This window comes from Medicago truncatula, chromosome 8, assembly GCF_003473485.1.
Source record: "Medicago truncatula cultivar Jemalong A17 chromosome 8, MtrunA17r5.0-ANR, whole genome shotgun sequence".
In the NCBI taxonomy this organism is placed as follows: Eukaryota; Viridiplantae; Streptophyta; class Magnoliopsida; order Fabales; family Fabaceae; genus Medicago; species Medicago truncatula.
The window spans coordinates 34,575,037-34,719,215 of NC_053049.1; the positions used below are offsets into that span (position 1 = coordinate 34,575,037).

Below are 144,179 nucleotides of genomic sequence, written 5' to 3' on the forward strand. Positions count from 1 at the left end.
GACAAACGGGCCATATATTTCAATGAGTTAATAAAATAGACTAATATTTTTTTTTTCATCTAATGTGGTTCCCATATGTCCTATTTTTCTAAAACACTCTTTGCTTGGATTATAGAATTTGAAATATGCATATATATAAACAACAATTAAAATATTTTTCATTTCAGCAGTTGCGAATTTGGCTTTTAAAAAAAAAAAAAAGCAAAATCTGATAAAATCTGCGAAATAAAATAAAAAATTTGATCAAAAAATTCGTAAAATCAAATAAAGCTAATGCGAACTTTTTTGGATTTTACTAAGAATATGAAAAAAAAATTAAAAATTAAAAATGGGTTTAAACGATAAGATTTTGGATTTTGAGTGGCGCAATCTCATAAGAAGTTCATTCTAGAGGAGTCGTGGTCCTTGAAAACCGGAATTGAATATTTGGATTTTGGATAGTGTCAAGAAATCCAAATTTTCGACTCGAACAGAACGAGAACAATTAACAATGACCTAAAACACAAGAATAAGGGTTAATATGGTTCTTAAACTCACTATACTTGTTACAAACTAACTTCGTAGTTGTGCTATTACAATTCCGATTATATAACCCGAATTGATGTTCCCTTGAATTCTTGACACAAGAGGGGGTATATGAGGTGTTCGGATTTTATAATATGAAGAAAAAAACAAGGAACGCGCCATATTATATGGGGTGTTCAAATTAATGAATCCAAACTACTTATTATGTTCAGATTGTATAATCCAAATAGGTGAAAAAATCATTTTTCGCCTAAAAACAGGGGGAAAAGCTCAGTTCAGATTCTATAGTCCGAAAATCCCCCAAGGCATTTTTGTAAAAATAAAAAATAGGGTGCCTGAGACAGTCATATGGTGGAAAAAGTAATATCCTATAAAATATCATAGGGTTTGCCTAGATTGAACTGCATTGTGTTTTGAAAGTTGCTCTTTAAACTTCAAAAATTGCTTTCACACCCTAAAATTACCTTAATACCTCCAAAGATAGTTAACTGTTGTTCTCTGCTGCTTAATTCCAACAATAGTTAACCGCAGTTAACTGGAATTGAAAATATTAATGTAATTTTAGGTTGTGGAAGAGAAATTTTTAAATCTTAAAGAGCAAAGCCCTCCACTTATCATAAACTATCCTATGATGGCACAATTTCTAAAAGTCTATCTGAAGGTACATTCCAAGGGTGTACAAAGCATGAGCGCAAGTCGAGATGTCCTACACCATGGCGTTTAAGGCATAGAACTTTGAGTTTTACTCTTCTCCCTTTTAGTTTTGCTCATTCCCACCCTGATTTTCCCTAAATAACTCCAGCGTGAGTTAACAATCGCTTGGTGCCAAGCGTGAGTTAACATGTGTTGGTACCCAGCATGGGTTAACATGTGTTGGTTTTAGGTAAGCTAACATAACATAAATTCTTGACAGAGAAACTGTTTTTTTAAGCCCCTAAACGTGCATTTTTCACAATATCCATCATCGGCTACCACCACATTCATTCATTCACAATACCTTATGTTCATTTTTTTAATTTCCAGTTGTTCACTACATTTTTTAAAAACATTCATTTGCTCAATGATAATCATGTCTTAGAAAGATCAATTCATTATTTTCTAAAATAAATATTAACTAAAAATACACAAGTACGCAAAATCAATTCCAAAACAATAGAATACGGTAACTTTATTTAGTTTTAATTTCATCTCCGTTCAAATCGTGCAATAAACAAAGCCTTGTGTTACATTACATTCTCCGTAAGGATGTTGTATCATCATGATGTTGGATTAAAATTAAATTCATGGTTGTTTGCTCAAAATGTTGGCATTAAAGTGTTTTATACTTAGTGTAAAAATTTGCAAGTCTCTTTGAAACTTAAAAGAATGAAGTGAACACATTTTGTATTATACTAAATCAACTATATATGTTCTCTCATCGAATTCCCTCATATAAGATGGGTAATGACAAAAAGGAATGCATTCTAATATGTTCTTTTGAACTTAATCCTACTGCCCTGGCAACTGACAAGTTTCAATTGACAGAGGAGCATGATCAAGCTCAAAACAACGTCTTAGAAATGCATTCTCGTTTGTCACACTCATCTTATACGAATGAATTCGATGTGAGAACCTATATAGTTGACTCGGTAGAATACAACATGTGTTTTATCCATTCTTTCGAGTTTTCAAAGAGACTTGTAAAACTTTACACTAAGTATAAGACACTTCAATGCAAACAACTTCAACAAACTACCATAAATTAAACTTAATTCCAACAAAATAATGACACTACATTATAATACAATTTAATACAACCTAAACATTTTCATCTGTCCGAATCAAACTCTTGCGAATATCTTCAGAAGATCTCAGCAACGAAACATCCAACTCGATCGTCGAGAACATGCCGTGCTGACCAAATATCGAGAACATGCTCCTCACGTCGTCGTCGTTCTTGAGCATCATTTGGCTGAACCGCAATCTCCCTGATGAGTCGATCGATGGACGTCGATACCAAACATTGTCCACATACCTTTCGCCTATGTGGTTGAGTTTTCGGTTGATTTGATCCAGTTGATCCTTTAGATATACTAAGGTGACATCGACTCAAACCCTGAACAAATTGGGCTTTTCACCGTTGTAGAAAACTGCAACTAACATCGTGTTCATATCTACTGGATAAATGTCCATTGATTTGGATCTACACCATAAGAAATTAAAAACAATGAATGAAAAACTCATTCAAACATTTCACCAAACACTTGGAATGCAAAATATACATAAACTCTAAAACTAAAAACTAAAACATAAGCATGTAAGCATCTAAACACTTAATCAACTTAAATCTAGTCTAACAAGGAATCATACCTTAAAGATGTAAACATTTAATCATTTACTACAAAAAGAAAAATCAAAATTTATATAAACCCTGAAACTAAAACATTTCTAATTTAAGAGAAAAAATGTAACATATAAACATAAAACGTCAATGGTAATGAGATTATCAAAGCTTACTTGTTATTGGAGTTTTGCCTGATTTGAGTTTGAAGAAATTTGGTGTTGGATGATTTGAGAGAGTAATAAAGATTGAGAAATTTGGTGTTTGTGAAATGGAAGAAATGAGCTGATGTCTCAGCTATATAATAACGCAACATGAGCTAACTCACGTTGGATATCCGTGCATGTTAACTCGCGCTGGGTACCAAGCGATAGTTAACTCACCTATTGGTTATTTAGGAAAAATCAGGGTGTAAATGGGTTATTTAGGAAAAATCAAGGTGGAAATAAGCAAAACTAGGAGGGAGAAGAGTAAAAATTGAGTACTTTTGGCCTTCTACGTCTTGTTTTTGCGCAATGGAATGGCAAAGAAAAACCCAAATATCAAACACAAGCTCTACTAAAAGCAAAGTAAAAGCATCATTAAAAAAAAAATAAAAAAAAATAAAAGAGTAAAGTAAAAGCTTAACCAATGCGCTGTTATAAACATTTCTAATCATTTGAGAATTAAGCATCACAATATATAAATTTCGCCACTCGAAAATGAAATAAAAAAATGGTTTGGATAATATAACTAATGTATTTGGGTACATTATAATGAAGTATATCAAAAAATTAAAATAAGACTAACTACAATTTTAGTTATCTTTTGTATATTGTAGTAGCACCGCGTTTTGTGGGGTTCATCTTTTTGTGCTGGATTAGCCTGTCAAAAGCAGCACCTTCGCTGTGCTCTCATTGTTTGGCATCCAATTCATTGTGTATATATCTAATCATTCATGAACACATTTCACGTACTCTTTCTATAAATACTTATAAGCTTCTTTGTAATCTCACTTCATATCATATAGTACTTGAATCCTCCACATACGATGGCATTCTCTAGAAGCTTCATTGTTTCATCACTTCTCCTCTCACTTGTTCTTTTTCATATGGTTGAAGCACACCAACTTGTAAGGCATACTTGTCTTCTTTGACCTATATACTTCCTCTCTTTCTTATATCATGTGTTCCTTTATCATATTTGTCTCAAATTATTCTTATTTATTTGTCATCATTCTATAATGATACAACATTTATTATTACTTTTACTAATATTGTTTTTGTTTTTATTTGGATATCTCATGTATTCATTAGACTACTTAAAAAGAAAAAAAAATTAGATGTATCTATATATAGTTTGAACTCCAACTCATTGATTTAAGTAATTATGTGTGTGAGTTTCCGATAACTATTATCATTTCGTTTATTTATAAAAAAAATAAAATAAAATAATAGTAACTAGACTTTCCACCCGTGCTGCCGCACGGGTCATATACATTGTAGATATAGTAGACAAAAACAAATCTCAATGCATATCAAAGAGAATGAAATATGTGGTTCCAAATATATGCAGATGTTGGAATTCGAACCTCAGACACCACGCTTATTCACCAAAAAAATATTAATTTTTATCAATCGTGTGTTACTTCATTCTTTTGTTAAAATTATATGTCAATATTATATTATTGGTATGTTACTTCATATTTTTCTTTTTTTTTTTGAAAAAATGTTACTTCATTCTTTTGTAAAAATTATATGTTAATGTTATATTATGTACCTAAAAATAGTTCATTCTTAACCTGAACATGTAAAATATTTTATTTAAATAATTTTCCTTTTATCGAATATTTGGCCTTTACCGTAAATGATACCCTTTAACTGTTTGTTGAAATGTTTCTTCCACCTGTTTATATAGATTGCAAAATTCAGGTGCATTTTATGGTAAATATTTAACAAAGAGAGTTCAGTTCTAATTTGGATGAAAAGTGTAATATTAACAAAAAAAAATGTTGCTATAATCTTTCAAAACCCTTTTATTCCAATAGGGCGATTTGTTTTGTTGAAGAAATAGGGCGATTTGTTTTGAAGAAATAGGGGAAATAAAGCGATGCCGATTTGCTTTGTTCATGAAAATAGGAGATTAGGTGTGAGCATTAGCGTTGTTCATGAAAATAGAAGATTAGGTGTGAGCATTAGGGTTAAAATGGTAAAATTATGCAACAGGGTTTAGGTTAAAATTAGGGCTCATGAAAATATGAGATTAGGTGTGAGCATTAGGGTTGTTCATGAAAATATAAGATTAGGTGTGAGCATTAGGGTTAAAACGGTAAAATTATGCAACAGGGTTTAGGTTAAAATTAGGGCTCATGAAAATATGAGATTAGGTGTGAGCATTAGGGTTGTTCATGAAAATATAAGATTAGGTGTGAGCATTAGGGTTAAAACGGTAAAATTATGCAATAGGATTTAGGTTAAAATTAGGGCTTACGGGTTACATTTAATATATAAGAAGATTAGGTGAGAGCAATAGGATTGTTCATGAAAATAGGAGATTAGGTGTGAACATTAGGGTTAAAACAGTAAAATTATGCAATAGGGTTTAGGTTAAAATTAGGGCTTACTTGTTAACTTTAATATATAAGAAGATTAGGAGAGAGCATTAGGATTGTTCATGAAAATAGGAGATTAGGTGTGAAAATTAGGGTTAAAATAGTAAAATTATGCAATAGGGTTTAGGTTAAAATTAGGGCTTACATGTTAACTTTAATATATAAGAAGATTGTTCATGAAAATAGGAGATTAGGTGTGAACATTAGGGTTAAAACAGTAAAATTATGCAATAGGATTTAGGTTAAAATTAGGGCTTACTTGTTAACTTTAATATATAAGAAGATAACATAAGTACATATTAAAAATCGATACACATAATCATTGTTGTAACAAAAATGCATATATAAAATAAGACACATAATGTAGCAGTTAATCTGTTCAATCTAATTCAAAGATTAGTTAATGGGATAATTATGTACTCCTATATCTGCCAAACATTTACCTAATCCACATGTACTGTTTTTAACTTACAGATGAGCAACTTTGGAGCTACATCACCATCCCCTCTTCCCCAAACTATAGGTAATATTAATTTTCAAACTTATATTGTCTGTCCAAAAATAGCTAGTAAATTTAATGGGTCTAATTATTTAAGAACGTTTGTTATGGTGTACAATGTACAGATTGTGGGGATGCTTGTAAGGGAAGGTGTCTATTATCATCAAGACCAAATTTGTGCAAGAGAGCTTGTGGTAGTTGTTGTGCTGTGTGCAAGTGTGTCCCTCCTGGCACTGCTGGAAACTTTGATTCATGTGAATGTTATGCTAAACTCACCACCCGCAATCAAGTTCGAAAGTGTCCTTGATTTAAGTATATGGGAAAAACTTGAGAAAATTTTCGATGGAGAGAATTCAAATCCTGATACAAAATTTATGTGGATCTTATCGTTATGAAATATTTATATACAAACATATAAATATATACATACCGCATAAATTTGAGTCAATAATAAGGAGAATATTGAAAGGGAATGTTGAAAAAAATTGTCATGCTTTTGTGCAAAAAATTAATAAATTATTCTATTAATGCTTTTTCGAAATTGATGTACTTGGCTCGATTATTAATAAGTACCAATAAATTTTTATTATTAATTTAATTTAAGTTTTACATAATTTTTTAGAATTATATCCATCCTTCTAGATCTATCATAGTCGTTGTTTTTTTAAAGTAGTTTAATGGCTATAAATTCACCTAATATGAATAAGTGGAGTGTATTGAATTCGAACTTCAGACTCTACATATATAATGCAATTTATCTAAAAATTATGTTATCCTCGTATGAACTATCTACTAATTCTGTGGTGCCATCAATAAATAAATCTCATTCTTCAGCATTGATTATAGACAAAACTAACTAAAATCAGAACTTTTTTTTTGGTTTTCCACAAAAGGGATTGGACACACAAAAAAAAAAAAAAAAAAAAAAACAGGGTCAATTGGCCTTGGTTATTGATTTGCCATCGAGAGAAAAGTAAATTACACATGGGAGATCTCATTTCTTAAAAGCTCCTAATTTTTTGTTGTCAATTTTAACTCTCTAATCACACAGTTTGAAGTCTCAATGAGATTTATTCAGATTGATCCGACAACATAACATTCGTAGCAATGACCGATTTTATGATAATAATGTCTCACAATCACAAGTGTAGATATTTAGAGAATGAGGTTTTGAATCTTAAATTTTCCACTTTTTCATATTTATGAGATGTAAGTTTAATCATTAATCAATTTGACAAAAAAGAAAATAATGATGATCTTAGGTGTATTATAACTTTTACTTAATTTTCTTTAGTCAAAAGTGTGTGTATTTTTTTATTATATTGTGGCCAGAATATTATTACTACCATATCTTTTATTTAATTTTCTTTAGTCAAAAGTGTGTGTATTATTTTATGGGAGATGCTAACCGGTGTCTCCGGAGTATTGGTTAAGGATATGAAAAAGGAAATTATATAGTAGTTAATGCATTGAAATTGTTTAATTAATTTATAATAAAGTAAAAAACAGTTTCCCTTTTATGATAATAATTCCCTTTTATAGTATGTTTAACCAGTGCTCCAGAGCCACCGGTTAGCAGGACCCTTATTTTATTATACTGTGGCAAGTAGAATAATGAATAATTGCTCCGTATAATTACATATCTATGAAGTTTTGATACAAATATGCGAAATTTTACAAATTTAGAATACGATATGATATGCTAATAAGATTTATATAATATCTTTAAAAGAAAAAAAAAATTCTAGATTACCTTTGAAGAATGGTGGGTAATTTACCCACCAACCAATGAAAATGAGCAATTTGTTGGTAGGGTCAAAATAGTTCATGGATACCACTTAAAAATGTGCTTATGTGACTAATGTGTATTGGTTGAGGTAAATTACCCACCATTCTTCCATGGGTATCCTAGTTGTCAAAAAAAAAAAAGATTTATATAATAATATTTAAATGCTTGTAAAATACTCCCTCCGGTCCTATTTATAAGAAAATTTTGGGTCAACAAAAATTGATGTATCTAGTTAAAAATTCAGTCCAAATACATTCACTTTTGTTGACCTAAATTTCTCTTATAAATAGGACCGGAGGTAGTACATGAAATAAATTTGTATTGATTACTATTATAGATATAAGTTAGTTTTTTTTTAGAGAGAGATATAAGTTAATTATAAGTTAATATTAGTCCTTTCCTAAAAAAAAAGAAAGTTAATATTAGTCCTATAGTAATATATAGTTGTAACAACCTTATTAGAATGTATTAGTGTAGATATATGTCGTTGTCCCGGTTAATTATTCTAAACAAAATTGTGTGCATGTAGTAACATGTTATAATCATATATATATACAAAAAAAAAAAAAAAAAAAAAAAAACCCACTACAAAATAGGTCTAAAACCATCGCAAACATTATGCGCAGAGGTTAAAAACGACTACAAAATAGGTCTAAAACCACCGCAAACATTATGCAGAGGTTAAAAACCACTACAAAATAGGTCTAAAACCACCGCAATGTATGTGTTCTTTTTGTGTTTTGCGCCCATGAGCCCCATGCCATGTGTCATTGCGTTTTTTGGAATTTATTGCTTTTAGTCAAACAAATTTCGTCAATTTCTTAGTCAAACCCCCCACATATAATTTGTCCGTCATGTGGCTTCGTTTAGGATGAATCTTATTTATGTTTATTTATCGGATGAACTTGGTTTTATATCTACTTTTGGTAGTAGGAATATAAGTATGACATTGAACTCCTAAATTGTTATTATGGTTCTTTAGTTGATGGTTTTTATAATCCGTCTTTGACTTCATATAACTTTGTTTTGTCCTTTGTTATTAAAATTTGTTGCTATAAGGTCTAATGTTTAGGGAAATATCATTTTTTTTTTTGTAGTGGTCAGAGGTTTGAACCCCGAACCTTACATATATTATGCATTGTCCATATTAACTGAACTAAACTCACGACGACTAGCGAAATATCATTTACTTTATGGCATAGACACTTAGATCATATATTTATAAGTAAATATTTTTCTTTTAACAAATATGCATTATTAAATCATCAATTTATTATATAAAATTAGAACACATTTACTTGAATTACTTGAAGACATACACACGATTAACGGACTCGTCGAGATTTGAGACAAAAATATTCATTTGCCTTATCACAAGCTCTATCTATAATCGTATAACCCTAGGTACCTTCCATTATAGACGCTAGTGATCGGGTCTACACTTTGTTTCTACACAAATCATTATTAGGTATTCAAAAGTTGATTATTCGTTGATAACGTTTATCGGGCCTAATCATGATCAAATGGATTACAACGTCAGCCTATTTTAATAAAACCAAAACTCACAATTGATTGTAGCCCTCAAAATACTAGAAAAAAATTCTAACATTCTGCCACATGGAAAAAATCAATTGTGTATTTTTTTTAACTTGAAGAAAACATTTTGAAAATGACTCTCGAACTGCTAAAAAACTTCATAACGTGGCCACTAAATAAATGATCCTAAGATGCAACACCTAAATAAGACTCCATCCAACAAAATTAAATGATATTGAATCTTGGTGATAGTTATATCCTTATTGATACAACACCTTCCATGGTTACAAATATCATCAATTCCGTCGATTAGCCACATTCAAGTAGAGTGTAGAAAAAAAATGATATGTCAACTTGATCCATCAATCATACTATCATTCTCTTTGTCACTCATGAATTTCTGTCAAATGTCTCGAAACAAGAGAAATTACATAGTACATAAGAAACCACAATGTCTCAGCTCTAAAAATAGTGGCGATCAACACCGGGCTTAAATTTTTAACGTATAATGTCTCAACTCCAAAATAATATCTATCGCTGACATATTGATCCCAACGACATAGAGCTTTAATTTATTTTTTACATATATTGCCTCATCTCCAAAGATTATCATTTAATGCAGTCAAAATAAGTTGATCTTATCGTCGAAGAAATTGTTTTCTCATTCCTATCGAAGTTGGACCTATAGTTGATGTCTTTTTCATATATCCTGTATAACATTGGCCATAGTTTCTCACTCTTTCCTTTCATTTATTTTTCAACTTTTTTACCAGAAGAAATATACGGTTACCTAGCTACCTCACTCGTAGTGCAACTTTGAGTTTAAATGTTTGTACAACTTAAGATAAAACTTATATGAAATATTTAATTTCAAGTAAAGGATTTTAATTTTGCAAAAAGTGAGGAAGATATAAGTGCCTATGCTGATTATCTGGGTAAGATTTCTTTTTCATGCTTCCCTTCTTTGATGTCTTCTACTACCTATTTTATACTAATCTATAATTTTTTTTAGCAGGATCCTCAATCATGCTTGGCATAGCTTCTACACATTGTTTGGTCTTAGCACAAATCTAAAAATCCAGTCATTGGCATCAAACATGGGTCAGGTTCTCAAAGTGAATGGTGGAAATGTGAGCAAGTCAATCACTTGCCATTCCCTACTGTTTCCTTATCAAGTATATTACTGTCACGAGATTCCCAATGTTCGGCTTTACCAAGTTGATATACAAGATCCTGAAACAAAGGTGAAGATCAATCGGGCTATAGCAATATGTCACCTTGATACCTCCAATTGGAATCCGGGCCATGCTGCATTTATGGTTCTTGGGTCGGGTCCTGGTCTCATTGAGGCATGCCACTAGATTAGCGAAAATCAATTATCATGGACACTTGCAGATTGAGAAGACGGGTTTGTTGTCTTGCCAAGGAAATAAAAAACTAGGTGTTTGAAATTAATTAGGTGTGTTGCAACCTTCCAGTTTAGGCTTTACCTAGGAGCTGAAACTATGTGTGGTAATAGTCAGGTGTGTAATAGGATTCCTTGCAGCGGTCAATAGCTGTTGGTTGAGTCCTTTGTAACGTTGAAGTTGTGTTTAATATTAATGTGAATATTAGTATTCTACTTATAATGGGTTTAAATTTGATATAATTCAAGTAAAAATGTAAAACTTTTCAAATGAATATTTTCCAAATTTTAGTCATAGATAGGGTAGGTAAAGTTTGATTGACCTCATAGTTGGAATTCTTTGTAAAAATGGACTATAAAGCACACGAATATCATGCACGACATGTTTTTATGAATGTAAAATATTCATATATAGTAAACCACGTGTGTTGGTGTCACACTCCAACACGTCCTCAATTTTAATAAAGAACAACGATTTTAATCAAGAATGGAAGTTATTCGATGCGCAATGGTAATGTAGGTAGAGTCAGTGAAATGCTGCATAAGAGTTGGCTGAAACAAATTATCTGTAGCTGTATCAACTGATGCAGTGGCTTCATCAAGCACCAAAATCTTCTTGCTCTTCTTAAGCAGAACCCTACCTAGGAAAACTATCTGCCTCTGACCCATGCTCCAATTCTTGCAATTTTATCTAACTATAAAAGCATCAACATCCACATTAGCAATAGGTTCAAGAGTAGAAATATGTTATACTTCTGATGGACTTTGATGTAAATACTACACACTATATTTGGCCTAAATTTAGATCGAATACGTATACCTTTTTGCTTATATTTATGTCTGAGGAGAGTATTTATATTCAATAAAATTGAAGGCAACCTGAAGAGTCAAGCTTTCCTTCTTTCTTTCTAACTTCATCTCCCAGTTGACACTTATCCAAGGCCTATTTTAAAAGAACGTAAATTAGTATTTGAAGAACAATTACAAGTCAAAAAATTTGTTCAAAACCAAGGATCGCTGTCATTGAATCTTGTTCAACAAATAAAAAAACACAAACACACATCTATATTTGTTAATCAGTGTACTCTTCAAGGGGCCAGATTACTTCTCACTGTCCCCTCAAACATTGTTGGAACTTGCGGAATAATGGTTAGTCTAGACCTCAAATCATGCAGTCCGATTGTAGAGATGTTGATGTTGTCAATGATAAGTACCCCGACAGTAGGTTCAACAAGTCGGAAGAGTGTTTGTATAAGAGTTGATTTGCCGCTACCTGTTCTACCAACAATGCCAGTTTTCAATCCTCCACGAAATGTGCATGTCAGGCCACACAACACAAGCGGAAGATGTGGAGCGTACCGAACCTTCATCACATACAACAAATCCATACAAATGTTGAAATGGAGCACAAACACCTTATGAAAAAAAATATATATATATATATTATGTTATGGAGTATGATGTATCTATAGACAAATCATATGCCAATTTCTAACCATTTAGGAAAATAGAACCTTAGCATGAATTTTAAAAATCAATTACCTGCAAAATGAAAGAAAACAGAACCAAAAACATATTACAAAGGCCCGCAACATGGAGAAAAAATTCCAGTACTTGCAAGTTCCGGATATCAACCTCGCCATATGCGGGCCAAGAAGGATCTGGACTATTTTCGTCTTGGAATGGTTGTATACTGACGTATCCTTGCAAAGAGTCAATATCATTAAAGCTAGACCAGCGATGCCTCAAAAATCAGAAAAATGACACTAAGGAGAGACAATTATGCCTAACTTCTCAATACACAAGCAGAGTAAATTTTGATTGATATATGATACCGGACTTGAATTACGTGTCTGGATTTATGATTCCAGGTGGATTCTGATATCAAGAATATCAAAGAAAAGACAAATCTGATCAAAGACAACATATCTATACGGAGACATAACCATTCCATAGCAGCAGCAATGTTGAACTTTGGCAAAGAATATCCATTAATCAGGTTCATATATGTTTTCTGTATCCATTGCACTTTGGTAAGTAGAACCTTGCAAGACAACAAAGAGGAAGAAAGCGGTAAAAAAGACAAGCGACAAATTATTCCAAAGTTATAATTATTGAAAATAACTGACAAGAAACGGAAAGAACGGAACTATGACATACTCTATTAAAGATCTGTCCACTTGGAGTAGAATTGAAAAATTATACGGGGGCGCGAAAGATGTAAAAGTGCATTTTCTTGAAGAGTATAGGAGCTGTCTTATAATGTCCTTATTTCATTAGAAGTTTTTCACCAAGAAGTTCCATAAAATTGGTTCCAATGTTGAGAAGATCGGCATACTTTCCACTGAGTAATTTTTCCATCTTTCATGACCTACAGAATAACAATAAATACTCACCAATATAAGGTTAGCAGCAGTAGGTAAGAACTTCACTTGATGAATAACATAAACAACTGTTTTTGAACTTAAAACACTCAGCAAGCATTCCTGCCACACTTATAAATCTAAAGATAGACTTCCATATGAGACAGTTGTTTGATTGAGAACAATAGGTTGGGAAATCGCAAATTGGTAACTATTAGCTGTACATGGTTCCTCCAATGATGGTTGGGAAATGGTCTTTGCAGGTTCCTTGCAAAATGATACCTAGCCAACTCAGTCTCATATGGTTCCTCTAATGAAAGATAACTTTAGGTCTCAAATTGCTTATGATTGTATCCATGTCTCTCTTTCACTATTTCTTTTTATTTTGTCATGTATCTTTAATTTTTTTCCATTTTATTCGATACAAATGTTTCATTTTATTCAATACAAATGTAACAAAAAGTTAGTACTATATCATATCGGACCGCCAATTTTGACTAGAAGGACATGTAGGACGCTATATTTTCTTTAAAAATCTTCAATATATGGTCTTCGACGAGTCTCTTCATTTTAGTCCTCTATAAGGGATGAAAAATTATTTTTTTCATCCATTTAACTTCCCACGTACCCTCTAAATATATCATTTTACTTCTCGTGATTTTATAACCCGAAACATATTTAATGTTTTTCATATTATAAATACGAATTTTTTTGATCAAATTCAACTCACAATTCAAATTATATGTTCATCACAATTACACTTTACCCTTGATTCATTTAAATTAATGACATATTTTTCTATTTTATGTGTTTTGAACATAATACAAAGTATATAATCCAAAATCTGTCAAACCCCAAATCATAATTTTTAACACAATCCGCGCACATTTTAAATTATATCACCTGCATCAATATTGGACATGAGTTCAAATTATAAAATATTAAATCTGTCAGAACTGTGGACGAGTGGCATTACAAGCAAGGTTTAGATGGTTTATGGTGTGTTTAGTGTAACACCCCGTTTTCCCAAGATAAAAATTTCATAAAGATAATCAGAGTAATTCACATATAAACGGATGCTACACTTCTAAAAGATCATACATGGAATAATTAACTAATTTTCCTTCAAAGTTCAATCAACATAAATATTCAAAACTTCGCAGCGGAATTTATTTCAACTTCTAAAAATAGTAGTCTTTGGCACGAGGGCCTCTTCGTAAATGTCACATAAAAATCCAATCTAAAAACATAGTCATAAACTTCATTAAGCAATACGTAAGGAATAGAAAGCAACAACAAAATTCCCATCCCGTTACGTATCAGAGCACCTAAGACACACGAGAGAGAAACCTCACACGACATCAACTATTCTTGGTTACCTGCAAGTTACCCATGGTGGGCAACATAGAAGGGGTGAGATTTCAAAAATAATAATATTAAGCATATAATTCATCAATTACATTTAACAACTTAAACTTCATCACTTAGCAATAATAATACTTCATGTAATACTTCATTAAATCATCAATCAACTTCTAATCATCATTAACATCATATTCATCATATATAACAACATAATCATCACATCATAAACATCATCTTATAACAACATAAACATCATATTCATCACATATAACAATATCATAACATCATCATAATCAACATCATATCAATATCATAAACAATATCATAATCAATTTTCATAAGCATCATAACAACATAATCATCACATCGTAAACATCATCATAATCAATATCACAAACAACATAACAATGTCATAATCATAATTATTCATAAGTACTTCATTAACTACACATGGATAGAAGACAACTCAACAACAACTTAACAACTCATGGATGATAATTCATCAACAACTTAACAACTCATGGATGATAATTCCTCAACAACGACTTTGACTCGACAATGCAACTTCAACTCGACTATGCAACTTAGACCTCTTATATGCATGTGGTACCAATATGGGGCATCAAGTCCCAATCGCTATTTGAGTATTATTATACTTCCGGAGCATCAAGCTCCAATCACTGAATGCTAATGCATGGACTCGACCTCTTAAACATCTTAACTCAACGACCTCTTAAATAGTCCAATAATTTGGAACATCATTATCAACATCTTAATCAACTTAGAATGACTCATGCAACTTAGTTAAATAACAATAGCAGCATAGGCAGATTACATCAACAGCAAGACATAAAAATATCAATTGCAATTCAACAACATCTTAAATATTCAATAATATCTCAAGTAATGCACATAAACAATGTATCACATCTTATTCAATCATCAACATCTTAAAACATCATACATACATATAACACTTCATCAATCATGGACAATATCGTATTCACAAACATATGCATACATATACTAATTCATCAATCATATTCAATTATTCACTGTGACCTACGTGCAGTAATTTGACCATAACTCAAGTTCTATAAATCATTTTGAAGTCAAACTAACGGCATTAGAAAGCTAACATCCATACCTACAACATTCGTGTTTACACCTAAGAACAATTCTGTACCAATCAATATCAGTTTACATTTCAAATTCGGACAAAGTTGTGCTGAAATTCATAAAAATTCACTGTGACCTACGTGCAGTAATTTGACCATAACTCAAGTTCTATAAATCGTTTTGACATCAGACCAACGGCATTAGAAAGCTAACATCCATACCTACAACTTTCGTGTTTACACCTAAGACCAATTCTATACCAATCAATACCAGTTTTCATTTCAAATTCGGGGCAGAGATGAAAAGAAAAATCAGAAAAAGCAACCTATATTATTCAACTTCACTTTCATTCAAAATCATCACAATCATCACTCTTAACCCTAATTCTCAAATTCTCAAAAACTAAACCTACAACATGTTAAATACAATTTTCAGAATCATAGACTCAAGATTATTGAATGTTAGTTCCACCCTTACCTTAGATTGATTGACAGCAAGGTTCTACAGACTTCTCATTCTCTGACTCTTCTCTTTGTTTTCTCCCAAATCCTTGTTTTCATGTAAAAACTATTCTAACCTAATTTCTCCTCTTTTATATCACTAACCACTTCTCTTAATTATACTTAAGCCCACTAAACTTCTTTAATTTCTAATTCAGCCCCCCAAGTCTACTTATTCTATTATTTAATCATATTCTAATAAATAATAAAATAAAACCACTTAATAAAATATCAACATACCACATAATCAAATAAATCATATAATTCGACTCTATCTCATTAAAATAATTACATAAACAAATGTAGGCTACTAATATATATATATATATATATATATATATATATATATATATCAACACATAACAAAATATCACTTATCAAATAAGTTAATTAAATTCTAGAAGAACAGACTCTAAACTCAAATAAATAAATAAATAAAACAAATAATTCAAAGAGGGCGTTAGATTTAGTGCATTTTTTACTGGTTGGGCCATTATACATGTTTCCTTTGCCATTTGTTACATTCTAGGATGGTATTGTGGTTATAGATAGTCTTGCATTCTCTTTCATTTTCATTGTAATTCGCATCCCGGTTTTTAGTTGTTGCTTGTTTAAGAGAGATCTCATATGGCCTTTGTGAGTTATTGTTCAAGTTGTTTCTCTTGTTTTCTATTCAGTCTGGTTGTACACTTATTGAGTACCTCTATTACTCCTTACGTTCTTGTATGTTCTTTACCCGATTTCTCTGCTCTTGTGGCTTCTTTTAACTTCTGAGCACCTCTTATTTTCTTTGCTACTTATATTCTATTGCTAATATTTGGAGTGAATTCCCATTAAACTCCATCAAAGTTAATTAACATCAAATCAACAAATTATATATATCCGGACAATCGTGCTAACCACATATAAGAAATTTTAATATTTTAATTTTGTGGTTATAGATAGTATTGCATTCTCTTTCATTTTTATTATAATTCGCATATTTTCTCCTTCAACTTAACTTCTTTCTTAGTTTTCTTTTGAAGGTCGTTTATGATGTCATAATCACTACTAACAATTCATACCTCCCCAAAATTGTTAGCTAACTCATAAAAGATGAGTGTGACAAAGGGGAATGCATTTTTAAGATGTTGTTTTGAGCTTGATCATGCTCCTTTATCAATTCAAACTTGACAGATAGTAGAGCAGTAGGATTAAGTTCAAAAGAATATATTAGAATGCATTCTTTTTTGTCATGAATCATCCTGTATGAAGGGATTCGATGTGATAACCTATATAGTTGATTTGGTATAATACAATTGTTGTGTTCTCTTCATTAAAAATCCTCTCGAAACACAACAAAAACTCTGAAAAATCTTCCTTCCAAAAGATATGAACACCAAGAGGTTGCTAAGAGCTAGATCTTACTGCCTTGGAGATATAAAAATCTCAGTTGGCAAGGCAGCAAGATCTAACTCAAAACAATCCTATTGAAATACCTTGTCTTTCACCATTATGTTGCAAATCTAATTTCAAAGAGGTTCTTAAGAACCTGATCCAGTTGACCTGCCGATCGAAACATGTCAGTTGGCAGGCCAGTTGGATCAAGTACAAAAGCAGTTCTTTGAACACCTTTCTTGAAGATTTATCATTTCTATTATTATGGTTTTTTAATTTGTTTATTTATGTTGTGTATTATTTATTTATTTTTTTCTATGTCATTTGCCACGAAAGCTCTCCAAAAATCAAACTTAAACACAGTCTGGTGTTGTTCAGATTATATAATTCGAAAATATTTAGAGCAGTTGAGATTATATAATCTGAAACCTCCCAGACTATGTGCACTATGACGTTTCACCCAAGATTTGGACGGTTTTTTGTGTCTTTAATGCATTTTTGGTCGGTTGGACCATGACAAACCTTTCATTTGACTATAGTTATGATTTAGACTGGTTTAAGACTTTAAATAGGCTTGCATCGTCAAAAAATTCATTCATTCTTCACTTCCCATCTTTTCTTACTTTTTCTTAACATTTTTTTAGTTTTTTTAGGAATGTTTATGGTGTCATAGTCAATGTTGATAGTCATTGTTGATCGTTCATAGAATCCCTGCAATTGCTTTGCAACTCATGCGGGGATTCTACGACGGTCAGCAGAGACCTTTGACATCAAATCAAACACAGAAAATGTATTTCATTTATTTTTGGATTCTAAAATTCAGAAATCCCTAACAATCTAGTTCAGATTTTATAATCCGAACCATGGGTATTTTGGGAAATTTCATAGGACGCGTGAGAATATGGTAGGGTGAAAAAAGTAATACTCTTAAAAAAAAACCTAATATAGATGATGGCCCATAATTCAAAAACCGTAACCTAACGGCTAGTTCATTGTATAATGTATATTGTTTTAGGTCTTCTAACGGTCATATTTTGATACTATCTACCTATCTTCCTTTATAAATAACCCCCGCCGTTTGGCTAATCACACATCTTCTTTTATCTTCTTTACAATCAAACAATCTTGCGCTTAAATCTCTCTCTCTGTGTAAGATCACATCCCTTTCAATCACTTTCAACAATGGAGACTCCTTCATCCACTGCAAGAAGAGTCACAAGGTCACAAACAACCACCTTGACTGCTTCCAACATCAACAACATCCCATCTTCAAGTGAGTAGTTCTTTCCAAAAAAAAATCGATTTTGGAAAATGGGTTTGGAATTTTCTTATAAAAATGGGTTTGATTTTTGAATGATTTTTCTTTATAAAAATTCAATTTCGGAAAATGGGTTTCGATCATTCTCAAGTATGATGATTTTTCTCATCAAAGATTCGATTTTGGAAATTGGGTTTTGATCATTTTTTCTCTCATGATTTTCTTGGTTCAGGGAAGATCGAAGACTCGGAAAAGAACGCTTCGAAATCAAGACAAAGAAAGGGGCAAGCACAACAACAGGATCGGTGTGCACTGATCGACATATCCAATGATTCTCCCATCGTTGGCCTTGCGAATGGCGAGATTGAGACACCTCTGTCGAGTATTGCGAAGCAAAGAGGAAGCCGGGTGAAGAAGACTCCTGGTTCTGGTGAAGCTTTGTTGAGGGGACAAGTGAAGACCCTTTTGCAGAAAGTTGAAGAAGAAGCTGAGATTTCTAAACTCACAATGGATGTTCGTCCTTTTCTTCAATTTGTTAACTCTCCAATGCAACTTCTTGCCCCAACTCCTGCAAACACCCCTCAAATCCCCAATGTTCACGACACTGCCATTGGTTTCACTGAGTTTTCACCTTCTTCTGTTGTTCAAGAACAACTCATTCCTCAGGTTTGTCACAGTCTTCTTAAAACCAATGTATTTTATGTATTACATATATTTTTAGTAGATTGTCAAATAGTAGATTGATTTTTTGTATTTGATTTTTGTTATTAGGTGCTGAATCAAGAGAGTGTTGAATCTGAAAAGAATGTGCTAAGTCCACTGCTGTTAGATTTCTCTGACAAATCTGAGGTTACAGAAGACTCTAAGATGGGGTCCACAGAAGATGATGGTGATTCTATTTGGTCAATTCAAGTCAATGCAAGCACACATGATGATGAAGATGATGATGAGGAAATAGCTGAGGTAGAAGAAGATGAGGTGGATGATTACTATGAGGGTGTTGAAGAAGAGGAAGAGTATGCTGATGGAGGGTTGCTACTTGATGAACTGTGTGAGGGTTTGAGCAACATAGGTGTGAATGAAGGAAATGTGGTTCCAAAGTTTGCTGGGAAACATACAAGATTTTTGTATGATAGTGATGAAGATGAGATTGTGGAAGAGGTTGTTGAAGAATCTGCTGATTCTAACTCTGAGATTTTGCATTTGAAGGGGTTGCCAACTCCAAAAGGAAAGCATATTCGTTTTTCTGAGGAGGAAGAGAAATCTGATCTGTGATTCAGTGTTTGTTTTTGTTTAGTTTTTGTTGGCTGTCTCTCTTTTGACACCACTTTTTGGCTTTTGTTTCTTTTTATCTGAATGGAGCTAATGCTAGGACCATAACATGTGGTTGAATGCTCCAATGAAATTGTTTCTTTCATTATTGCTTAATTGACAAGATTCTTGGTTCATTACCAGCAAGTTTATGATTATATCCATATGATAGCAGTTCTAAATAATGGCATAATCTTAAGGTAGATTGGTAAATGTTTCAAAGCCAAAAGGTACTATATGACATGGTATAGAGTAAACGAACATGAGATTAATCATTCTAAAGTTACTCTAAAGTAATAATCTTTACAGTAAAAAAAGTAATACTTTATCCAAGTCTTCTAAAACTAAACTTGTGACCATTGCTGCCACTTATCAGATTCATCCATTTTTAATGCACATGTAATGTAATATAGTTACAAGGATAATTTGCTGTATTTTCACACGCCAAAGCATCAAGCAGATGTTGGTGTATGTAATCTAGAGGAGAAAAACTACTATAATGAAATAGTGACTAGGAGAAACATTGTCATCATACATGTTCTTGGCCACAGCCATTGTTCTAGTTCTAAACTTTGAAACTTCTTTGGCAAACAATGTACAATATTCAACGGCAAAGGTACTAAATTTATTTTGTTTAAAATTGAACATAATTTACAGTTCAAAACTCAGTTTAAGCTATAAATTATGAAAAATATTAACAAAATAAATTATGTATTTTTTGCGCCTAGTGGGAGGTGAAAGAAATACCACATAGGGGTGGTATATATTCCTATCATCCTATGAGTGGCAGGTTGATAGCACGAGAGTGTGGCTAGTTTGTTAAAAAAAGGTGTGTACTCTGTAAAGGAAATTGTGGAAAGTAATAAAAAATTACTTTAAAAAAAATGAGAATCTTAAAATCCATCTCAAAAGAAAGGGCTCCCTAATGAACAAGGGGGTGCAGAGAGTAATTTTTGGATGAGTTTGCATGCACTACATCCTGTTCTGAAATGTCTTCTATTGGTTGGCCCCATGTCAGGATAATGATATAAAAAGGGATGAGAAAAATATAACCACACAGTATGTTATCTTCATTCCTCAGCCATATTCATTCTAAGAAGAAAAGAGATGGGAACCACCTCCCTCTCTTCAAACTCACCTTCCCTCATCAATATTATTCTAACTAGACGTTCAAGTTCACTCCCATCAACCAGACACAACCGATTCCTCTCATTTCAACCTAGCACTTCCCTCACTTTCCACTCCATCATCTGCAGCAGCAGCAGTAGCACCAACACAAACACGGACGACGATGAAAAAGATTCAGTTCAAGCACCAACTCCAACACCAGCTGAACCGGTTGAACTAAGGCTGCGGCGAAGATCGAAAAGACAAGCTAGAAAACAGAGAGAGAATGGAACTCTCACAAATAGCATACAGCAACCCAAGGCAAAGGCTGCTCCTAAGAAATGGGAGGACATGAGTTTCACTGAGAAGGCACTTGAGCTTTATGTAGGAGAGAAAGGTGCTCTCTTTTGGCTTAACAAATTTGCATATGCTTCAATCTTCATAATGATTGGGCTGTGGATAGCGTTTAGGTTTGTGGGTCCTGCACTTAATATTTATCAGCTGGATCAACCTCTACTGTCACCTGAGGATGTACTGAAGGGATCTTCCTGATCTCAAGTTTTGAAGGAATTTTATGAAGCACAGGTGCTCCTGAATTATGTTGTTAAGGTTCAGAATTTGGTCTGTCTTTTATCATAATGCATACAAAGATTGGGTGTAATTTGATGTACAATACTATAACTATTTAGGAGTACAAAAACCAATCATTTTGGTTAAATGAGGGTTTCAATGATAGTCCTTCATTTTTCTTCTTTTTATTCAGGGATACAACCACTTTTGTTTTTGATGCGCCGATGAAATACAAAAATGCTAAGTATCCTAGTAAAGATGATGTTAGTAGTTACAGTCTGTCAAAATAAAAACGATGTTTGTAGTTACATGTTCTTAAATTGCAATTGCAATTGCAGTTGCAAAACCATTGAGGAGACTTCCAAAGCACAACAATGTGGCTATGGTTGCATATAACAAGGAATTGGATTAGTCTTGCGAATTTTATGGTAACAGATTCAGTTTACAGTTGATGACAATTGTCATTGAAACACGCTGAAGTGTTGAACCCCAACGATTAAATATGGCCACATGAGTTGAGGGGCATCAAGTGAACCAAAAGGTTGTAACAATATAACTGAATTTGAGAAAGATGGACAACGAGCTAACTATATGAACAGAATAATCACAACTCCCCAAAATCATCTAAATTTCAGAGTATTTATAATAAGCATACAGCTTTCGGAAACTGAAAGATACACTGTCATTTATGTCTTATGTGAATACAATGAGCCTGTCATGAATATCATCGTTTTGCTGGCAAAGTACATGCTATAAATTAAAAACAAAACTCATCAAAACTAGGGCAAGCAACAAAAATACAACCAATGAATTCAACATTACACAACATTGACGGGTTGCATGGGTGCCACTCTAAGCGTTTTACACCTGCAAATGAGAAAACGTTGATTATTCAATAGCGTGATGGCGGATGCCAACATACTTAATAGAATCATAATGACTAGCATGATATTGCCTTCAATTGGAGGGCTTTCAATTTTGCACCTCGAAATAAATAGACTACATGAAAGAGAGAATCACCTGTTACACTCTAGTCTGGACGCATAATTATGATTGTTGCAATTTGTGCACATCCAATCACCACTTCGCCATTGCTTAGCTCTAATAAGTCAAATAGATAAAAGTATTTAAATTGTGAGCCTATGAAAGTATAATACCATCATTGAAGACCTATAAGATGAACAATTACAGGATAATAAATCTGTGTGTGTGTGTGTGTGTAAGTGTGCGCGCGCGTGAAGTTTGGTGGAGAAGAATTAATTACCCTTTTCCAAGGAGTGCAGTAGAAGAAACTTGAGGTGGAATTGGAAAGAGTGGGGGCATTGGCAAACTTGGTGCTGAACTAGAGTTAATGCCGGTATAAGCAGGAAAGAGTGCAGGTCTTGGTTCTGCACTGGTCCCTACTGCTTGCTGCTGATCATTCGTCTGTAAACGAAGAAAGATTGTATGTAAGACTGTAGGAGAAGAATATCATTAAAAAAAAAAAGAGCATGTAAAACCACAACAGTGGTCAGTGAATCAGAAAGTAACAACGGAAACAAAATCCTTACAGATCCTACGTTCAATCTCTTGTTATCCCAGTCATAACCCAATTCTTCAGAAGCTAACCGTTTTGTGCCAAGTGCTTTACACCAAAAAAGAAGTGGAAACAACATGAAGTTTAACAACAATTGCTACCAAAAAATGAAAAATCTAAAATATTGAAGAGCTCCACATAAACCATAAGAGAGAATACTCCGAGAGTTGTGAACTAGAGCATAGTATCTGTTCGTAGAAGATATAACTAATGCAATTTGCACTTACAATCCACACCAAGGAAGGAAGCAATACCTGGTGGAGAAGCATTGCATTTTTTACACTGCAAATTATTTCAACATTGAATCAGAAAAATAATGAATACTTCATTACTTGTGTAGTTCAACATCATTTAGATATAAAGTTTAAGACCATCAACATCATTTAGATATAAAGTTTAAGACCATACTTGTGCGCGTGAGGAGTAATTGTGGAAGCCACAGTTACAGACCCAGTCCCCATTGCGCCACCCATTTGGGTTCTGACTAGAGGAATTTTCATATGGATGTCCAGAACTATAATTTACACCTGGTGGCCAAAGGGAAACTGACTGGAGACCAAACTTTTGTGCTCCAGTAACAGGCCAGTTATAATTCAAATTCAGCGACTGTGGTGGCCCACCGTTTCCAATCAATCCAATATTCATCCTTTGCTCTGGTCCTCCCGGAACCCTGGAAAAATAATGTGGATAAGCAGAGAAAGATGCTCCTGTCATAGCAATTGCTGGCATGGCCGCTACCTCCTTTGGTTGTCCGCATTTCTTGCACTTCTCTCTTGATGCATAATTGTTGTTAGTGCAACCTATTTATCCATTGCATATAAACACATCCCCACAAAGCAGCCACAGAAGGAAAGGAACCCACACCAACACGTCGCACGCACACCAAATACACATACAAAAAGCACAAAACATCTCAACCTAGTTGATACCAAGTTCTTCATCTCAATTTGAAAAAGAAGATCATAAACCAAACGAACACATGCCAAGCTAAACTTGAGCATCATTTTATCACTCACTAACAAGTGGGAAGGAAAACCTATATACATGTATGACATAAATAGACCTCAAATGCGTGATGGCATAACTCTTACCTTGAGAGTTATACAGTTTTTAACTTTTAAAACAAAATACAGAAAGTTGGGACATTTGTGAAATTACAACAAACAAACTTTCACCAAGTTGTTGAAAACTACCCTAAACCACACGTATGTGAAGATGTGGTTGTCTTATAAACAAGCTAGAAACAACTACGAGTCCGTTTGGATTGACTTTTATTAACTTATCTACTGACATATAAACACTTGTGAGACTATGGGAGGACCTTATAAATGCTGTTTATAACATGTACATAAGTTGTTCTTAATTATTTATATAAGCTCTCCAGGGTGACTTGCTCTATCTGGACAAACAACTTAATTTTCATTTATAGCATACATGCTTATCTTGATAAGCACTATGTATAAGCTATTTATATAACAAAAGATATAATAGAGTTCGTATAAGCAATAAAAAAATTCATAATCTATCTTGTAGAACTTATGAAAATAAGTTGAAAACCTATCTTGTAGAACTTATGAAAATAAGCTGAGAACGGTCGTTCAACATGTCATAGGACCCATTTGGATTGACTTATTTTTGAGCTTATGCAAAACAGCTTATGCAAATAAATAAGCTTTTATGCATTATTCCTAAGTTTGTCAAGGTAGTTTATGAATAAACAACCTATGAAGATACAATTTTCAATAGTGAGAACTTATGAATTAACATAAAAGCTTATCTATTTGCATAAACTATTTTTCATAAGCTCAAAAATACATCAATCTGTTCTTTCAAAAAAAATAAAAAAAAATACATCAATCCAAACAGACACATAATCTATTTTCACAAGTTCTCTCAAACAGTCTCAAATAAGTAAATGCAAACAAGTCGTTATAAAAACAGTATGTACTATGTAGTTTATATGAAAGCTATTTCCCTTCATTTGATCTTTTGTTACAAACTATATTATACATAAGCACTTAGACGATAAGCGCTTAATCAAAATAACTACATTACTACACTAGACGATTTGGAAACATGCAACTTATTTCACACATTTTCCACTCGCTCATACCAATTTAACACTTAATAATAAAAACATACAAAAATTTCTTTTCTCACCACCTCAATAAAATCTCCAAGAAATAAATAAAAGTATGAAAAACAAAACCACCCAATTCAAAAATGACATGAATAAACAAGAAAATTGAACATTTCAATATACAAATGAAATACCCAAGACGAAAAAGGAGAGAAGGGGGGTTCAGAGAGTAACTAACCGGTGCAGATCCAATCACCAATACGAGGAAGCCATTTGGAATCAGCAGGGGTTTTGGTATCAACAAGAAGACGTGGTTGTTTGCATCGATTGCAGAATGATCTGAAAGCGTAGTTTCTGTTGTTGCAACCACTGCACTCCCAATCACCTTCTCTTCCTTCCCCCATTCTTCTTCTTCTTCTTCTTCTTCTTCTTCTTCTTAATTTCACTGTCTTATTCTTCTGGGAACGAAATAATAACCAGAGGAAAAAGGATTTTGGTTTTGGAACAAGGAAAACAAATGAAAAATTTATTTGTATTTGTATATATGAAAATGAAAAATATACTCACCCAACCCAATGTCTCCTTTTTTATAAGATCATTTTTATTTATAATTGCATTAATTATTTATCTATCTTGTCTGATAAGCACAATAAGCTACAAGACAATATTATGCTGCTTATGATTCAAACTCCGAATTTTTCACTTTTCATTTTTAAAATGTGTGAGCTATTTTAAAAATTATCAACATAACCCATTTATTTTTCCTCCGAAAAATAACATACCCTATTTAATTAAATATTCTTCTTCAATCAATAATAAATATTATTTTAAAAATATAAATTAATTATTTTTCTTAAAAGATAAAATTATAAAAATAGTAGTAATACAAACATTTAATACGACTATCAATTTTTATAATTTCATGATTAGCCAAAATAGTCATATATTTATGGACGGATGTAGTAATAATTACATATCTACAATTATGTTCATTATAATTATAGTCGAGCCTGAAGCGAAACATGATATGTTTAAGTATAAAGTTGTTCATTAGGCACCTGGCAATTGATCATAAGTACCTCAAATTTTCAGAAAAAATACCTCCAATTTAAGTTCACAGGAACGCGAGTTGGAGGAAAAAACAGATTGTTTTGTGGCTCGTGATAGCCCTTGCTTCTTTTATGAGTGTGAGGTGCAACGTGCCATGTGTTGGTTCCGTTAAGATGGTATGGAGTCGATGTCTGGGTCTCCAACGAGCTCGCATAGTTTGTCTTTTGGTTCTCTGTCACCCCTATATTATTGGTCTTATCTCTAGCCGCTTTGGGCAGTGTGTGTGGCCCCTATTTGGGAGGTGGTTTTGTAATTCAGCGTGTCTTGGGTAGGTTGTTGATGTTTTGTGTGGTGTCCATCTCTCTTTTTTAGTGGTGTTTAAGTGTTCTTTCTGGTTTTTAGAGAAAAATAATTTTTGAACAATTTTATTTTTTTTAACAATTTTTTTGACAACTTTCTCTCTCTTATTCACATTATGTTTTTACTTTCTCTCTATTGTTTTGGATGTGTCAATACCTTATTTTATTTGTAAAATTTTGGTTATCTCAAAATTTATCATATAAATGGATGTTCAAATAACACAACTGGTTTTTAGATTTGTTTTTGTTGCGGTGGTTTAGTATTTATGGCATGTCCTTGTATCTCTACTTTATAGAGTTTGCTCTTCGGCTTATTATTATTATTATTATATTGCCTTTAAAAAAAGAGTAAATTACAGTCTCCTCTGAGAAATACTTAAAGGGAAATGTTAACTAGTGCCCCCGGAGCACTGGTTAAGGAATTTAAATAGTAATTTTTTATGAAAGTTTGTGTAATAAAGTGCATTAAAGGGAAATGTTAACAAGACACATACTTAAATTACACTACGCTCTTTTGTTATGTCAAAATATACACTACTCTTCTCTCTTAAGGATGATAAATAATAGTTTATTTGTCTTTATTATCCACCATATCTATGTGGTGCTTGAACACCAACATGAGACGTGTTATGATTTTCACCAGCATGAATGAATTGGTTAAGTTACGTCTTCAACTCATCCAACTAGTCGGTAGGGGTTATGAAAATGTTAACACTGCTTCAAAGCTTTGTATTTGACATGAGTTTCCACTTGATCTACTTGAGATATCATTCACTTGAGAGATGTAGATACCGAAAAAAATATCAAAAAACATTGAAATGAACGAAATGATACAATGAAGTGTAGATTTACTAGAGACATATATATTTATATAAAGGAAAAAGTTTACTTGTGCCCTTAAGGCGTATGTTAAGAAAACCAAATATATAAATATAGTATTAGAAATTGTGCATTTAACATCTAAAAAGTTTAAAAGTATATTTTCTCAATGCAAAATTTATTTTCATTTCCTTTTTTAGTTCTTAATTTGTGCCATTAGCGCACAAGTTAACATGACCCTTATATGGTGCAATATTATCCACATAAATTATTGATGTATTGTACACCACATAAAACATAAAAGACATTTTATATAACGTTAGTGATATATTGACCACACACACAAAAAAAAAAAAAAAATGTTGGTGCATTACTAGCCAAAAATAAATGTATGTGCATTATTGACCACGGAAAAAAAGTATGAACCCTAGAAGAAAAAAAAAAGTGTCGATACTATAATATTATATCCTATCCAGTGAAATTGCTTCTTCATCTTCATTACGGAAATTTGAATGCCTTCATTTGTTTCTCTTTTGAGTGGTTGGTCTCCTCTTTCAATATCCATGAATTCTTGAAAAAAAATTGTATCTCCACAAATGTATCTTCCCGTTACTCAACTTCATCTCTATTGCATAGTTTTCACATCGACCATGAGGGAGAAAGTGGACACCCATCCTTCAGAAATACACGAATAAAATGATTGAGCATTAATCCAAGGTAGATATATGATAGAGATGAAGTGGTGATAGAGGAGTGTAGTATAAGTAAGGTTTGTTAGATATATGTGTGAAGAATATTTTCTTCTTAAACATGGTTGAGTTTTGATGATAACAAACTCACATCATAAAAGAAGAAAATCTATGGAGGCACGAGATGAAGATTATGATTAAAGATTAGTGTCTAGACTTCTTGGTTATACTTTTTGTAAGTATGACATTTATCATTTTATTTATCATTCTTAAATTATGGAACAACTTAAAATGCTCAGAAAATAATTACAGACATTTCTCTAAGTCCCTCATATGAAGCAATGCCTAAAAATTTCTTGAAAAGTGATTTTGCAAGAAAATATTTTTTCGCTAGAATAAATAATTGATTATGGACATGAAATCATTAGTTATGCCAAATAATATTTGCTTCAAAATGTTTCAAAATATAATGCCATATTTGATTTAAGGCATAATGGATTATGAGGCCAAATCATGTTGCATATCATTTTTCTAAATGCTTTATCGTTATTACATAATATAAGGTGCAATGGCTGGTTGATTAATTTGAGCAGCAACGGCTACCTTTTTAATTTAACCAGCAACGGCTATATTTCTTTAATTTGACAACGTTCTTTTTTATTAATTTGGCAGCAACTATTTTCTTTTTTCAAAAGTAGCATTGCTTCATAAACATCTTTTTAACCTCTATAAATTCAATTGAGAATCAAAGCAATTTACACACAACAACTTTCATTATCTCAATTGACATTTTCAATATTATTTGCTTTTAAACTTTCATTCAAATTGTTTGGAAAACTTTGCATACACTTTAACATTTATTCAAAAGTTTTATGAGCACTAAATCCATTTGTTAGAGTGATATTGATAAAGATATACAACCATATATTAGATATTGTTTGGTGTTTGTGTTGTAATCAAGAGAGGTGGTTTCTTTCTTGCGGTTATGTTAGAAAGATTGTTAGGGGGTGAGATTGCTTGTAACAAAGATTCTAATATAGTGAATTCCTTCGCGGGGTGTGAAGGGAGTGGACCGACCCTAAGGTTTAGAGGGGAACCACTATAAACTCTCTTTTGTCTTTTTTCTTCCCTTACTCTTTTATTGAAACACCCCCCCCCCCCCCCCCCCCCCCCCCAGGTTACAATATGATAACTCTGAAACAACTCGTAACTTGTGTTTGGAAGAGAACAACAATTAACTAGTTCAATAGCGAACGATGTTAACCACCATTAAAGGTATTTTCAAAAGTTCAAGGTGTTTATTAGCAATCCTACGTACGTAAAGAGCAATCTTCATTTCAACTATCACATGTGGAGACCCAAATAAGATTTCAACACTATGAGATGGGTTTCCTTGAGAACCCTATGACACGTCGATATTTGGAAAACATGAACACCACGTGGCTTCCTGGTTATAGGAAGAAGATATATTTATATTTGTTTGTAACAAGACAATATGAAATTCAAGTAACTTTATCTGTAATATGATTGTTACAAAATATATTTTATCTTTTTTTTTATATTTTTTTTAACCAAATTAAGAAGGGCTCCATTTGAGATTTGGACTAAACAAAATATATTTTATCTTAACAAACACGTGTTCATAAAATATTTGGTTGATTATTCAAATTGACTTTATGATATACTTCAAGTTTAAAAATTGACTGTATAAAAAAAATCATTTCTTGTAATTTGAGATTCTTCAACAAAAATTCCTCTATTTTTTCTTGTAGACGTAAAGTTCAGAACAGTGACATGGATGTTGAATTTGGTCATGATTGTTTTCATGCATAATTATAACATTCAAATATGATATTCCATGTAAAATTAGAATTTTCCGACAAGAGACGAATTAATTATTAAGTATAAAGTATTTAATAAAAGGAAATGTTAATGAGTGCCTCCGAGACACTATTTAAGGGTATCAAGTATGGGGAACATATTTATAATTAATTTCCCCCTTGAATTTTATTATGAAGTTCCTACCATGTCTACAAAATTAGGGAAAAAAATTTGACCTATTAGTATATGCTTACTCGAAATAAAATTGCACATTTAGGTCAACAAATATAAATAAGTTGAGGCATCAGAATGCTATAAAACTTTCATATCCTTTCTTTATATTTTTATTGACGTCTCTCCTAAAAATCAATTTCTTAGGTTGAAGTTTCCATTATTTTATTTTATTTTTAGTTTTTGGTGCTATAAAACTTCATAATTAATATGTTCCTTGTCAGAAGTTTTATAGGAAATGAACCTATAGGTCACTTTTATAGAGTTTATGTCTACATGAAAAAATATGAGGGAAAAAATAGGAAAAATCTCAAATAACATGGGTAAGATATGTGGTTTTTTTTCCTTCTTATTGGTCATTTTTCAGACTTCGTGTATATTATCTGGTCAATTTGAATAATTAACCCTAAAATATATCAATAGCATCAACCGACAATCATACATAAAGCATATATTTTTGTTGTTTTAATACGGAAAGAGTTATTCAATAAAAATAATATCCACACGGCATTAGCTATATAGTACGAATCATACGTTTTAATTACATCAATTGTGTGGATACAATTTCGAGTTGAAAAAAATGGAAATGGATTAGAAAAGAATAAAAGGTATTAAAATATATACTTAATCATAAATTTTGATATTTATCAATGGAAAATTCTTATTCCAATTTTTTTTTATATTTATCGTTGATAAATTTTTGGTTTGTGTCTTATTTGTTATATTTATCAGTGATAAAAAAATTTCCCTTGTTTTTGTTTTATATTAACTAAGGACTCACTACCAACAAAAAGATATACGATCACTATCAAAAAAAAAAAACTGAGGACAAATATTTGTTTCTTGAATAAAAAAATATATTTTAAGGGAATAACTAAAATACTTGTTCATTAAAAAAAAACTAAAATACTTGTCTTGAGTTTTTATATATTTTTTTGTCAAGCGAGTTTTTATATTTTTATTAATGAAAAATATTTTTTTCGTTATTTTTAGTTTTTATTATATTTAACTGTGACAAATATATAATTTTTATTATATTTATCTGTTACAAATATTGTCTCTTGTTTTCTTAATATTTTTCTCGTGTTTTTTATTATATTCATCGTTAACAATACTTTTTTTTAAGAAATCAAAAGGATATAAATAAATTCAGTTTACTTATGTTCAATTTAGGTTAATGTAAATTAAGTTTACTTATGTTCAATTTAGGTTAATGTAAATTTAGTTTACGTGTGTATATAGTATGTATATAAGAGGTTAGTGTAAATTCAGTTTACTTACGTTCAATCTAGGTTAATGTAAATTAAGTTTACTTACGTTCAATTTAGGTTATTTAGTTTACGTATGTATATAGGTATGTATATAGTATGTATATAAGAGGTTAGTGTAAATTCAGTTTACTTACGTTCAATCTAGGTTAATGTAAATTAAGTTTACTTATGTTCAATTTAGGAGTATATTAGTCATTCTGGGGTGTAACTTGTTTTTTTTTTGTGTGACTAACATCAGTCTATATTCTTTTGTCCAGTTCAATTATACGATGGAAAGATATATACTCCCCCGGTGACAAAAAAAATATTAGGGAAAATGATCTACTAAGTCAAATGTATTTGGTATGAAATTTAGCCAAAATCAGTTGACTTTTCGCACCCTTTTTTTTTTACATTTTAGAAAAAATGGCATATGTAATAAAAGAAGACAAACAAGCCATAAAAAAATGAAAAACAATGAAACTCATTGTACAAATTAAAACATCTCATCCATATTATTGCAAATTAAAAGCAATTACAAAAGGTGATGGAATCATAATCTCTCATGGAATATTCTCAAACTTTTAAACAAGGTTTAGAGCAAAAACATCTCTGACGGAAGCCACGACAACGTCCATCTGTGAAACCCTCTGTTAAGCACACAGTAGCACAATTTTGATCACTTAAACATAGTCCTTTAAAACTGTGACTTTGAGACAAACATTTCCTTGCCTCTACCACCATAATTGACCCCATCTCTGTCCAATTTATATCACAAAATCATTAACACAAGAAAATTTAAAATAACATTTACAAAACTAAAACTAAATGGAAATCAAATCACACAATGTATCAAATAAATAAATATTAAACACAACCATATAATATATTATCATCATCATCATCATCATCATTGTTATTATGACATGTGGTAATTAAGTGTATTTTTTAGAGAAATAAACTCAATATTCATTTCATCTGCAATCAAAGTATATATATGACGATAAACAGATGGAAGTTAACATAAAATACGGCTACATTTGTTAAAGATAAGTGTGTTATATTAGCGGTTAACTAATTAATAAAGTATATAGAGCTACATTCATTAAAGCATAAGTGTGTTACATTAGCAGTTAACTAATTAAATTAGATTGATGAAATAAAACTAGTTAATTAAGAGAAAAACATTAATAATAGTAGTATTAATTAAACATCAATAAACACCCACCTGTGGCCACCAAAACGAGAAGGAAGAGAAAGATGGTTCGAATTGAAAGGAATTGAAGAGCCATATAGGAGGAGACTTGTTTCAAAGAATAAAAGAGAACTAGTTGGAGAACTTGTTGAATGTGAAATGCAAATGAAGCTAGTTTGTCTTAAATAGGGTAAGAAATATATATTTTTTTCTTTCGGGGGAATAAAGGTTCTTTTCTATTTTCTAATAAATGGTCTCTTGATAGTTGTCAATGAATGAATATTTTATGCATACTGTATATAATATTTCAGATATTTGTCAATGAATAAATATTTTATGCATGCTGAATATAATATTTTAGATTGTTTAAAAAAATATATTTTTTTAGAAGTTTCTAATTGCATTGGTTAAAAAAACCTAAAATGGAAATTTTGGATTGGAAATAATAATTTTTTAATTTTCAAAAAGTTGACTTAAGTTGCATTTTTCAAGATAAAATTAATAAATTTGTTTCCTTAACATGTTCCCTAAAAGATCCCTTGTCAAGATAAAATTTTTAAACTTGATTCCTTAACAAGTGTTTTAAGGCACTCTTTAGCATTTTCACATAAATATAAGGGTTTTGATAGATGTACTTCCTAAACCAATAAATTAATGATTAATTGTATGAATCAAAGATTTATTTGTTAACTTTTGTATTTTTAAAAGCATCATTTTATTTTCTATAGGCATTACACATTTTTTTTATAAATATTTTATCTAAAACATATTCAATATTTACTATTATGAGTAATAAAAATTCAATAAAAATTAAATTTTATTTCAGTGACCCTTTTGGGCTTTGGTAAATATAAATTTTATGGAGTAAAATTGGATTTCGAAGTTCACCAGAATTAAGACATACCTCAAAGTTCAAAGAATATTGTATACTTACATATTATCTATTATTGAGATATTTACGTTGATTGTGAATACACTTTAACAATCATGCTCTTGTGATGTATGAACTACCTCCTTCTTAACTATATGGATGAACCACTTTAAGCATAAAAAGAGGTACATATTGAATGATTATATATTTTAATTTCAATATAAAATATCTTGGTTTAAATATCATCCACGTGTTGTGTGTTGCATGTCATTTAATTTTATGACACATAGGTTAATTAAGAAATTAAAAATTGCAATTGATATCATATGCTAAAAAGTATTACATTTTTTTAAGGATATAAAAATATTACATATTATCTTTTTTTAAATAAATAATTTGAAATATTAATTAAATAGACTAACAATTTAACATGTCAATGAAATTTAAGGGTTTGTAAAAAAAAAATTGTCAATGAGATTTAGTTCAAATTTCCTCTAAAATAAAATTAGATTTAGTCCAAATTTAAGTATTACATGGTCATTAAAATGTCATATAAAGTCAAACTCTCTCTGGACCACACTTTTTAAATCATTAGTTTGTTTCATAAAAATACGATCAAACATGATAATCTTTTTTGTATCTGATTGACTTTTGTTTGGTCAATACGGAAATGTAGAAGGTTTCCTGTCAATAAGAAATTAACATAATTAGAATGATCGACAAAATTAAGCATTTAGGGTTTTTTTATTGGCAATGATGAGAGACAAGACATGATAACTGTGTCTTATCACATCTCAATTTAGTGTATAATGAGACATCATAATATCATAATTTAATTATGAAACTTATCATATCTTGTCTCTCTACTTAAAAGTTCTTATAATAAATATGAGCTAGGTTGGAACCAGCGTGACAAGTTAAGAAAGTAAATTACTAATTTATCTCTTTAAAATATAATAAAACATTGATATAAATAAATAAAAACTAAAAATATATTGATATTAGATTTCAAAAATAAAATATTAATAATAAATTATTGAAATTAGAATATCTATAAATAAAATTATTATTAAAATTTACAAATATGAATGTTTTTCTTAAAGAGGTTAAAAGAAACTTAGATCAAAATAATCCTTTCAAGCACAACATGTGCGTAAAAAGGAAAAGTGCAAGTCAATGTAGCCAGGTTCCAAACAAAAAAAAGGGCAATACCACCATCACATAGTGTTGAAACATATACAAAGAGATGGAGTCGTCCACCCCGAATGAAAAACAGTGAATTTAGTTGATATGTGAGCCTTCAAACACCAGCAAGAATGAAACTTGACACACGCGAACAATTGCTCTAGAGAAAAATGTTTATTGTTAAAATTTTTTGCTCTTTTCAAATAAGCCAAATGCAAGCCAACTAGATCGCCTGAAAACAACCACAAATTTCCTTCATGAAGACACATTCGACCCACCAAGTGTTGAGAACCAATATCACTAGGTTGAGCAATGTAAATCTCCAACCAATGGAGAACTAGATGTCAAAGATTGCCGTAAAAGTCACACACCGTGAAAAGATGTTTGATTGTTTCCTCTTGACCACAACCTCCCGAACAAAACATAGAACCCGTTGGAACTACTCCTCGACGAACCAAATTATCATTTGTTGGTATTTTATTGTTAATAAGTTTTGAGGCAAAAAGAGAGACTTTATGAGGTACTGATTTATTCCAAATAATGTTTTAGTTCACATTGGTAGCACAATGATCAAAATGAGTGAGAATATTATAGTCCCCTTTGACAGAATAACCATCAATGAGATCAAGCTTCCAAACCCATTTGTCACTTACATTTTTCTGTAAAAAAATATTATCCAACAACAAACTACACCCCTCAATTGATCTTCCTCCCACGTAAACAATCTCCTTCTTCATCTCCACCCTTGACAATCTCCTTTTTTAAATGCATAGTCTCTATTTTATGGTTTCTTTTTTAACAAATTCTCTATTTTATAGTTAAGGACTATATTTGATGTAATACACACGGTCCACGCCATAAACTAATTTCCAAGTAAATGACTATTTGACCATACTTACAATTTTAATGATTAATTTGTCTTTTCAATTAAAAATAAAAAAGAAGAATCAAACAATATGAAGTTGTGAAGAAGAGTATCCAATCAGAAAGCAACTTGAGACATGACAACAAGCCGTCTTTGGTTTCTATATTTTACGTAATGTAAGCATAAGATGTTAGTTATATTCAACACTTGCAGAGTGGCGCTTAAATTGTATCGAACAAAATGCTTTTACATGTAATATTTTATTGACAAACTGAAAAATAAAATCACTAAACCTTAGCATTACTCACTCACATATATTCCTTCTCAAGAAAAATCTTAGCTTCTTTCACATAATAATAATATAATAACTAATAATAACAAATCTACTTTCGATTCTGTTTTAATCTGTAGAAGTTTCTCAATTAATATAATAACTAGTAACATGACCTCCTCATTTGTCTCACTTTCCACCATTTTCCAATTCCTTGCACCTTCAAATTCAAATCACCATTTATGACTTATCATTTTCAAGTTACTCACTGAGAATCACATGGAACTAAAGGTTGGTGATGATGGTGAGACAGACAGAAAACAATATGGGAGTGACTTGTTTTGGTGGTTAACAGTTTCCATCGTAGCGATCCTTGTAGTAGGTGCCGGTGTTTTTACTATACTAATTAACTTTCATCATCATCGCTCTCAATCTCATTCATCTCAACCCTACGACATCGTTCCAAAATATGCCTCTTCTCTTCAATTAGCCCTCCAATTTTTCGACGTCCAAAAATGTAACATAATCTAATCTCGTCTATTCTTAGATACCGTTTAGATTGACTTGCATTAACACTTATCGAACTCTTTGAGAGAGACATGTTCATAAACAGTTTTCAGGATAGTTTATGAAAACCGCTTATAACTTGTATAAAAACAGTTTGACTTAACTTCTTTTTTTTCTTTTTTATAGAAATCACTTATGTATAAAAGAACTTATATCATGAGTGCTTATCCTTTAAGCGTTTAATTAAGTTGTTATTGAAAGAGAATTTGGAATCGAGCATCTAATAGTTTGCTAAACATTTGCAAAAAATGAATGAAAATTTTCGACGGTATAAATTTTATTGAATATACTTTCTGTTATTGGATGAGTATAACAGAAAGTGGTGTATTTTGTTGTATTATGCAGCTGGTAAGGTACAGAATAATAGGGTTTGGTGGAGAGGGGATTCGGGGCTTAGAGATGGGAGTGAAGAGAATTTGGATTTGTCGAAAGGATTGTATGATGCTGGTGATCTTATGAAATTTGGGTTTCCAATGGCTTTCACTGCTACTGTCTTGTCTTGGGCTATTCTTGAATATGGAAATAACATGGATGCAGTGAAGCAGCTAGACTATGCACTAGAATCACTCAAGTGGATCACTGATTATCTTGTTAACGCACATCCTTTCGCTGATGTCCTTTACATTCAGGTCAACTTTTTTGTTTCAAGTTTCTACTTTCAGTCTGTAATTGCTATTGAGATCATAACTAGGGTTTTGATTAAAGGTCCGCGACCTCGTTCTGGGCTTGATATAACAATTTTTGAGTTAGAAAATATACTTTCGGTTTTCATTGCCATTGTTTTCTTGGATAAATGAAAAACTTTGGGATTTTCTGCTTTGTGTGATTGAAGGTAGGGGATCCTGAGGTGGACCACAATTGCTGGGAAAGGCCTGAAAACATGACTGAGAAAAGGCCACTCACTCAAGTTAACTCATCTTTTCCAGGAACAGAAGTTGCAGCAGAAACAGCAGCTGCACTTGCCGCAGCATCTTTGGTTTTTAAGGAGATTAATCTCACTTATTCTGAGATTCTTCGTGAACATGCTCAGCAACTGTTTATGTTCGCTGATACATACAGAGTTTCCTACAGTGTCAGTATCCCTCAAGTTGGAAAATACTATAACTCATCTGGTTATGGAGATGAACTTTTATGGGCTAGTAGTTGGCTCTATCATGCAACAAAGGATCCCTCATACCTTACTTATGTGACAGAGACGAATGAAAATGAGTTTGGTAGTATAGGAAGTGTATCATGGTTTAGTTGGGATGATAAACATGCTGCAACTCAGGTATGAAGTATGATGCAGTGTATTTATTTTTAACACATCATTTGGTATTTATTTTACTCTTGAGTATAGACTCAGTTACACTTTTACCCTACTTTGGTGATAATTTGATGAGATTGAAGAATATTGTAAGAAGTCAAGTAAGGATTTATAGAAAAGGAAATTTGAGTTTTTCAGATTTTGGGTGAATTACAATGTTTTATTTGATTTGTTCTGAACTGAAGAAGAATATTGAAAAATGATAGGAGCAATTTCTTTTGTAGATAATTTTCAGGAAAAATCAAGTATTGGATTATGTCATATAAATAAATATTGTCAATGGGAGTTGATCGTAACAATTATTAACTATGTTGTACCGACACTACAAATTAAAAGTGCATCCGGTGTCCGACACCGACACATGTGATTACATTTAACTATACTATTTTCTTAAATTATTACCAATGCCAACGTGTTTGAGTCAGTGGCATGTTCAATGACTATTTCTATGTCACTGTTTCATAGAATAAAAACTTCAAGAAATAGTTTTGAGCTAAACATAACTGGGAGACAAAAATCACACACTCAAAATGTAACTAAACCTTTATTATATTCATTATTGTGATGAATTTTCTCATGCATTTTGTGTGACATTGAATTAGGTTCTTTTGTCCAGAGTAAACTTCTTTGGTGCTAGAGATATCCCAGATGCAGAGAACCTTGACCTTCAAAAGTACAGAGAAACTTCTGAAATGCTCATGTGCAATCTTCTACCAGATTCACCAACAGCCACAACCAACAGAACCAAAAGTAGGATTCATTTCTTCCCTGTAGCATTTCCATAGTCCATGTGCATTCACTTCTGTTTGTTAATTCAGGAAAAAAGCTTGCTTGCATTTTAAGTCAATTAGGCATGTTAGTTATGAAACATAGACATGTACATTGACACTTTAACACCAGTAATAATTTGAGAAAATGGAATAATTAAACGTAATCACATATGTGAGACACCGGACATGTCTTCAACCTAAAGTGTTGATGTTATAAAGGTTGTTACTCATACAAACTTTGATTGCAAAACAGGTGGACAGATCTGGGTGGTACCATGGAACTCTTTGCAACATTCAGTGGCTTCTGCATTCTTAGCTGTTCTTTATAGTGATTACATGTTGACATCTCAAACTGAAAATTTATATTGTAGTGGGAAAATGTATAAGCCAGTGGATCTCCGCAAATTTGCAATTTCTCAGGTATGCATGTCTATAAAAATGACATCTATCATTTTATATCCTTATCATCAGGTCTGTTTTTAATTCGAATTCAAAAAGAAGTATGCAACCATGACTCCGAGGTTTTTTTATGTTTGCGCGTGCTGCCACGTTTGACTGCATTTGTCACAATATCAAGGATTGTGGCATGATTACAACGTGATGTGACCATGATTTAAAACCTTTCTAATGTGATTCTATAAACTCAGCATGGTTTGACGATACTAGCAACTTGGCTTTATGCTTACACGATTCTATAAACTCGGCATGTTTTAAAGATTACTAGCAAGTAGGCTTTATGCTCGAATTGCTCCTAATATTATGTTATTGTGTCACTCCTGAAAAATGGCAAATTAAAACTATTTCAGGTAGAGTATGTGTTGGGAGAAAATCCAATGAAGATGAGTTTTCTTGTGGGATATGGAAGTAACTACCCTAAATATATACATCATAGAGGATCTTCAATTCCAGTTAATGCTAAAACTGGGTGCAAGGATGGATTCAAGTGGTATGACTCACCTCAACCAAATCCTAATGTGGCATTTGGAGCTATAGTGGGTGGCCCCTTCTTCAATGAGACATATAATGATTTTAGGAACAACTCAATGCAGGCTGAACCTACCACTTACAGTAATGCACTTTTAGTTGCTCTCCTCTCTGGCTTGGTTGCCAGCTCTTCAGTAGTTTCGTCTTTCTAGAATCCATATATATGTATATGATCCAATTTTGTTGTGGCATGTGTAAATAGTAAATACTCAACCACAGTAGCTTTAATTGGCATCAACACCTCCATGCCTGCCTTCTAGATGAGATGCTATCTTCTCTTAGTTTTTTTTTATAATTGGAAGTATCCACTATCCACCGTCATTTATCAGCGACTAATCACTGTCAAAAGTTGTTGGGCACACAAGGGTTGATTCTCCGCTCGCAATCCAATTTATTCTATACACAAGAGTCAGGGATCAAATCTCTAATCACTTGCAAAAGATGTCTGCGTCTCTTACCACTTGAGTGAACTATGTTGGTGTCTTCTGCTTAGTTTGAGCAAAAAGAGTACATGTGTAGAGCTTGTATATTCTGTTTCGTAAAAATGCTTGTCAATAAACTTTTTTGTTTGGAATTATTCTTGTTTTGTTACAAATACTATATTACATCATTATTAGTTATTACATGAATATTGAAACGAACAAATGAATTTATTTGTCGCAATTGAAATATTACGTAAAAAAAAAAAATTATACCAGTGTACTTTGGTAATTGTTTAATAAAAGCGCGTAAGATTTTGAAAAAAACGCATAAGAAACTAATTTGTTTCAATCCAACAGTATTTACTATCCACCGCCATAAGAAACTAATTTGTTTCAATCCAACAGTATCCTTCCTCCTAAGTAACCTTTCACCAACAATCCACCGCCGTAACCACCACCATGGAAAAACCTCCAACCAGCATCCAAAACATCACAACTCCATGGCTTTGCCTTCAAACTCACTCAGAAAAGCTTCAAAGCTCTGATCCAAAACAAACAACCTCAAAAAGAACCTTCGCAGATGCACTCAACAATGTTTGTGACATTCCGGTTTCGCAGCTACCTCAGCCGGTAATCAAAAGAGATAGAATAGAAATCAAGATACCAGAAGATGAATACCAAGCTGAACTTGCTACATGCAAGCACAATTTTAATGGAAGAATGTTGTGGCCTAAAGGATCAACACCCTTGAAGGTGATTGACTTGAAAAGCAAGTTATCTCCTCTCTGGAAATCACTTGGTAAGCGGGGAATCATGCAAGCCTTCACTACGAGGTTGAAACCTGAACTCGTATTATATTTAGATTGTTAGGCTTGTCAGTGTGGAAAGCAAGTAAAAAACTCATTTCCTCACACACAACACAAAAACTACAGTTAGTGCATACAGATGTTAGGAGGGCTCAAAAAACAACATCTTTAAATGGTAGAAGATATTATATTATATTTATTGATGACTATACCAGATTTTGTTGGATTTATTTTTTTAAATCTAAATATGAGGTTTCTCAAATATTTTGGAAATACAAAGCATTGGTGGAAAATCAAAATAATTGTAGGTTGCAAACTATAAGCTCGGATAATGGAATAGAGTATAAAATAATGATTTTGACAAGTTTTGTGAAGAATATGGGATTGAGCACCAACAAAATGGTGTGAATGAGAGAAAAAAAAAAGAAGCATTATGGAGATGGAAAGATGCTTGCTACATGAAAAAGATTTTCCAAAAAAGTTGTGGGCAGAGGCTGCAAAAATGCAATATTTTGTTGAATATGCTTCCTTCAAGAGTTATGCATAAAAAAACTCCTTTTGAAACGTGGTTCGTTACAAACCAAATTTACAAAGTTTAAAGATTTTTGTTTGTGTTTGCTTTTATTTTGTACAACAGGTTAAAAGAGAAAAACTTGATAAGAAGTAACTGCCGGGAGTTTTTATTGGCGATAGCGACTCTTGAAAAGCTTATAGAGTTTTCCAACCTCAAAATGGAAAAATTCTTGTAAGCAGAGATGTCAAATTCATGGAGGACAAACAATGGAAATGGGAAGAGCCAGTAAAGAAGGTGGTTCCATAACCTTTCCGATATTATGACGATGACGTAGATGATGTCCTGATTAGAGGTACAAGACCTTTATCTGAGATATATGGAAGAAGCAATGTTGTTGTGTTAGAACTGGCAGAGTTTAAAGAAGCTAAAAAGGATAACAAATGTTTTGAAGCAATGAAGGAAGATATCAAAATGATTGAAAAAAATGACACTTGACAATTGGTGGATAAAGCTCAAAATAGGAAGATAATTGGTGTTAAGTGGGTTTATAGGACCAAACTAAATGATGATGGTTCAATAAACAAGCACAAGGCCAAGTTAGTAGTTAAGGGATATAGCCAAGTGTTTGGAGTAGACTTCTCGGAAACGTTTGCTTCGGTGGCACGCTTGGATACCGTAAGGATGTTGCTTGCTTTAGCTGCCCATAATGCATGGAAGATATATCAATTGGATGTTAAATCAACTTTTCTAAATGTCTATCTTGAAGAAGAGATTTACGTTGAGCAGTCTGAAGGTTTCAAAGTGAAGGGACAAGAGGAGAAGGTTTACTTGTTGAAGAAGGCCTTATATAGTCTTAAACAGGCTCCAAGGGCCTAGTATAGCAGAATTGATGAGTATCTTCAAGGACTTGGATTTATTAAAAGTCCAAGTGAAACTACTTTATATGTCAAAGAAGTAAGTGGTGATTTACTTCTTGTTTCTGTATATGTTGGTGACATGCTTGTAATAGGAAGTAATGAGATCTTAGTGAAAGAGTTAAAGGCTGAAATTCTCAAAGTATTAGAGATGACAGTCCTTGGTTTGATGTCTTATTTTTTTATCATGGAGGTGAACCAATATAGTGATGGAGATTTCATATGCCAATAGAAGTATGCAGAGGAAATACTCAAAAAGTTGTACATGGAAGATTGCAAAAGCGCTACAACTCCAATGAATCAAAAGGAGAAATTCAGCAAAGATGATGGAGCTGGAAAAATTGTTGAAAGCAAAAATAGAGGCTTGATTAGTTGCTTGATGTATCTGAAAGCCACTAGACAAGATATAATGTATGTTTTAAGTGTGCTTTCAAGGTTTATGCATTGTGCTAGTGAAATACCTTATCAATCTCTCAAAAGAATCATGAGATACATCAAAGGGACATCTAATTATGGCATTAAGTATACATGATGTCCAAAGTTTCAACTTATTGGCTATTCTGATAGTGATTGGGCAGGATCAACAGATGATATGAAAAGCACAATGGGTTATTGTTTCAGTTTTGGATCACGAGTGTTCTCTTGGTGTTCAAAGAAGCAATAAGGCATATCTCAAAGTACAGTTGAAGAAGAATTTGTAGCAGCAAATTCCATAGCCCGCTGTTAATCAAGTAATATGGATCAGGAAAATACATGTTGATTTGCACATGAAGCAAAATGAACCAACTTAAATTTTTGTTGATAATCAAGCTGCAATTCCATTTCAAATGATCCTGGTTTCCATGGCGAAACTAAACATTTCATGATCAAGTTATAACACTTGCGAGAAGAGCAAAAGCTTGGCGAGATCAAATTGACTTACTGCAAGACTAATGAGTAATGATCAAGCGGTTGCTGTGTTAACAAAGGCTTTAATAAAAGCGAGATTTGAAATATTAAAAGACAATCTGGGTCTCTGCAGCAACTAAGGCAAGGAGGAGATTTGTAGAAATTGCCTTAGTATTTTCATTTATGATATTAACAAGTTTTTTTAAGAGACATTAGTTAGTTATTTTTCAGTTATGATTAGTTTTCAAGGCAGTATTTTAGGGAGTTTCTTTTCTATTTTCAGCTGTGTTTTAGCTCTACTTATAGAGCAGTGAAACAATCAAAATAATGCATAGAAAGGTAATGGCATTAGGCTCTAATACAAATACATGCTATTGACTACTCATTCCTTGATAAAGCAAACAACTATTCAAGGCAATTGCTTATTCTATAGCCCAAGTGGTATATAACCACCAAAAAAAATTTAACATATAGAACAAGACCAAACAATTCTTCTTGACCATAGCCTAACATCTCTTCCATAAGTTGCATCAACATTCCATCAAAACATAGAAAAAAAAAATGTGGCAACAAAAGAAACAGCTCTTCTAAAACTTGTCAGTTAAGGATGCACTTTAAATTTAAAAAATAAAAAATAAATCAAGGGTGCACAGACCCTTACTTGCGTACTTTATAACAAGCTTGATCAATATGTTGGAGAAGGCTGAAGCAACAAAAAACTTGATCAATGGAGGAAAATAGTTCAAAAACCAGCAGCTCTGCCACCAATAGCAGAAACACCTTTACTTTTTAAGGCTTCAATTATGGGCAGCGAGCGACAGAAATTTGAGTAACTGAACAAGCTTGTCTAAACTAAGCCATAACTATATCGTACATTCAGGAAGGAAAAAAAATCAATCAAGCTGCATGTATATCGCGAGGGGTTTTTGACTCATGTGAGCTTCCAACTGAATAAAAAACATAAGAGATAGAAATTAAACAACGTGACTCGCGTAAAACATGCATAGAATCAGTCAGGGTCCTTTGAAAGTGATATCTATGTTTTCCTCGTCCACAAAATTAACATTCTGCAAATGTGAATGCCCATGCTCACTGTCAGCATCATCGTTTCTTGCGACAGTGAAAATAATTTGTTAACTCAATCTCTTTTGTTCATATCTTTGCATTCTCTGCTATTTAAAAGTTACAGAGCCAGGAACAAGGATTTATACTATAAATGCATCCAGAGTCACCAGGAAAAAAATCAACATAACTCAACACTTTGCATATATTATATAAAAAAACTTACACAATCAGTTAGACAATTATAACACAGTGAGCAAATACACAATACAAAATAAATTAACTTCTCAGAAAAGTAAATCTGAAAACAAAAAACGTCTTAAGTTTAAAATTCACAAGAGCACTTTCAAACTACTAGGAAACAAGGCATCCATGACGCAAGAAGAGTTTCCTTTTTTTGTCACTGAAATCATAACGAGGTGGAGCAGTTATCTTTCTCAATGATGGCCTTGAAAATACCATTTTATCAACAATATCAGCATGCACTTGATCACAACCCCTTAAATTGATCTCCCTCAGTTGTATACAGTTTTTCCTCACATGCTTCACCCCCTTCTCTGTGACATATTTACAAGACACCAATAACAGTTGCAAAAGCCCACTACAACTCTTTGAGATCACATAGAGTGTTTCATCATCAAACCTTGTACATGACAAGTTTAACACCTCCAGATTGGAAACTTCGAAGTTCATTCCACGCAGCTTCACATGTAAACAGCCGGTGAAATTCAAATGCCTAATCTCAGAGCATCTTAAAACTTGACAAATTCCTTCTTCAGATATGTTATGGCAACACCTCAAATCAAGCAGTTGCAAATTAGGGAAAATGGAAGCAAACATTTTGATGTTATCATATGTTAACCATGAATTGCAAGTAACTTCAAGAAACTTTAATTGAGCGCTTACATCGCAGTCTTCCCATTTGAAATTCAAACCGGAAAAGGAAAAAGACCTCAAAGTTGATCTATCACGGAGCGAATGAGCAATACCAGGCTTGGTAATTCCATAACAATCACGTATGACGACCTCTTCGAGAAGCTTCCAGTTGTTGAACAAGTGGAAAAGCGATTGATCTTTAATATAGTGATGACTTGTGAGATTAACCTTCCAGAGTTTATAAAGTGCCGTTGAAAGAGCCTCTACTCCATTGTGTAAGCTTTTATAATTCTCTAACATTATGGGCTTAGAGAGGTCAAGTTCTTCGAGCAAAGGGAAACAATCGGCAATGAGGAACAAGTCGGTGCCATTGAAAGAATAAATACGAGAACAAGTGAGAGAGGTCAAAGTTGTAATGTTTTGGGAGAAAGCTTGTATCCCATTCACAGGTATGGTAAGTTTGTTGGAGAGATTGAGTGATGTGAGGTTCAACGGGAAATGAGAGATTTGGCAAAGAAGGGCATCTATGTCACTGTTAAAGTACTTGAGGTTGAGGGAGGTGAGTTTGGTAAACCTTTGGAAGCGGCAAGGGAGAGAAGGGATGGGGGTTGAACTCCTGATGGTTAAAGAGAATCGGAGACTGTTGGTGATGGAGAGGAACTGTTTGGAGACGAGGGAGAGTGAATTCAAGTAGAGTGAATTTAAGGAGCGATAGCTGTTGGTTGTAATGATGAATTTGAAGATAGATTCCAAACAATCGTCAGGTAAGTAAAAATCTGTATCAAGCCTCCTTGTTGTCTGTCTTTCCATTGTAGACTTCTAGTAGGAGTGTTCCGGCAGTGATTGTCACGCAATTTCTAAAGGTGGGTAGGTTTGAGGTATTAGGGTTTTTTATGAGCTCAGCGTTTGTTTTGTTTAAAAACCCTTAAACAAGATAAACATTGATCACATAAAAAAAAAAAAAAAACCTAACTTAGAATAGGGGATAAATATTATAGATTTGTGAAAGTAGAGTGTTTAATTCATACATACATTTAAAGTTACTTAATCGAGTATATAGTAAGAATCGTTTATCATAAATCAAATTTTATAAAACTAAAATAAGGTAATGATTACTTTACATCATTAACCAACTTTATAACCTAATAATTGAATATTTCATCAGCTGAACGTGTCTTATTGGTTTGTCTGTTTTGATTTGCAATTTTTTTCGTCATACTTCATCCGCTGAATTCTTCCACCTATTTTATAGAAAATTGAGACATAAGCTTCGGCAAGTCTCGGAAGTTGAATGTACCGCTCCAACATAGCATATACTAGCTATAACTTCATTCATTTCGGCAGGAACTTCCCTTAACAATGAAACTTCATATACAAAATTCTATAATAATGGCTAGATTTTTTTACTTTTGTTACAACTAAGGTCTAAGGTAATCTTTGATCATAGCATTCACTTAAAATTGTAAAAACTTGATTACCAAAACAATAGTAAAAATATATTATGAAACTAGAGTTATTTACATGGCATACAAATTTGTGTTAATGCACCAGTAGTGGCCCGTCTTTTATTCGCCGATGACTGCTTTTTATTTTCCAAAGAAACTGAATTTGAAGTGCATATTATGAAAAATATATTGACAACATATTAAGCAGCATTAGGGCAAGCAGTAAGTCTACCAAAGTAAGAAATTTATTATAGTATATCAGTCGTATAATCAATGCACAACTCCATCATGCAAATTCTTGGTGTTCAAGCAGCCCTAGGAATAGGCAAATATTTAGACCGAATCAGAATTAATTCATGGAGTAACAAATGTTTATCAAAGGCGGGGTGTGAGATAATGATAAAGTATGTTTTACAAGTTATTCTGTCATATGTAATGAGCGTTTTTCTTCTTCCAAAAACATTGATTGACATTGTTGAAAAGATGGGGACATGGTGGAGCAACAAATAGGGGTATCCATTGGATATCATGGGAGAAATTATTAGTTCACAAGAACTTTGGTGGTATGAGCTTCAAGTTATGTAAGGCTTGTTATGTGTCATATATAATTATTCAAGCAAAGGTTCTATTACTTTCTTCTTTAAGCTCTGAAAATTATTTTCCTATATTATTTCTTTTAAAAAATTCTATTATTTTCTTCTTTAAGTTTTTCATAAGTTCTATTATATTGCGATATTGCATAACCTTATCATACCCATAGACTAATTTATGGTAGTTTAGCCTCTTAAAACGAATGCTTAAGGCATATGAATTGCAACTTAAATTTAAAACTTATGAATTAAGAATGCTTAAGGCATATGAATTGCAACTTAAATTTAAAACTTATGAATTAAATTAAATTTAAAACTAAAAAATTTCTTATGAATTGAAAAAGTTAGGAAAGCCTACACTTACCTCTTCATTAAAATGTTATAAATTAAACTTCTCTATAAATAAAATAAGACAAATTCAGCTATTGGACTATTTTCCCATTTTGTGTATAACCTCTTAATTGTAAAACCATCCAATCAGCTGACTACTAAACTATTGGGAGTCACACAAATAAATTAATCTTTCTTCCTTTAAAAAAAAACAATAAATTAATCTTTCTATGAGATATACATTTTTTATTAAGATCTGATCAAACCATCACTTTCTAACATTGGGGAGCACGTAGTTAGGGCATAATGATAGAGGCTAGAATTTCATTTCATTGGGCCATTCCCTATAAAAAACTTTTCTTAAAAAAAATAATCGAAAAATCTTCAAAAATTATGTTTAAATGCCACTTAGGATGAACAGTTTCTCCCAAATAAGGGATAGACACGTTTTATGATTTTGACTCCTATTATGACAATATATATTTATTATAACAACATTAACGAAATATTTTAACATAAAAAATTATTTTGAGTAACAGAATACATCGAGATCATTTTAAAACTTTGACACATTAAAAGACTATTATGATGATAACATATCATCACCCTCTTATTATCAATTAAAAAGATGAAAAAGGCACTCAAGAATAAAGAAGAGTTGGTGATTGATATGGATTAGTTCTTGTTGATGTAATGTTTCTTTTACTTTACTCGAGGGAAAGATAGACACGCTCATCTTGCTACTGTAGAACCACGATCCACCTCTCATCGTCTTCTTCTTCACCCTTCTCAGGTTCTCTCTCTCTCTCTCTCTCTCTCTACCCCTTTGATTTCATTCTTCTATATTCTCTTTACTTTTCACTTTTCTTCTCTTTTAAGACTTCAATTTTAATCTTTCCCTCGTTTTTACTTTGATTGCTATTGCTACCCCTTCAACCCTTAATCTTCCAGATCGGTTTAAACTTCATTTTTTCGGGGGAATTTCACCTCATAATTTTCTACCCACTAATTGTTTTACTTCATTTATCTCTAAATTGCTTTACTTTCTTCCTGGGTTTCTTCTCAACAGCCTTGAACTGGTAAATGCAATTACTTTGAACTTTGAATTCCCAAATTCTATAATAAAGTATATAAGATTAAATTGTTAGGTTAATTTGTTCTTATGAATTTTGCTTTCATTTTAGTTTAGTTTAATATTAAATATATTATTGATTAATGATTGTTCTTTGATGGGGCTTTGCTTTGGATTTCTAGTTCAAATGTGGTTTATTAGGGTTTTTGAATTTTTAAAAATTGACCTTATATCTTTATATTGATGCATATGATTTAAGATTAAGTTGAATTTGTTATTATCTTATCCAACGTTATACAGGAAATGGCGGCGGGTGAAGATATTGCAATGTCGGGTTTGAAGTCTCTGTCGGGTCAATCTTGTGATACATGGAAGGAAGGAATGGAAAGAAACCAATCTCAAGTCGATGTATTGCAAGAAAAGGTTAATGAGATAAAGGCGAGTATACAGGGTTCAGAGGAAGATTCGAAGAAGGAATTAGAGGTTTTGTGGAGAAGAGTCAAGACTACTGCTACGTTGCTGACATACTTAAAGTCGAAAGCTAGAATCATGGCTATTCCTCATTTAGCTCATACGTCGTGTGGAATCAAAAAGTTGGATGGGGTAGGGGTTGTTGACAAAGATGGGGTTCCGTTATCGGATTGGTCTAGGAATGTCGATCTTTCTTCTTTTGATGAAGAAGATGCAGAATCTTGGATAGGAATTAGCCGTCATCAAGGTTTGTTGGACGAACAGGACGCTGTTTATATAGGTGAGATACTGAACTCTGTTCAGATGGTCACTGATGTGATGGAAGCTCTTGTGAAAAGGGTTTTATTGGCGGAATCGGAAACTGCACTTGAAAAGGAAAAAGTGAGTTTAGGTCAAGAAAAAATTATGCTAAAGTCTGCTCAGTTAGAGAACATGTCTATGAAATTAGAGGAGATGGAGCGTTTTGCTTCGGGTACAAATAGTATTTTGAACGATATGCGGCAAAGAGTTGCGGATTTGATGGAAGAAACAACTAGACAGAGAGAGAGAGCTGCTGAAAATGAAGAAGAGCTTAGTCGAGTGAAACAGGAATTTGTTTCTCTCAAGTCATATGTTAGTAGTCTAATCACAGTGAGGGAAACTTTACTATCCTCAGAAAAGCAATTCCAAACTATTGAGAAGCTGTTTGAACGGTAAATATATATTTCATTTGACATGTTATATGCAAGTGTCTTGACTATTATCTGGTATTTGAGCTGCTTTGATTTTTTGTTTGACCTAGTCTTGGTGGTATACTTCATGCTAAATTTAATTTTCTCTATTATAAGTTTTCTTGATGATAGGAACTGATTTATAATAACATAACAAAACAAAAAGAAAGGAATGACTGGTATAAGTTCACAACCATGCCAAACAGGTCCTTAATTGTGAAGTTCAGTTTTCTTCATTATGGCTGGGTTAACAACAATGCTTATACATCCTTTGATTAATTTAAGGGAATGTCCTCCTTTCTTAGCACTTCTATGAAGAGTAACTCTTATATATCCAATTGTTTAGGTTGGTTTCTAAATCCCCAAATAAAATAGATAATCCTAGTAAGTTATTTGTGTTGTGCAAAAATATCACCTTGTTGAAAGTTGCCATGTTAACGATGTCTTTTGGTGTCTACTTTCCTGTGTTTTTGCTTGGGGTATAGTTTTAATGTCTGTGTTTTTCCTGTCACTCTCTCCACACAATAGCAAGTGAAAAGTATGGAATTCTAATCTGAATTACATGTTAATTTGGATAGTCATACTTTGGATGGCTTTGAAAATGATATTTTTGTTTTTTATCAACATAAAAGCTGGCTTAGAATATGCTTTTGGAGAAGCATCTATCCTTGTTCAGGCTACCTTTTCCCAGATAATTTTATAGAAAATTGGGTGTTATAGGGTGCTCAAGTACCACATTGAGTAGTATGAGATGCTCACTAGAGTATTAAGAGACTGTTTGAGAGGGTTTATGGAAATAACTTATTACATGTTCACAAGCTGTTTTCAGCTTACTTTTATGAGCTTTCTAGGCTTATGAAAACAACTTATAAGCTATAACCTATATGAAAACAATTTGACTTCATTTAATTTGTTAAAGATAAAATAACTTATGAGTTATAGTCTATAAGCTTATGAAAACAACTTATAAGCTATAACCTATAAGCTTATGAACCCATTTGGGTTGGCCTGGTGGTATTGACTTGGGACCTTGGAGTATGCTCCTCCTCAAGTTCGATTCTCCCGGAGCTAATTTGGGTGGGCTAGTTTAGCTTCTTCAAAAAAAAAAAAATAGCTTATATATAAACAATTATATGATAGGTGCTTATATTACAAGCGTTTAATTAAGTTGTTTATCCAAATAGGGTCATGAGTGATTTGGTTCTTCCTCTTTGATAGTTAACGTTTAAGGGAGGGCTCCCCAAGTACTTAGATATTCATCATAATTATACTCCTATAACATTGTATTTGTTGGGTTTTTCTTGGGTGGGGTGGACATGTTTTGTGTTTCTGTTCATATATGCTTAGTGGTGTTTAGTTTTAACTTTTAATTGCAGTTCATATACAAGGTTCATTTTTTCATTTAGAATAAATTATGTGTCTTACTGCGTGTTTTTTTTTTATCTCGGGAGCACAGGCTAGTTGGAAAGACTACTCAATTGGAGGGTGAGAAAATGCAGAAAGAAGCTGAAGTTCAGAAACTTATGGAAGAGAATGTGAAGCTGAGTACTTTGCTCGACAAGAAAGAAGCTCAACTTCTGGCATTGAATGAACAATGTAAGATGATGGCTTTGAGCGCTTCAAACATGTAAATGCTATTTGTACTCTAGAGAACTTGTTTGAGGCCCGACTATTTCTGAAAAAAAGCATCAATGGAGAGCTCCATAAACATCATTAATGCCCTTTTTTTTTTTTTTCATTTTCTGGTGTCATTTCTCTATGCCTTTTCAGAATTGAATGCGGGAAATATTTTTCCGTGGAATGTAAACTTGGTGTGCTTTCATTCATGAGAAAAACATATAAAATGTCTCTTCACTGTAAACTGAATCATTAAACCTCACATCACGATTAATCCATCAGATGCTAGAGATAAGCCAATGATTTATACTGAGAAATCCTTGGTGCTCGTAGAGTTTAATGACCTTGCACTAACAATGTAAACAGTATTTGTACATGCATCCCAAAAATATCTTTTACACAGTTGCTAACGAGTGTGCTAAATGCACACTTTTAAGATTCTTAATTAAGAAAATGTTAAATGAAAAAGTTAATTGGTTCAGTTTTCAATTCATTGAATTCATCAATTTCTATAAACACTTGCTATTTAAGGTGGTTATAGAGTGTTTTAGGTCACTCGTTAGCATTTTCTTTTAAATGTTCATTTCAATTTTCAATGCATTGAATTCATCAATTTCTATAAAAAAAAATAAAAAAAAAAAACTTGCTATTTAAGGTGGTTACAAAGTGTCTTTGGTGCACTCGTTTGCGAGTTTGGAGGGAAAGGGAGGGAAGGGTTTGGAAAAAAAAAAGGAGGAAGTATGTGGAACAAATAGAAGGCATTGTGAGGAAGGGCTTTGGTGGGCTTATTTTTCTTCAAAATATAAAGAATTATGCTCTTTACCCAACCAAAAATGCTCATTCCCAACTAAAATGACTATAATGTCTCTGCGTGAGTTAACTCACGCAGAGGTATTTTTGGAATTTCGGTTGGCAATGAGCAAAATGTGTTGGGTAAAGAGCGGAATTCAAGTATAAAACCCTACTCATTTGGGGGAACTAAAATATTGTATTGGAGAAGAGTTTTGGGAGGGTTTATATGAATTTTTTAAAATTAATATATGTTGTTATAATATTTTTAAAATTAAAAATATATTAACCATAATCATTAATTTATTACTCTCTAAAAAAATACTCTTTACAAAAATGTGAAAGATTTCTCAATTTTCCTCTATATTTTTGCCTCCCTCCAAACTCCCAAACAAAGCCTTAAGTAAAAATGTTATTTCTTGTGACATACTCCCTTCGGTCCTATTTACAAGAGAAATTTGACTTTTTAGATACATTAAATAATGTATGTATCTAATCAAGAATCTAAACCAAATACATAAATTATTTAATGTATCTAAAAAGTAAATTGTCTCTTGTAAATAGGATCGGAGGGAGTGTATATACTCAAAGATAACAAGGAAATTTTCCTCTGTTCTAGGAAAACCTAGAGTTTCCCTCACTGATTTCGGGCCATTGATCTGTTTTCTTACCCTGTAACACATCAAAACCCTAGAGTCGTTACTTACTTACACACCTCTGTTTGCAAGATGGTTTTGCCTCATGTAAAATAGTCCTAAAACACAAATCTGCGGTGGAGGAAATATGGAACAAGTTTATATAACAATGACTTTGATACTTATACATACTAATATGTTTGGCTGGTTATAGGAGTTGATTTTGATTGGTCCTGACTTAGATTTGTTTCAAAATTCAATTGGTGTTGGCAAAAATTACTAGACTTCACACACATGGATATCATAATACTCATTTATTGTTTTATATTTATAATTTCAAAGATGGTATGTTTAGTTTTTTAACCACAAAATGTATTAATAATCAACCCTGCATAAGATGAACATAGACCAGCAAGACATAAACAATAAATAAATAGTGTCATATATTGACGGAACACTATTGTTTTATATTTATAATTTCAAAGATGGTATGTTTAGTTTTTTAACCACAAAATGTATTAATAATCAACCCTGCACAAGATGAACATAGACCAGCAAGACATAAACAATAAATAAATAGTGTCATATATAGACGGAACACCAAAAAGAAAATCCTTACACCCCATACATTATAAACATCAAGAAAGACATGACTAATTCGAGGGCTACCACCAACACCAATAAAAACAAACCTCCAAAACCAAAGTCAATGCCAAAACAAAGTGAAAGCCCCACGCACCGGTAGAAATCAAAATTGAGTCAAAACCTCAAAGTCCATCACAAGTGACCACATAAACAAATTGATTTTGATTTAGTTAGTTTTGTAAAATTGATTTTAATTAAAAGTGAGTTTAATACAATAAATTTAAAGTGTAAGTTTTGAGGTAAAAATTACAAATTATAGTTTCAAGTTAGAATCAATACTAACTGCAAAGTCACTTCTATTCGAGGGCCCTCCAGTTACACTAATTAAAGAATTAAATATAGTAAAATCATCTTAAAACATCGATAATCAACCTCTTAAAAGTGTAAAAAAAAAATTGTAAGTAAAAAATTTACTTTTTTTTTTGCATAGCAAGTGTCCCAAATCAATTTCAAGATTTTGAAAATCACTTTTGGCTCTCTCAAAGTGAATCAAACATCACTTTTGGCTCTCAAAGTGAATCAAAATATGTACTATGTATAGAATAATGCTAGCAACACTTATTTTAATTGATATTTTCTTTTAACACTTGCTTTTTTACCAGATAAAATACATATGGATCTCAACGTTTGATGTGGGATCAATTCTCAAAATGGTGTAACCCACATACATTTCACCTAATAAAAGAATAAATGTTAAAATAATATTTATACTATATAGGGATGGATACACTTATGGACTATGTGTGGCTTGTGTGGCTAAAGCCACACATGCAATTTTTCTATTTTTTTTTTAATAAATAAATAAAACACATGTTAAAACTTAAAAATAAGATCTTTTGAATGCTTTGTCACTTGTCAATGATATCAAAAAATAATTACAATAAATGAGGAATGAGGGATAAGAAAAACTTATATCTAAAGTTATTAAAATTTGCAATAAGCATGATATAGATGTGCCTGGTATGGATGCAACATATGCGCAAAGGAAGAAACTTAGACAACACTCTTCAACTTCTAGTGTTTCTAACTTGCATCGTTATAAGAATGATTGTTTGTTTAGTATTTTAGATTTACAGTTGTAAGAGCCCAATGCTAGGTTTGGAGAAGAGAATATAAACTTTTACGATGTGTATGTTTGAGTCCCGCAAAGCCATTTGCAACTTTTGATGTGAATAAATTATTGAAGGTGATTGACTTTTACCCAAATGATTTTATAGATGTATCAAAAGTGGTGTTACGCCATCAACTTAAGAATTATGTTACAAATGTTCAATCTGACCCAAAATTTGCTAAATTGAAAGGACTTTCAGATTTTTGTGCAAAACTTATGGAAACAAATAAGTGTTGCACATTTGATATGGTTTTATAAGCTTTTGAAGTTGGCATTACTCTTGCCGGTAGCAACTGTAAGTGTTGAACGTGTTTTTTCAACTATGAAAATTGTGAAGAGCCCACTATGTAACAAAATGGGTTATTAGTGACTAAATGACTGTCTTGTAACTTGTATAAAAAGAGATGTTCTTTTAACATTTAGTATTGATGTTATTTTATCTCATTTTCAACAAAGATATGAGACGATTTTAGTTATAATGTATTGTATCAAACAATGTTATTTCTTATTTTTAATATAATTTGCATTATTTTTTCTCCAAAATTTTAGCCCCACATGTATCAAATGTCTAGATCCGTACCTGTTACTATATATAAAGAAAATAAATCATTTCAGCTTTTTTGGACTGACTTTTTCTCTTTCTAAAGATGCCTTCAAAATTCAATACAAATATAATACATGTAACAAATAGATAAGAATAAATTTAAATATTAAAAAAATGTAACAATCATGATTTTTTTTTTGTTACCACACAAAATATATCGTGTAACAATATATGTCCATTGTTTTTTTCCTTTATCCTTAAAAAAATGTAACAAATTCGATAAAATATTTCTATCTATACTATATATCTATTCTATACTATATATAAAGAAAATAAGGGGTTTTAGAAAGATTTTGGGTTGACTTTTTTGTTATTCTAATTATACCCTTAAACAATTTTTTTTCTGTAATAATGTTATATTGTTGTTGTTATTAAAAAGATTTAAAAAAAAATTGTTATATATTATTGTTGTCATTGAAAAATATAAATATAGTTTGTTGTGTTTCTTATATTTGAAAGTAATAAATATCTTATATTATATACCTTTAACTTTAATCTATATCAAAAAATTTATATACAATAACGTTTGTAATTTACACAAATTTTTTTTATAAAATATCGTTGACAATTTACACATGTTAGCGCAATAAAAAACAAAAAAATGGACACATGAATGTTTGGATATAGCATAGAATTTACCTATTAAATAAGGTTGATAACATTACTCACGAGTATCTAACAAAAATGAACACAATGACGAGCTTAAGTTTCTCATGTTGAAAAGATGTTTGAACTACCTAAATGCATGCCTATTTTTGTCTTCACGTAGATTTTTCCAAAGACAAAAGTAACATGGCCTCACATGCTTACTTATTCTATGCTATGGTAGTAGAAGATAACGTCTTTATGTTGATCTCTTTTTGTTAGCGCTAAGGCGTTGCCTGTTTTTGACAATGATAAGCAATGTTGTGTATCAATTCCTCTCTCGTAGTTGCGGCTTTGTTTGGAACGTTGCTTTTGTTTGTAATTTTCAATACAAGAAAAGACAACATGTAATTTCAGTGATCCAATTTGAAGCTAAGAGACTTTGATACCCTATGGAGTTTGCAATCTCAATTCCCAAACATACACGACGGAGTAATAATTAAATTAAAATTGAGTGGAAATGGCTGTGAGATACATTTAAACTTAGGAAAATGCTAATTTGTGTTTTCAAGGTACAAGTTAAGAAATCAAAAATAAAAACATTTTGTTCGAATTGTGTATCAATATTTTAGAAATGTAAAATCTTATATTTTCAAAATAAAATTTATGATTTAATTCCATTTTTAGATTCTTAATTTGTGCTCTAAGGACACAGGTTAACACAACCCTTAAACTTATAACCATGTTTACCTTGAATTCCATGCAAAAGTGATTACTCCTAGAACATAAATAAGCTAAGCTGGCTATCGTAGCATGGAAACCCATCTTTCCTAGGGCCTCGGAACATGATAAGAAAGTCAGATATTTGATTTTTTTTTTTCCTTTCAATTAAGTCCTTTTGTATGTTGATTATAGGCTTGTTTATTTAATATATGTTCTAGTCTTTTGAGTTGCACCACATACACATGGGCAATTTGCATAGATGAGACATTTTTTGCGGAATTGTAGAAAATGGAAGTCTTATAGCATTTTGATTTACATTCCGATTTGATTGAATATATTGATCATAGGTTAAAGTAATTGTTAAGATATATGATTTTTTTTTATATATATAGAAATTGTAAGATATATGTGATATGCCCTCTTCTATATACAAAGTATCTCTATTTTTAGAGAAACTAACATAAACGAGGAAAATAACTTTTCAAAGAGCTCTTGAAATGTTTAAACCGAAACATGAAATAGTATTGATGTTTTTATTTATACAAAAAAATAAAAGATAGTATTGATGTTCATAATAGTCTAGAAAGAGACTAAAATGAGTTTCAAGAAAGAGATTCAGAGTGTAAACTTAGGAAAATAACATAAGCATCCAATTACTAATAACATTTGTCTATGAAAAAGAAAAGAACAATCACCAAATTATTTGGTGACTTTGTACCATATTTCCCTTTATATATTTTATGTATTTGGGAAATTTCTCATAACAGAAGAAATTTGTTTCGATGAGGTTAAGGAGATCACTATCCTTATTCTATATATGCAACAACAAACCCATCTCTGTCTCAACATGATAACCATGATACATAGCCTCATCATCTCATGTTAAATGTGATGAGTCGAATATAATTTGTTTTTCTTATATTATTTGTTATTTTAGAATATTAATTAATTTTTTTTTCTATTAATATAATATTGTTTATTATGTTCCAACACGTAACTACTCGACTAACAACTACATTAATAAGATTGTAAATAAAACTCACATATATGAGGGAGTGAGTATAGGATAAAATTTGTCATTAATATGGATTGACATTGACTCACAATTATCATAATTTCATAAAGAATGATGGTACACTTTGTAGCTTTGATGGAACCGTGGTACACAAGTTTTGGTACGCGAGAACTAGAAATGGAGCACCTATGCAATGAATAATTTCCTTCTTTTTAATTATGTGTGTAATCACAAGAAAGAAAAAAAATGTGTTTCATCTTGTGTGGTTGACAATGGTTTGATGTAGTTGGTTAGAGTCGAATGATGTTCTATTTATCGGTAAAGTGGCAAATTTTATACGGGTTGTTGACCGTTTTAAGTGTCTTTCTTGCAAGGAAGATAATAATAAAAAAAACTAATTTTTTTTCTAAACTGTTGTTAAATCTAATTGTTTGCCTTCAATGTATCTATTTTTTTTAAACATTGTAATGAGTTTGAGTACCTCTTATACTCGATTAAATAAAAATTTCTTATAAAATAAATTGAATATCCATCTCAAGTCCAAACATACATTAAATTAAATTATAAAACCAAATGTCTCAAAACGTATGTTAGATTATAAGTTCCAAACAAATTTAATGTGATTCATAAACTTCATTATTAAAAAAAAAAATGTGTACAAAATTGTACCCAAAAGGTTATCTATTTTGTTTTTGTATCGGTGAAGTTTGTGGCGGCTCTGGATGCCACACATTTGTGGTCGCCCAAGATGCAACAATGACCATAAATTTTTCTTGAAAAAAAAAAAAATTCCATCAGTGGTCGCCCAAGCCACAAATGAAATAATTTAAAATAAAAAAAAACGTTTACTTGATTATTAATAATAATAGACAGAATATAGAGAGAAGATGAGAAATAATAATAGAAAGAAGGTTTAATTGCACTTTTGGTCCCCTATCTTTTTAAAAGTTATGATTTTAGCCCCCTAACTAATTAAAATACAAAACAATCCCCTATGTATTGGATCTTTGACAGTTTTAGCTCCCAAGACCACTTTTGATTTAGTCTTTGTTGACGTGGCACCCACAATGGTCGAAACGTGATACCTCGCTTAAGGGATGTGGGTGCCACGTCAGCGAAGATTAAGTCAAAAGTGGTTTTGGAGGCCAAAACTGCCAAAGATCCAATACATAGGAGGCTGTTTTGTATTTTAATTTGTTAGGATGTCAAAAGTGCAATTAAACCTAGAAAGAAATATGAGAGAATAGTAATGAAGAGAACATAGAGAGAAAGATGAAAGAATAGCAGTCAAATGAAAGATCTAGATTTAATGGTAGAGAAAATGATACAATAATAACAAAGAGAATAATGGTAGAGATAATGTATTTTTTTTAAAAAGAAGATATAACTGAGAAATGAAGAAACATGAGAAAAATGAAGTGATATAAGGGGGAATTTGTGGCGATTTAATTCATAACAAAGTTTATAATTGTTTAAATCTCCATGAAGTTTGTTGTCGTCAAAACAAACATAAATTTTAATTTGAGTTCTTTTTATACATTTTGTTGCTGTCAAAGTAGCCACAATTTCAAATGTGACTCTACCATTTATTGTGGCAAAAAGAAGCCGTTACAAAGTTCGTGAGAGCTTTTTTGGCCAATAATAAAATCATATTTGAACTTGGCAATTTGAGAAGACGTTATGCAAATAATTTTTGAAGGTTTAGTGTCGGCCAATAATTTTTTTTAAGTTGACCACTAATAAGTGGTTTTCTCGTAGTGTTGAGTCAAATGTAAGAAACTAAACTCTCACAACTTAAGAAAATAAGATTTAAATCCTGCTCCAAAGATATCTCGACATTTAATATTTGACCATGTTTCATATAAGATTACATTTAGTAAAGTAAACTTATGGAAGGAAAAAAAATGCTGCTACTTGTTAGCATTCCCATGGAAACATAAGTCAAATGAAAGATCTAGATTTAAATTACTAAATCTATATCGCCATTTGCAAGTTTGGGGATAGGAAAGAGAGAGATCTTAATGAAAGATACAAGTTGTGGGTAATTTAGTATACAACAAGATAGAGATAAATATTGAAAGAAGTAAAGATCAAGATTATTTTGTAAGCTAATGATAATATACAATTCACTCCTATCAATATTGCTCTAATTCTGATTTCTGGGATATATGTCAATGGATTTTTAGTGATACAATCTTTTCCATGATTTCTATGAACTCCAAATGTGAGATTTGCTTAATCTTGTCGATGATGCAATGAAATGAAATCCTTTTGCATACATATTGCTGGAACAATGAACAACAATGTTACTACTAACTAATGTGGTTTCCCTCAACAATAAAAAAAAATTGTGGTTGAAATAGGGTTAAACTTAAAAGCAAAGAAGATGCAAGTTGCGTGTTTTGATAATATAATAAAGTCGGGAAAATCGTGATTCTTTAATGCTTTTATACGGTACTAGTTTTTTTTAGAATGAATGTTTTTAATCTTATTGCCAAGAGTGAAAATTGAATCATTGACTTCCTTATCACTTAGCTAATGTTAGTAATGCCATATCCTAATCATAAATGCTCTCTAAACACACTTTCAATATGTATGTGGTTCCCACATCAACATACATTCATTGGTAAGGCCTATGTTATCCTTTGATGAATTAGGGGTAATTTGTTCTAATGATAAAAAAGATTCAATTCTAAAACGAAAGAGATGAAGATTACATGTTGAATAAAGGAGATGAAGAAGTTTGATGTTCTTGAGATGAAAATGATAATTGATAGTAAGAAAAACTATCGATGAGCATACATTTTTCTTTGATGAATTGGGTGTAATTTACCTCTAATGACAAGTACGATTCGATTTTGGAACGAAAGAGATGTAAATCACATGTTAAATGAAGAAGATAAGAAATTCGAAGAAACACTTTGATTGGAAGCAGCTATGTAAGAAAAAACCACATTCATATATTGTATGGTGTCGGTTCCGTGTGTCTAAATAACACAATTCTAATTTAAATATGAGTCTATTTAGAAGACATTTTAGAGCATCTAACCCCAGATATTCTTATTGAGGTTCTTAAACGTGTCTTGTTTATGCATATCAATCAGTTTACCTTTTTATTAATTTAAGTATCAAATAAACTTTACATATTTCTTTGTGCATGTTGGATTGACGGTGAGATTGACATAATAAATAAATCACCGTAATTTTAGCAAAAACTACACTTTAAAACTTCACAAAATTATAGTTGTTTTGCCGAACTCCCAGTCAATCTATGCTTCATCTCCAAAAGTCATACCATGTAAAAAGAAAACAGAGTATTTGTCTTAGCTTGTACCATTTAGGTACAAATGAGATTGGACCACTATGAAAGTATCAAACGAAACAGGTATTAGTATCTCTTAATTGGTAAGTTGATTCATTGATTGTGTATAATTTCTTGAGCTAATTATGAGAATAAATATTCAATTTAGTTTTTGAAATATTGACTATATAAATGATTAAGTTGATACGATGCTCCACAAGGTCTCATATTCGATTATCTCCGGTGTCAATTTGGATGGGCTAATTTAACCTCTTCAAAAAAAATTGATACAATGCTATAGTTTACCTTTTTAGTGCATGTTTATTGTTTATTATATTGTAGATCACCGTTACTTTCAGCAAATCCACTAAAATATTAAACATGTACTAAAATTAAGTACTTAATTTGTACTTTGTAGGAGCAAGAGTCTTTCACATTTTGAAATTGAGATAAATGATAAGCAAAAAATTGGCAGAAATATGTGTTCAAGAGAAAAAGTGGCCCACACTGCTTACTAAGGAAGCAACAGACAAAACGATTTCCAGTGGGGTTACACTTGGAACTTGTTTTCCCTTCTAATTCTAATAATGTTAAAATTTTATTCAGGTTAGTCCTACCCGTATACTTCAATGTTTTGCCCTATGTATGAAACCAACTACTTCAATTTTTCATGCCCATAACATCAATATCCTTTATGACATCCCACCCTCTTATTTCCTTGACCAAAACTATATATTAAATATTTGAATATTTTCATTTTCCTAATCTTAATCTTATATTTTCAATTTTAATATATTTTCGTCTATGAAACACAGATACAGATACGGACACACCGATACAACTAATAATTTTTAAAAAAATCATATAATTCAATTTAATTACAAGTGTCAGTATCGTGTCAGGAGACGCATAATCCAAAGAGTGTCCGTGCTTGATAGATTTTCTTATATTTGCAACCATCCACTGTGGCATTGACAAATAGAAGCAATTTAGGTACGGTCTGCTACATGTCCCCACATCCACGTGACTATGTTTTCTCTAACTCTGTTTCTCTTTTCCACACTACCAATCTCCATCCATAAATATATCCCTCTCTCCATGAATCACCACACCACCATTCAAAACTTCAATTTTTCAAGAGAAAAAACACAAAACACAACAATGGCCATTAGAAAATCCAACAAGCTACCACAACCAGATGTTATTATCAAGCAAATTCTTAAAAGATGTTCAAGTTTTGGAAAGAAAAATGGTTACAATGAAGAGAGTCTTCCTGAAGATGTACCAAAAGGTCATTTTGTTGTTTATGTTGGAGAAAATAGAACAAGATATATTGTTCCAATTTCATGGTTGCCTCATCCACAATTTCAAAGATTGCTTCAAAGAGCTGAGGAGGAATTTGGCTTCAATCATGACATGGGCCTTACCATTCCTTGTGATGAAGTTGCTTTCGAGTTTCTTACTTCATTGATCAGATAAGAAGTATGGTTTTAAATTGCAGTCTGCAACCGCAAATATAAAGGATTTCTAGGTCTTTGCAATTTCGATCGCATTGGCTACATTTTTCTCCATTTTTCCACAATATAAAAGTTTGCAGTGTAACCGCAATCGCGACTGCATTTAAAACCATGATGAGAAGGAAGGGCTTGGCACATTTGATCATAGTGAGGTTTATCAATATGAATCCCTTTGTCAAGTGGTGGATTATGGGTTTGACTAAGGAAATATTAACACTTCTACATTTTTTTTTAATTGTAATACACACACATGCCAAGAAAATTTCCTTGGTTGTGCCATTTGTATTCTTAATGAGTAAAGATTTGTTCCAATTTTACACGATTGTTTTGTTTTCAGTTGCATTTGCTTGATTTAGTTGTTTGATGAATAGTATTAGAAATTGTTACTTTCAAAGAAAGAGTTTCAAACATTCAAATTTGTAACCATTAAAAGAAGTCTTCTTTATTTTTTGGTTCACAATTCCTAAATTCCACCATGCATGTTGAATTTGGAGTTCCAAGATATCCAACTTAAAACTAGTACAAAATCCACGTTAGCATCTTGTCTTAGGTTTTTGAGAAATCTCAAACAAGTATTACAAGGCAATGTTTTAAAAAGTTTTGTGATCAACAAAGGGAGTTTAGACGTCTTTGACGATTGCATTGCAATAGCCATTATAGTCGTATCAAAACTAAAACGACTTAGTCTGAAAATTCTCATCTAGTATCGGTGTGTTAAGTGTGAGTAAAAAATCTTAGGTTAAATAAAAATCGACCTATTGAATGAAAGAGGCGTCTTAATCTAACGTGAAGTATATTTTAACCTCCCATGTCGATCCAACTCGAAAACCATGAAATTTTCTCATTATAACGTGCAAAAGGTTAGCATTTGAAAGAGACGTGGGATGGAGGGCAAACTATTATTATTTGTAAGCTTCATTTTCTATGGTCAAAGACAATATTTAGGTGGCACCAGATGTCATTCTTGTTTTATTCCTTTTCACACTTGTTCCATTTCATTTTCTTGGAGGAATGCCTAATTTTTTTCGTGAATATTAGAATGCCTACAATGTATTTTGTAAAGGAAAAATGTAATAAAATGTAAAAATGAAAATTTGATTAGCATTACAATTAATTAAATTTCAATTTAAGCTGCAAATTTATTTATTTCTTATCAATAGTTTGTGAAATAACTAGTGAAATAATAGTCATTTTGGTCCCTAAATGTGTAAATCTAATAGTCCATCGTGTAAAATGTTCCGTTAATACCTCGATATACTTATTTATTGTCGTATCAATCCTAATAAAAATTTATTTATTCTCATATTTTTCTCTATAAAAATATAGTTATAGTCAACATTGAAGGACTATTTTAACGTTAAAGACCATTTTAAATATATGAGTGTGCAATTCGAGATTATTTTAGAATTTTTGTATCAAAATAACTCTTACCACAATAATTAATGTGTTGGCTTGGTTAAGGTTATGACTACAAGTACTATGTACGTCTTGTGATTGATCATGCATGCTACCCAATTGATCACTATGCTACATCCTTCTCTATCTCTTTCGGATAAAAAGGAGGACCAAATTAAATGAATAACAATGCTACTGGCCAAAACAGGGGGAGAAATTCCCGGAGTCATGATTTTGTTTAGGAAAAATCAGCACACGCCATAAGATTTATCCATTCACATTTTTATTTCAAAATTTGAATTGATTTCTCTAAAGATTCCAAATTGGATCCCCTATTGGAACTATGTCATGGAGTTATAACTTTCAACCATCCGATCTAAATCAATGATCAAGATCGTCTAAAATTAGTTTACTGATTGTTTAATATAAACCGTTTGATCTGAAAATGCCGAAATTCATTCTTGCATAGAGTTGCAAGTAACTGGGTAGGTGCTACAAAGAATCCAAGTCCTACATATTTGCAAAAGCATCAATGAATAACAATGATTGATTGTTTGTTGTTATCTCATCTCATAAGAGTAAGACCATCCACAAGTTATTGATGGGTGATTGACGTGATTCACATATTTGGCATCATACTAAATCGGCATTCCCATTATGGAGTATAATGAAAACACACTCTCTTTCTCCACTTTTCGTGAATTTCATTCAATAAATTATAATAAAATATAAAATTTTGTTGAAATGTAATGATATAAAATAAATTATTAGTAAGACGTATTTAGTATTTCTTTTTAAGGGGTAAGTTGAACAAAATTTATGTTTATTAAGTATTAACGCAAGAATGAAACGAACATACATGACTTATTAACTATTATGGACGGTAACATTGTGACTTAAACTCCAATCAATTGAAACTTTTGAATTCAAAGTCCTCACCATGATTAAGGAAGTTAGAGAGTCTAGATCCAAACATGAACATTCTTAACAATAATATTAGTAATGTTTCATATATTCTTTCCACTCCATATATACGACAAAGTACACTTGTCTATACAATACAAAATATACAAGTAGTACCTAAATCGTTTCCTTCTCTTCAGTCCTTTCAAAATTGATTTATCAAAAATAAATGATAGACCTATGTGACAAAAAAGCATGCGTAATTTGTCCATTAATTTGATGCAAACATAAAGTGGGGCCTCATTGTCTATAGATGAGTCATGACAATTATAATTAAGGTGTGAAATAACCCTAATCTTTTAGACCTTACCCTTGCTATGATAGCCCCATAAAAGAGCAAAATATCTTCTTTGTTTAATTGGATTTATTATAAGGTTGAGCTGAGCTATGAACAACTTGGATTTTCCAACATGATTTAGATCATATAGTAACTCCCATGTGAGTACGGATTTCACATTCTTGCAACAAGTGGCTATGATTTGAGTTCCACCGTGGTCCTATACGTTTCTTTTCTACATTGGGAACTTTGAATTCGGTTTCTAAGTTATTGATTAGCCACTACGACTGATTATGTAGGGACAACTGACAAGGAATTAGGAACTGATTTGTTAGTTTACAATCATCTTAACCACAAAACTTAATTAGAGTTTAATACAAAAAGTATTGACATGTGCCTTAAGATCCAAGTTATAAAAAAATTAATGTGGAAACTTCCTCTTAAAAGTAATGCATTTAATTTCTTAAAAGTTTAAAATTTGTTCTATTCAACACAAAATTGCCATTTTTAAATTCTTTTAATATGTGTTCAAAGACATAAGTTAGCATAAATAATTGAATAATTGTATGTTATGTTTACTTTTCTATGTGATTGGCCCTAACCTATTTATTGCAATATTATTTGATAGGAAAATTCAATATTTTTTAAAATCTATAGACAAAGTGACATACATCATTATAAACCCATGCATAAAGTAAAAGATTTTGGTGTGAATTAAAGATACCGCAAAAGATATTTTGGTAACAATATTGATATTACCGGTTGTGGTAGAACTTAGAGATAAAAAAATATTTCTATCATTAATGAATTGTCAAAAGATAATCACTAACTTCTCAATTTTGGCTATCTTTGTTAGATAAAGTTTGCACCACCTTTTGTAATATAGGTAGATGATATTGCATGTATTTTCTTAACTATATTAATTTCTGTCATGAACAAATGAATAATTAATTTCGTAGTTTTTGTCAAAAAAATAATAATTTCGTAATGGAAAACACAAGATAAGTTTTTCTCAATCAAATTTTCCCTATGATCCTATCCACGATAATCAAAGTTTGAACATCTTATCATTTGATTAAGATGTCTACAATCAATCCACACATGTTGATATTAATTTGTCTATATTTTTTTTGTCGAGACTAATTTGTCTATATATTATGCTTCATTTAAAATATAAGTAATTAATAATTAAGTTCTACTCAAAATAATTAAGTTATACTCACGCCGTAGTGTACTTGATTACAATAGGATAAGATAATTAAGTTTTTAACTCTATAGTTTTTGTTTTTGTGTGGAATGTTTTTAGCTCTATATTTTCCCTCTATAAGTAGGAGTTCATATTCTCAAAAAAAAGAAAAGTGAAGTTCATCGCTTGTAATCTTAGCAATGTTAGATTATAATTTTTAGAGTGTGTTTCGATGAATTAATTGAAAATTTTAGAATTTCAGTCAATTCTAATACTTCATTTAAATTATATTCCTTTCTAACTTTTTTCTTTAGATAGAGTGATTGCTTATTTAAAGTTCAGCCATATAAGTGATTGCTTTTTTGCTTATTTTTTTATCATTGAAAAAGTGTAACAAACTAGATGATTGTATTTATACATACTTTTTCATTATCTCAATTATACCATTTTACAATTTTTTCTATAATAAAGATCGTTGTTGGCGTCATTAAAAAAATTAGAATTTAGATTATATTTTATTTGTTATATTGAAATAAATAATCATGATTAGTTTGATTTGTTATAACTTGAAAGTAACAAACATTTATATTTTTAGTTGTAATCCAAATCAAAATTTCATAAAAGAAATCGCTGTTAATAATTTTCAAACGTTAGTCTAAAAAAAGAGCGGAAAAACGGGTACGTGAGTACTCATCGTTTCGGTAGTGTATATAAAGTAAACATCACACCATGCCCTACCCAAATATTTATATAATTAATTTAAGGCTGACTTTATATTCAAAATTGTATCTATAATAAATAAAAAACAAGAGGAAACTCCAGATAATTTTAAAATACTACTTCAAATATGCGGTCACTACCTTATCTGCCTTCAAAGGTACAAAGAGATAGGACACTGGTATTGATTAGAAGGCTCCTCCGTGTTCCTTTTCAAATTTAAAAACTGCTATGAATTGAGTGAAAGGAACACACATATGGTGGGTTCGGTTGCTGAAGAAATTGTAGGGACATATGTTAGGTTCATGAATGGATAGTTAAAGCCTTCAATTTACATGCATGTATATGTCCCACCTTAATAGCAAAGGGTTAAACTAGTTCTTCCGTTCTATGATGATCGACATACTTGAACAACAAAAAAATAGTTTTTTGCTACTGAAAAGGATATTCATTTATCCAAAAGAAAAGAGAAAAAAACTAATATTCATTTATTAAAATTGATAAAATACATCAAACATAGATACAGAGTCAACAACGTAACAAGTTCATAACATAAAAATGAATGGCATAATATTTATAAATAATATGACATAGTCAAAGAGATTGAGATACCCACGTCTTAATAACAACCGATTAAAATTGTTCCAATTATAATATCTAATTAATAATCATGTGCATCACTCATAATTCAACAAAACCCGATTGCAAAGAGTGTTGAAACAAGCCCTTTAAATCTATTATCAAAACGTTTCCGTAAATCTAACTCAATTGATATCGACATTGTATAATAAGTGTTAGGGTAGGATTTCGAACTCTGGACACACCGTTTATTCATCTCAAAAGATTAATTTTTAGCCACTAGGCTTGACAAAAAAATTGTTACTCAAAACCGATTTAAATTGTGTCAAAAAAAACTTTAACATAGCCTTTTAGATTAGTTATGCAACAAAGAGTTTTAAAAGAAAACAAATAAGTCGGATACATAACCGACTTAAAATGTCTTTGCATATCGGACTTAATGTAATATCATAACCGACAATTTAAATCACATTGATAACACGGATTTAAAAAATCATTTAAAATTCACATTTTCGTTACCAAGTTTTGGTGAATACAAAAGTAACGAATTCCATTATCTTTTACCCATCCTCCATATTTTTGTAAATGGCTTAAAATCGTAACTGAGAGTAGCAAGAAGATAATTAAACATAGCATGTAAAAACATATGTTGTATCATTATTAAAGGTTGTTTGTGCATTTGTCAACCTAAACCAATGCAGATAGAAAAAAAAACTCGTCACTGATTTAAGTTTTTGTTTATATTGTATCTTTGTTGTTTGTTTTTCTTCTTAGGTATAAAACAAATTATTCTTACTCTACCAAAATGAGACTAGAGTTATTAAAATAAGTCTAATCTGATGAATTTAAATCCGATGAACTACTTGTTGATCAGATATAATTAATTGGTTGAGCTATCAAAATAGAATATTGTTTTAGTGCCCCTTGAGTTGTTCAATCTATCAAAACATATCATTCGCTACGTTTTTTTTTTCTTATAGAACAGATAGGAAGCTATCTTCATATATGTGTTTTCACTAAATTCTAAACAATCAGGAGCCTATGAAGCAAACCTCATCAAAATATGAGACATAATATACCCAACTTTACATATGAGAAATGATATTCGTACATCCACTTTGTGACAATTTTTTGACAACTTTCTCTCTCATACTCACATTATCCTCTTATTCTCTCTCTTCATTTTTCTCTCTCCATTGTTTTTAACCAATAAAAAAAAAGAGAAAAAGAAGTTGTCACCAAAAGTTGTATGAAATGGTTGTTCAAATATCATTACTCTTTACATATACACATGTTTTCAAGAGCAAAATTTATAAGCTAAATAAACTTTTGGTCACATTGACTTATGAATAAATGATATGATATTATTGCAATGCAAACCTCAATCTGTGCCCCATTTTCTTTATACTTCTGGCAGAATGACCAATTTACTTCATTATTTTTTTCTTCAAATTAGTAGTAACCTCAAGCGTGACCTAGTAGAACCCAAAAAAATGCATCGTACAGATTCGTAGGTGTGTTTGATGTTCTTTAATAGTGCAATATTGTTCTAGATTTGATTTTTTTTATAAGGTCTCTTTCAATTAAATTCATATCTAAATATTTATTTATTCCATCAAAAAAATATATATAAATATTTATCATTATTTTTTTTTCTTTGAACATATTTACCAATATAAATCAAAAGAAATAATTTTTTATAAAAATATTTTGAAATAAATTTAATTTATTAAGATAAATTCTTAGTTAAAATATTTATGGGTAAAAAAAGGTTAAAAGTTTTTATAAATTAAATTTATAATATATTAAACATATATATGTACTTTTAAGTCATTTTATATTTTTTAGTAACTTCAAAATCTAATTTTACCAAACACTTTAATTTAAATCAGCAAGCTTTTCAGCTATAAGCTATAAGCTATCAGTCATCAGCTATAAGCTAGCTTTTCAGCTATCAGCTAGCTTATAGCTTCTTTTTACCAAACAGAGCATAGAATTTTTTTTTTCCTACCCTACTTTATCTACAAAAATACAAAGCTATCCTACTTTTTAGATTTTTCTGGTACCACACAACTCCAAGTTGTGGAGTTGTGGGGTACTTTCTTTATTTTCTTTTTTTTTATATTTTTTTAATACCCCACAAGTCAAGATTGCAAAAGTCAATTCGGCATGTGCTTTTTCTATGTTTGACAAACAACAAAACGGCGGATCAAAGCTCATTAAAACAATTTCATTAGTTTTCAGCATGTCTGCTACTTCAGTTAATATCAAGTCAATAGTTCTTAGATCTTCACTTTTCAGAGCAACTGTTGTTTGATTTGCTTTATAAGCAACCTGTGACTGATTCACAACTACCTGCAATAAAAAGATTCATAAAAAGGAAAGTTTTAAGTTAGAGTTTCAAGTTTTTGCCATCAGTTCTCAGGCCATAGGGATAGTAGTACTAAAACACAAAACATACTCAAATGTATAGGCTACAAAAATGCCACTCGTAAAAGGGTGGACAGAAGATATTTATTTCTATAATAGGATTTGCATGCAAATTTAAAAAAACATAGAATGTATCAACTTATCAAAAGACAATAAGTAAAACAAATTTTACAAGAAAATACCTCATCAGTAAATTTTGAGTTTGGGGTTGTAGCTAAAGATATTTTTCGTTACTTAATAAAGTAGTCCTTGTTAGACCCATATCAACAACTTTTCCCTCCACGGATCCTGCTTACACAACACAAGAAAATTCACCAAACATTGTTCTAATTTTAACTGTACGTATAAAAATCGTCTTCAACTGATTAACAAGATAGTTCAAGTTGCTTGGGATTCAGAAAAGCGTAAATGATGCATAATTAGTGCTATATAATATATAAGAACTAAGAAATCCTCAATATACACAAAATAATTCTGAACAATTTAATTCAAGGATAGAAAAAATATGGTCAGAGGAGTCTCATATTCATTCATGCAAACTCATTCAACTTTTACAAATCAAAGTTTCATAAGAATAACAAGACAGCAATCACCTACTAGTTTCATCATCAAAATGTAATGCAGTCAAACGAATAGTCTAATTGTCATCTCCTTCAAACGGATTCAATGTGTGCGTGATTTAATTATAATTATAAGTTAAACTCAAACTAGAACATGTAATGACTATAGGAGTGGACGCATGTTGTTGAATTTACCTTTATTTTCTCTCCATTTTTGAAAGTATCACATATATGTAGGTATAAACCATTGCAAATGTTCTTCAATATCTCCTTGGCAGAGACTATGCTCAGTAACACTGTACAAATATACACAAACAATAGATTATATAACATATTGTAGAAAATAATCTATACGTGAAAATAACTCATAGAAAACTGAGATCGATCTTAACCTCCTCCTAACCCTCCAATTTGAAGCAATGGTATCACAAGATCATCATAGCGCTACTGAAAACGGATATTCATTTATCCAAAATAAAAGAGAAAAAACTAATATTCATTTATTAAAATTGATAAAATACATCAAACATAGATACAGAGTCAACAACGTTGAAAACTAAAGAATAGATCTTTGAACAAGTTCATAACATAAAAATGAATGGCATGATATTTATAAATAATATGACATAGTCAAAGAGATTGAAATACCCACGTCTTAATAACAACCGATTAATATTATTCCAATTATAAATCTAATTAATAATCATATGCATCACTCATAATTCAACAAAACCTGATTGCAAAGAGTGTTGAAACAAGCCCTTTAAATCTATTATCAAAACGTTTCCGTAAATCTAACTCAATTGATATTGACATTGTATAATAAGTGTCAGGGTAGGATTTCGAACTCTGGACACACCGTTTATTCATCTCAAAAGATTAATTTTTAGCCACTAGGCTTGACAAAAAAATTGTTATTTAAAACCGATTAAAAAAATTGTTACTTAAAACCGATTTAAATTGTGTCAAAAAAACTTTAACATAGCCTTTTAGATTAGTTATGCAACAAAGGGTTTTAAAAGAAAACAAATAAGTCGGATACATAACCGACTTAAAATGTCTTTGCATATTGGGCTTAATGTAATATCATAACCGACAATTTAAATCACATTGATAACACGGATTTAAAAAATCATTTAAAATTCACATTTCAATTACCAAGTTTTGGTGAATACAAAAGTAACGAATATAAGTAATAGCAAGTGTTGTAGATACTAAAAACGAATATAATCCAAAAATTAACTAATACGTAAAAAAATCACAATAATTTCTACTTATATGAAATGTAAATTAAAGCAACAACAACAAATGAAATAAAAATTGACAACAAATATTTAAAAATGTTGGGAAAAACGTGTTTTAAGAAGTCAATTTTTGGCCCGTTTGTTATAGTTTTTTTTAAAATAGATTTTTATAGTATAATATGTTTTTGTTATAATTTTTTTAACAAAGAAATTTTTACGGAAAGCTTCAAATGAAAAGTTAGTTTGAATTGCTTATCTTAAATTGTCATTTTAAATATTTCATCATTTTGTTATGATTCTTTTATATTAAAATTTTGAAAAAATCTCTAAAAAATAGCTATTTCAAATAACTTTTCATAAAAATCATTTTTGAAAGATGTCATTTTGATAAATATGTGATTTTTACTACGTAAAATCTCAAACAATGAATATTTCAATTAGTGAATGTCAAAATATTTTTTTTAACTTTTCAAATATTAAACTATGATTAAAGTTCTTAAAAAATAAACTCATGCTGGTAAAAAACATCACACTTATTTATTTTTTGACGAAACATTACACTTATAATTAAATACAACTTTTTTTAATTCACCGATAAAATAAAAATTAATAAAAATATATATACTTTTTTTAAATAAAAAAATATATATGTATTTGTATTAATCAGTTTTTTATCAATTTATATTTGTACAAATATATATACTTGAAAACAATTTATTTATATATAAGGGTAGACCGAAGCTCTGTTCTAAATAAACATTAGATAAAATGTAAGAATATTTTTTTTTTTTCACCAATAACTGATTGTCTCTCAATAAAACATCTTGACCAAAAAAAAATTGTGAGTAAAACATAAATGTTGATTGAGTATGAAAAATGAAAATTAAATATTGTTAGAATGATCAAGTATGATGATGCACATGATTATTAATAAGACATAAAGAGTTACTCTTGGAGTCAAAATATCCCTTCCCTATATATATATATATATATATATATATATATGTGTGTGTTTTTTTTTTTTTTAATATATCTACTGATTTTTTTTGTTCCCTACCCCTTAATACTAATACGATATGAAATTCTGGCACGTGGAAAAGATGTTATACACGATGTTAAGAAGGATGTCAAGACATCGTGATAACCTAGATAACAAACAACAAACATAAAAATAAAAGCAGGAAGTAAAACAGGACAAGTAGTTTGTTAACCCAGTTCGGTGCAACTTCACCTACGTCTGGAGGCTACAAAGTTAGGAAGAAAATTCACTATAGCAGTATTAATTTGAAGCATACATAAAAACTATCTTCAGTCTACCAGCTTCTCACTTAATCACCACCCGTGCAATTTCTATCTAAGACTCTTCCTAGATATGAGATCCCCTACTCACTTTCTCTCAATCACAATCCCAGTGATCGACTCAATAGAAAAAGACAATAATTGAGACACTCTCCTTAACAGAAAAATCACGCATACACTTAAAATGACGAAGACGGGCACAATAGACACCTTTAAAAAATAGATTACGTTGAAATATGTGTTTTAATATACGTGTCTATATGTGTTTTAATATATGTGTCTATATGAAAAACTATATATTAATCTATTCTATACAAACAAAAAAAAACAAAGTGAAGTATATATGTGTTAGTGCAGTGGAAAAGACGGACAGACGAGCACGTGAGTGTCAGTCTGAAAGCTAGTATATATAAAGAAAGAACTGTGCAAGATACACCAACAGAACCGTCAAAAGACCCCAAAGCTAACACCCCCCCCCCCCCCAATAAACAAGACGGGAAAGAAACACTGGGAGGCCCAAAAGAACACCAAAAAGCTCAAACAAAGATAAAAATCTCCTAACAAAATAACATCAAACAACACAAACCACCAACAAACAAAACACCTGCAGAAACAGAAAAGGAGGAACAAAGGAACATCCTAGTGTTAGAGATGAGTGAGAGCTTGTCTTGTTAGGTGTTGGAGGAAAAATGACAACTTTTCATCTTGTTATGTGCTGAGTGACATATTGTCTTATTTGAGTTTCTCTTACCGTCAATGTTTCTTGTGATGATACCTTCTTTTGCTTGTTTGATGAAGAAAATGAGAACGAGGGAAGAAATTGTTTGTCTTAACAAGAAACTGAGGGATAGTAGAAGGGAGAAAAGTCAGGTGCGTTTATTAATATCATGTGTGTTTTTTGAAACGGTGTAATACAATGCCATAATATGTAGTCCATTTCTTGTGTTTTAGTAACATTTCTAACATAAAAAAAAATAAAAAATAAATAAATCATCAATTTAATCTCTAAATTATCACTATCTCACAAATTTCGTAAAAATATGTAATAAGTAATCCATAAACTATTTTTAATTCATGAAAATTCTGTCTAACCCTATAATTACTCCACACGGTAGGTAATCTCGATCATTGAAAAGAAATCTATCGATTATTTCCGCGTTGCAAATTCACATATTTTGAGTCTTAATCGTTGATTCATGATCGGGGACAATCCACAACTATTATTGCGTGGAATCCATTTCATTTCACCTATGATCGTAGTAAGCTAAGTTAATAGAATAAAAATTGGTTTCTTTCTTAAAATTGAATTGAATAGTTTTAAAGAAACCAAAACGACTTGGAAGCTGACAAAAACGACACAATGCCAATCTACCACCATATTCAAAAGTTCACACATTCATCTCCTAAAAAGACAACTTCTACTTATTCCCCACTCCTCAGTTTCCGCTTTTAACCACAACAAAACCAAAATGAAACTTTCAGAGAAAACCAACAACTATTATTACATTCTCTCCATATTCATCATCCTCATTGCATTCCTCATCAACAATGCAAATTGTATCAGGTTCCCGGATCGGGTCGCTCAACCCGCCCGAGAACAACCCGATCAACAACGCTTGCAAACCGCGGTATTCGCTCTCGGAAGTTTCTGGAGATCTGAAGCTGTGTTCGGGTGTTTACCTGGTGTTGTGAGGACCACGGTGGGTTATTCCGGTGGATCTAAACCTAATCCTGAATATCGTAGTTTTGGTGATCACGCTGAATCCGTTCAGGTTCTTGTTTTCAACAATCTCTTTTTATTTTTATCAATTTTACCGAAATTATTATATTTCTTTATGTTGCGTATGTGCATTCTAAGTAAATAGCCTAATTAAGTGCTTATTGAATAAATGTTTATGTATAAGCTATTTCTATAATCATAAAGAAATTAGGATTGATCTGTTGAAATGAGTATTGAGTAGAGAGCAAGTTGTGGACCTGTCATAAGCTAATCCTATAAGCTCGCTGAAATGCGTTGATTATGTTAGTTGGTTAGACCAGCTGATCCATGCGCACCCTTGGTAAAATTGATTATAAGTCTGAAGAGATTTTGAAAAGGTTGAGGTGAAGAACCTGATGACAACTTATGCAAGAAGTTTTTTATTTAAAAGACTCATCATTGCAAGATCCTTTAAATAAGTTGTTCATAAGGTAATCCACAACCCGAACACATCCATAGTAAAAATCATTACAAGTCTGAAGAAATTTTAAAAAAGTTGAAATAAAGAGCCTAATAATTTTTAAAGGCTCCGCATTGCAAGATCCTTCAATAATTTTTCCCTAACTATTTTGTTGAGAAGTGTATCTAAATAGGCTCTTTTGTCCTAGCCCCTAGGTATATTTTAGAAAGTTTGGTTTTTCTTGCTCTTGGATTGTATTTGGGTTGCCAAGCTAATTATATTTAACACTGAAACAAAATTAAATATCTAAAGAACGCCATGGTCCTGACAAAGTTCATAAAGGGTGCCATTTTCAGGCACCCTTTATGAATGTTTGGAGAAGTTTTGCATGCTTCTTTTATCACCTGGATTGACATGTACAGTCCTAGGCTTTTATAAAACATGGAATGATCATGTTTTGGGAATAATTTATGGTTGGCAGTTCACGTCTTGGATGGAAATGACTGTGATATTTGTTAAGTGATTTGAAATCACTAGGTCCATGAAAAGGCCAGGTTTTGTTTAACTATTCATTCAATAAAGGTAACAGTGAAACATGCTTCACCAAAATGCAGTGGCCTTGATTCTGGAATTCATGTAAAGCAGACTACTGCTATATTTAATTTTTTGATATTTTTTTGTTATATTCAACTTGTGGTGTCGTTTTCTTTTATACCGTGGAAAAGCTAAATTCACTAACCATCTTACATCTTATAATCTAATATAACTTTGTTGGTTTACTGATATGATGAGTTGAACTTGGATGTTTTTATTGATTTTGCCATTATGGTTTGCTAATACATTGCAGGTTGAGTATGATCCACGGTTAATTAGTTTTGGGGAACTACTTGATATTTTTTGGTCTAGTCATGACCCCAGGCAGGTGTTTGGCCAAGGTCCTGATGTGGGTAATCAGTACAGGTAGGAGTATGATGCCAGCTGCACTGCTGCAGTTCTTTGTGATATTCCTTCATATTCAATCTCATGCCATGTGATAAGTACTGAACAACACTATACTTACATTCTGACAGATCTATTATTTTTGTTAATGGAACTGAAGAATCAAGAATGGCTTCTGTCAGCAAAGAACAGGAGCAAACCAGGTCAAGAAGCAGCATTGTGACTACTCAAATTCTGCAACTGGGAACATTTCATCCGGCAGAGCCTGAGCACCAGGTTTGATTTTCCAAAATAATGTTTAATGTATAAGGGACGTAAGATAAGCATTTTCTCCTATGTTTGCATAGATCTGGGTACAAGTAACCGATAAAATGCAGTATTTCTTGATTCAATAAAAGCCAAAAGGGGGTGACACAGGGTTACAGAGAGATATGTAAAAAACACACTCATAATCCTAAATGGAATGAACTTATAATCATGGAATCGATTCGATCATCAGATTATAAGTTCATAACCTTAACCCATTCCCTTTTTGGGCGGAACATATCTTCTAAATTCTTTAATTACAGTTAGTACGATAAGAATTCAACTAAGAAATGGATTTTAGAAGCTAAAAAAGGGTATCCTGAGCAATTTCAATAATGGGGTTCAGTAATAGTAATACAGTGATTTTGTCAAAATTTGAAGATATAGGTGCAACAGTTCATATTGAATAATACTTCAATATGTTTCTCAGTGTATTCAAGTAACATTATTTTGAGGACAGTGGGCATCCATGGCCCACACAAGACTAAGGACTATGCCAAAATATGAATGCCGCTGCCGTAGTATTGATTGAATATTGGTATTGGATACGAATACACCACCAATTTTGGTTTAGACGTGCATTATAGATATGCAACCGCCCATATTCTTTGTCATAGGCCTACCCTAAACCTTGAGTCACTGAGGGCAGAATATACAAACCGTGGGTCAGTAGGTTCAAATATACTCCCTCCATTTTTTATCTTTTGATGTTTTAGCTCTTGGCACAAGTCTTAAGGAGTAATTAAAGCATAGAAATATTTGTATGTTTTGGACTAAAATGTCCTTATTTATGATTAAATTCACATGTGATAAGCCAAAGGTCGCAACTCCTTAATAGTTTATGGTGTGTTTTCCAACAAGGGTAAACTTGGGAAAAAAATATTAAATATACTAAAACATCAAATATTTTGGAATATAGTTGAAGTTCTAAAACATCAAAAGAAAAAAAATGAAGGGAGTATATAAACTGAGGAAGTAAAATGCAAAAATGTAGATTTTACTAGTAATTTTCTGTCAATAAAGATTTTAGTTGCGAGTTTTTAAAAATGATGGGTGCACTTGCACTTCCTCACTGTAATGCAGGTCTGCCATTATTCTTGGTATTGAGGACAATTCTATTTGGATTCATGATGCTTTGCTTGTATTTGTGACTTTTTAGAGCATTAAATCCACCTGTTTGTGTTGTGCATTCAAAAACGGTGGAACTATTACTTCTTGTTATGATTTTTTAGGTCAGCTACTGCTCATTTTTTATTAAAACAAGATATGAAGCATGAGGATTAAATGCAAAAATAAAAAAAGCATGAGGATTAATTAAATAAAAAATGTTTTTTAAATAAGATACAAAGAAAAAGCCTTTAGAAATAAAAAAAGTGTTCTGGTTCTTTTAGCAAAAGTTAAAATAGTTACTTTGGAATCAACTTTCCCTGAGCTTTAACTTATTTGGCCCTAAATTGTACATTAATTAATTGATTTGTCATTGTGGCAAAAAACCATCTATGTACGAATGAAAATTGAATCCATTTTTTTGTCTAATTGTTGAAGATTTCAGAAAGTTCGATTTTTTGTAGGTCAAAAAGGTGCTTGTCAAAGACATAGGTTAGATCACTGACCGACATTACATGTTGTGTTTCTAAATATGCAGAAATTTGAACTCAAGCAAAATACCTTCCTTCTTCAGCTAATTGGGAACCTGCCTGAAGAGGAGCTCGAGAGATCAAACCTGGCAACAAAACTGAATGGATATGTAGCTGAGCTTTGCCCTCCAAATATCCAAAAGCAAATTGATGCAAAGATCAACGAGATTTTAAAAAAGGGTTGGCCGATTTTAAGGGAATTGTAATCGGCCTTTAAGGGATTGCTCATATTCATATTGCCATTCTGTGGCCATCATGCTCAGTGTATCTATAGGCTTGGTTCAAGAGCTTGTAATGTATCAGTTACATGGCTCGAAATACCAGAAAGAAAATTAGGCACATGGTTTTTGCACGGTCCGTATATGATTATACTACTCTGTTGTAATTATTGTAACAGCGATCGAACTCGAGTCCCACTCACCCTGTGAAGAAGAAACATTTTTTATTTGTGAGCTCTTAAATTTCATTTCTAATTTGCCATATGATAACTACATTTGAGGAACTTGTAAACCCAGCTTGCCATTCATCAAGCTGAAGAACTAATTAAATTACGTTCATACTTGTTAGATTCTTGTGAGTTCTAACGTTTTTTAAGCATTTATTTATATAATATAGCAATAGCAATTACTTGAAGTTTTCTATAATTTGTCTTAATTATTTATGAAACCTCACTTGGAATAAAATATTTCACATATTTTATCTGCATAAATTGTTCATATATTTGTAGAATTTAATTAATATACTCTGTCAACGTATAATTACTTTAGACATGTATCTAATGATGTATTATCTTGTCAATTAATGAATATGAAAACACATGAGTTGTCATATTCATTGACGTGCCAACATGGATGCGTAAATTATTGTACAATAACACAATATACTAATTATTCATATGTGTATTAATGTAAATAAGAATTTAACTAGGAAACTCCTCTATTAGTGTATAATTATTTTACACGTACATCAATGATGTGTTACAGACACATGAGCTGTCATATTCATTAATTGAAGTGACAACATATCATTGTATAAATATAAATACGTAAAGTAATTATAGTATAGTAATTAAATTTTGTAAATACTTCTTTAAAACTAAATTAAACTCCACAAATAATACTATAAATATAGAGCAATGATATTTGTACATCCATTACATGACAACTTTGTTTTTCTCTCTTCTTATTGGTCAAAAACAATGGAGAGAGAAAAATGAAGAGATAGGACCATCATGTGAGTATGAGAGAGAAAGTTGTACAAAAGTTGTCACAAATTGGTTGTACAGATATCATCTCTCATAAATATATTGTGATTTATTTTTGGTAATCTAATTTAAGCATTTTGTTACAAGAGAAAAGACAAGCGATGATAGACACCACTCATACTATCTGCGTGAGCAACAAGCGAAGGATCAAGCAAAATCAACAAATCACTAGTAGACCTTGTTCTATGACTAAATAGTCACCGCTCATATTTCCCTCCATAAGAATGTGACATAGTTAAAACTCTCAATGCTTAACTATGATCTTTCTTATAATGATTATTTCATTTCCATACCGATTAGGAGAGACATTTGCATGTTGTATCAAATGAATAGTATGCATATAATTAGTATAAAGAACAATGTCTTTCAAAGCTTGGTCCCAACAAGTTTGAATCATGTGCATCAAAGCATTTATGCATATTGAACAATTTTTAAACATGCACACTTGATATTTATTGTAGAGAAAAATAAATAAATAAATTATGGGTTTGTTTAACATGAGCAACATTGCAAATGTTAAAACAACTAATAGTAGTAACTTTTTCTTAGAAAACAACATTTATATATTCAAAAGTTTTATATTTAATATTAAATGTGTAAATTTCAATATAAAATTTCTATTTTAAACTTATTAACATATGCAAATTTGCACACGATAGAAAAATCATAAATTATTACTAAGTATTGGTGACAATTAAAGGTGGGGACAATTTGAAATCACATAGGCTACATTCATCCTGAACCACAAGATTCAACTAAAACGAACGATCCAGATAACCTCTCGACTCTATAAATAGCTAAATACTAAGCAGATTCGCGAGTTAACTGAGTTTCATTACACAGTGACGGCGAAGATAGATTCCGATCGGAAGAGAAAGAAAACATCAATTTCGTCGGCGACGGCGGAAGAAGAAAACCGAAACAAGAAGAAGAAAGAAGCGAAAATGTCTTCATCTCGCGGCGGCGCTGAGGTTAGGGCTTCACACATACTGATTAAACACGAAGGTTCTAGAAGAAAAGCTTCGTGGAAAGATCCAGAAGGTTACGTCATCAAGAACACTACTCGTGAAAGTGCCGTTGCTATTCTTACTTCAATGAAAGAGGATATCCTTACTGGTAAGGCCAAATTTGAGGATCTTGCTTCGAGGTATTCTGATTGTAGCTCTGCTAAACGCGGTGGCGATCTTGGTAAGCAAGTTTCAGATTCTTGATATTCGTTTGTGTGAATGTGTTTTTGAATTCGATTTTTAGTGAATTATGTTAACCCTAGGGTAGTTGAACGAGTTTATTTAGTTATTGTGTTACTGTTATTGATGGATTTGTTGAATGTGAATATGTTATAAGAATTTATCTTAGTTAATTGAAATTAGTAAAAATTGTGAGCTGAGGAGTGTTTTGCTTCTATGAAGCACGACACTGACAATCGACACTGATAAAAATATGAAGAAGAAAAAAAAGAATTAATTGAACGAAATCACATTTGTCGGGTTGTATGAGTGTCTTCGAAATAGAAGCTAAAGTGGTGGTATAATGTCACTGCTATTGTTCGGTGATACAATATTTGGTGCAAAATGTTGTCATATTGTGGCTGTAGTGTTGCTATAGCATTTAGTGTAGCATAGCTTGCACAAATTGCTATTTTACGCGATCCAAAATTGACAATACTGGTTTGGTTGTTATTTGAGGGATTTGTTTTTGCTTGGTGAAAAAAGAACATAATAAGAATTAAGAGTGGAGGAGCCTGGTTCATTTCTGTTATTTATGTTGGTTGTAATTTACTAGAAAGTAATGGTTTGGATTTTATTCTGCCTAAGAAGAATAGCTACAAGATTATGATTGTCGTAAGGATCTTAATTTGATTAGAGTTGTGATGGTAGCTTATTTCTTGTGCATCCTATCAAGCAACTTACAAATTTCTTTTCAAAGTAATTTGGTCTTCTATACAAGTTTAAACAATTTTAGCCCCAGGAGTGCTGCCTTTCCCCTGATGTTTCTTAAGCATCCCTTAAGTTTTTTTGTTACTTTCTAAATAATCTAATTGAAGAATTTATTTTTGCAATCCTAAACATTACATTCTAGTTCCATCCTTCTACCAATGGTAGCTAAATAATTCACATTTCATGTCATTGTGAATTCTAATAATTATTGTAAACTGCAATGACTGAACAATATGTTGTGATGGAATATTTGTTGGACTTCTTGATGTTTCTGTGGTCTAATGTAAGCTAGCATTAGCTTTAGGCAAATACAATATTGTTGGAATGTGAATTAAAGAGCTATAATTCAAATGTCCATTAATACAGCTGATCTTTCAATTTGTGTGAAACTGAAAATTTGGTTATGAAGATAACAGTGTCTTCATGAAATCAAATTCCTAGACCTCCCAAAAGAAATGCTAGTAACATACACTCAACATATTATTTTCAACTCACTCTCTTCCAATGATTGGATATTAAGATGAGTCCGACCAAATTTATTTGAGACCCATTTGAATTTTAATCAATACAAGGGAGTGTGTTGAGAAGAGTGTTTATATAATGTGTTGCTAGCACCCCTCTAATCCTAAAGGATCTATTACACATTCAATCATTGCTTTCATATATAGAGTGAAATATATGCATAATATTTTTTAACAACAAATATTTTTTCAGTTGAACTAATATGGTCTTTTTTGGCTGTAAGGTTCTTTTGGTCGTGGCCAGATGCAGAAGCCTTTCGAAGATGCAACTTATGCTCTCCAAGTTGGTGAAATTAGTGACATTGTGGATAGTGACAGTGGATCCCACATAATCAAGAGAACAAATTGATTATTACACGGAGTAATCTTCCTTTTAGAGTGAACTGTAGCATTTAGAGATGATTGCTGTGATTGTTGTTCAGCTCAAAATATGTTGATATATTGATAATTTAGTCATGGCAGAGCCATGTGTTTTTTTGATAATACGTTGTTTTAACAAGAATTAAAAAACTGTATCTGTATGCTTGTAATTTTGAAAAATATTCATGGGGTTTGTACTCTGGCAGGATCCTGTCAGTGAATTTTATCACTACCAATTATGAACACGTTACCTTGTTACCTATGATATGCATATAGTCTGAGATTGTTTACCTGCAAGAACCACCAGAAGCATCGTGCCTCCATGTAACTTGATAGATGGATGCATGTGGTGATTGCTTATGTTATTATATGAATGGTTGATGTGCAATAATGAATGGTCTATGCTTAGTTATTATAATTATAACTCACAATGTTAGCTTTTTAAAGGTTTGTGAATTATTTATAGGGAAAAAGCTTAAGTGCACGACAGTATTTTCGTTGCACACGCACGGATTAGTTTTTTTTTTTATTGTCATTTGAGTTTTTCTTCATTTTTATTTGGGTACAGTATCACATACATGTTTATTTACTAGAATTTGAGAAATCGTATACACCTCTCTCTCTTGTGGTGGGTGTTTTTTCATATATCACTTTAGCTTTTCATTGCCTCTTCAATGATGCGTCAAGCAGTGGATATATATTGGAGTATACAATTCAAGCATGTTTTCACTTCTCTAAGTGTTTATTTTACATTGGTGTGTCTTTTATTTTGAAAAAATTATAAGCTAGCATCCAATAAGATAGAATCTAACATGTATATCAATATGTTGTGCAGTTCGTGTGCATATTATCTCGTACCATATAGCAAGGCTCTATTTATAGATAGGAAATTGGGCATTGATTAATGTTATTACAATGAGTTGTTGTTGTGTAAGAGGATGTTAAAACTTGTATTGATATAGACTAATCCCTCTGTTTCGAATCTGTGGTAGTTTAAGCATTTTATTCTATTTTGTAAGAATGAATTTAACATGTGAGAAGCAAACATATGATACTGAATGGAAGTATATTCTGAATGGTTTTTTTTACGTGAATACTTCCATTCAGGCAAACAATTATTTTTTTTTTATTTTGAATCTTTAGAGTGTTTCCTAGGCATTTGTTTAAGGACTAAACTTATGTTTATGGTGGATTGTCTCGTTTATCGGATTGCGTTTCCCTGCTCTTTATGGGTTTTTTTTATTGAAATTAAAGGTAGGCTAAAATAAATAAAGGGCATATTTTAATAATAAATTAAACTTATGTTATTTTTTGTATTTACACAACAATGCTTATATTTAAGGTAGGCTAAAAAAATATGCCCTAAACCTCTCTTTATGGGTTTTTATTAAACTTATGTTATTTTTTGTATTTACACAATGCTTATATTTAAGTTTAGTCCTTGTAATTGTTCAAAAAAAAAAAGTTTAGTCCTTGTAACTTTTTCCTTCTAAATCTCCACTTATATTTAACTCAGTTTTAAATGACTTTATAAGTCAATTTTTGAAGTGATTTATATTGTTATGAGTTGGCATTTGGAGGGTATTTTAAATCGAGGCATTTGGAGGGCATTTTAAATCGATAATGCAAAGGACTTAAATGTTAATTCAATTGTAATCCTACTGGATTAGATATCTTCAGCCTTGAGTGAGAGTGGTGATGGAAGGGACATACTTGGGTAACGTGACAACTCCTTCCGTCAAAAGGAGGCAATGTACTTACAAACACTATGACGATCAATTAAGAATGTTTATATTTAAATTGAAAGATGTATGACCATGGTACGATCTCTTGAATTTTGAAACCTTTAATTGAGCTCTAGAATGATTCAATATTCTTCATCATCATGTAGGAGAGGTGAGGATCGTTAGTTTGTGCAAGAATTTCGTCGGTCTCAATTTTGAGCTCATCTTCCTCATCATTTAGTGAGAGATGCTATATTGTTGGTTTCAAGAGAAGTACTCACAGGGAGAGAACACTAGGAACTTCTCACAGGGAGAGAATGCAACACTACCATGACTTTTTTTAATAAAAAATATTGAAGTTGAAAAATTATTATTATTCAATGTAGCAGTAATTATTAAGGATGAGGATAGTATAATTGCATGGGTCGATCGATAAGACGTCTTGATCATTAAAAAAAAATTAGATTATTGTTCAAAACAATACATTAATAGCTTAATCGCATAACTTTTTGTATCTTTTTTTACAAAAGTAAATTGGTGCACATTAAATTTATAAGTTTTATATTTGACGTCAGATTATAATATTTCTTAGATTGTATGAAACATGTTAAAATATAAGTTTTATATCAAACATATTAAACTTATAAGTATTATATCAAACATTTTCAAACAATGTGATTACGTGATAATTGATTGAGTCATTTTATTTTATAAATGACTGATATACAGTCTCAATCTCATTTATTTTTCTAACTTTGTTTTATAATGTGTGTTGACAAATATATTTTTTATGTTTTCTTTGTCACAACAATAATAATAAATATTCCTTCAAAGAAAAAAACAATAATAATAAATATGATTATTCAAAAATAATAATAATAATAATAATAATAATAATAATAAATACGCTATACATTCGTTTTTATTTGTCAATTTGTGTAGAAAAAATGTTCTTATTATTTAGTTTTTATTTTAAAATTGGAATGCAATATTTGCCTTGTCAATATTACCCTAGTATTTATTGAAGAGAGAAAAGTAGATATAACAAGATAGTACATAGTGTGTTATATTGAATAGATAAATAATTTTAACAAAAGAAACAAATTTTATTTGTTTTTTGGTTTGTGTAAATAACCTCAAACCGATAATTAAAAGGGAATATAGTGAGTGTACAAAAAAAATAGAGAATATAGGGAGTACTATTTAATTTTTTTAATTACTATTTAATATGTTATCTCTATATTAACTTTCTTTTTGTGAAATATTTAATAATTAAAGGAAATAACCAAGAGGGGGATTTCCATGTGCGGGCAACTAACTAGTAACAAAGAAAGTAAAGTCAAGGTGATGGGTGAGTTAGATCTTAATGAAAAATGTGTACGCAATTTCTACAAAGATATAAACTCGTGAAGATGGAGGGTGAACACAATTTTGAAATAGAGTCATCTTATATTGACTATTGTTGAGGAGCATATCAAAGGTATGAAATCTATTGTTAAGAAGGATGCAATATGCTGTGATATCAAACTAACCAGTGATGAGTTTAAATTGTGGTGTTTCACTTGGAAGCACGTTTTTTTTTTGTCAAGTAGTCTAGTGGCTGTAGCTTACATAATTAATGTGGAGAAGTGGGGTGTCTGGGGTTCGAACTCCAACCCCTACATAAAATATGCATTGTCCCTACAAACTGAACTAAACTCACGGGAACTTAGAAGCACGCTTTAATGGTGCATATCTACTGAGGTAAATGGCGGGAAGCTGGTTCATGGAAGCACAATTATGGAACTTAGGCTAAGGATGGGGACATAAAAAAAAATGATATTTTGCAAGCCTTTGAAGTGGGTCTTTACTCTAAAACTAGGATATGTAATAAATTAGGATCTTCTTCAAAAAATAAATAAATAAATTTGGAGGTAGAAATCCTTAGTTTGAGTATGATTTAAGACATATAAATAAGGATGTTAAGCGTGATGGAATGAGTGATCCCATTGTTACTTGTTTGGTTAAAATGTTGTCTCGATGAAAGCTATTACCAAATATCATAAAGGAATCATTCTTGTACAAGCTCCGGTGCGAATACATGTTGCAGATTTGACGAAGAATCAAGCCAAGAAGCGAATAGAAGATCAACATGATAATACATTTTCTAATATGTGTTAAGTTACCTCTTAGAGTGATGTAGTGACAGATAAAGACTATATTTAAATTAAAGGAAGAACGACTTTATGTGATAATCTTTTTTTAATTTTATTTTTGAGGTTTTAAATATATATCTAATTATCTATAGTTATTTAATGTTGATTTTTAAGCAACATTATATGATGGGCATAAAGGATACTTCAAACTCATTACAAAGAAAATATTACATCCGTGACGAACCTTCTAAATGCGTGTATGGATCGAGGATTTTGAAGGGAAACACTTACTTTTTAAAAAAAAAAAATTACAGACATTAGAAAATGTTTTTTAAATAATTGAAATAACAACATTATAAATTATCATATAAAATTTCTTTTAAAAAATGATCATATAATATTTAGAACACATTTAATTTATTTTTAAAAAGAAAAATAGGCTCTTCCCTCTATTTTTCTTCCAAACCCAAATTCAAACACACCTAAAAGATTGGCAATCCAATCAGGATTGTCCTCGTGGACTTAGCTTAGTTGGTATGGACAATGCATAATATATGCAAGGTTCGGGGTTCGAACCCCGACACCACAAAATAAAAATCCAAGTGTGAGCAGAACAAAAACACAACCTTTGAGTAACAACCAAAGCCATGAGAGAGAGAGAGAGAGAGAGAGAGAGAGAGAGAGAGAGAGTTATCATAAAATGATTGTCTAAATATAATTTTTCTTTTATTAATGAATCGCTTAAAGAAAAAACTAATTTAAGATTTAAATTACAAAAGAATTGATGGGGTTGCTATGACCCTTAGACCACCCCCTCCCTATGTCATTGTTAATAGTCATTTTACAATTGTTTTCAATAAAATTTGAATATTATGACCGCAACATAGAACTCTTACCACTAAGTTGACAACTCGTATACAACTAATTAACCGTATATATAAGACACGTAATTCAAAACAAACAAACAAAAAAATAACAGTAAAGATATATTAATTCCATTGTCAAGATTCGAATTATAGTCAAACTCTAGTCTTTTTTAATTTCTTTAATCTCTTAACTCAACTAAGTGAGTTATTTATCCCTGAACCACTTTCAAACATTAACATAAAAACATTTTCAAACATTAACATAAAAACATGCTTTGATAGCTAAAATAAACACTTTTTTACGAAATAAATATTAATCTTTCAGTATGGAATATGGATGCATCTAATATTTATCCTACTCTTTTGTATTATTGTAAAATCTATTATTTTATAGCATGAGTGATCTACTTGTTGGTTAACTCATGCAAACAAACCTTCGTGTGCATGAACTACTTTAATATTGTCAAGCTAACATAGGTTCAAATGCCTTGCTTTTTCTCGCAACTTATATTCGTTCAACAACGTACTTAAGATATTATTATTACGAGGCATGCTAAGAAATACTTGTTTAGGGACAAATCCAAATAAGTATAGGCACACTTAGGGGTGGACAGATGGGTTTAACCCGACCGGGAAACCAAAAAACCGAAAGATTTATGTCCTACAGGTGGGTCGGTTCGGATGGCGGGTGAAAAAATGGAAAACTTTGCTTAATGTTGGGTATACTTGGGTCGGTTTGTTCCAACAACATACACCCGTGATGTGTCCGAATTCGTCTGTATAACATAGCTAATATGAGAAATTAAGTGTAAAACTGTAGAAGTACTAGGCATGTGAATAAACTTTTGTTGAATTACGGTTGTACTCTTATTCTAATTTATCGAAAAACAATTATAATGAACTGGCCGCCATGAATTATTAGCCTTGGATATGAAACTTAGCAGAAAACATGGCTATTGGAAATAAAAAGAGCATTGCTAAGGAGAAAGCGAAAGAATGGACATGACAACAAGATGTTAAGAGCATCTATAATGATAGTCCACTAATAAGAACTTTTTAAATGGACCCCACATGTACTCTACGCAAACAATATATTGACATTTACGATAAAAATTATGTTATATGACATTTTAAGTTTTGGATTTTGTACATCATATAATTCATACATAGAATTGGCATTATTCTGATAGAGTAAGTGCAGTTTTATAAATTTTAATGGTATAATTGTTTTAAACTTTATATTTTGTGCAAACCATTTTGGCCATTATTAATAGATTTATTTGATCTAAATATTAACAATATACTTAAAATCATACACTGCTTATAATCATTGATTTAACTCGAAGATAGAGTGAGGGAGAAAAAAACTAATAAAAAACGATGTTGTATGTATCTACATATAAAATTACGTTGTTGGACAGCAAAAATTTTGTTGGAATAACATTTTCCTATTGTAAAATACATTAAATTAGCGAAATGAACCGTAGCCATTACATTACGAAATTGATCATAAATATACTACGACAAAAACGACAAAATATCTATGATACAAAGCCTGATTATTTATATTACACGTTCTTTATGTTAGAAATTTCATTTTGAAGTGTTGAGTATTTCATTACGCTAAGAGAAATGATATTTATGCAACCACTTTTTGATAATTTTAGACACAACACTCTCTCTCATACTCACATTTTTTTTATTCTCTCTCTTTCTCTTTCTCTTTCTCTCCCTATTGTTTTTTTCAATAAGAATAAAGAAAAAGTGGTTGTCGAAAATGTTGTACAAAATTGGTTGTACAAATATAACTCCTCTTATGGTAATACATTGGTTTAAATGTATGGACGAGTTCTAAAATGTCATTTATTTTAATTTTTAGGTTCTAAAAGATCTAAAGATCAATATATACTAGACATCAGTGCATTTAAATGGTTCATGATAAGAGGAACTATTATGAATTGTAAAGAAAGGAAGTTGAACCATTGTGATCCGATATGAAAGGTAGGTCCCCTCTTTACTTTCTTATAAATATATTTGGCTAAAATATGGTTTTGGTCCCTACAAATATGTCTCATTTTAATTTTAGTCTCTATAATTTTTTTTATTGTTTTTGGTCCCTGCAAAATATTTTGTTTTTGAAAATAGTCTCTGACCCCACTTTTATGATGATATGCATACGTGACACATGATGATTGAACCTATTTTGTAGAAAAAGGTCCCTTCAAAATATTTTATTTTTTAAAAGAGGTCCTTGCAAAATGTATTGTTTTCAAAAATAGTCCCTTCAGGGACTATTTTCAAAAACAAAATATTTTGCAGGAACCTTTTCCTACAATTTTTTTCTACAGAAATTAAAACCAAAACGAGACATATTTGCAGGACCCATATTTTAGCCAATATATTTTAAGACATGACAATGACTTTTGATAATTGCATTTATCGCATTTAAAATTGGGAAAAAAAAGTGAGAAAATTATCCAATAGTCAACATATTTTAGAAGAGAGCATCAAAACAATTTAAGACATATACAAAAAAAATAAATCAGAAATATGATATCAGGAGACAAATATCTTTCTTTTGCTTTATATATAATTCTTTCTATCATATGCAAATTTGCACATATTTTATTTTAAAATTTGTTCATTTTATATTAAATATGTAGCATTTTAATAAATAGTTGTTTTTCAATAAAAAATTATTATTTTTAGTTGCTTTAAATGGTATAAAGTTACATTATTTGACAATTATTTTCGGTCAAAAGGTTTAAATGACAATATAGCAAATTCTTGTTAAATAACAGTGTAAAACAACTTTACGCCATAAACAACTTTACACCATCAGTCAATTTTCAATAAACTCAATATTCGCATTATTTTCGCTATTTTTAATATATTCTACCATGTAATATTAGAGTGGTCATTCATTTTAGTGCATAAAACATTCAAAAGATTAATATTCAGAGCTCGTTCGTTTGAAGAAAAAAAATTGAACAAAAAAATATTTTTTAAACAAGAAAAAATCACTTTTTTTTTATTTTTGTAGTGTTCGTTTCATATTTGTAAAAAAAAAATCATTTTTAGCCTCAAAATAAAAAATTATCCTACAAGTTTAAGAGCTTCAAATCTTAAAAAGTCAAAAAAAAATAAAAATTGACAGTTAGCAACCAAAAATAGTTTCAATTTTTTTTTTTAAATCTCTAGATCCTTTTAACCCAAAATCTTTTTTTTTTTTAATTTAATTTGAAAGAAATGCACCCTTAGTCTCTTGACAGTAAATTTTTTATTCTCCCTCAAAAAATAACAAATTTTTGAAGGGGAAAGTTACTAAAAATATATCCAGCTTTTAAGTAAAACTCAAATTTGTTACCAAAAAAAAAAAGTAAAACTCAAATTATCATAAAAGACATTAACATTCAAATCATAACAAAATGCTAAAATATAACTTCCATCTTAATTTTCATTTGCAATGTATTTTTCCATTAATGAATTTAATCTTGTTTTCATGCTTTTCTAGTCACAAACTAGTTCTCTAACATTACAGTTTTTGCTATAATATTAGTTTTCTTAATCTTTTTTCTGTTTGCAATTTTTCCTTTCTTTTCTGAATTATCATATTTTGTTTACTGACTCATCATATCTCACAATTTTTTATCTTTCTTTTGTATCTCTTTTTCCAATGACTCTCACTCTCAAATAGAGTGAATATTATTTATTCAATGTTTATTCAAAAAAATTATTTATTCAATGTTGTATACTTTTTAATTACTGTCTCAAACTAGTACTAAATTTCATATTAACATGCTTAGTATCAGTACTTTGCTGTTATAGCTCACAGTATGTGCCCTAACAGCAAATTTTCAAAAACTTCAATGTTAATAAATTATTCATCCCATATTAATCTATTTTATTTGATCAGTATAAGGTTATAATTTTCAAAAAAATTAAATTCTTGCCTTGTTTTAATTATTTTTCGGTATAGTTTTTTCTTATAGTGCTATGAAAATTATGGATGAGTACCCATTGGCCAATGTACTCCATGGATGACCACCACTTCACCAGATCCAGGCTGCACAGTCTCACCAAACTGCAAAAATAGAAAATACCAATTTGTCTAAAACACACTAACTGTCGGTTTAAGGAACCAACAGACATGTCAAAAGTATCAAAATCTTGGACCCAATTGTAGGACCCACAATCATACCAAAACTGGCCACCAATTCCATACCACAGCCACAAAAACTTAAGCAATTTTTGCACTCATGCTCCCACTCCCTGTACTGTTTCAACCTACTCTCAGTTTCCATGTTCTTTACAGGGTTTAAAAAAGATTTATAGTTTTTACCATTGAAAATTGCTGCTTAGAATTATGCACTCTCCTAAATTTCACAACTTAAATCTTTTAGCACTCTGCCCCCCTAGGAAGTTACCAGCTCCCGACTCAGCTGAAACATCATGCTGAAAGGGGCAATCGGAACCATTCCTGCACCCCCTCGAGCTATTAAAGTAAATGCATTGTTTCTTGCTTTTGTATTTGACTTCCCCTTGATTATTGTTATGTGCCAATTTCATATCTTGGAAGTTACTATGATGGCTACCTATTTGTGAGTCCAGCTTATCTTGTCCATCTGCACCATGTTGCCTAATGAGGTTTTTATAATAGTTGACATCCTTTACAGCAGATGCTGAACCTGAACTTGTTTGATAAGGCTTTGTACTAGCAGTGGGTTGTGTATTGTTCAAAACAGTATGCAAGTTCCCAGAAGGAGGCAATGGAACTGTGCTTTGTTCACTAGAAGAAAAAGTGAAAGATGCAGATCGCTTCACCCCAGATGCCAGAAATGAATCTAGCTGAGGCTGAGTATGTAATGCAGTTGGCATTGGACTTGACATGTGAAAATTATTGTTGACAGGTCTGGGCATATGAGGTTCAAGTGTAGGTGTGGACATAAAAACAGAGGGGGATATTGGTTTACTGGATACTGGCCTAGACAATGGAGCTGACGCAGTTGCTGGCTTATCATGTGCAGAAGACACAATTGAATACGATGGAATTGCAGGAGCAAACAGAGTTGTTGGCTTACCAGATGTAGGATTGAAAGATGAAACTGATGGAATTGCAGGCTTCAACCCAGAAAAACCCACAGAACTAGTATGTGAGTTCCTAGAAGCTGCCACATCGAGTGTAGAAGCAGCTTTCAATCCAGAAGTGGGTGTAACCATGGAATTTGAGGACGAACTTGCAGTGGTGGCGGCAACTCCATGCTCATTGATCAAATTCTCAATCATTTTTGGGTCATTTAAAATTTTTACGAGTAGATCCATGTCAATTAAGCCCGCTTGCTCATTACTCTTCAAGATGGCCGCCACAACTTCAGAGGCTGCAGCTGCGTCAGCTTCCAAACTAGAAGATACCCCTGCTAAGGGCATTAGACGAGCATCTGAGGAGACAGTACGGGAGGAGTTACGGTCTGAACTAATGGAAGTTGTTGCTGACATGTGTTGATGCAAATTCTGTGGCTGAACATTGGGATGAGTGTTCACTGCTGCTGCTAATTCAGGCAAATTAGTCATAGACTCTTCCTCCTCGATGGGAATGATGGGGATGAGAGGAGTACTGTTATCATCATATTCTTCTTCTTCTACATCCAAAGAAACAGAAGGGCTACATACCCAAACGCAAGTCAACAATGTTACTGACAACAGAAAATGAAACAACACAAGGCTTTCTTAAATATTCAACATTTTACCTAGGAGGAATGGCAGAGGGTCGGGGATAAACTGCTTCAAGCACTCTTATTTCTCTCAGCTTCTGAACCTCTTTCTCCCTACTTTCTTGCCCAGCTGCAACTAGCCAATTAGGACTGAACACAAACTGTATTGAAGAGTAAAGTAATCAACATAGTGACAAAAGAATCTGAAACAACCAGTTAAAGAAAGCAGAGTATGAAACGTAAGAGTTTAACAAAAAAATTACAATGTGAAATACATATTGCTAACAAAGGGTTGTGGTAAATAACAAGCAGCAGAAAATTACCGAGAGAGGGCATTCCCATTTTATCTTAGGAATGTGGGAGAATTGAACCTTCGATTGGTTAGGGAAATGACCGCTTTCGAACCCAGGAGGTAAATCGATAGATTCATTAGTACTATAACACAACATTGATGACGCCTTTGCTTCAAGACTGTCTTGTAAATTCAGACCAACTTTTGACGGGTAATCTTCGGACAAGAACAATTTGACCTGTTAGGTCATATAAAAGTATTAGTGCTAAAAGAGAAAGTATATATCACAAATAGGTTTGAACGGAAGTATACAAGACTACATATTTATACATTAAGATTCTATCTACAAATCCTAAAGATAAGAAATTCCCTGCTAGCAAATACCACTATTTAACACTTAATAGACTAAGCACATGAAACAGACTAAACTAGACACATAATTATGCACATAGATATGAAGAGCAGAGGACCAAATAGACAATTTTAAACATGTTGCTGCTGCAGAAGGTAAGACAGAACAAATAGACATGAGTTGTTTTCGGCAATATCATGGGTGCTAAAAGAGCTACTAGACATGGATGTAAGGAGTATGGGGGCTTTTTTATGTTTAAGAGAGATAGAGGAGAAAGAATAATAGCAGCTAGAAGGATCTTTCTGCTAAGATGCACCATACGGCATTTTGCCTCCCATGACGTGTTTGATACGCTTCGAAACACCAACATACTCTGAAACACCATAAACATGTGCCAGCTCATAATCAGCGACCCTTTTTAAAAAATACATAAATCCCGACATGCTCTTAATACAATAATTTATGTCAAATGCTAAAGCTCACTCATTAATTGCAACAAATGCAATTTATATCACATTGATTCATCAGTAAACGGGATACGCAGTACTAATGTTTAAGAGGTATGTTTTCGTTTGAAATTTGGACTTCTGACTTACAATGAGATATTTATTGTATTTCGTGAATTTCATATCTTTTATATGCATAACCTTAACAAATTGTATCCTATATTTTCCAAGAAAAGAAAAACAACAACAAACGTATCTGATACTTGTATCCAAGTCTATGCACCGTAACACTAACTACTGCAATCCAACACTCCAGACTACTACGTTCAAGTGCTCAACTGTGACCATTCAGTAGTGCCCAAGCTATGCTCCGCTCTGCAATGCACCTATACTATAATAGTAGCCTCTTGACCAATTGAGATGTTATAGACAACACTGCTCTCTAATTCCCTTTCTTTATCCCACAAACATCAAATCCCAAAAAGTCCAATCCCTCAATATATTTCATCATAAATAATGGCATTAACGGAAGATAAGCATAACACACCAAAACAACAATGTTTTGTGCCAAAACTCGGTGTGCATGGGCTTATTTCAGAGTCATGCCTTCTTCCATAATCAGAGAATGCCCTCTTTGCTTTCAGCCGGGTATTTTTCATCAACAGGATTAGAACATTTGCTGGATTGCTCATCCGGATCATTTTACGAGAAAAATGCTTTCACCGTATAGGAGCTAATTACCCAAGACGTCAACAAATATGAACATAGATAAATCGAAATTAGCAGTTCGCAACTATGTAATAAGTCTTCCAATATGGACACAGCAGTCAAATTCTCAATATAATGTAAGATCGTATGATTTTACGATCTTCAGAGCTTGGGGATTGACCACAGTTTGACACACAACCTAGCGGGGTCACAAATACTTGCACGTTGGATCAGTAAGATCGGACAATTTTCGGTAATCCAAGGGTTTGATCAGTAATTGAGTCCAACTAGATTTTGCGCGATCATAGGGCTTGGTCAGTAATATGGATATATACGAATACGTGAATATATATATAATGGCTTTTATTATTTCTGTAGCATCTTGTTACGATCCCCACAATTTACGATTTCACCCCCCTTTCCCCTTTCCGATCCTAAATAAAATCAAGGCTTGGACTATCTAGGATATGAATGGCATGCAATTAATAACCTGACTTAACAAAAATACACTTAAGCACAAATGTGGTGACAGAATAATCAGATGGAGAAAAAAATCTTGCCAAATTGAGCATTATAAAAAATTTCAATTTGAAGTAGTTCATGAATAAATGCATAATAATGTGATACATCAATAAAATTCATGTTCAGGTACAAGTTAAAGAACTCCATAGTTTCCTGCATGCGGAACATCATTGTCATAAGAAGAGAGCTATAACCTACAAAGAATTCTATGAAATTGGTCCATAGGGACACAGCAGATATAATTCAGTGGCTACACTTCAATTATAGTCACACTTTAGTAAAACGGAATTAGACAGCATGTATTGTTATTTTCTCTTTACTTCTACCATTTAGTGGAAACTTAACTATTCATCAAATTTGCCTATCAAACACCAACTAGAACTTATATAACGAAAAAGAAATTGACACGATATAATGCCTTGAACATATATCTTTCAATAAATTACACTATCAAAGGCATTTTGATGGATATAACTAATTATCGTTGTTGCTTTACTTGTACTTCATTTTTGTTTCGCCAAATTATACCATACAAAACTGGTGTTATGTTTGTGATATTGTTTCTAAAATTTGCATTACTTGGAATGGCATTTTCTTTTTTGTTTTCCTCTCCATAATAAATTGCATTTATTTCTCACAATTCAACATCAAATCCACTGTTAAGTCGCTTGTCGTGCATGAATGTCAACGTCTTGACTCGTAGACTCATCTAAGTTTACGTCTCTAAGTAGGGAATATATATATATATATATATATATATATATATATATATATATATATATATATATATTTATAAGGATAACAACTATATAGTTGTGCACAGACAAAGACTTAGATTGGGAACAAACATGCAGAGAAGCCTTGGGGGTATAGTGTCATTTAGCAACTTTTGGGTCTGATTTTGTGACCACCTCCAAATTGCTAACTAAGGTATATATATTTAGAAAACTCAGTTGAGTTTTTTAAGATTCATTCAAACTCAGCTCAAAATCACATGAGTTTATACCTTAGTGAGCAATTTTGAGGTCACAAAAACAGAAACCAAAACTTGCTGAATGACACTATTTCACCCCAAAGGCTTCTCTACATATTTGTTCATAATCTACGTCTTTGTCTATGCACAAATATATATATATATATATATATATATATATATATATATATATATATATATGTTGTTCTTACAAAAATATATACTTAAGTATTACTATTCAAAATGACTAGACTATGTTTGGCAAGACAAATTTTTGGATTTTTATTAGTTAGCTTATAGCTTGTAAGCTCATATGACAAAAATAGGCGTGTTTGATAGCATTTTTTTCTCCAAGCTTATAGCCTTCCTTTTACTAGCTTATAGCGTTATTTGATAAGCTATGCCAAGTAACATTTGAGCTTGTAGCTTACCATTTTTTTTCAATTTTTGCCTTGGTATCTTACTGGAAAAAAAAAAATACTAAAAATAAATAAATATTAATTTAAAATATCTTTTTTATGTCATTTCATATTCATGGACTAGTTTAACTACTAATTTTATCAAACGCTACAAATTCAATCTAGTAGTTTATCCGCTCTCAGCTATCCGTTATGCCTAAATCACAAGTGAACCAATGTCTTCACTTGTTTAATGACTGGCCCGTGTTTCAAAACAATCTTTCAAAGACATGGTTTCAAAAGAGTTCAACTCTATTTACATCAAAATAATTTGTTTTTTGGTCATGCTAGCAAGTGCCCTTAGGGCACTTGTTAAGGATTCAAAATTAGAAATGATTGATCAAATTAAGGTAGAAAAGTTATTTTTTGTTGTTTCAATGTATTCAATGCACAATTTCCAAGGTAAAGTTTCCATTTTAAACGCCTTAACAAATGTCCTAAGGGAACTTGTTAGCATTTCCCTTGTTTTTAATACTTCTTTTGAAAAGGGTGGATATCTAAAGAAGGAAAAACATTTGATTGAATTTTTTAATATCATTATCAAATATCGCCCTAATCAATGCATTGTAGAAGACAATGTCAACAAATAACACATTTATATTGGCATTCCGTGATTGTGCAATCAACGAGTGCGACACTCATATGGTTGCACTTGACTTTAGCATCGTAGGAATAAAGATTGAGATCAAGTCCAAATAGAAGTTATAACATGGTTGTCAAATTGTCGACTTGACTCGAAGACTCACACGAATTTACTTTTACAAATAGGAAAATCGAGTTGAATTGAATACAAACCCATTTTAGCATAGTGTGACGTAACATTCAACAAGTGTAAGCGTCATAGGGTTGCACTTGAGTTGGGCATTGTAGGAATCAAGATCGAAATCAATTCCTGATAGAAATTATAGCATGACTGTCAAATTGTCGACTTGATTTAGAGACTCACCGGAGTTTACTTTTACAGATAGGGAAATCGAGTTGAATTGAATACAAACCTATTTTGGCATAGCACGAATTCACAAGTATAATAAATAGTCATAGGGTTGCACTTGATTTTGGCATTGTATGAATAAAGATCGAGATCAAATCCGGATAGAAGTTTGACTCAGAGACTAGCATGAGTTTACTTTTACAGATAGGGAAATTGAGTAGAATCGAATACAAACCCATTTTTGAGCAAACTCGATTGAATTTAAGGAATCAATAAAACTCCTCAAAAACACAAGTTTGTGTATGAATGAGCCAATTTCGGGAAAAAGAAAAACCCAAACCCCAAAACTTGTAAATGACCGTGTTTCACGATAGGGCTCCTACATTTTTGTTCCCTCTTAATGCTTTCTTGCTAAGCAAAGTTGCTTGGCCACCTGCCTCGTCTTATTGTTTATGGCGATTGTCTGACAACATCCATTGAACAATCACAACTTGGCAACAAGATTGTTCGTGAAACTTTGCTACACTTCACGAACCCATCTTACATTATTCCATTAGTCCGTCTGACTTTCTTCTAAGTCTTTGCGTTGCAGTACTGCTTGGTGCTTTCCCGATCCTTCTTCACGTTAATAAGGCGATGTCTACTCTTCAAGAAATAAAGTCATCCCTATATATATTGTGGTTTAATTTGTTATGGAACATTAATGTTGAACGATTATTTAGTATTTTATTTAGATCAACTCATAAGAGTTTACGAGTCGAGTCTAAGGAAGCTCCATGAGCATGCATGACTCTCGAGTATGACAATCAACTACACTTGATAAGGCCGAAATCCTTGTCTTGCTCGACCAATGCTTTCCATTATTAGGGAGACTCGTGAAATTTCATATGGTTGCCATCTTTTAAAGTCGGGCCTTCTTTCCCAACTCCCATCATCACTTCGCCCAGACACACTTAACATCTCTGTTTCAACATTTCTCAGAACTATCTCAGAGCACTTTCCAATGCTAGATAATGCATATCGTTATGCTAATCATTGTTGGTGACTAATTGTTCTTGGTTATGCCTTAGCAATGACTTTTTACTATTAGTGATGAACTGGTATTGAATTTTCAGTTCTTCATGAGCTCTCATGGTTTATAAGGGGTATATTACAAACTATTTCAATTGTAGCAGATATCTCAAGTGAAGCATTAGTGTTAATCAACAACTCTCATGCACCAAGATACTATCACCAACAAAGATTCTCCTCACTTTAAACAAATATTTCTCCTTCCACATTTCTCATATCTACAAGTTTCATTAATTAAAATTTAGGATTTAATTTAAAATTAAATTTTTTTAAACACCATCATAAATACTCTGATTTACTGAATTTAATGTAATAAAGGCTTATTAAATTATTACTATAATTTAATATTAATGACTTTTAAGATCTATTTCTTCTTTTATTATTATTAACTAATATTGAGAGGACACAATGCATGGAGTTTGCTTCCCTGTTACTGAAGGGTCAAAGTTCGCATCTTTGCTTTGTAGTGTCAGTATCAGGTCCCATTATAATAATAATAATAATAATAATAATAATAATAATAATAATAATAATAATAATAATAATAATAAATTATATTATTTTTAATTTGTGATTATAATTTGATTATATGAAAGCAGTGTCCTCTGTTTCTCCAATAGCTGTAAATTGCATAAAATGTCAGGGAAAAAATATTGAAAACTAAATTGAAAAAAAAAAATGAAATTATGAAAGTGATTGAATCATGAAAAAGGATATAAAAAAAAATAAAAAAAAATCGAATAAATTAGTAGAAATTGTGGTTAATTAATTAAGGAATGAAGAGAAGAAATGAATCACCTGGCATAGATTAGCAGGAGAAGCCCACGAAACCCTATTAGATTTCCTTGCTCGCTTCATCATGTTAAATCTCTCAGATAGATAGATCCAACAACATTCAGATTTATAAACCGAAGAAATTGTTAATCTGAAGAACGAAAAATTGGTTAAAATTGATTTGGTATCGCGCAGAGAGAAAGGAGAGAGAGAACCCTAGAAATAGAAGAGGCGCCTTTTATTAAAGATGGATGCGGGAAAATAGGAAAAAGAAAAAGAAAATGTTAATATATATATAAGCATAGGAGGGGTGAGGTGTGTAGTGACGATTATGATTGTGTGCATTTGTCTGGCTGCGTCGGTTGGAAATTATCAACTATGGATGGGGTAATGTTATCGTACTACGCCAGGTTGCCACGAGCCCTATGGCCAAATCATATTATCCATTTTTCTATGTTTTTTCAATATTATTAATAAATAAATTGATGTTTGTGAATAGATAGTTAGATTAAAAAAGATTGTAATTAATCTGTTTTAAAAAAAATATGATATGATGATGTTTGTAATATAAGGTGTGGAGATTCGATATTGGGATAAAAAAGATGTAGAGAATGTCGAACTTCAATTATTGGTAGCTGATTTTTTTTTTAAAAAATTCGGTATCTGATTCGAGGATCAACTAATCTGAGAGACCAATCTCATCGCTTACTTGTGGGGGTCCTGTTTTAAGCCAGAGCAAAACTTTGTACGGGCTTTTCCACTGAAATTGACATCAGAGGGAATCGAACATGAGATCTTGAGAGGAAGACATTCCAAAATCTCAAACCAACCGCTAGGTCAATCCAAAATGGGTTAATTATTGATAGTTGATTGATTTAATTGATATGATTGTTGTATATGATGAAGTTGATATCAAATTCTTTTTTTTTTTTTTGTTAGTTTTTACCAATTGATATGTTTACAATATTTAAAACATAAACAAGAATTCACATACAATCAATTCCAAAATCACCCGTCAGATTTTCAGTGAGTTTTCTATGAAAAAGATATTTTATGAGTATGTTTTTATACTTTCACTTTTATACTTCATCAAGGTAAAAACCTTCCTAAGGTTTAGTACAACAACCAGACTTGACCGAACCTGTAGAAACCGAAGGCATGATTTGGGCTACAGTCGGATACATACGGTTGGAGCGGGTCCACGGGTGAACATATTAAGGTCCATGTGGGTATATACGGTGGAGCCCGATTTTAATAAAACTCAAACCTCTAGCCGAACCCGACCACATATGGACATAAAATAACCTTAGTATATATATAACTTTACTGGTATTGCGCCGTTTCCACCACCAACACCCGTTCAGTACCAAATTAAAGTCTAAAACCCTAGTTTCTCCAATCTCCATTTTCATGTTCTCATCTCAAAGTCAAATCACAACACTCTTAATTTCTAACTCCTATACTCTCTCATCACTTCTCTCAAACCAATCATTATCGCATGACACCCACCCCTTTTATAAAAATACTGAAACTTTTCTTCCTTTTCTCTTCTTTATTCCTTGATTTCAAAATCGAAACATGATATCTCTAAATCCTGATTTTGTTCCATCACCCACCTCTCAAGATGCGCCATTTTCTTCAGATTTAAAAAGTTTGCACTTTGATTCAAGACTACCCATTACAAAAGTTTTGCCATATATGTCAAAGATGAGATTTTTCATTGAAGAAATCATGATTTCGGTTACTTGGAAACAATGATAAAGGGGATATGCTTTGATGTCTTATAAATGAAATAATTTATGGGTTTGATATGATATATTGACCAAAAGGACCAAAGATGCAAAGAGGCTAAATCTTAAGAGGCCAAAATTGTAGTTTTTGTACTTAGGGCGTCAAAATTGCAAGTTTTTGAAGGTTAGGGGGGAAAGTGCACTTTAGCCTTTTTTTTATTACTTACCACTAACCGTGCAAAACCGCACAAACCGCCACTCGACCAGTCCGATGCTACAAAAGGTCGGAAATGGTTGAGATATTCTCCTCTTCGGTTATGTTTGGTGTTGGGATTTTTGACCCGAAATCGACGAACCCGTCCGATGCTCTACCCTAAACCCACCTCGCAGGTATAATGTTTTATCAACTGCAAAATATCTTTAGGTCCTCAAACGTGAGAAAATTGAGAACCCAGTAAAAAGCCAACAAGGCTACTTAAAAGTATACAAGTCTAATTGGAAAGCACAACGATTCTTAACTCCCATAATTGACTTTCCTCACTTTCCATTCACACATGTTACCGCTTGGGACAAAACAGAAAGTCCGACTAAATAGGAAAAACCTTATCTATATATATATATATATATATATATACACATGTATTCTAACCTACACTTTGCTTACATGTCACCTCACCAATTCCCCCTTTCTAACTAATTTTTTATAAGCATTCACCATGTGGCTCTCTCTTTTCTTTTTCCTACTTTCCATCTATCTATTTATTACTAAATATATTTACATATGTTCATTCTTATAATTCTTAAATATGTAACTGATAATTGAGTGAGCTTTGTAACTCCTTCCACTATCCATTAATTAAGGAAATATGATGATAATAATAATATTTAAAAGTATAGTTGAAAAGGTGTGGTTATTTGATTATATGATAGGTATGGTACATTTTTTTAGACAAATGTGACTCCTTCCACCTACTCATAGTTTTAATTTATAACTTACAAATTAAAAAAAAATTATTATGTAACTTCCAATTAATTTGTGTAGCTTTTTCCACTACTCATTGTTTTATATTGATAACCTACAAATTAAATAAATTTAGTGCATGCTTTTATCTTCTATAAATATCATTGCAAGAACATGCAAAAATTTGATTCCTCATTTTTTTTCAAAGGGTTAAGAATATTTGGAGGAGATTGAACATGGTAGATTTTCTCTATCCGATGAAATAACCATATTTCATTCACAAATACATATGCATAAGGTATATTTTACCCTTTATATTGCACTGTTTGGATTTCATTATATATATTGTGCCTTGAACAAACCAAATCACATGTTTGGTCTTTGTTCTAGATTTTTTTTAGGGTTTTTGATAATTGACAAATATATTAATATACATGTTAACAATGAAATAAAGTGGATTTCTTCTTTTTAGTTTATAGAAAGGTAGATCATACGGCCAAGATATATGCTTCTGGTTACATTCCAAAATTATTTATTCCTACTCTATCCATTTTTTGCCTATAAAAAAAATTGCATTCATAGTTCGTTAGACAAATTTTCTACGAAGCTCCTATGTATATATATTTGTAACTTACTTTGTCTCTTCCATTCCTTCAATTTTATTTTTTGGTAGTTTTCATTTTTCTCTTCCAACTTCATGTTCATTTTCTTCTAATATTTTGTTATCTAATGGATATCCTTTCTTTGTAGGATTTTGGAGAAATGAGAGTTTTTTTTTTTTTTGAAATGGCACTTCTTATGTGAAAAGGTGGTTATCATTTTTATATTAAAATTTAAGTTTTTTCATTATTATTTTTGTTTAACGTTGTATCAGTGATCTTCTGACTTTTATGTTAACTATTTTTGCTGATTTTGTAATATGGTGGATGATTATATTTATCACCTAATATTTTGTAATATCTGGAATTACTCCAATGAAATTATATCTAATTTTTTAGTTATTTTCTCATTCCTTTTATTTCTTTCCACGGTCTATGATATTATAACTCTATATTTCACTCTATACATTGCATGGTAAAACTCCTATCGTCCTTAGGTTCTGAATTTTTCACTCACTTTTTTTGATTTATGGCCTTATAATTATGGATTGTGTATTCTAGAATGGGGTTATGTGCAGTAGAAATCAATGTTTTTTTTTTGAATTAGATATGAGAGGGTTCCTTTCCAACAAGGTTTGTATTTTATCAGCTATTTAATTTACATGCATTTTAATGTATAACCTTATAAAAATGTTTGTTTTATTGTTTTTATTTGTCTACTAATATTTGTTACCTCACAAGAATTGCTTTGGAATCTTCCATATCTTTCTATCTATCTATCTATCTTCTATCTATTTATCTATCTATATCTTTCTATCTTCTTCATAAAAAACTATCCCTCTCAAATTCTATCTAATCTAATAATTAATAATAGAGAATGATATTGATATTTCTTCAAAAAAAGAAAGTAATAGAGTGATGATGATAATGATGTAGTTAAACTTAAGTTACAAAAATTTGCCACCGCTTCTTATTTCATTGTATTATAGTATAATACCTCCTTTTGTTTTTAATAATTGCATTATTATAGTGCTACTATTACTATAGAGCTGATTTAAAGTCTCCGTTCTAACGATTCCGTGTATATAGGCGTTCCAAAATTGAAGAGATGTACATATTAATTATCTTTGTAAGTTTAACGGAATTTGTAGCCTTAAGATTTCATTAATTATACATTGTGTTTTAACATGGTAAATAACATATTAAATATTGTCCATTAATCTACCACTAATCTACCACTTCTTACAAATAATAGTGTTGTTTTTGTACAAAAAGTAATAGTGTATTTTTTATGATGTACCTAAGTAATAGAATAAAATTTTGGACTTTTTAGGAGTAAAATATTTGTGTTCTTAAAAGGAAACTTGAGTTAACCATATGCAAGCATTATGTCTATGTGACACTTCTAAAAGAGCTTATTCTCACTCTCTCTTATTCTCCACTTCTAAAATTCATTATTTATCTCCACTATATAAATTTAATGTGTGATGTTAATAATACAAAACTAAAACGTTCACTAATATTTAACTAAAAAAACTTGAGGAAGAAAAAAAGTAAATTACCCATTGACTCCAAATAAGTAACCGTTATTTCCTCATATATTTGTCTTAATTCTCCACTTAAGTTGAACATAAATCAAAATTTGCAACCCAAAAATGTTATAATATAGTTTTTTTTTTTACTCAAAAGATATGCACAATTTCTCTCATAAACTACAATGCTATTGCCATATCTTTATTTTTTTTAGGGAGCTGATCTTTATTCTTGAATGATGATTGAAGCTCAACATCCATAATTCAATACCTGTTATTAAACCCATAAAATGGCATTAATATGGTATTGTACAATATGGAAGAAAAAAACGAACACATAAATTGGCATTAATATAGTATTGTACAATACGGAAGAAAAAAACGTTTTGAGAAATAATAAATTCTTAGCGAATATCCTATATAAGTTTGCAAAATCCCATGCACTTCTCCATATTTTACAACTACGTCCATTTTGTGTGTGCTCCTTCCTTTCCCAAATTTTTCAACTTAATATTTCAATGATTTTGTTTTAAAAAAAAATATGCGACAATCATTTTGTTGCTTCACTAATCTTTCAACTACCTTTTTCTTTTTTCATATTCAATAATTATTTACCACTCTCTCACTCAATACGGTATCGTTTAAATTAATAAATTGATGAGTTACAAGTGTTTTTAATTGTTTATTATCCTATTGACTTTAACATACCAAAAAATAAGAATGAAATAAATAAGAAAATGGTAAACCAAAAAATATGCTGAAAAAACAATACCAATACTAAATAAAAGTTAAAGAGAAAAATATAAAAGAAATCATTGTATCAACTCATGAATTGGATTTTCAATAAATATGAGAGAAAAAGAAACAAAACTTCTAAAGACGAATCCCATTTTGACTGCTTATTTCAGTTGTTTCTGTGAGCAATATTGACAGGAAACATGAATACCTCTAGCTTTGATCGAAAAGAATAAGTGATATCAAGAGAAAAAGCAAAAACACTTGCGATTGCACAAAAAAAGTTTTTATATGATTACACTAATATGATAAAATATTAAATACTCCCTCCGGTCCTATTTATAAGAGAATTTTGGGTCAACAAAAATTGATGTATCTAGTTAAAAATTCAGTCCAAATACATTCATTTTTGTTGACCTAAATTTCTCTTATAAATAGGACCGGAGGTAGTATGATACAACTCTTCAAACTTATGAACTATGAACAAGAACCACCAAGAACTATATTAATTATCCTAAAAATATTTTAACAAATATGAATTCTCATATAATTTCTAAACAACTCTCTTATATTTAATATTAAACATAACGATATCAATCATTTAACTCTATGTGAATATACTTATCATAATTATTATTTACTCATTTGTAAAAATATTTTAAATATGGATTATAATCAAACCCGTGCAACGCACGGGTTATATACCTACTATAGTATATAAAGAAATATATATTAAAAAAAAAAAATAAGAATATAAATAAAACAAATCCTTTTTTTTTATAAGAAATGGGATTTTCGGTATAGGAATAAACAAACCATGGATAAATCTAAATCTAAGCGACTCTTTCTTAAATCTAAGCAATCTTTTCGTAGGAGTTTGTCCCCGATCCAATCGGGGGATCGAATTGATTATAAAAACATGAGTTTACTTGAAACTTTCATGAAGACATGCATGTCTTAAACCATCAATTTAAACTCATAACATCGAATATTAACATTTAACAGACAAGTAAGAAAATTCAATTTCTCGTACCATCCACATTACACAATTTATTCCAATTTGTATTATGCTTCTAATCGCATCAATCATCAAATTCTTCTAACAATTGCAAAACATCAAGTAGAGTCTTAAAGATGCAAACATTAGCTTCATCGATGAATCCCATATCTTTCAAGAGACTCACTTTTTCTATGTCTTGCAATTCTTTAAAAGTTTTATAAATTGAAACAAAGATAATATTTAAGAACATTCTCTTTTCAATATTCACCGTATTCGCTAAAATCCTATTTAGAAAGGGTGAAGTCCAACACTCATAGATAAGAGAGTGAAGGTAAGCATGTTGTCAACACTTATCAAATAAAAGAAACGACGTCGTTTTCATGTGCAAATCCGGTTTATTCCTTCTAATGGTTTCATTCTAGAAAATCTCAACGTTCACATCATCCTCGCAAAACATTGGAAAAACCAGTAACCTTCACTTCACTTTGGATACACAGCTTCAAATCTCATTCAATTTAATATCCCCCATGAGAACTCGAAATGCTGATTCATCTTCGAAATCCACAACCCCTAAGAAAACACCGCCGGCGAGAAAATCCGCCGGAGAATCTCCCGCCGCAAAACGCACTCCTCCTTCAAAACCCAAAAACGCTAAGAAGACGGAAGCATCGCCCGCAACCGATCCAGATCAATCTCGTAAGTTCTTATTTTTCCCTCTCTCTTTCGTTTCTGAAATTCTCTCGATTAAAATTTGTAGTAGCTTGTATGAAATTATGAATCAATGAATCCTCTTATGCCGTGAAATTTATGATGAACTTGTTAGGTTGAAAAAATAACGTTACACTGTTTTTTGTATATACCATAAGTTGTTTCAATAGGGCCGTTTGGATTGGCTTATTTTTTTGCTTATGAAAAATAGCTTATGCAAATAAATAAGCTTTTATGTTATTTTATAAGTTCTCACTAATGAAAATTGTGTCTTCTTATTCTTATGCTGTTATTTTCATAAACTAACCTGACAAGCTTATGAATAATACATAAAAGCTTATTTATTTGCATAAGCTTAAAAATAAGTCAATCTAATCAGGCCCATAAGCTATATTGGAGAACTTATGAAATCAAGCTCAAATAAGCTATATTGGAAAACTTATGAAAATTGTCATAAGCTGTTTTCATAATCTCACAAAACTTATATCAGTATATAAGCTCAAATAAGACAATCCAAACAGGGGCTTAGTTGCTCCATACTCAATGCTGAAGAAATAGACCTAAAATTTATACATGAGATGATCTACTCCCTTGTATTGCATAATTGCAGTATTTTTCGTGTTTGTAGTTTTGATTCGTAGCAGTATAGAAGATTGTTTTTTGTTTTAGTATATGTTCTTTGATTGTGTAACAGAGAAGAAGAAATTATTAGCTAGTGCTACCACTGCAAAATCTGGGAAGTGGAAATCACCGGGGAAACCGCGAACAAAAGTGGTTGCCGTCACTCCGAATTTGGAAGAGAAATTGGAGGTAGAAGCTGATGAAACTACAGTTATAGATAAAGTGGAAGAAGTTGGAAATGTTAACGACATCGATGCAGATACTATGGAGTGTGAAAAAGAGGGGGAACAGAAGCCGATGGAAGTGGATCAACCTGTTGTTGAAAAAGTTTGTGAATTGGTCGAAAAGGGAAAGAGCACAGTAGAGGTTGAACCAATTTTTTCTCAGGATGGTTCGATTTCTTTGAAACAACCAGGTTGCACCCTTGTGGACCTTAATATTTCTGCTGCCGATAATGAAGATTATACTGGTGTGAAGGAGGGAGGGGAAACGTTGAAAGAGGAAGAGTTGACTGTACAAGAGGGAGAGAGAGGAAAGGAAGAGTTGAAAGCACCGGAGGGAGAGAGAGGAACGGACAAGTTGAAAGCACAGGAGGGAGAGAGAGGAACGGACAAGTTGAAAGCACATGAAGGAGAAAAAGGAACGGACGAGTTGAAAGAACAAGGAGAGAATGGAAAAGAAGAGTTGGACCAACAAAAAAGCGAGAAAGAAATGGAAGAGTTTAAAGCAGTGGAAGGAGAAGAAGGAAAGGAAGAGCTGAAAGAATCAGTAGGAGATAAAGAAAAAGAAGAGTTAAAAGAACATGGAGAGAAAGGAAAGGAAGAGTTAAAAGAAGAGGATCTAGAAAACACAAAAGGAGAGGAAGCAAACATTATTGGACATGAAGAGCATTCCAGTGTAGAAGTACAAGCCCAGCTGCAAAAAGACGTTGATCTCAAAAATTATGGTGTTGAAAGGGCAAAGAGTGGCGAATCGATAGATCTTGGGGAACAAGAGAGGGTGCAGCTTGAGGATGAAGATCCAGAGGAAGATCCAGAAGAAGACCCAGAAGAAGATCCTGAGGAACTGCCCGAAGACACTGAGACATTGGATGAAGAGCATGACGAGCATATGGAATTTGAAGCCATTGCAAAGCAACGAAGAATTAGGAAAGAGCATGAGATATTTGTTGGTGGATTGGATCGTGATACTACCGAGGAAGATCTGAAAAAGATTTTTCAGAGGATTGGGGAGGTACTGGAAGTCAGGTTGCATAAAAATTCTTCAACAAGTAAAAATAGGGGCTATGCTGTTGTGAGGTTTGCTAATAAGGAGCATGCAAAGAAAGCTTTGTCTGAAATGAAGAACCCTGTTGTATGTTTCTGTTCTTATTCTTAATTTCCTTGATGTTGTGCTCTCAAGTCCTTGCACTGTTGTTTGACCTCCCGTTTTTTTTACAGATACGTGGAAAACGATGTGGCACTTCACCTAGTGAGGATAATGACACATTATTCTTGGGAAATATTTGCAATACATGGACAAAAGAAGCTGTAAGTGTCCAATAAGTTTTTTCTTCTTCTTTTGTTGCTTATACTTTACTAGCTTGGTTTGTTATCTCATGTGTTTTGAATATATGGGTTACAGGTTAAACAGAAGCTGAAGGATTATGGTGTAGAAGGGGTTGAAAACATTACACTCGTACCGGATGTTCAACATGAAGGCTTGAGCCGCGGTTTTGCTTTCCTTGAGTTTTCTTGTCATGCTGATGCCATGCTCGCATATAAGAGACTTCAAAAGCCTGGTGTCATCTTTGGTCATGCCGAGCGAACTGCTAAAGTAGCCTTTGCTGAACCGATACGTGAACCAGACCCAGAGATAATGGCACAAGTGAAGTCTGTGTTTATTAATGGTCTACCTCTTCACTGGGACGAAGATCATGTGAGGGAACATCTGAAATCTTACGGTGAGATTGTAAAAATTGTGTTGGCGAGGAAAATGTCCACATCTAAGAGGAAGGATCACGGATTCGTGGATTTTTCTACACATGAAGCCGCTTTAGCTTGTGTTGACGGTGTAAATAAATCAGAATTGGGAGATGGGACATCGAAGGTATATAATCTTTTGCCTTCACTGTGCTTTTATATTTGAAAGGAGTTATTCTCTTGTTTCCTTTGCTTTCGCTGCTGTGTTTTATTTTAAAGAATTTTCAGTAACATGGGGAAAGTTGGAATGCTATTGATTTTAATTGCCTTTTTTTTTAATGATAATAGAGGATTGAAAAGGAACTTCCACTTAATTGACATCCTTTCCCTCTTCCCCCTATTTCTTCCTCGAAAATTTGATTTCCATCACCTTAACAGTCTGTCACTCTGTTGGCTTAACTTTTGTATCCTAGTAATTCATTTTTATTTTGTTTTGTCCTGATCTGGTTGGCTTATTATTTAGTTAAATAAAGCTCATAATTTTTGCCACTTTTTTCAGATAAAATTGAGAGCTAGGCTTTCAAACCCTTTGCCTAAAACGCAGGCTGTCAAGGGCGGCATGTGTGGTGGCCTCCGTATTGGTCAGGCTAGGAGTGAAGCCTACCCAAGATCCGGTAAATAAATCTTTCTCCTCCAATTAACTTGAAACCGTGTCTTTTTGACATCATTTTGAATTATCCAAACACAATTTTTACAGAAAGGGGTTTTGGGCGAGGGCGGGGAAGACAGCCCTTCAACAACAGGGGAAATTTCAGCAGGGGCAGGAGTTTCAATCATCATGGGGGGCGTGGTCAAATCAGAAGAATGGGTTTTTGGGACGAACCTGATTTTAGTATGCATCCGGATTTCCATCAGCGGCAATTTGGTCCACAAGGTTGTTTGCCGAGCTTCTAGCATATTTTGAGTTGAAGTCTCTTACAAAATTACGATATATCAACGCATTGATGTGATTTTTTTTTTTAATGATCTTAATATTTTACTGCAATGTCAAGCAGGACCTATGAGGGGCGGGCATTATGCAGCTAGTCGAGGTGGCGCTCCTTTTGCTGGTCCATCTAGACATTATCATGATAGAGCATGGTATGGTATCCCTGACGGAGGCCCCATTGAGCCTATTCCTCCAAGAAGGCCCTACTCTCCTGGTGGACAGTTTTATGGTATCCCTGATGGAGGCCCCGGTGAGCCTATTCCTCCAAGAAGGCCCTACTCTCCAGGTGGACAGTTTTATGGTATCCCTGATGGAGGCCCTGGTGAGCCTATTCCTCCAAGAAGGCCCTACTCTCCAGGTGGGCAGTTTTATCGTATCCCTGATGGAGGCCCCGGTGAGCCTATTCCTCTAAGAAGGCCATACTCTCCAGGTGGACAGTTTGACATGCCATTTATGGGAAGGCATGTTGATGATCCATATCTATATGATGACAATATGCGTGGAATCAAACGCCCATTTCATATGACTGTAAGATTTTGTTTTGTTTTGTATTTACTTATGTGTATGGTTGTATTCCCATACAAATTTGTTTTAACCCGAAAGACACCTGGAAAATACTAATTAGTTTCATTTGTATGTTTTTTAGGACCCTGAACCTGATTACATCGGGCCTAATAGATTTCGCCCCCGATTTGATTATGCCGATCCATCTGTATTTCACGGAACTCAACATCATGGTCTAAACTTTGCCTCATTTTTCTTTCTTACTTACTGATTTTATGGTTGTATTCTTGATAACACTTTTTGATATATAGATTATGCTGGTGCTGGCAGAGGACAGTTCCCGCCGGACTATTATGCTTCTGACGTGAGTGAACGTTATTTAACTTATTTTTATTTTTCACATTATATAATTGTAATATTAGTGATGTGTTGTGATATTCATGTTGCAGCATGGTGGAGCTCCATATCCATCTTTTTATGGGGGTGAAGGCCCACATGGACACAGATACTATTATTAGTGCGAAGAACCTTCTGGTAAGGATTATTTTCATGAGTTTTATATTTTAATTTGCTGCATTGGATACTTTTCCTAATATTTTGTTTCATTTCAATCATATGTTTAGGCGGATCTGGAACAGACGGATTGACATCTTCAATTAGGAGCATGCTGCTTCTCAAATACACAACTTTGAAGTTGCTTTTTTATTTTATTTTACATATACCTCTCTGTTATTCCCGCTCCATCTGTTTTGTTTCTATTTATCTATTATAGATCATAAAGGGGGGTATAGACTAAGCCATTTAATCTGTGTGGGATAGGTTGCCTCTCAGGTCTTGGAGAAGAAGGTATATATATAAGATTGTGGAATGGGTTAGATTTCCTTTGTTGACTTAGGTATGATATGATCAGGGACTTGTTTATGAGGTTGCTATGTTAATGTACACTATACTTTATGATCAATCAAGTATCATTTTGATGATTGGAAACTGGAAAGTTTATAGGACTACCAGAAGCAAAATCTCGAGGTGATAGATTATCTTTAAGTGATAGAGAAGGAATGATATTTGAATATTGCATATGGTGAGGCTCTTGCAGTTCTTATGAAGGATCTGGAGAATTTACTTATTTTATGATTAGGAGCTATACTTTGGTCTGAACATAAAGCCTTACCATATTTTTGGAGTTCTTTTGATTGGGTAGGATCCTTTTGAATATTTATTGCCCATACCGAAGCATCCTTTTTTATGGAAAAACCATTTGTTTGTTTATTGAAATTCTGGAAGATAAGGTTGACCTTTAATGGAATGGCGTTTATGAATGCTGTTATAGTTATATGGAGAAAACAATCTATTTGATTGATTTGGTTCCTTATGATGCCAAGTAATGGTTAATTTGGGTATAGTTGAGGAGATCTCCATTTTATTACTTTCTGGTTTCTGATGTACCATTGGCATCAACTAAGAATGAAATCACTTGGTGTGGGGTGAGAATGTCCGATGGTGTGGGCATCTAAGGATGTATGCACCTTACTGTTTTAATTGTCATTGAAATTTATATTGGATGGTTCTGTAAACCATTTAGTGAGCTTCTAGGCAAATGGATTTGTTGGAAAAATAATTATTCATCTTGGGATTAAGACTACCAGGTTCTCTCTTTCTGTGTTTTTTTTATAGATTTTTTTTCTTAGTGAATAGGTAGGTGGTGGGTGCAACGTGATAAGAGTAGTACTACTCTGTATCTAGGGCCTGTTTCTTGAATATTAATGACTTATGACTATGTCATGGAAACAGGCTCTCTCTACCTTCCAAATCTGGTAGGGTATATTTAGGAGAGAAATAGTTGATTGAATAAAATTATTTGGATGAGAGATAGTGTTTGGTTAAGAGAGAGACAGTTACAAAGGTAGCGATGATTGAGGGTATAGAATCCCTAGCCCATTGTGTCATATATAAGAGTTTAAGGTGTAATGTGATTTAGTCAGAGATAATAATAATTGTTAAAAACAGTGAAGGTTACCTAGGAATATGACCTGGATTGTAGATGTACAGTGTGCATAAGCTTTGCTAGTCATACTCGAAGATTTTTTCTAGGATTTTTCTTAATGTAGATTTTTCTAGGATTTTCTTCAAGTGCCATAAATTACTGTTCTCTAGTTTTAGAATACTCAGGCTATGTAAATTATTGAAGATAGTTAGCATTCCTTTGCTTTTAGCTTTTATTTGTCTTTCAACCATCATATGTTTGTAATGATTTATCAAATTATGTAGCATGTCGAACTTTGATCAAGACAAGGTGAAGTTGCTGTGTTGAAAAATGTATTTAATATACAAGATGCATATTTGTTTGTGCGTTTCTGTGCCTGTTGATCGCATTTTTACTACCAATCTTGGTGAGAATGACTTGTTATTTCCTTGTCCTTTATTTATCTATGAAATGAATCAAATTCTAGGGTGCTGAAGGAAAACATGTGGTCTGCAGTGGATCATTATTGACAATCAAAGGATCAAGTAGTCATACTAACTGTTATGAGTCATACTAACTTTCCTTGTCCATTGTCAACCAAGATTTGTGCTTGCAATTTGCACTAAAAGAATGTCATCAAGATTACAGAAATCATCGGTGGTGGCCTACCCTTGATCGAGCCCCTTCTGAAACGTAGTTCATGAGAAATATGTTTGTTTATTCACTGTGGAACAAATGTAATGATCAGCAATTTATTCGGTCCGATGCTGCTTGAAATATTATTTGGTTCACATAGTAGCAAATTTAATCGAGTAAATAGTCAATTACCCCCTTGAAATTGTAATTTTCGTCAAAAATCTCCCTAAATTTTGCAAAACTTCAAATACCCCCCTGAAATTGTCAAGCGTCTGTCAATTACCCCCTTCGTTAGTATCCTCCATCCAACATGCTGATGTGGCCGTTAACTGTCCATGTGGCACTGCCGCATGGCTAGAAAAATCACACCACTTCAGAGGGGAGGGGGTAATTGACTATATTTTTAAAAAAAAAATTGAAAAAAAATCTGATTTTTTTTCTTTTCAAAATTAACATTTGTGCCATCTATTGACCTTGCAAATACCCCCTAAAATTTAACATTTATGTACAAATACCCTCAAATTTAAATTTATGTAGCAAATATTCTTTCAAATTTATAACTTATATGCAAATTATCCTCTCCAAAGTTAAAACTTATATGTAAGTTACACCTTAAATCATAAAACTTTGATGTTAAAGTAAAACTTATTCATAATATATAATTTACTATATCTCTAATTACGATAAAAAATAAAAAAAAAATCACAACTTTAAAATAAAACAAACATGTTTGTTTTATTGTTACACATTACAGAAACAAGCAGCTATTATTTCCACAAAACCTTCTAGCCGCCAAAATAAAAAGAGCTGCATTTTCATCATGTATTAGAGTTAGAATTATAATTAAAAGCATACTATTAAGCAACACATAATTCCTCATCATTTTAGTACACAACCAGTGGAGAGGAAGGGTCAAGCTACATGAACACTACTTGTGCCATACAACCTAGTTATGGCCACTGGTTGAGTGTCCATTCCCTCCCAGATGGGGCTCCAGAATCCTAATAGTTGATCAGCTATGATCCACATGTTTGTTTTATTTTAAAGTTGTGATTTTTTTTTCTTTTTTATTGTTATTAGAGATATAGCAAATTATGATTATGAATAAGTTTTACTTTACCATCAAATTAGGTTTTATGATTCAAGGTGTAACTTGCATATAAGTTTTAAGTTTGGAGAGGATATTTGCATATAAGTTATAAATTTTAGGGGATATTTGCTACATAAATTTTAAATTTGAGGGGGATATTTGCAATGTTAATAGATGACACAAATGTTAATTTTGAAAAGAAAAAACAAATCAGATTTTTTTCAATTTTTTTTTTTTAAATATAGTCAATTACCCCCCTCTGACGTGGCATGATTTTTCTGGCCATGTGGCAGTGCCACGTGGGCAGTTAACGGCCACATCAACATGTTGGATGGATGATATTAACCGAGGGGGTAATTGACAGACGCTTGACAATTTTAAGGGGGTATTTGAAGTTTTGCAAAATTTAGAGGGTTTTTGACGAAAACTACAATTTTAGGGGATAATTGACTATTTACTCAAATTTAATCATCAATCAAGTCGGTATGGATATTGAAGAAAGTTGTAATGAACGTGAAAAAGGAAATAAAAGAACTGTTATCTAAATTATCAAAATAGTGATGGTTGTATAAGTGTTTTTTTAGGCTGCAAAATGACAAAATTTTAATTCAGAAAATGAGTACTCTTTTATATCAACCAAAAAGTAATGAAATTTTGTTTTGAACAAGAAAAAGTAATGAAAATTGATATACATATTTGCAACTAGTCCCCGAACAACAAGCAATTCCATGGCCACATAGTAATCGGATGGATGGCCATTCTTGCAGAAGTATATTGTGAAAGAAATAGATAGGTTACATCTCGAAGCTTTATTTAATTAGGAATTCCCACTTGAAATTTCATTCACTTGTGTCAAAGAATGGTAGAAAATATTTTAGTCATTTTTGGTCATGCATGGAGACATGTTCAAATGGGACCGGTTGGACCATTTGGTCCACTTAGTAGCTTCAGCAGCTACCACCACCACCACCAAAGCTCACCATAAATGATTATAATCTCCCTAGGAATTGGACGAAAATAATTCTTACAAGAAAATATGCATTCTATTCTATCAAAAAATTCATGAACATTAGCTAATATAGTAAGAAGCTTAACAATGTAAATATAACTAACAAGGCAACAATACACTGATTTTCTTCCCTAGAAAATTTACATATTTTTTTTTTTTATAAAAGGTGACAATGCATTGATATAGTAAGTCCGACGAACTTCAAATAAGGTTATAGTTAACAATATAGGTTTCAAAAGAAAATAATCATAAAATAAACTTTTCAAGGAAAGGAAAAAGAAGAAAAATTCATCCATTGGATTGGGATGGGAGGGTGACAAAGCATGCCGAGCAAGAGCCATGGTGCACATTTGAATTTTGAACAACGCATGCTAGACAGCACAGGACCCACCAAAACTCATACCGAGATGTGTCATGAGACCATTTTTTTTATCTAGTAGTGCTTGTAGTTACATCGTTAAGTTTATGAATAGATCTTGGTACGTACAAAACTCTTAAAAGAGCGAGTGAGGAATATGGTATCGTTCGTCGTAATAAAGAGATAATGTTATCTATATGCATATAGTGAGATATGATAAATTATGAGATATAAAGTGTTAGTTGATATTTTAAAGTGTAGATATGTTTGTAAAATTTCATGTATGACTAACAATTGTTTGATGCTGTACATTTTATGTGAAAAATGTTATCATGAATGATGGGTGTTGCTTGGGATTTCGATATGATGCAACTATAGAAATGAGAATTGTTCATTCCTTTTGAGTGGTATAAATGAGGAGATAGTTTTTATATACTTTCTTGATAATTACTTTGTATTATGAGATGTCATGAAAATATACGAGACTCTATCAAATTACAATATCAACTTTGGGTCGTGATATTTGTTTAGTCTCCTATTTGCCTATCAACTTTGGGTGTGTTTCGCTGGGGTTGTTGGAGAGGTGATTGGAGATGGAGTATTTTAAAATTGAGTAGTACTAAAGACATTCTCTTTCTGTAACATTCTCTAACTTTGATTCTCTTCTTGGATGAAATTCATGACGTTACTACACTTTGAAAATGAGTCTATATAAAATGTTGATATCCACTTAAGTTTCACCTAGAAGAACAAGCATTATAAAAAGAGTGTTCGTAACATTTCACTTTAAAATTTATTTGTTTGGTTCCAATTTAATAGAGTAGATATTTTTAGAGTTGAATATTTTTTTTGTCCATATAAATATTCAGAATTTCGTTTTTATTCTCTGTAAAATAAAATCGCATTTTTTAGTCCTTGTAAAATTTTCCATCATCATTTTTTATCCCTAGAAATCCATGCTATAGAAAAATGTTATAAGGATTAAAAAGTCTAATTTTATTATGTAGGAATTAACATCAAAATTATGAATATTTACGGGGAGTAAAAACATTTAATTTTTTCATACGCAAATATTACCGATATTTGTAGTTATGTTTGTTTTCAATTCAAGGATGAAAGACAAAATCTTCTCCTACAAATTTATCTCTACAGCAGTTGCATGGCACCTGCATGCCGTAGATAATCCATACACCTTTTCCACATGCATGTTTGACAAAACCATAATATTATTATTATATATCATCCTCAAAGCATCCATCAAACATTCATATTCATATAGATACTACAAATGCAACAAAGTTAGTCCCTTCTACATGCATTTAATTTTCAAATACACATATTCCAATGTCACAATCTGACCTTGTAGTTAAAAATGAGCTTAACTTGTTCTCTTCATCATCCTTACTACTCTGAAGTAGGAACAATGACATGTCTGAGCTTGTTTCATGCCTATGATCTTCTTGACTCAACTGAGAAGCCACAAACTTGTCAAGATCCCTCCAATCAGTCACTTTCTCTGATATTATTGGCATTGAGTTTTGCCTCTTTGTTAAAGAGGGACTTTGTAGTTGAGGAAGAGGTACCAATTGTTCTGAATGCATGAACCTTAATAAGGTATCTGCTTCTGCTTCTATCTCTTGTTTGTACATGAAATTTTGAGCTGAAATCCTCTGTGGTTGTCTTAAGATGAGGTCAATAGGGTCCACCCTTGAGATGATGCTACTTGTTTGTTCATCATGTAAGTGGCTTGGATCCCATCTTTCATTTGTTTTTGCTTGGACACTTGTTTTTTTCTTGAATGCTTTGCACACAACCCAACCTTCTTCCTGCAAGGGAACACTCAATTTAAGTTTGAAAGCTAAAGAGTCATGATTTTCTTGATTTTTTTCATTTTCTCTAAACACCTTTTGAATTAAAAACTTATGATAATTTGAAATTCGAATAAATGATAAGTAAAATATGAGAACAATTGTTTCAACCCGAACCAATTTAAACCCGGGTTCTCCCGAAATATTCACATTTAAATAAAGTTATTATTTTTTATTTTTATGGTGACTAAGGTTTGAACTCCAGACTTTGCATATATTATGCATTGTCTCTATCAACTGAACTAAGCTCACGAGGACGCCTTTAAATCAAGTTTATTAACATTATAATATTTTCTAAACACAACAGATACAATAATTACCTCTCAAAAAATAGATACATTAATTAGTATGGTTTTATAAAATTATTCATTATTATTTAAAATTGAAGACAATTATTGATTAAGTGGAAAAATATGAGTTATAATAATTGGAAAAAAAATTAAAAAATAATACGCCTATTGATAAACTTAATACAATTAAGTGATTAACTAGATTATCTATTTTTGTTTAAAACTTTTTAAATTGGTCAAAAGAGACTTAAATTTAGAGACTAAGGTATTGTCATATTTGACTTGACTATGTCATCAACTACTTGATGATGTTTTAAATGTGAAAAGGTGAAAGTTCTTTTTATGCGTGTGTTCCCTTTTAACTTTTGCAAAGTTTCAGTCATTTTGGTACGTACTACTAGTAGTAGTCAATCATTTAATTAAGTCAATTAAAATACAATCGGTCTGTAAAGGGATCATCTAATAAGATGATAACCATCCTTAAAATGAATAAAAATAAAAGAATGCTAACATGTATCTAAAGTATATGTAAGGCCATTTCATATAGTAATTATGATTTCTATATTCAAATTTTTAAAAGTATAAAAGTTATATTTTTTCCAATACAAAACTTCAACTTTTAAATTTTTTAACATGTGTCCTTAATTAAGACACAAGTCTTAATTAAGATAGGTTGATAGAAATGATTTCAATAAACGTTCATCAATAAAACTTGAATTTCTTACATGTTTAATTTACATAGGTTCAAAATTCTCTTTAACCTTAAAAATAAAACTAATGATGTGAACGTTTGACAAGAAAAGTCTCTAGCCAAAAAGTAAAAGAAAGATGATAATTTATGCGCTTTTGAAAGTATATAGTGACTTTTGACTTCTTTCTGGTGAAAATTCTCAATTACTCCCTAGCAAGAAAGTTTGTACTTACCTTGGTTAATATTATTATTTACGAATATTGTTAATTATTGGAAGACCAAAGTTGTACTTTGTAGTATTATTACGTTATAAAACGAGTTTAGAGGAACCAATCAAATGCTTAGACTAAACTATAACATGAGAAAAAGACACATCAAGAGAAGGAAATACTTGGAAGTTGAAACCCTTTAAATTAAGACTTCTACAAAAAAACAAAAAAAGTAACCATGCTCATTCTCCAACTTATAGGAAACATCCTTGTTTTCTTGTCTGAAAAAGGAAAAAAAACTGGTGTCTAGAATATCTAATTAATGGAAAATGTTAACGAATATTTTCGGAATACTCTTTAAACATTCAAATGGATAGTATTTTATTAAAATTTGCGTATTTATTACATTGGAATTTAAAGTCTTCACTTTTTTAAAAAAAATAATTCTTCATTCAAAATGCTTAAAAAATGCTACGGACACTCGTTAACAAAACCCTTAATTAATTAATAAGGGGAACCTATCCAAAGTTACTAATCAAGTTTGAACTTAATCAACTCTTCAAACTCAACACATAATATATGGTATGTAAATATATGTATATATACACTTGCCTGTGGAGGTGCATTTTCAACTGTTTCAAGCCTATATTCATGCATGATCCAATCAGTTTTCTGTCCATTAGGTGCTCTTCCTTTGTAGAAAACGAGTGTCTTCCTCATTCCAATCAGTTTTGTTCGTTCATACACCGACTTATCTCTTCCGGTTGCTTTCCAGAACCCTGCCATTGTAGCTCTATTCGTTCTCGTCCCTGTTGGATATTTCTTATCTTTGTGACTAAAAAAATACCACTCATGTTGCTCCTCATTCCCAATTCTACATCTCTCTGTATACAAAGATCTAAAATCTTTCAATATATGTATACTTTTGAACAAGAACACAAAATAGGCTAAAACAAAATTAACTGTTAAAACCCTAATCTATAGGGTTGGTCGGTATTCTATGGGATAATCAACTAACACTATGCACACACAAGATTTAGAAAATAATTTGCAACTGTGATCTAGATCACAATATCATATACTACTAGAAAAATTTGAAATAACAAAGAAAATTAGATACATGACAAAAAAATAAAATAATTCGGCAAATTTTGTGTCTATAAATTTCCGTTGATAATTCAACTCTTTTTAATAGATATTTTTTTATGTGTCTACACCTATAATGTAACTACAATTAAATTTGCATACACATCAATCATATTCGATTGAAAATCACTATATTATCAAGGATTGTGATGCAGCTACCATTGCTATGTTGAACGTGGTTTAAAACTTGAACAATATATAGTATGTGTAGTGTATAAAATTTAGTAACATACCTTGGAGATCCCAGGGTTCAATACGATATAGATCGATCTCTTTGATAACATCAAGATCAATCTTGTGAGAAGCTACTTTCTTTCTTAGATAATAACCAACAAGCTCTCCATCCGTTGGGTGGAACCGAAATCCAGGTGGGACACATGACTCCATCATAGAAATATATATGGTATTATTGCTGCATCAAATTCACCACCACACCATTAATACACTTTCTTCATCATGTATAAATTTTAAGAAGCAAAGAAATAAATCTCTTTGTGTGTGAATATGTAAGTAGATAGATAGGTGAGAGATAAAGAGTGTGAGGAGATGCTAAGAGATAATATTCAAGTGAAGCAAAAAGCTAAAAAGGCAAAAACCCCAACAAAAAGAAATAATAATAAAAAGAAAGCACTCTTATAGTGAAAAAGGTGGCAAGTGTTATGAGAGATAACAATAAGCTCATATTTGGTGGTGGTGAGAAAATTCAATATATAATAATTAAATTGAAATGGAAAAAAAGGAATAAAAATATATAAGCGCGTGTTAATAAACAAAAAAGAATAATTTGAGAAACAATGATTTTCTTACATGGGTCGGGTTATTAAAAGATAGGTAGAGAGAACAAAATCATGAGAGTTAGGTTTTGGTGAAAAACATGAGGAAATGGAGGTTATAGATGTGTAGTGTTTGTGAAGAGTCCTAAGAAACGGACAGGTAGAGGCTTGTTTTAATGATGTTGTCTTGTGTTAGTGAATGGAAGGAATGATTCATCAAGAACGGGGTTACCTAATCCACGTTACTGTTAATAATTGTACATATATATTCACAAACAATCACAATATTAAAATCTGCATTTAGATAATTTAATGTGTATGTTAAGCTCAAAATCACAAGGTGTGATTAAAACTACTTAAGTAACCTACAATACAAGTCTCATTTGTAACTATAAAAATTGCTAGTTAGAATAAAATGAGCCACCATCTTTCTTTTAACATTTCATTCTTACATAGATCCTTGATATGAAGAAAAAAAAATTGGAAAAATTTGGCGTGACTATAGTCACATCATGCTATATGTGGATTCTTCCATGCCTACAACGTGATAAATCAATGTCTGAATTATGATTAAAAGATATACCTATATTTAATTTTGATGGTGGCTCAAATAAAATCACCTCCAACAAAGTGAATCTACTTAAAGTAGAGAGAGTTGGTAATATGAATATCCTTAAAAAAATATTATCAAAAGTTCAAGCTCCAGAGAAGAACATATATAATTCAATAATTGTCTCTAAGTCTCTACCACAAAGTGAACACTGTTATTTTCAATTGTTCAAGTTAAATGTTACAAATTACAATTTAAAATTAAATTATGTACAATATATTTTTTAAATTATTCCTCACACTATTTAACCGTCCAATCGTAACCCAACTTGCATATATGGACCAAACCCAAATCATAGTCCATATATACTAACTCACTTAGATTAATTTGGTGGTATTACCTTGTGATCTAAAAGTGTGTTCCTCATCAAGATCTCAGATTTAATTTTTTTCGATAACAATTTGGGTGAACTAACTTAATTTCTTAAAAAGAAAATAGTCTACATATACTTGAAGAGAATATAATAGGATATAAAACTTAGGTTATATTCCCTTAAAGGTGTTTTCTATGCTGCTTTAAAATATTTATAACCACTATATTTTTTCTCAAATTCATAATTTTCTTAAATTTTATTATAATCACAAAGATATATTTTAAGTTAAATTTTTTATTTTGAGGGAAAGTTTATTCTGTTATATAAATAGATAATGCTAGCTGGTACTATTTAGGACCATTTGTTAAGGAAGTAAAAAAAATTGTGTAAAAAAAAAACGTTATTTTTCTATTTTTAAAGAATTTACTATACAACTTTAATTTAATCCTTAACAAATGTTTTTAATGTAATAACAATAGTTATCCTTATTTCAAGATTGTGAAATTTTAACGACACTCTTTAACATTTTTGAAGTATTTTAATTTTTTAAAGAATAATTTTCTGATTTAAAATGTTTAAAGTGTCTTGAAAACATACGTTAACAAGAGCTTTGAGATTAAAGACCCATTTTAATCCTTTACAATTTTTTTGGGGCCAAGAAAATTGTGATAGAGCAAGAATGATTTTCTAGTTTTTTTTTTCTCTTCAATAAATTATTGGGAGAGGGGCGTGGGGTTGGTGGGATGACGTTATCACAATAGGGGCACGCGTATATCTCGATAGGGAAACAAAAAGAAAAAGAAAGTGATGAAAAGGTTACTGTTATGTTAGCCACTTAACCAAAGTTTGTGTCTCATTCAGGAACCTGGGACTCTGGCTCTCCTGTCTTTTTGTCTAGAATTTTCATGTCATTTCTGACCCTCTTTAATTCTTTCACAGGACTATCACAAAAAAAGACTTGAAAAATGGCATGAAATTTTCTAGAAATGAAAAATAACCCTTTAGCTTTTTTTTTAGGGAAAAAAATAACCCTTTAGCTAGTTTTTTTTTTTTGTTGAAAGTAGTAGTTGTTTTCTGAAATGCATAAAAGCATAATGAATAGTTTTTTTTCTTTCCATTTTTAACTTAACAGATGAACTGGAGAAGCTAGAACATATATGCATAATAAAGAGAAGAGGATATATAAGTGTTGGTTTGAGCTTTAGCATGCAGAGATATATTAATAATTAATAATAAATACTGAGCTGATATTCACCTGGTAAATCACTGTTTTAGTGGTGAAAGACAACAATTACGAAGAAGTGGAGAAATGATTAATGATGTCGATTGTCGAGATTTAGGTGAAGGACAAAAAAAGATGATATATTGAACTATGAAGAAGAGAACAACATGATTGTTGAATGAGAGAGAGTGGTAAGAGAATTTTACTAGGAGAGGGAGCCTAGCTTGGAAAGAGTATATAAAACAAGAGTGGAAACCGTTGAAACTGTTGGGGGTGCTCCACCCTCCCTGTACGTGACGTCATTTGTAAGGCTAAGATTTATTTACTTAAAATGAAATAACATGAAATAATGATGAAAATTCACGCATATAAGTGGAGGGACCAGAGTTTGAAGTTCAATCGCAATATCCGACATAACAATTTTGATATTTTATCCGTTAAGTTAAGACTTATAAATTATAAGGCTAAATTTTCTTTTCAATTATATTTTGATAGTTTATAATGAGCATAGTCGAATGATATAAAATGGAATGAAATGAAATATTGCTTTCATTTCATGGTTTGTATCATAGTAGAAACAACAAAAATCTCATTCCATCCTTTGAAAAGTAATCAAGCAAAATACTTTTTACACTTTTACTTAATATAGAGAGTTGTACATGTCTTTTTTTTCAGGGAGAGTTATATATATTTAGTTCCTTTAAATATATCAACTTTCAATTTAGTTTTTTTTATAAAAAAAAAAACTTTTAATTTTAGTATTTCTAATTTTTTGAGTTTTGGTCCTCTAAATTTTTTGTTTTCAATTTTAGTTCATGATTTTTTTTCTTATGACATGCCATGGATAAAATAAGACTATAAATTATCATTAGTTTAATAACTTAACTATTTCATCTTAAAAAAAAGACATTGGTTTCTTGAAAATAAATTTGTAGACTTAGAATCGAAAAATATTAGCTACGTACTAATTATCATTTTTTTTTAGCAAAGGTAAACTTAAGCCATTTCATTAATAATCAAAGAGTACAAGTAGTCAGATACATCATTAAAAATATGAAGGCTAGGGTGAGATAAGGAAGCTCTAGCTATAGTGTGAGCGACCCTATTTACTTACCTCCGAACATGCCTCACAATAAAATTATTGCGGGCTGCCAATAGATCCTTACATCTAAAAATAATGTCTCGAATTTCGTTGTGGGGGACTATAACAGAATTGATCATGTCCACAACAAACTTGCAGTCGGTTTCGTTGTGGTTGCAATCTGTCAAAAAAGTCAAATAACAAGGTAATAAAATCATTTGCATTCCGTAACAAATCCCGGACAGTTGAAACAAGCTGCAGCAAGAGACATACATTGAGAATATGCCGATTTTACCGTATAAGATCCATCCACCAAATATTTCCAAACTGGGGAATCAACAAGATTTCTATCTCGGAAATTAAATTTACAAGATGACTAAGTGTTTATTTATCTCTGCATGTTATATATGTTTTGTGCCAAGATTTATCAAAGTTTCTTACTAAAGGAACAATACTACACTATTACTTTCAGCATCATCGATAAACAAAGACAACAAAGTAAGATTTCATTTGCTTATCAGTAGTCAACAATACGTTATTACTTGCAAATATGGATAAAAAGGTAATTTAATCAATATAAAAATAAATTTACAATTGTTCCATTCCTCCCAAATTGAAGGGGATGCAAAATGTGAATAAATGTGATTGAATGGATGCCATCGAATTCCTTTCTATTTCACTCTTTTAAAGACTATTAAAACAATATAACACTATCTTATTCTACTTCATTCCATCAATCAAAATATAACCTTGAGTTTGTGTTATTGGAACATTAAAATACATACTTGGAATGTGATACCGCATATGTTTATTTATCTTTATACTTGTGTCTTACTTTTGATTTTCTAAAAGTAACAAACATTGAGAATATACACATAAAAATCAAAGGGCACAATATTTGACATCAAAGTTTTAATATCAAAATATAATTTCTCAATATTCTTGAGTTACTAATACATATTATAGAAAGTATGATCACCAATTAAATTAGCATTTCATTTTGCAAATTGTTAAATATATCATCTAAATTATAAAATGTCACTTAAAATGGTCTCAGTTTGTTGAGAATAATATACCTAAATATTTTTAGAAAATTTTATATTTAGATTTGAATTTAAAATAAGATATCATTAGAATTTATTTTTCAAATTCTCTTTAGATTATTTTAAGGATTTGTTTCTTATTTTAAGGATTTATATATGTTTTCAAATTACACAACTGAGTTTTATATATAGAGATGAATAAAAGTTTAGAATGTAACGTCTCTTTATAAAACATACTCCCTCCGTCCCATTTTAATTGAGCCCTTGTCTCATTTCACATTTATTAAGAAAAAATGTATAAGTGAAAGAGAGAGGAAAATGGTTTTGAGTGCCCTTATCAACTATTGATGTATTCTTCTTTATCATAAATGTTGTACTTGCAAAAAGTACAATAGGTGATTCTAGGGTTAAGAATCGTATATTAGGGTTTTAGATTGACTATTGGATGCCTATGATGATCTCTAGAGTGATATTTATAGCCTGTTGTGGGCTTGGATTACTGTTGCTTGGGCTCCAAGCAACAGGGATACTTTGGTATTTTTAGGCGGCTTCCAGAAGCTTCTGGGGTTAAGATGGGCGATATCCTTTAGAAGGTCGCGCCTATATCCAATAACCCTTCCGAAGGACCTATGGGCCCTTTCGGAGGGCGTTTAAGTTCTTCTAGAGGGCTTCCGAGTCTTGAGGAATATTATGACGGTCCAAATGCAAAGTAAAATATATTGAATTGGGAGTGGTGAAAGTATTATTAATTAGTGTTATAATTGGAAAAAAGTAATTAATATTGTATTGAAAAGTGAAATGAGTCAATTTTTTTGGGACAATATTTTTTTATAAATGACTCAGAATTATGGAATGGAGGGAGTATCTCATATAATTTCCTAAATACAAACACAAAAACTCGATCAGTAGTATCACACACAACCTATGGTTCATAAGGACCTATGAAGATGGGAGTTTAATAAGGCTTTTTAAAGGTTGTCCCTCCTATCTTTGGTGGAGAAAATTATGATCTTTGGTAGTGAGAATATGGAGGCAACCTAGAGGCTCTAGATCCCTAGATAGTTGTAGCAGATGATGACAATGTTTCTTCACTATCAGAATATCCCGCAATGACCAAGATGAAAATTCATAAAGAGAATCAAGAAAGTAATGGCAGAGACAAATTTGTTTGTAGTTGTCTCAAAAATTGTCTTCACTAGAATTGTGGCTTTCAAAACAGGAAAAACAATTTTGGATTACCTTAAAGAAAGAATATACAGGAGACAAAAGGATGAAGCATGCAAGCGTTAATTTTTTTTTTTGGTGGTTAAAGTTTGAACTTCAAATCTTATATATATTATGCATTGTTCATATCAATTAACCTAAGCTCACGAGGACATGCAAACGTTAAATTTAATGAGGGGGTTTAGAGTTATTTTGAATAAATGATACTTTGAGATTTATGCTCTCATTCTTTCCATTAACAAGGCATTTGACGTAGTTTCTTTGGTCTAGTGCTAAAATTTGGTGAAAATGTTGCATGACCTCTATGTGATATTTTGATAATATCTTGAGGTGTAGATGTCTAAAGGGAGTATATATCTACAAATTTCATAAGGACACTTAAATCCAACTCATAATGCAAATTAAGGAGTGAAAATGGCACATTTTCGGGCGTCAGAACTGCAATCCTAAAGTGCTTGTTTCCTTTAACTGGGTGCTAATTAACTAGGCGCCCCAGCATCCGCACAGCACCCCGTATTGGACTTGTTGCTCTATAAATACATTTTTAGCAGATTAAAGGTATCTTTTGATCACTTTTCACTTGAGAAACTTGTTCCCTAGCAAAGAAGCAATAGATGAGGTTGATTCTAGGAGTTCTCTCAAGCAAGAATCGTTTATGAATCAATTAAGGTAATCCAAAATAATTTTGGATTACCTTAAAGAAAGAATATACAAGAGACAAAAGGATCTGAAGCACTAGACAACTTGTATTTCTTCTTTAATATGTATCTCTTTTTTATTTTTCATGAGTAATCACCCCCACCCCACCCCCCAGGGGATGAGTAGAATCAGAAGATAACCTTTATCATGTGATTTGATATTTGATTTTGAAGAAGCTTATTGAATGATTTTTCTTATCTCTGAGCTAAATGTATTTATTGCTTGACCGTCTTTAAACTGATTTGTAGTTTATATTATGAAACATAAGTTGAATTTATAAACACTTTAAAATAATACATTCATGTCTTTGTATTCTAGGAATATATACAAAACCTTTGAAACCAATTAATAATTCTTGTTGATACATGCTTAATTATGATCTTAAACTCGCTAAGGAATTAAATGTTATTTTAGAATTGATGACTCTTCACTAAGAAATTCTAGCAGAATAATTTAGAATATAAAAATATAACATGAAATTAATTGATTGGAAAACAGGTACATATCCAACCAAATTCCATGGATACCGTTGTGTTCACCTTTAAATATTACTCCCTTCGTTCCTTTTTAAGTGTCTTTTTAGGGTGAATTTTTCGTTCCTATTTAACTGTCTTTTTGGTATTTTAAGGGTGTGATTTGTCAATTATACCCTTTGTCAATTACTCTTATCTTTTTCAATAAAACTAATTAATGCTTATCTATTTGGAACACTAAAGTTTTTTTTTTTTAAACAAAGTTTGTTTATTGTTATCTTCAAATTTAAATAAAATTTTGCTACAAACAATGATTCGAAGAAAACTTAAAATTCTATAAATAAGATGAGTAACAATTGTTAAAACTTCAAGTGCGAAGTAAAGGAACATATTTAAAAGAAGAAAAATAAAAGCCTCCAAAAGGAAGAAAAAGTAGAAGACATGTTGGAATTGCTTTTGAGAGGTGAAGATGGAACAATAGTTGATGACTCATTTGACAAGATACAAGAACAAGAACAAGATGACAATGAAGAAAAAGAAGTTTCATCAATATAATTTTTATATTGACCGAAAATAATTAAAAAGATGTGCACAATATTTAGAAAATTGACAATTGTTTGTTATAAGAGAGAATGCGCAAAAAATAGAAATTTGTTAGAGAAAAAGATAAAAACTAACAATTGTTTGTTACGAGAGAAAAATAACATATTAAATTTATTAAAAAAATAAAGTGTGCAAAAAAATAGGAATTTATTGGTGGATTGAAATGAGGGTATAATAGGAAGAAAATGTACAAAAATACACATCGCTATTTTGATGTAAATTTTCTAAAAAAACACTTAAAAAGGAACGGAGGGAGTACCTGCAACGGTTTGATACAATTGCAGAATAAGTAGTGTTATTGGAACAACTTTTAGGACAACCTTTTTATTCTCTCTTCTCATTGGTCAATAACAATATAGAGAGAAAAAAGAAGAGAGAGAATAAGAAGATAATGTGAATATGAAAGAGAAAATTGTATAAAAATTATATAAAAATAGTTGTACAAATATCATTATTTCTCTTGCGGAATACTTGGTCACTTATAATATGTGATATGTTCATTTACAACGTGATTTGTTATTGACACCGAAGGAGTAAGTAATACTCATAAGGAAGAGGGGGTAAAATTTGACATGATTTAGAAACAATGATGTGGATATGTTTTAGTCCACGTAGGACGGCGGGTATGGTCAGCCGTGGGTCAGGAATCATGCGGCGAACCACATCATTAAATTGATAAGAGACCTCTTTGTGGATCCCTCCTTTATAAACTATGCATATATGGTGGACTTGGTGGTGACTTATGAAGTGAAGAACCATCTCTTCTCTCTATAATAATTCGATCTTTTACCATCAAAAAGTGTTTATAAACAATATAATTTCCCTAAGAAAAACAATATAATTAATAATGATATTTTAATAATACTATATAAAATAATAATGTTAAAAAAGTCAACAAATAAAGTTGCTAGCTATATCCAAAAAAAATTGCTATTTAAACTATGTTTTACATTTTCTATGAAATAATAGTTGAATTTTCATGTACTCGTGATGTAAAAATTTTTACAATGTCCTAACATCACAATAATTACATTTGTAAACCAAACGATTAAGCTTAATATGTTAATGAGATTGATCAAAAGACGAATCGTTCAAGAGAACATAGTTTAATTTCTTTGTAGAATAATTTTTGGTTAGACTATGTTTAACTCACGACTGAATTTCAGATTAACATGACCCGTCCCTTGGAACTCGAGGGCTAAAACAAAAAAATAAAATAGTTTTTTTTTTTTGAGGGAAAAAATAAAATAGTTATTAGTGTTGTTTTAGTATTGACTATGATAAAAATTAAATCTTTCTATTGATTATGATTGATTATTAGTGTATGTAAACATTATTAACATTGATATTGTATGTAAATTAAATAAAATGCAAAATCATAAACTATGTTTACAAATGTTGGGCTTTTTCTTGTATTGTTGTTGTTTACCTTCAAACACTTTAACATCGAAGACAATTTTTTTGTGAGATTTAATATAATGGAATATTTTAAAGTTTGCGTCGAGTCAAACTCAACTTAACAAAACCGATTTGCAAAGTGAAGATTGTATGCACTTATAAACTTATCTATGAAGCGTGTCTTGTCTAATATGGGACTCTTAACATATACACCCTTATCAGACTGTAAGGAGCACCTATATAGAGCCATTACTTGATCGTAAGCAGCACAACAAATTTTTGATACGCTTTGATACCGTCTTAGGTTTTATATTGAGTCTAACTTATTCTTACAAAATTAACTTTATGAGATATGAATTGTTGAAACTTATAAACCTATCTTCATGTCATATCTCGTCAAACATGAGACTCTTAACATTGTACTTTTCCTTTGATGCCAGGCCTTTTTATAGATAGGTTTTAAGGAGAAATGAGATAAAAACTCTTTGACGTCTAAGTGATTCATGTTGTGATCAGCTAATCATCATCATAAAAGTGATCAACTGCCAAGAGGTAACACTTGGGCGTGTTGGCTCTACAATGTTCTCCCCTGTGCCCTCTTAATTAGTATGTTCCACTATGGATTGGGTCTGAGAAAATGGAGGACAAAAACACAGCGGAACTGCAAAAGAAGATCCTTGTTTTGCTTGATGGGTCCTATATGGATTTACTTATACCCTTTTAGTTTTATGTTGTTGGTTATGAAATTTCAACTATATTAATTCAAATTGATATATGTAGCTAGCTTTACATGAAAAGTAAGAAGAAAAAAACATAAAAATTAGGGTTCACCAAAGCCTTCAACTTCACTCTCCACTGTTTTGTATAGAGTGTGAATCACAATGCCTACACTTTTTCAAGGGGGGCATATTATGATTGCATTGCACCCCTTATTATAATTATAATTGTTGTTGCTAATTCTTACATTTCACTGTAAGAAACTAGACTCCAAAATTTTACTCAAATATACTATGATTAAAATCGATTTTCAGACCCCTTACACTCTTGATGGGATTCCTTTGTGCCCCTATTCTACAAATTATTTATGGGTGTGAAATTATAAGCATTGATCAACCTGTGATTTTTCGTTCAATGAGGTAATAATTGATCATTATGTTTATCAAGAGTGGATATCCCTGTTCACACTGTTTCTACTTACTAGCCATTCTTAATTCCCTTCTGGATATATTTTGAATGATTATGGAATGAGTTAGTATTAAGGGTTGAACTTTTGTAATAGCGTTTACCAACTGAGAAAAATAAAAGGTGTAATACGTGTTTTAATGTGATAGGAAGTTGCCTTCAATATGATTTCTAAGAGATTGAGAGTGTTGGGTTGTTAGTGTTACACTTGAGCAGGGCCGTATCTAAGGTAAAGCGAAGAGGGCGACCGTCCTAGACCCCAAAAAATAAGTATAATATTTGGACCCTAATTTTTTTTAGGGGTCTATTAGGTTCTAAATATTTTTTTTAGTTCTTTGTATATATCAAGTTTGATGTTTATATATATTTATTAGTTAGGACCCAAATTGTAGGTTCGTCTTAGGCCACCAATATCTCAGAAACGGCCCTTGAGTTGCTAATGTAAGAATTTAGTCATGTAATCTCGAAATACACGAGTCAAAATCCTATTAGATACAATTGTAAAATGATAATTAATTAGTGTCACATTAATTTACTAAAAAATCCACTTTTTCAATTTGCAAAAAAATCCTATTAGATACAATATTCATTCTTGGATATTGTATTGCAAAAAATTCAAGTTAATTTCACTTAGACTAAAAATAAGGCTTGAATTGTCACCAAAAATAATAAAACTTAAAATAGGTTTATTAATAATGACATTTCTATTTTACAAGTCAATTTTGTCATGATGAATTATGTTCAATATAAAAAATTAATGTGATATTAGAATATGTCACTCTACACCATTCAATATATCATTTGTTGTGGATTCTACCATAAACTATTTAAAACCAAAATTAATAAATAAAAAGTTGAAACTGCAACAAATACACTCACAATTGAAAAATACAAAGTACGTGTTCAAAAACATGTCACATTGCTGGTTCATAAGAAAATTATAAATTCCTTAAATAACATATTAGAAAACTCTGCAATTCATCATATGCATAAATGAAACCAACTGAAAAACAATATGAGCACAAAGAGAAAAAGACAGCCCTATTTTTTTAGGGAGAAAAACTTCATCTTCTCTTTAAGTTCCCTTTCTCCTTTACTTATTGAGGAGGGGTGGTGGTTTTATGTCGTTTTTTTTTTACTATAATATACCCTTTGCATTATTTTTTTCCTTTCTTTTAATCTAAATAAGTGGTTTCACATATATCAAATTTATCTTATGTTTATTCGTAATATCGTCGTATGAGTGACGTTGTGTTGTTCGTCGTCTTATTCATTGTTGTTTGATTTTGAATTTTGTTGCGGTGTTCGTTTGGTTCCTAATAAGAAAAACACACACTTTTGATAAATAAGATTGTAAAAAAAAAAAAAAGAGTTTTTTTTAAGGAAAAAAGTATTTTCTAACATTTACAATTATAATCTTATTTATTAAAAGTGTAGGCGAAATAAAATTTACTTTTTCAGAATTTTTACTATTCATTATAGAGAAAATTAATTATTTTGCACGATAAAATGTAAAAAAATTAGTATGATTTTTATTAGTTAGGAAATTATGTTCTTCTTATGAAATGATATTTTTTAAAATATAAAAGTCGACAAATAACTTTTATTTCATAAAAATGATCGTTAATTTATAAATTTAGAAAACAAGAGTACCAATACACCTCAATTTATGAGTGTACCATAAAAATTCCTGAAATTTATTCACGAATTCAACATGTAATGACGTTAATCTTTATTTCGGGGCTCATATTGATCCCTTATTTTTTTTAAAAACAAAGGTTGCGTATAAATCTTTTAATATATTTAATTGGTACCACATTACTCCCTTTCATCTATCAAAGGCTAATGATGTTAATTGCAATATATGTGGCATGTAAGTCAACATCTCCTTCTTTCTACTTTACCAATTCCCATATAAATGAAAGTTATGGTTCATTGGAACCCATTTTTCCTCAAATTTATCACCCCAAACTAGAGATTGCAACCAATTTCCTTCCTCATCTGAGCTAACAGGTCAAATTCACAAGGTTCCTCATAAGTTTCCTTTTTGAAACCGTTGAACAATGGTGCAGAGAGTGGATACAACACAAATTCACATGGATCTCGTACTTCAGAACAATGAATTCACATGGAAAGGAATAACATAGTACCAGTTAATCAAATCGAAGGACCTATATGCATCACTATTTCTTCTAATAAGGGATCAATATGAAAGCTAAAATAAAGATAAGAGACCAAAAATGTGCTTAAGCCAAAAAAAGAATGAGAGAGTGAAGTAAGGTATCGCGATCAATCGATAAAAGACATTGACGCTATATTATAAAGTTGAACAATATTCTATCTCCTACATTTTTTATAGAGGATTTAACAAATCTTTGTATGATTTGAGACTTACTTTTTCCACCCCATGGTTTTCAAGACATTGGGAAGGAAAAACACTATATTTTTATTCATTTACTCGAATGCGAGAAAAAATAGATTTAGGCTTATATAATTCGAACTGATCAAATTAACGATCGTCTCGACCATTGAGACACAAGAAGGGCGGGGAATGTTGAGTATTGATGTCTGATGATGGTGCATCGTATGATATTTTTGGCTATGTTTTTAGCACTTTTCTTTACATTTGAAGATAGATAAGATAATAATTAGAGGAGTTGTCAATGGTTTGAGTAACATATTGTATTGTTTTTACTTGAGTCGTTGCAATTCACTTTTATCTTAAATCATGCAACTCCATAAATGTTTTGAGTGTTTTGTAGTGAGAAATCGTGTAAATTGACAAATCGAGACATCACATGAAGGATAAAGGATATGAAGATTGAAGTTCAATGGTTTTTATAAGGTTCTTAAAGACAATAAAAAGTGAAGAAAATTCATTTCAAGTTTCAAGGCATTGCAAGACAGAAAAACGGGCGAAAAAGGGTCAAAAACTGTTGAATTCATGTAGGAGGGTAGCCTCAAGTGCCCCTGTCCATAAAGCCATGCGCCCCTGCGCCCAGAGGCGGCCAGAAACGACAATTTGCTTGTTTTTCCAAGCTGGATCGGTGTAAAAAATTCAGTTTTCTTCTCTTGAACCATAAGTAATCATAGGCTATAAATTGAGACCCTTGCACACATTATTATTTATTCAGAAAGCTAGCGGTTCAATGCAAAGGTCAAACATTAGAGTTCAAAGGCAAGATTTCATCCTCCTCTTGTTCTTTCTAGAGCATGTTTTTCTATTGATTTGTTATGATGTCTGTTGTTGTGAGCAACTAAACCTCTTGATTAGGGTTTTAAGATGAACCTCTTCTTATTTGTTGGATTCAATTAATAAAGTTTATATTCGATTATGTTTTTCTTGTGTTCGAGTTAATTCGTTCTTGTCTATGCTTAATGCTTTTTTAATTGAGAATCCGTATCAGTAATCTTGAAAATTGATATATAGAGAATTAGTAGGATTGACAACCCGACTTTATTACTTTGTTCATGGCAGTTCCAATCGCTTAAATCTTCATCATAATTAATGAAATTAAGTGTAAAACTTCGTAATTTCTAAATCTTCCTTCTGGTAACGTCGTAATTATAATTAGGTCTTGAGTAGACACCACATAATTTATTGTTTTCTAAGTTAATTCTAAGAAAGATGAAAGGGGATTCAAAGATTCTCTAATCGCTGTTAATCATCTGAATCACAAACCTAATCTTTTATTGGGGAGAGCAATTAAACCCTGCAAATCTATTCAAATCTCTTTTAACTTCACTCTTAAGAATAAGTTTTGATAATTGCTGAGTTGAACAACAATCTATTTGGAGAACGATAAACTTACTACTTTATTACTTGTTACAATTTGGTGCACTTGCCAATTTTGTCCATCAATGTCCATTAAATGAATGAGATGGGCGTGTTCGGTTCACCTAGATGAAGCTCCGGAACAACGACAACATGAGAACCATATTCTCTATATTTGTTCAGTATAGTTCAAAGGGACCGATTGAGTTAGACGCTTCTTTTGTCATATATATTTTTCATGATATTTTTGAAATGTCTGATATTTTTTGTCTCTAGATCAACAAAGAAATCATGGCTTGCATTGATTGACCATATGATGATTTTATTTGGTTGATCTATGATCTTGTTTGTGTTTAATTTTCTCGTTTTACGTTGTTTTATTTTGTTTGTTAAATTTTGTTGTTGACATTGTTATGTTTAGTTTATGTTGTTGTTGTTGTTGTCGTTGTAGAATTGATTTAATGAAATAAAATATAGGTAGGTTTTAGAGTTCATATTATATAATATTAAACAACCTAAAATTTGGACAGTGGCTTAATCAGTAGTCTTTGAAAGTTCAGATGACTTTGGATGGTCAAATGACATAGTTTACATATTCTATTGAGTTGGATTGAATTTAAATATTGTTTTATTCTCAACTTTGTCTATAAATACCCTTCCTTTCTTCTATATTCTTCATTCTAAGAAGAAAAAAAAAGATTTATAACTAATATAAAGGAAGATATATATGTAATTTTGCTTAAATCATTAATATTTAAGCACAATATGTGCAAAGAAATTTTATTTTTTTGGTCAAACAAAAAGTGCAAAGGGAAGATAGCGACGACATCAAACTTACAAATCAACAATTGAACACATGGAAAAACTCAAAATGTTCAATGGAGACAAAAGCAACAATGCACACCACAAAAAATGATACTCCATCCATCACGAATTAGTTGAGTCATTTTTTCTTTTCACACATATTAAGACAAATGTATAAATGAAGGAGAGATAAAAATGATTTTAAGTGTTCTTGTTAAGTATTGATGCATTCTTCACTATCATAAATGCAAAGTGGAATATAATGAATTGGAAGTTGTGAAAGTAATATTAATTAGAGTTATAAAGGGAAAAAAGTAATTAATATTGTATTGAAAAGTGAAATAACTCATTTATTTTAGGATACTTTTTTTTTTTTACAAATGACTTAGTTATTGTGAGACGGAGTGAGTAACGAAATTTAAGAGATTTTGTTTTATACCACCACAAAAAATAAATATTTATTGTATCTATCAAATTAGACACAAATGATTTCTTTCGACAAAAGAGCCTATTATTATTTCCTCCGTTCTTAAATATAAACAAATTTTACTTTTTAGGTTCATTCAATTAATTATGTATGTGGTCTATAATATGAACTATATATCATTTAATTAAATGAACCTAAAAAGTTAAATTTGCTTATATTTTAGAATGGAGGGAGTACGATTCTTTTAAAATTAGTCAAATGTTGCCGTCCAAAATAAAAATATGATACAAAATTAATGGCCATGAGTTTGCTTTATATGATAAAGAACTCGAAATGCTTAACCACTTAATAATTACCCTCCAAACACTACCAAAAACTAATACTTTGTAATGCTTAACCTAACCACATAATAATCACCCTCCAAATACTACCAAAAATTAATACTTCGTACGTTCCAATCTTCGATAGTTTAAAATTTTTTGAATAAATAAAATTAAAAAGTTGTTTAATAAATGGATATTTGTATCAAATTGATTTTATTTTTATCATGATATGGCAATACACAAAACTGATGTGCGGTTTTTGTGGAGATGCTACGATGGTCAGCAGAGAGCCAGAGACATTTGTTGCAGCATTGGTATTATATAATCCAAAACAACACAGTTAGGCTTCAGGTTATATATATAATTGAAATGGGGACAATTTAGAAAATTTTCAGGGTGTACGAGAAGTTATTAGGATGGAAAAAAATTCTTCAACAAAAATCGGCACTTGTGAGTTGTGACACAAGTATGCAACTTACTCGGGTAAGGCTACGGTGGGAGACCTCTTTAGGTCTCCTACCGTAGGAGACTTTAATTTTTTTTTATTTTTTTTGCAAAATAAATAGAAGTGAGCCGTTGGATTATGAACCTCTATGATAGTTAGCATAAACCAACAAACACCTAATATATTTTTATTTTCTTCCTTTTTCCCCCTCCTCTCCTCTCATTCTTGGTACGGAGCCTTCTTCCTCACAAACAACTGAGATTTGCAGCAACCTTTAACCCAATTCTACAGCAACAAATCATAATATGGACAAGAATTTTGGACAGTTGATTATTTTGATTGAATTAAAAATAATAAAAATAAAACATGATTCAAGCTCATCACTGCATTTTTGGGTGAGCATTTAAAGATTAAATTCAACATCATAAAATAATGATTTTTCCAGAATTTAATTTCGGATTTAAAGTGAGAATTAATAATATTAGTACATTTTAATCAAAATAATCCCCATAAAATTAAGCCCAGAAGCTTCAAACACAATCGTCAATGGCTACCACTCATAGAGATTTATATTTTCAATATGTACACAGTCATCTACTTTATATCTTTCTTCCCCAAACCACTTCTTCTTCCTTTTTCACTTCCACTCAAACTCTTCAATGGGGGGTTTTTCCCTCACGGCTTTCTCTCTTCGTTTGTTTTCAATGCATGTGAGCTCTCTGAAAATTATGGGTGCCAAAGAACTACTTTCAGTAAGGAAGATGGTTTGAAGGATGGTGAGTGTACGGTGATGTGAGAAACCTAGAGTAACCTGGTGAATGAGGGTAGTTTGGGAACCAAAAAATTTCATAGGAAGGATATCGTACTACCAATTGTATAATGAACAATTGAGTTTAATTTTTATTTTCCAATTTTGCATAAAAAATTTAAGGATTAATTATGTTTAAGGTCTCTATAAATAAGCGAGCTTTCAACATTGGTCCCTATTTAAATTTTATTAAATTTTTCATCCCCAACGTTTTTTTCGGTTTGTAAGTTTGATCCTTGCCGTCAAACTGTGTTGACTAGGCGAACAGAATGTTGACTCAGACATGCCACATGGACATTTCAAGTGACATGGTTGCCATGTGGTAAATGACATCATATGTTTTAGGTCCCTATAAAATTGAGACATTTTAAGTTTAGTCCTTACTTAATTATAATAGTGTTTTTAGTCCATATAAAACAATTATGCACTCAGTTTTAGTCTCTGCTAAATCTAAATTTGTTTAATTATGCTTAAACTTTTAAGATTTTGAACAATTTTTTGCACAAGTATTAAGAACATCACGAAAAGTTTATCTGCAAAAAATTATCTCAAAATTTTATTCCTGCGTCTAGATTTTTTTTACTTTTATTTTGAACTTTTGTCTTTTAAAAAAAATTATATTTAAATTATTTCATGTTAAAAAATTATAAATTTTAGTAAACGAACCTTTAGTAATGTTCTAAACTTGTATAAAAAAATCATTGAAAAATTTAAGAGTTTTTTAGAAGAGCGTCGTCGGCATGAACGAGGTGGTGAAAAATCCAAACTCTCTCCTACTCTATTCACCACCTCGTTCACGCTGGCGACGCTCTTCTAAACTTCGCTTGCAAATTCATCTAAGACATCAATTTCAACAACTTAATCACACGTCAACTTCAACATACAAAAACTCAACAATATTCACCATTGAAAAATCCAGCAACAACCTTTTCGAGAGAGAAATGGAACCAGTCGATTTTCAAGGTTCGAATCGGAAAACTAAGAGTGGGAGCGAAGAAGATTGAAGAGAGCGAAGTAGTAACAAAGAGAAACAGTAACACATATCTGGGTTTTTTCCCCGGCAAATTCAGGGAATGACCAGAAATATTTGTAGGGTGAAATATTTTATGGATCTGGAAGAATAAAAAAGAATGAAGGAGAGTGATAGGCTTTGACAAAAATTATGGGAAAATTTGTAACTATCCTTAAACTCTTAAATTTTTCAATGATTTTTTTTTATACAAGTTTAGAACATTACAAACGGCTCATTTAATAAATTTAGAATTTTTTAATATGAAATAAATTAAATATGGATTTTTTTAGTAGACAAAAGTTCAAAATAAAAGTAACAAAATTCTGGACGCATAAATAAAATTTTGAGATAATTTTTTGTAGATGAACTTTTCGTAATGTTCTTAACACTTGTGCAAAAAATTGTTCAAAATCTTAAAAGTTTAAGCATAATTAAACAAATTTAAATTTACTAAGGACTAAAATTGAGTGCATAATTTTTTTATATGGACTAAAAACACTATTATAATTAAATAAGGACTAAACTTAAAAGGTCCCAATTTTATAGGGTCAAAAAACATATGATGTCATTTACCACATGGCAGCCATGTCACTTGAAATGTCAATGTGACATGTCTGAGTCAGCTAACTGTTGGCCTAGTCAGCACAATTTGACGGCAATGACCAAACTTGTAAACGAAAAAAAACGTTGAGGATGAAAAATTTAATAAAATTTAAATAGGGATCAATATTGGAAGCTCGTTTATTTATAAGAACTTTAAACATAATTAACCCAAAATTTAAATCATCACGTTCTGGAGTTTTTTCCCAACAATTCTTCACAATTATTCTCATGTGATTATCCAATATCCATCAACGAGAAAGAGCAAGAGGGATCAGTGGCGTGGGAGAGAACTAATAGTTGAAAGTAATTAGGTGTTGGATGTGTATAATAAGCATCTTGATCCAAGGGTTGATTAACCTTCATCCTATGGTTTATATTCATTTAAAAACAAAACAAAAAAAAACACTAAGTCTCCTATGGTAGGTGACCTATTAAGGTTGTCCACCAGAAACGGAGCCACACGGAGCCACTTACTTGAGGGATAGTAAGTTATAATCATCTTACTTGTGAGTTATAATCCTATAAAAAATCTATAATATTTTAAAAAGGTAAATTTATTATTTAGATTTAATATGGTAAGTTTTAAATTTTTTCAAAAGTCAACACATTCAACCAAACCAAACCATCTTGTGTTTATCAATTTAAATTGTTTCAAATTTCGTGGGAATTTTTTGCAAAAATCAAACTAAACTAAATGGATAGTTTTTTTTATTATTATTTATTTGCGGGGACTTGGTCTCAAACTCAAATCTCTAAAGTAGAAGAGTTGATTTTCAATGAAGTAGCTTCTATGAAGACCAACTAATAATAATGACCATAAGAGTATATCTTATATTCCTTCAAAAAAACAAAAAAAAAGTATATCTTATATACTTTAGTCCAAACATTTTTTTGTTGTTTGAAGAACTTAGTCCAAACATTTAGTATTTTGAATTTGTGAAGTATCTATGATGTGTTTTATTTTTTGAGGAGAAATTATCTATGACGATGATAATAACTTTTTCACCAACATGATGATGATAATAATTTTTTTTTTGAAGGAATGATGATAATAATAATTAAGTACCAGTTTCAAAAAATAAATAAATAATTAAGTACCAAAAAATAATAAAAGTAATAATATTACTTGACATATTTCAAATGATTTTTTTTTATTATTTGTAACAAACATTCCAAAAAATAAAATAATAATAATGCTTTCTCTTTTTAAAAAAAATTGATTTAATTATTTTACAATAAGGATGTGAGTGATATAAAAAAATAAAAGACAGAAAAAAGAAGAGGAAGAAATCCATCCCGATCACAGATCAGAAATCAAACAGATCGATCCACAAAAATGGCTCCATTCAGCGGCGACGAAACTGCTCCTTTCTTCGGCTTCCTCGGTGCCGCAGCGGCACTCGTTTTCTCATGTAAGCATCATCATCAATCATAACAAATTGAATAATAATAACAATAACGATCTCTGAAACGATGTCGTTTTGTGGCAGGTATGGGAGCGGCATACGGAACAGCGAAGAGTGGTGTAGGAGTAGCATCGATGGGAGTGATGAGACCTGAACTTGTTATGAAATCTATTGTTCCTGTTGTTATGGCTGGTGTTTTGGGTATTTATGGTTTGATTATTGCTGTTATTATTAGTACTGGGATTAATCCTAAGGCTAAATCTTATTATCTCTTTGATGGTTACGCTCATCTTTCTTCTGGTCTTGCTTGTGGTCTTGCTGGTCTTTCTGCTGGTATGGCTATTGGAATCGTCGGTGATGCCGGTGTTAGGTATTTCACTTCAATCTTACTCTCATGTTGAATAATAATTACAATTAATCATATTTGTAACTTTATGATTAGATATCATTTAACTAATGATTGTGAATCGTGATTGATTGACTGTAAATGCATATGTATTAACCAAGTATGATAACTTTATGATTAAATAAAATCTTGTATCATAATTGCTTAAGCAAGTGTTTGGATACATGGTTGAGCAATTTATAAATTTGTTGAAGAATCAACTAGTTAGTACCTTTATCTGTTGATAATAATGGTTACCAAGTTGGCTGGGAGTGTGGAAGAAATCTTATTGGTTTACTGATATGGATTGAATGCACACACTTTTTGTTGTGATAACATCTATTGTTTGATGTTTAATCAACTAAATAGTACAGAGCTGCAATCATATTTGATTATTCAATTGATGGTTTCATTTGATCCTTGGGCATAAATATAATCAGTTTGAGAATAAAATTAGGTTAGTTTCAGGTGACACATCATGTGGCATTTTTGGTTCCATCTAGTTGATTCAGAACTTAATACTGACTGGATAAATGGAATTTAATTTTAAGCTTCATTTCAATGAATTGAATTTGACTTGCTGATAACTGTCTTTTGCAGAGCAAATGCTCAACAGCCAAAGCTTTTTGTTGGAATGATTCTCATCCTCATTTTCGCCGAGGCGTTGGCGTTGTACGGACTTATTGTTGGCATCATCCTCTCTTCCCGCGCTGGCCAATCCAGGGCTGAGTAAAGTCATATTTCATGTTGGTCGTGGTTTACAGAGCCACAGATTGTGAATGTCACTGTGGAGCTGGCTTTGCTAATGTTCGTACACTGGTTGCTGTTTTTCATTATTCATGTTATTCTATTTATTTATGCACTCTTTATAAAGTTGAGGTTATCTAGGACCAATAATAAAGCTTTTCTCTGCGCGTCATTAGTTTTGAATTATATATGCTCAATTAATAGATCAGAGATCTATATACTTAGACAGATGTTTGTTTTGATTCCAATAACTTATTAAGTATGGTTTTGTACTTGCCAAAATGTATCTCCCAAACAACCCAGACTTTTCATTAATATTATTTTATTCAATATGATCTCTCTGCATGTCTTTAAATCTGTTTTTATGAAGATGATAGCATCTTGCTCTGGTTTGGGCAGGATACAGAGTAAAGTAAGTAGGAATACTGTGATATAATTGACTGCATGTGTTGCAGTTGTAATAGTAAATGTTAAATTGGCTTGTAGATAGCATTGAAGCTGTCAACACAAGGCTATACACTACTAAAAAAACAAAAATTAGTGAGGGAAAACGTGAAATCCCTCTCTAATTCCGTCACTAAATTTTGCGACCATAGAATTTGTGAGGAATTTCATTTTTTCCGTCACTAATTTCCCTCGTTAATTTTGCTTTTTCTAGTAGTGATACATGTTTGGATTGACAGCTAATTTTGCAAAGCTGCAGTTTTGTTGAAGCTCTAAAGTGTTTGCTCTAATCACGTTGTCGTTAGTATATCGTGACTTTGCCTAATTTATCGTCTACGTCTTTTGCTTTTTATTTGCGTTGACTCAGTTGAGGTTTTTAACATTTTTGATAGGTTGTTTGGATAATCATCCTAACAGGAGTTTGATCGTAAAATGATAGTGTCTTTTGATTATATATTTTTTTCTTTTTGAAAACAAAACAAATTCCTTTGATTTTGATATGAAACCAACACTACAATGTGGTACCGGGTGATAAATGTAGTGGCTGGGTATATATGGATCCACCTGTTCATAAAGTTTTTTGGTAGTCAAGTTCTACCTTATCAAACAATACAATTTAAATAGGTTTATTTTTCTTCACTCGTAGGGTAAAAGTAATAAAGAGGTTCCCTCCCCTGTTAAAAATTTGTTACAAGTTGTATCATACAACAAGTTTCACAATTTTATTATTTCAAACACACGATATACAACATAGTTTTTGATAGTTTTGAATACATAAATTAACAACAATGCTCTGCACCTTTTACTTGTTTTGAAGAACAAACACTTTTCTGATCTTACAGACCAAAAAAGGAAGTTGAAGTTATTCACCACCATATTTCAACATTAATATGGATAACTTAAAATGCAAAGTTCATCATATCCTTGCTCAAGCTTCGCATCATAACATTTTCCATGAATCCACACTTGTTAGAAACAGTCTTCTTAAAGCTCTGGCCTCGTGCCTTGAAAGAGCCGGAAGCAGAAGAGATGGGAACTATTGGGATATTCTCACAGTTGCAAAGCTCTATCATGTATCCATCAGGGTCATGGAAGAACACCTGCTCCACCTTGATTCCTTCATCCTCTACCAAAGCCGTAACATACTTCATCCCCATATCTTCCAACCTCATTTTCACTAGCCCAACATCTGTACACTGCACAAAGCCAAATTGAAACACTTTTAGTAAATATTTTTTACTAGATTTAAAACTAGACTAGAAATTTAGAATGCACAGGTTAATTACTTGGAATGAAATATGGTTGTCCTTGGGATTAATGGGTCGTGATTCACTCATAGGGGTATCAAATTCATCATAATTTGGATTCTCAAGCAGGTGTATTCCAAAACCATAATTATACAACCTACAAAACAAAACAAAAAATTGTAACACATTAAATATTTGTTCAAACAAAGTAATCGACATAAAGTTTCATAAAGAAAATGGTAATGAATCAAAGTATATCGGAACTAACCATGCTCCATTGAATTTGAAAGAGGAGGGGCGTTTGATGAGACCAAAACCCAAGATTTCTTCATAGAACCTCATAGAATCCAACACTGATCTGCACAATATGGAAACATGATTCAGTGAGAGAAGGGGTAGTGGTGCTTCATAGCTGCCAATTTCCTGAATCCCCATTTTCCAATATTCTCCCTTAGGACACTTCACTCAGCTAAACTTTTTTTTTTTTACGTGTTAGCTTGGAAGTGAATTTCATTTGCTAGGTTGTTTCCTATTTATATAAGAAATTTCATGAGGAAATACTATTTTCTTGTCCTTGTGAGTAGGAGTTTTCCTGGAAGGTTCTTTAATTAGAATTTTCATGAAAGGAAGCATAGTTGCTGGTGCAGTTCATATGGGATAAAAAAAAAACAACCATGTGTGGAATAAAGTAAAATAAATCACCAATTTCGTTTTTAAAGTATCATTATCTCTCAAATTCAATTCTTAAAAGTATAATAAATATAATGAATATCCCTTTTAATATAAGAAAATATATGAAATTCATCAATTTAGTCTCTCTAAAGTATATGAAATTCATCAATTTAGTCTTTTTTTTTGTTGGCTAAATTTCAAGTAGGGATTATGAGGTTCAAACTGCAACCTTTACATATTGCAATACATTGTTCATACCAATTAAGTTATGTTAAAAGATACAATTTCTATCCTCTTAATAGCAGAGATAAATTGATGGGTTTTATAAATCTAATGACTAAACTAAGGATTTATTGAATGAAATACTTAGGAAACAACAATAACAACAACAATGATAATAATGTAAAATTGAGTAGTTCAATTGATTTGATCTAGATGTTAAATGAGTTTTAGGATCCAACTTTAAACTCTGATGAATGAAAAAATATTAATCTAACTCCTTATTACTACTAACATTGGCTGTTTCAAAAAACAAAATTAATATATTTGTCTTTAAAATTTATCTATGAGTCAATTTCTAAATTATAAAAGCATAACTATTTCCTTTAAAGAGAGAGAGAGCATAACAATTTGTAGTTGCTGAAAATTTTTGTTGTACATAATACATCCAATCACTTGTAAGATTTTCTTGAGTTTTTCAGTTAAGGATTTTAGACTATTGGTTTAACTAAGTTTGCGAAAATAAAAAACACTGTGCCTAGAGGACTAAATAACAAAAAAAAAAAAAATAAGACTCATTCTTTTACCATCCTATTGATTTTTTGTGCGCCCTATTTTGTTCAAATTATATAATCCGAACCACATAAACATTGCATAAAAATAATTAAATTTCAAATTTTAGAATCCGAACAGGACGCACGAAAAACTTAAAGGATGAGAAAAGTAATGACAGAAAAAGAATAGGTTCCTAAAGCCCTAATTTTACCTACTAAATTATTGAACCGACTCTAATACCCATAT

The 144,179-nt window shown here is 31.5% G+C and overlaps 16 protein-coding genes and 1 long non-coding RNA gene across 19 annotated transcripts; 11 read left to right on the forward strand and 6 right to left on the reverse strand.

Annotated features, from left to right (window-relative positions):
• Window positions 1-3,799: 3,799 nt before the first annotated feature.
• LOC11406624 (gibberellin-regulated protein 11) lies at window positions 3,800-6,505 on the forward strand. Its single transcript, XM_003629278.4, has 3 exons — window positions 3,800-3,956; window positions 5,910-5,958; window positions 6,060-6,505. The coding sequence occupies exons 1-3, from the start codon at window positions 3,876-3,878 to the stop codon at window positions 6,239-6,241; spliced, it is 312 nt and encodes a 103-aa protein (XP_003629326.1). The 5' UTR covers window positions 3,800-3,875; the 3' UTR covers window positions 6,242-6,505.
• An 11,961-nt stretch (window positions 6,506-18,466) lies between these two features.
• Window positions 18,467-20,115, forward strand: LOC11411225 (uncharacterized). The gene is made up of 3 exons (XM_003629281.4): window positions 18,467-18,661; window positions 18,879-19,312; window positions 19,418-20,115. The coding sequence occupies exons 1-3, from the start codon at window positions 18,571-18,573 to the stop codon at window positions 19,919-19,921; spliced, it is 1,029 nt and encodes a 342-aa protein (XP_003629329.1). The 5' UTR covers window positions 18,467-18,570; the 3' UTR covers window positions 19,922-20,115.
• An 884-nt stretch (window positions 20,116-20,999) lies between these two features.
• On the forward strand, window positions 21,000-21,826 carry LOC11408163 (uncharacterized). The gene has a single exon (XM_003629282.4). It carries the CDS (start codon window positions 21,065-21,067, stop codon window positions 21,614-21,616), a length of 552 nt encoding a protein of 183 aa, XP_003629330.1. The 5' UTR covers window positions 21,000-21,064; the 3' UTR covers window positions 21,617-21,826.
• A 400-nt stretch (window positions 21,827-22,226) lies between these two features.
• Window positions 22,227-25,878, reverse strand: LOC11422569 (uncharacterized RNA-binding protein C17H9.04c). 2 transcript variants are annotated; one of them, XM_013590902.3, is made up of 7 exons: window positions 25,529-25,878; window positions 23,619-24,010; window positions 23,438-23,492; window positions 23,185-23,258; window positions 22,899-23,059; window positions 22,655-22,735; window positions 22,227-22,501 (listed from the first exon to the last, which is right to left on the reverse strand). In XM_013590902.3, the coding sequence occupies exons 1-7, from the start codon at window positions 25,692-25,694 to the stop codon at window positions 22,453-22,455; spliced, it is 978 nt and encodes a 325-aa protein (XP_013446356.1). In that variant the 5' UTR covers window positions 25,695-25,878; the 3' UTR covers window positions 22,227-22,452. The 2 variants fall into 2 exon arrangements, with proteins under 2 accessions (XP_013446356.1, XP_003629331.1); XM_003629283.4 differs by having other exon boundaries at window positions 22,246-22,501; window positions 23,465-23,492; window positions 25,529-25,875.
• Window positions 25,879-31,996: 6,118 nt separating this feature from the next.
• LOC120577730 (uncharacterized) lies at window positions 31,997-32,900 on the reverse strand. Its single transcript, XR_005643685.1, has 2 exons — window positions 32,738-32,900; window positions 31,997-32,267 (listed from the first exon to the last, which is right to left on the reverse strand). It is a non-coding gene; the product is annotated as an uncharacterized lncRNA (long non-coding RNA).
• Window positions 32,901-36,175: 3,275 nt separating this feature from the next.
• Window positions 36,176-37,925, forward strand: LOC11426555 (endoglucanase 10). The gene is made up of 3 exons (XM_003629285.3): window positions 36,176-36,413; window positions 36,809-37,092; window positions 37,296-37,925. Exons 1-3 carry the CDS (start codon window positions 36,176-36,178, stop codon window positions 37,737-37,739), a joined length of 966 nt encoding a protein of 321 aa, XP_003629333.2. The 3' UTR covers window positions 37,740-37,925.
• A 2,479-nt stretch (window positions 37,926-40,404) lies between these two features.
• Window positions 40,405-42,141, forward strand: LOC112417411 (uncharacterized). Its single transcript, XM_024773072.1, has 4 exons — window positions 40,405-40,778; window positions 41,389-41,496; window positions 41,616-41,707; window positions 41,777-42,141. The coding sequence occupies exons 1-4, from the start codon at window positions 40,405-40,407 to the stop codon at window positions 42,139-42,141; spliced, it is 939 nt and encodes a 312-aa protein (XP_024628840.1).
• Window positions 42,142-44,483: 2,342 nt separating this feature from the next.
• On the reverse strand, window positions 44,484-45,815 carry LOC11417932 (F-box/LRR-repeat protein 7). The gene has a single exon (XM_003629286.1). The coding sequence runs from the start codon at window positions 45,813-45,815 to the stop codon at window positions 44,484-44,486; it is 1,332 nt and encodes a 443-aa protein (XP_003629334.1).
• A 2,190-nt stretch (window positions 45,816-48,005) lies between these two features.
• LOC11415815 (uncharacterized) lies at window positions 48,006-51,521 on the forward strand. 2 transcript variants are annotated; one of them, XM_024773267.2, is made up of 3 exons: window positions 48,006-48,163; window positions 48,743-49,605; window positions 51,080-51,521. In XM_024773267.2, exons 2-3 carry the CDS (start codon window positions 48,746-48,748, stop codon window positions 51,252-51,254), a joined length of 1,035 nt encoding a protein of 344 aa, XP_024629035.1. In that variant the 5' UTR covers window positions 48,006-48,163; window positions 48,743-48,745; the 3' UTR covers window positions 51,255-51,521. The 2 variants fall into 2 exon arrangements, with proteins under 2 accessions (XP_024629035.1, XP_003629335.2); XM_003629287.4 differs by lacking the exon at window positions 48,006-48,163 and adding an exon at window positions 48,188-48,449.
• A 10,227-nt stretch (window positions 51,522-61,748) lies between these two features.
• Window positions 61,749-62,500, forward strand: LOC11410290 (auxin-responsive protein SAUR50). Its single transcript, XM_003629290.4, has one exon. It carries the CDS (start codon window positions 61,810-61,812, stop codon window positions 62,125-62,127), a length of 318 nt encoding a protein of 105 aa, XP_003629338.3. The 5' UTR covers window positions 61,749-61,809; the 3' UTR covers window positions 62,128-62,500.
• Window positions 62,501-74,100: 11,600 nt separating this feature from the next.
• LOC11409696 (peptide methionine sulfoxide reductase A5) lies at window positions 74,101-78,424 on the forward strand. Its single transcript, XM_003629292.4, has 4 exons — window positions 74,101-74,587; window positions 75,822-75,934; window positions 76,045-76,189; window positions 77,865-78,424. Exons 1-4 carry the CDS (start codon window positions 74,285-74,287, stop codon window positions 78,060-78,062), a joined length of 759 nt encoding a protein of 252 aa, XP_003629340.1. The 5' UTR covers window positions 74,101-74,284; the 3' UTR covers window positions 78,063-78,424.
• A 1,505-nt stretch (window positions 78,425-79,929) lies between these two features.
• On the forward strand, window positions 79,930-82,205 carry LOC11422570 (peptidyl-prolyl cis-trans isomerase Pin1). The gene is made up of 2 exons (XM_003629293.4): window positions 79,930-80,308; window positions 81,803-82,205. Exons 1-2 carry the CDS (start codon window positions 80,065-80,067, stop codon window positions 81,925-81,927), a joined length of 369 nt encoding a protein of 122 aa, XP_003629341.1. The 5' UTR covers window positions 79,930-80,064; the 3' UTR covers window positions 81,928-82,205.
• An 8,330-nt stretch (window positions 82,206-90,535) lies between these two features.
• LOC11408164 (zinc finger CCCH domain-containing protein 68) lies at window positions 90,536-99,241 on the reverse strand. Its single transcript, XM_003629294.4, has 4 exons — window positions 98,926-99,241; window positions 92,698-92,904; window positions 92,411-92,535; window positions 90,536-92,325 (listed from the first exon to the last, which is right to left on the reverse strand). Exons 1-4 carry the CDS (start codon window positions 98,986-98,988, stop codon window positions 91,047-91,049), a joined length of 1,674 nt encoding a protein of 557 aa, XP_003629342.2. The 5' UTR covers window positions 98,989-99,241; the 3' UTR covers window positions 90,536-91,046.
• Window positions 99,242-105,784: 6,543 nt separating this feature from the next.
• Window positions 105,785-112,529, forward strand: LOC11411325 (nucleolin). The gene is made up of 11 exons (XM_003629296.4): window positions 105,785-106,154; window positions 106,861-108,140; window positions 108,227-108,316; window positions 108,411-108,875; window positions 109,248-109,362; window positions 109,446-109,622; window positions 109,744-110,204; window positions 110,323-110,413; window positions 110,492-110,544; window positions 110,630-110,714; window positions 110,804-112,529. The coding sequence occupies exons 1-10, from the start codon at window positions 105,986-105,988 to the stop codon at window positions 110,696-110,698; spliced, it is 2,970 nt and encodes a 989-aa protein (XP_003629344.1). The 5' UTR covers window positions 105,785-105,985; the 3' UTR covers window positions 110,699-110,714; window positions 110,804-112,529.
• A 3,924-nt stretch (window positions 112,530-116,453) lies between these two features.
• LOC11406626 (NAC domain-containing protein 37) lies at window positions 116,454-120,051 on the reverse strand. The gene is made up of 3 exons (XM_003629297.4): window positions 119,674-120,051; window positions 118,907-119,178; window positions 116,454-117,062 (listed from the first exon to the last, which is right to left on the reverse strand). Exons 1-3 carry the CDS (start codon window positions 119,828-119,830, stop codon window positions 116,556-116,558), a joined length of 936 nt encoding a protein of 311 aa, XP_003629345.2. The 5' UTR covers window positions 119,831-120,051; the 3' UTR covers window positions 116,454-116,555.
• A 19,449-nt stretch (window positions 120,052-139,500) lies between these two features.
• On the forward strand, window positions 139,501-141,131 carry LOC11408165 (V-type proton ATPase 16 kDa proteolipid subunit). The gene is made up of 3 exons (XM_003629301.4): window positions 139,501-139,670; window positions 139,749-140,034; window positions 140,650-141,131. Exons 1-3 carry the CDS (start codon window positions 139,595-139,597, stop codon window positions 140,780-140,782), a joined length of 495 nt encoding a protein of 164 aa, XP_003629349.2. The 5' UTR covers window positions 139,501-139,594; the 3' UTR covers window positions 140,783-141,131.
• Window positions 141,132-141,915: 784 nt separating this feature from the next.
• Window positions 141,916-143,001, reverse strand: LOC11422571 (metallothiol transferase FosB). The gene is made up of 3 exons (XM_003629302.4): window positions 142,756-143,001; window positions 142,527-142,644; window positions 141,916-142,436 (listed from the first exon to the last, which is right to left on the reverse strand). The coding sequence occupies exons 1-3, from the start codon at window positions 142,920-142,922 to the stop codon at window positions 142,140-142,142; spliced, it is 582 nt and encodes a 193-aa protein (XP_003629350.2). The 5' UTR covers window positions 142,923-143,001; the 3' UTR covers window positions 141,916-142,139.
• Between the last annotated feature and the right edge of the window lie 1,178 nt (window positions 143,002-144,179).

Coding starts and splice junctions, on each gene's coding strand:
- LOC11426555 (XM_003629285.3), top strand. CDS start 36,176: ATGGAACTAAAGGTTGGTGATGATGGTGAGACAGACAGAAAACAATAT. Junction 36,414..36,808: donor ATTTTTCGACGTCCAAAAAT/GTAACATAATCT, acceptor TGTATTATGCAG/CTGGTAAGGTACAGAATAAT. Junction 37,093..37,295: donor CTGATGTCCTTTACATTCAG/GTCAACTTTTTT, acceptor GTGTGATTGAAG/GTAGGGGATCCTGAGGTGGA.
- LOC11408163 (XM_003629282.4), top strand. CDS start 21,065: ATGGGAACCACCTCCCTCTCTTCAAACTCACCTTCCCTCATCAATATT.
- LOC11406624 (XM_003629278.4), top strand. CDS start 3,876: ATGGCATTCTCTAGAAGCTTCATTGTTTCATCACTTCTCCTCTCACTT. Junction 3,957..5,909: donor TGGTTGAAGCACACCAACTT/GTAAGGCATACT, acceptor TTTAACTTACAG/ATGAGCAACTTTGGAGCTAC. Junction 5,959..6,059: donor CCCTCTTCCCCAAACTATAG/GTAATATTAATT, acceptor TACAATGTACAG/ATTGTGGGGATGCTTGTAAG.
- LOC11409696 (XM_003629292.4), top strand. CDS start 74,285: ATGAAACTTTCAGAGAAAACCAACAACTATTATTACATTCTCTCCATA. Junction 75,935..76,044: donor GATGTGGGTAATCAGTACAG/GTAGGAGTATGA, acceptor ACATTCTGACAG/ATCTATTATTTTTGTTAATG. Junction 76,190..77,864: donor CGGCAGAGCCTGAGCACCAG/GTTTGATTTTCC, acceptor CTAAATATGCAG/AAATTTGAACTCAAGCAAAA.
- LOC11411225 (XM_003629281.4), top strand. CDS start 18,571: ATGGAGACTCCTTCATCCACTGCAAGAAGAGTCACAAGGTCACAAACA. Junction 18,662..18,878: donor CAACAACATCCCATCTTCAA/GTGAGTAGTTCT, acceptor TTCTTGGTTCAG/GGAAGATCGAAGACTCGGAA. Junction 19,313..19,417: donor AAGAACAACTCATTCCTCAG/GTTTGTCACAGT, acceptor TTTTGTTATTAG/GTGCTGAATCAAGAGAGTGT.
- LOC11422571 (XM_003629302.4), bottom strand. CDS start 142,922: ATGGGGATTCAGGAAATTGGCAGCTATGAAGCACCACTACCCCTTCTC. Junction 142,645..142,755: donor TTCAAATTCAATGGAGCATG/GTTAGTTCCGAT, acceptor TTTGTTTTGTAG/GTTGTATAATTATGGTTTTG. Junction 142,437..142,526: donor ACAACCATATTTCATTCCAA/GTAATTAACCTG, acceptor GGCTTTGTGCAG/TGTACAGATGTTGGGCTAGT.
- LOC11410290 (XM_003629290.4), top strand. CDS start 61,810: ATGGCCATTAGAAAATCCAACAAGCTACCACAACCAGATGTTATTATC.
- LOC11406626 (XM_003629297.4), bottom strand. CDS start 119,830: ATGATGGAGTCATGTGTCCCACCTGGATTTCGGTTCCACCCAACGGAT. Junction 119,179..119,673: donor TGAACCCTGGGATCTCCAAG/GTATGTTACTAA, acceptor CTTTGTATACAG/AGAGATGTAGAATTGGGAAT. Junction 117,063..118,906: donor TTGAAAATGCACCTCCACAG/GCAAGTGTATAT, acceptor GTTCCCTTGCAG/GAAGAAGGTTGGGTTGTGTG.
- LOC11415815 (XM_024773267.2), top strand. CDS start 48,746: ATGGCGGCGGGTGAAGATATTGCAATGTCGGGTTTGAAGTCTCTGTCG. Junction 49,606..51,079: donor ATTGAGAAGCTGTTTGAACG/GTAAATATATAT, acceptor TCGGGAGCACAG/GCTAGTTGGAAAGACTACTC.
- LOC11417932 (XM_003629286.1), bottom strand. CDS start 45,815: ATGGAAAGACAGACAACAAGGAGGCTTGATACAGATTTTTACTTACCT.
- LOC11408164 (XM_003629294.4), bottom strand. CDS start 98,988: ATGATGAAGCGAGCAAGGAAATCTAATAGGGTTTCGTGGGCTTCTCCT. Junction 92,905..98,925: donor CTCCTGCTAATCTATGCCAG/GTGATTCATTTC, acceptor ATGACCTAACAG/GTCAAATTGTTCTTGTCCGA. Junction 92,326..92,410: donor CCCTCTGCCATTCCTCCTAG/GTAAAATGTTGA, acceptor TTGGGTATGTAG/CCCTTCTGTTTCTTTGGATG.
- LOC11411325 (XM_003629296.4), top strand. CDS start 105,986: ATGAGAACTCGAAATGCTGATTCATCTTCGAAATCCACAACCCCTAAG. Junction 109,623..109,743: donor GCGGCAATTTGGTCCACAAG/GTTGTTTGCCGA, acceptor AATGTCAAGCAG/GACCTATGAGGGGCGGGCAT. Junction 110,205..110,322: donor AACGCCCATTTCATATGACT/GTAAGATTTTGT, acceptor TATGTTTTTTAG/GACCCTGAACCTGATTACAT.
- LOC11422570 (XM_003629293.4), top strand. CDS start 80,065: ATGTCTTCATCTCGCGGCGGCGCTGAGGTTAGGGCTTCACACATACTG. Junction 80,309..81,802: donor TAAACGCGGTGGCGATCTTG/GTAAGCAAGTTT, acceptor TTTGGCTGTAAG/GTTCTTTTGGTCGTGGCCAG.
- LOC11408165 (XM_003629301.4), top strand. CDS start 139,595: ATGGCTCCATTCAGCGGCGACGAAACTGCTCCTTTCTTCGGCTTCCTC. Junction 139,671..139,748: donor AGCGGCACTCGTTTTCTCAT/GTAAGCATCATC, acceptor GTTTTGTGGCAG/GTATGGGAGCGGCATACGGA. Junction 140,035..140,649: donor GTCGGTGATGCCGGTGTTAG/GTATTTCACTTC, acceptor TGTCTTTTGCAG/AGCAAATGCTCAACAGCCAA.
- LOC11422569 (XM_013590902.3), bottom strand. CDS start 25,694: ATGGGGGAAGGAAGAGAAGGTGATTGGGAGTGCAGTGGTTGCAACAAC. Junction 23,493..23,618: donor ATTACTCCTCACGCGCACAA/GTATGGTCTTAA, acceptor AATAATTTGCAG/TGTAAAAAATGCAATGCTTC. Junction 23,259..23,437: donor TTCCTTCCTTGGTGTGGATT/GTAAGTGCAAAT, acceptor TTTGGTGTAAAG/CACTTGGCACAAAACGGTTA.
- LOC112417411 (XM_024773072.1), top strand. CDS start 40,405: ATGGAAAAACCTCCAACCAGCATCCAAAACATCACAACTCCATGGCTT. Junction 40,779..41,388: donor ATGCAAGCCTTCACTACGAG/GTTGAAACCTGA, acceptor TTTGTACAACAG/GTTAAAAGAGAAAAACTTGA. Junction 41,497..41,615: donor CTCAAAATGGAAAAATTCTT/GTAAGCAGAGAT, acceptor TGTCCTGATTAG/AGGTACAAGACCTTTATCTG.